This window comes from Caretta caretta, chromosome 11 (genome assembly GCF_965140235.1).
Source record: "Caretta caretta isolate rCarCar2 chromosome 11, rCarCar1.hap1, whole genome shotgun sequence".
In the NCBI taxonomy this organism is placed as follows: domain Eukaryota; kingdom Metazoa; phylum Chordata; order Testudines; family Cheloniidae; genus Caretta; species Caretta caretta.
Window position 1 is genome coordinate 81,119,085 of NC_134216.1, and position 143,299 is coordinate 81,262,383.

At 50.3% G+C, this 143,299-nt stretch overlaps 1 protein-coding gene and 2 pseudogenes across 1 annotated transcript; all 3 read left to right on the plus strand.

Moving 5' to 3' along the window:
- The first annotated feature begins 19,237 nt into the window (after nucleotides 1-19,237).
- LOC125645023 (E3 ubiquitin-protein ligase TRIM39-like) lies at nucleotides 19,238-28,478 on the plus strand (annotated as a pseudogene).
- A 10,335-nt stretch (nucleotides 28,479-38,813) lies between these two features.
- LOC125644682 (E3 ubiquitin-protein ligase TRIM39) lies at nucleotides 38,814-51,692 on the plus strand. The gene is made up of 7 exons (XM_048868994.2): nucleotides 38,814-38,971; nucleotides 43,497-43,936; nucleotides 45,517-45,612; nucleotides 46,771-47,001; nucleotides 47,923-47,945; nucleotides 48,034-48,137; nucleotides 50,577-51,692. The coding sequence occupies exons 2-7, from the start codon at nucleotides 43,550-43,552 to the stop codon at nucleotides 51,134-51,136; spliced, it is 1,401 nt and encodes a 466-aa protein (XP_048724951.1). The 5' UTR covers nucleotides 38,814-38,971; nucleotides 43,497-43,549; the 3' UTR covers nucleotides 51,137-51,692.
- A 13,780-nt stretch (nucleotides 51,693-65,472) lies between these two features.
- On the plus strand, nucleotides 65,473-96,576 carry LOC125644677 (butyrophilin subfamily 1 member A1-like; annotated as a pseudogene).
- Nucleotides 96,577-143,299: the final 46,723 nt, after the last annotated feature.

A 143,299-nucleotide genomic window follows, 5' to 3' on the forward strand; every position in this document is an offset into this window, starting at 1 on the left:
CCCAGAGTTCAGTGCGGTTCCTGCCTTGGAATCTCTGTTCTCCATTCTACGTGCTAATGGAGATGCCTCCCTGTCCCATCTCTGATGCAGATGAGGCTATGGGATTTGCCTTAATCTTGTCACCATTGTCAGGAGGGGTCTAGGTGTCTCCCACCACCCTTCACTGCTCTCTGCAAGTCTTTTCTCTGATTGATTTTGGTTCAAGCAGAGGCTGGAGGGGAGAGGTGGGTGTCCTTCGTGGGTCAGACAGGCAGGATACTCCCCAAGAACACAGAGCTGACTAGTATCACAGCATGGAGCAATGCCGAGGGCTAGACCTCTCAGCATTTGGGGAGAGGAGGCTATGCAGTCCCAGCTGCACTCCAGCCATAGGATTACGATACCTATGGACGATATCAAGGGCCATGACCGAAAGGGGCCATGACCAGGACGCAGTGCAGTGCAGTGTGAAATTGAAGGAGGTGCGGAATGCGTATCACAAGGCGCGGGAGGCAAACCACCACTCCAGTGCTGCCCCCACGACCTGCCGGTTCTACAAAGAGCTGGATGCAATACTTGGGGGTGACCCCACCTCCACTTCAAGGATCACCACGGACACTTCACAGGCCATGCCATCCTAGAGTGCAATGAGCCAGGAGGAGGAAATCGGGAGCGAGGGTGCTGAGGAGGAGTGGAGCCCAGAGACAGAGGATCAGCATCCATAGATGTATGCAGCCAGGAGCTGTTTTCAAGCCAAGAGGAAGCTAGCCAGTCGCAGCAGCTGGAACTTGGGGAATCGCAAAGATCAGAGGAGGCACCCTGGTAAGCGCCTTTGATTTTGGGAAGTGAGTTGTTGGGGAGAGGAGGGTTGGGGGGCAAGGAGAGTTGCAGAAAGCAGGTTTGGGTCTCTAGCAGCAGAACAGGGCATTGATGCACTCTCTCACATCTTGGTAATCGGCCTCACAGATTTCATTAAAGATCTCATGTAGTGTCATAAATATAAAGGGAAGGGTAAACCCCTTTAAAATCCCTCCTGGCCAGAGGAAAAATCCTCTCACCTGTAAAGGGTTAAGAAGCTTTAAAGGTAACCTCGCTGGCACCTGACCAAAATGACCAACGAGGAGACAAGATATTTTCAAAAGCTGGGAGGAAGGAGAGAAACAAAGGGTCTGGGTCTGTCTGTATGCTGCTTTTGCCGGGGACAGAACAGGAATGGAGTCTTTTTTAGTAAGTAATCTAGCTAGATTATGATTATGATTTCTTTAAATGGCTGAGAAAAGAACTGTGCTGAATAGAATGACTATCCCTGTCTGTGTGTCTTTTTTGTAACTTAAGGTTTTGCCTAGAGGGATTCTCTATGTTTTGAATCTAATTACCCTGTAAGGTATCTACCATCCTGATTTTACAGAGGGGATTTCTTTACTTCTATTAAAAGTCTTCTTGTAAGAAAACTGAATGCTTTTTCATTGTTCTCAGATCCCAGGGTTTGGGTCTGAGGTCACCTATGCAAATTGGTGAGGATTTTTACCAAACCTTCCCCAGGAAGTGGGGTGCAAGGGTTGGGAAGATTTTGGGGGGAAAGACGTGTCCAAACTACATTTCCCAGTAAACCCAGTTAAAGTTTGGTGGTGGCAGTGGAAATTCCAAAGGCAAAGGGTAAAATTAATTTGTACCTTGGGGAAGTTTTAACCTAAGCTGGTAAAAGTAAGCTTAGGAGGTTTTCATGCAGGTCCCCACATCTGTACCCTAGAGTTCAGAGTGGGGAAGGAACCTTGACAATTTGAAATAAATGTTGTAAGCAAGAGACTCCAAGGTGTTGATCTTGATATATCTGGAGCAATGGAACAACTGGACAAAGCAAATTGGATACTATTAATTTAGTATTTACTTTAATACTATTAATTTAGTATTTAGTAGTATAATTTACTACTATTGGATTCATTTGCAAATTGGATACTATTAATTTAGGCTTAAATAGAGACTGGGAGTGGCTAAGTCATTATGCAAGGTAGCCTGTTTCCTCTTGTTTTTTCCTAACCCCCCCCCCCCCAGATGTTCTGGTTTAACTTGGATTTAAACTTGGAGAGTGGTCAGTTTAGATGAGCTATTACCAGCAGGAGAGTGAGTTTGTGTGTGTATGGGGGTGGGGGGGATGTGAGAAAACCTGGATTTATGCAGGAAATAGCCCGACTTGATTATGTAAAGAGTTGTCACTTTGGATGGGCTAGCACCAGCAGGAGAGTGAATTTGTGTGGGGGGGTGGAGGGTGAGAAAACCTGGATTTGTGCTGGAAATGGCCCACCTGTTGATCACTTTAGATAAGCTATTACCAGCAGGACAGTGGGGTGGGAGGAGGTATTGTTTCATATTCTCTGTGTATATATAAAGTCTGCTGCAGTTTCCACGGTATGCATCTGATGAAGTGAGCTGTAGCTCACGAAAGCTCATGCTCAAATAAATTGGTTAGTCTCTAAGGTGCCACAAGTACTCCTTTTCTTTTTGCAAATACAGACTAATACAGCTGTTACTCTAAAACCAGCTCTTAGTAAGTTTAGCTCTTTTGTGATTTCAGCTTGTAGTAGGGGAGCCTCAGTTCTGGTGCACCATTAGCCCAAAGTGAATTCAGCTCAGCAGCCTGTAACTAGACTCCTAATGGAATCAAAATTAGCTCTGATATTCAACAGTGGAGAAAGGAGGAAGTGCAATTAGCATGTAAAGCCCTCACCAGGGGGCCCATGCCACCAGGTATTAATACCTGTTCCCAACTTCTCTCAATTCACAGAGAATTGGAACCCATGTCCCTTGCCTAGCGAGTGCTACTTAGTTGATGCCGAGTCCCTCCATCATAACAAAAGGCCAAGTGCAGGTCCACTGTCCTTGTTTCCCATAATCAGGGTAATAACAATTTATTCTTCCTGCCCCAGTAACAGAGACACTGGGGATCCCACAGCAGCCAAAGTGACCATTTGGTCAGCTATGGCCTCATTCTAGGCGGGGTGGGTGTGTCTATGCAAATGAGATCAGCCCCTGAAGTTCTTTTCCACAACTTGCCACCAGATGCCTACTTGCCACCCCACCACCAGATGTCAGGGTGGAGCTCATCCTGACTCTGCTTACATTTAAATCAGATTTTTGAGGAAAAAACCTATCTAAAGATAGTTTTAATTAAGACTATCATCTTCATCATGGAACAGGGATTATAAATTCTAATTCTATAGTATGAGTTGTCTCATACTATTGAGACAACTCATATATTCATGCCATGTTTAAGAAAAGTTTTGTAAATGAGTTCCAGTAGTTCATGGAGTAGGGCCCTAATCTTATGGGGTTCCACAGGCTTCTGTATAGATTATTTAGGTTAATCTTTCTATCTACCCAGTGGGGCTCAGTGCTCAGTCTAGAAGATACCATCAGAGATGCTTAGTTTTGCTGTTCTCAAACTGTGGATTTGTGTCTCCAGAGATAACATGCTTGTTAACAGCAAAAATGTTTTTAAATAAATAAATAATATATAGAGGTGAGAAATAACATACCTCAACTCTATTGTCCCTCTGCAAATTTGTGTACACAGAGTCAATCCCTTACCTCTCTTTAAAAGTGAAAAGTTTCAAAAAGTTCAATGAATAGAAGATTGTTGGGGGCAGAATAGATCTGGACAAGGAGAAGAAGTCTGGAGATAAATGTGAGAAGCGAGGGACATATGCTTTTTTGTTAAAATATTATGTTTGCTGTTGAAGAAAAAAATCAAGAATACTTAACGTTGTTGTTTTAGTTAAGTAAAACAATTTAAATGTCTGTCTAGTGATGTTCTCCTCCTAATACAGCCTGGCAAGAAAATCCTCCAAATATTAATGATTAACTTGTTGAACTGGAGATAGTTCACCTCCCAGTGACTTCATAAATATGTGCTTCAATTATCTTTAGTAAATGAAATAACCAAACAATCATTCATTTTCTGATATAGCTGTAAAACTCATCTGAAAAGTTTTCAAAATAGATCACGGTTTAAAAATGTATAGTGTGTACCTTCTAAAAATGAAACCTACATCTATCTCTGAGTTGTGAAAAATATGTATTAAGGTTATAACAACCAACAAGAATGCACTTTTATGTAGAAAACCATGATTAAATCGAGTCTTTCTGACCAGTGATTTAAATTGTGATTTAAATCAAATCCACCTTGCCCGCTGTGCTCTTGCCCCTGGCCTCTTCATTCCCCAGGGGGGCCCACCAATATGTTTGGCGCCGGGCCCACAAAAAGTTAAACCGGTCCTGCTTAGAGCTACTTCCAGTCACTGTAAACAGAGCACGGCAGGCACCACATCCACCAACGGATAAACAGATTTAAAATCCCTGCCACTGGGGAGAGAAGGGAGCAGGAGAGAATCCCAGGGACGAATGCGAGTTGTGTGGCTGGTGCCCAGCTAGACGGTGCTGTAAGGACTGAATAGAACAGAACAGAACATGGAGGAGCGGTGCTGTCTGGCTGCTAATGGGGCAGTTGGCCGGATCTTGACTGACTGGGTTAAACTCCCAACTACTCATTAAATGCTGATATAAAATCCCCTGCAGCCTGTGCCCCATTTCTCCAAAAGATTAAATAATTAACTCAACCCAGCTGCCAATCACTTGCCCCTTCCCCACTGCTGTCTCCCCCAACTCGCCAAAGGAGCTTCCTGCTCCATCCCGCTCCCTGCCCAGGCATCACCTACAGCACCATGTCAGTGGCCGGGCTGGGGCATGGGGGGGCAGGGTTAAGTGCAGATTTTCAGCCACTCTGTGCCCTGCCTGTGGGGAGCAGGGACCCAGTCACACACAGAGCATCCCCCCTTGGGGGAGGGGGGAGTGACCCCTCATCCTGCTGCATCTGGGACTAAAACCAGATCAGGTCTGGCCAAGTGTCCCACTAGCAGCTGGGAGACCCCGTTTCCAAATGGGGAAGGCTCCTGGCTCTGATGGTCACCACCGACAGGTCAATTCTAATGAGTGTAAAGGGAGAAACAATTTGATTCTGAGACATGAGGGGAAAGTTGGTCACTGGGGGGGTTTGAGCCCCTTTCCCTGCAGCCCCCCAACATGGAGAATGACTCAGGGCAACAGCTTCCCTCCAGAAAAGGAGAAGTTGCTGCACTTAAAATGTGAGGGGGGAAAACCCCAATCTGAGAGAGTTTTCTGTCAGTAACTCATAATTATATGGGAAAGAGCAAAGCCAGAGGAGATTTTATATCAACATTCAATTATTAAAGAGGAAAGGGTGGGGGTTTAATTGATGTAAAGGTGGAAACAATCTGATGCTCAGACATGAGGGGAAAGTTGGTCCTTTGGGGGTTAGCTCCCCTCCCCTGCACTGGGGTAATGACCGAGGGCAACAGTTTCCCTTCAGAACAAGATGTGGTGGCAGACAGGGACTGGGGAGCCCAGAGCCGGAGAGGATTTTACATCAGTATTTGAGAATTAGACAGAAAGTCTGAGGAGATCTTATATCAATCACCAGTAACGAGAGAGAAGGGGCCGAGCTGAAGGGTGTTTTACATCTAATTTGGGAATTCAATAGGAAATGGGGGAAATCTTTGGGGGTTTGGTCAATATTGGGTTATCAGAGAGAAAAGGTCGAAATCCAAGGGAACTTTCCATCCACACTCAGGGATGTGCTGCGTCCCTCGGCCCTGCCATTGATGCGGGCAGCAGGGAGCCACGCCGCGTTACCAGGGCAGGGGGGGCTGTAACCCCCTGACCATAAGGGGGGCGGTGACGCTTACTGGGGCCCAGCCAGGGCTGAAGTTTACATCCCCGCCATTGCTGCCCCCTGCCAGGTGACCCCCCACCCCTGAAGCAGGGAGGAGGCTGGAGGGACGGCGCTGAAGCAGCAGCTGCCTTGTGAGCGGGGAGCTCTGGGGGGTTCCTGACCCCAGAGCCCAGGTGCCAGGGAGGAGCCATCCCCTCCCTCGGGTGACAGCTGCCAGGAAGGAGAGGGCAGCGCGAGCCAGAGAGCAGGGACCGTCCAGCTCCCTGCACTGTGCGGCTGTTCGGCTGTTCCCAGGTCTCAGCTGGGAAACTCCCTAGAGCTGGTCCCCACAGGGCCTGGCCCAGCGTGGGGAAGGGAGGGATGGCCCCACGGGAGCTCAGCTGGCCCCTGCCACTCAGCTTCTAGCCTGGTCACTGACAGTCCCTCAGCCGCAGGACGAGTGGGAAGCCGAGAGCTAAGCTCGGGACCCTGCGTGAGGAGGATTCAGAGAAATCCTGGGAGTGGAAAGGCTGCGTCAGACCCAGCCGGCTCTGTGGGTCACCGGCCCCCTCAGATGAGACAGACCTCGGAGCACAGCGCCCCACCAGCCACAAGCGCCCCACCCACAGGGATTGGCCTGGGGCCTGACGTGTTACCGGGCTGGCTTAGCAGCTGGAGCAGGGACACTTTGCGGGGGCATGTTAGTGACCAAACAGACACCAGAGAGGTTACGGCAGCCTCGGGGGGTGGCCGCACAGAGACGGTTCAAACCCCAGCCCCCTCGGGTGTGTGTATTAGAGTCACTGGCTCTGTGCATGGGGCGTGTCTGCCATTGCTGGGGTTTCTGTCCAGCTGAGTGGGGCTGTGGGGCGGTGTGAGAATTGGGCACGTACCTAGGCAGTGAGCACAGTGTGGGGGGTGGCCCCCATTAGCTCCCAGGAGCCACTGCCCTTGGAGTAGCAAAGAGCCCGGCTCACCCATGGGGGGCGGGGGGAGTTCAGCAGGGAGACCCACCCTGGCAGCGGGACCCAGGACCCGAGAGGTAAAGCCCCCCGCACCCCCCACTCGCCAGCCTGTACCGGCCAGGTGCCAGGGGCTATGGGGAGCTGGGCTTCGCATGGCAGTTGGGAGGGGACAGCAGCGGGGGAGGGGCAGGTAACTGGCAGTTGGTCGCGGGATGGGGAGCTGGGCTGGGAGGGGGCAGCAACTGGGACGGGGGGCCTGGGGCTGAACTAGGGTTGCCAACTCTCCTGGACTGGGTGGACCGGACACTACTGACGCAAACAGGGACGCCGTCGCTGCAAAATGGCATCTGGTCTGTCCGGTCCGGGAGAGTTGGCAACCCTAGGCTGAACAGTTTCCTTTGGGGATATTTGAGAGTTAGGGGGGAAATGGGGCAGAACCTGATTGGGGGGTGGTCATAGATCAATATTCAATAATGTGAGAGAAAAGGGAAATCTAGGGGGATTTTTTTCTCCATATTTGATAATTAGAGACAAAAAGAGGCAAAATGGGAGATAATTTTCTTTTCAATAGTTCAAGTGACAAAACCTGAGGTGATTTTATTTCCAAGTGAGAGAAAATGGCAAAAACTCTAGGTGACGACACGTGTCCAGTAATTTATAAACTGGCCGTTCCTGAAGCTGAGCCGAAAAGGGGAGAATAACTAGGGGGCTGAGCCCCTTTGTGCATCTCTCAGGGCACAGGGGAGGCCTGACAAGTTCCTGGAGCTTTTCCATCCTGAAAAAAAGAACCATTCTGTCGTTTGTCTGTTTCCCTCCAGCAGCCTCCAGGCAGTGGAGCCTGGTCTTCCCTGCTGCTTCTGGGGCTGGTTGGGGACCCCCACTTATGTCAGAAGGTTTCTTATTGGAAATGGAGGGGCTGAATCTGGAACAAGCAGATCTTTTCCCCCAGGTGTTCTGCAGTTGAATAAGTGTCACAAAAACAAACAAATAAAAAAATCCGTTTGAACTGACAGAATGAAACTAACTCCCTCTCTCAGTCCATTTAAGGCCACGCGTTTAAAAGTATGTAGGCACCTAAAGATGCAGATAGATGCCTAGTGGGATTTTCAAAAGTGTCTGGGTGCCTAATGACCATTAATTTCTTATGTATTAACAAGCACCTATAACTGAGGGACCTTAGCGTTGTAGCAACCCCGGCAGTCTGTAGCAAAACTGCAATTGTCCCTGCCTCAGTTTCCCTTACCTGGTTCAGGGATTAAACCTAGATCTGTCAGTCTTTGGCTGTAACTCCAGTCCTCCGGCTGATTTACTTGAGTCTCTTTGCTTTCAAGCTGAAAGGAGTCTTGCCCCACCCTGAGTGCTCCTGGCTCCTTTAGTAGACCTTTGCTCAAGAGACCCAGAAGTTTGGGCCTTTGTCTCAGGGCCTCTCCTGACCCCTTTTCCGCTACTCCTCCTGTACAGATTTCTTCCCTTCTTACTTCAAAATACAGAAATACAGTAAATTACAGCAGGAACACAAAGGCAAAGTTCACTATTCCTGTTCCTGTTACCACCTCTGGTCAGGGTTCTCAGCAGTCTCTACCCACATCCGTTCCTAGGTGGTAGTGGGACCCAGGCCCATCCTCTCCTCTGGGTCCCAGCTCAGGGAGCCTGAGTGATGCAGTCAGGGACTGTATTTAAATCACCTCCTGTCTCAGGGCCTTGCACGCACCTCCTGCCTGGTAACCTTCTCTGGTTCTGGCAGAGAACTGCTTTCTGTGGGCAGGGCCGGATTAAGACCTTTAGAGGCCTTACGCACTGAAAAGATTATGGTGCCCCCCCATATGTAATTCAAAATAAAAACAATACCATATTGTAAAATAAAATTGTATTTTTCGAAATGACACAAAACTTACATGTATGCTGAATTTAAAATAGCTTCTTTCTAGATTTTCTGATTGCAAAATTCTGGATAAGCTCATCGAAGCTGACTCGATGAAGCATGTCCGCTTCCATACACAATCGGGAAAGTGAATCAAGTCTGTCCTGACATGTTGTTCTCTGAGGGTTTTTTATTCTTTTCAGCTGAGAAAAAGAGCTTTCTGCAGAGCAGTTAGTTATCATCAATGTTAGAAAAACACGTCGTGCGATCTCTACATTGGGAAATACACATTGTATTCCGTCTTTCAATATTGTGCCATGAAGATCAATGTGACTGAATTTCATTTTTCCTGCTTCATTAAACTTTGCATGCATATAACAGTGGAACTGCCGTACTTCTCCACAGAGATTCATGTTCAAGTCAACAGAGTATGAGTCAACTATCTCCTGGGAACCTTGTGAATATTGTTCATCAGATAAGTCCATAGCATTTAGAAAAGAAAATTTACTTGATACTTCTTTGTACACTTCACTTCTCCTCTTCATATGAGCTTCAAGTGTATCAATTATAGTGTAGTAAGTAGATACACGAAATTTGTCTCTAGAATTCAATGCTGTTTCTGTTGCACTGCTATAATTTGCTTGTTTTTTCCTGATTCGCTTGTGGGACTGGGCTTTTTGTAGTTAGTATCAGGCAAGATATCTTTTGATATGTCTTCAAATCTTTCAAAATCATTCCTCAAAGTGTATAAGTGGTCTGCTAATGATTGACAGAGGTCTGCACATGTTTTCAAATCCAATTCTTTTTCTTTGAGAGCTTGACTTGTATGGTAAAAATGTTGTAAAATTTCATTCATCATGGTCAACATGAATACAAACTCTAGTTCTTTCATCTTGTTCGCAATATTTCTGCCTCTCGTATAGTTTCTCCCTTTTGTGATTGGTCTTCAGCTATACTTTCTAATGCATCCACAGTCTTTGAGTAGGACTCCAGAATTGCACTTGCTGCCACTGCATGTGCCTCCCAGCAAGTATTAGAAAAAGATTTCAACACACCATCATTGCCCAAATATGTTTTAAGAATTGCCCATCAGTGTGTTGAGGCAGAGAAAAATGTATAAAGTAACTGGACTGTTGAGAAAAAAAACTTACTGCCACTGGACAACAATCAACAGCACCGCGGCCAACAAGATTGAGAGAGTGTGCAGCACATGGTATGAATATGGCATATTTGTTCTGTTCTAAAAGCTGCTTCTGCATTCCTTGATAACGCCCTGACATGTTGGCAGCGTTGTCATAAGATTGACCTCTGCACTTTGAGAAATCTATTTTGCAAACTTGGCACAGATAATGCAGTACTTGATTTGCCATTTCTTCACCAGTGTGGCTTTTCAAATTGAGGAATGTTATAAATTGTTCAACTGGTTTTCCATCTGTGGGAGACACATATCTTAGTACAATACTCAATTGATCAATATGTGAAAGATCAGGTGTAGAGTCGACAGATAACTGAAGTACCCAGCAGTACTTATTTCATCCACAATAGCTGAACGAACTTTGTCACTCATTAGACCAATGAGCTCATCACATACTGTCCTGGATAAGTATGATGGGTTACCTTTGCCAGTGTTCCCATATTTTGAGATATGGCCTGCTAAAAATGTGCCAGACTGAGCCACAAGTTCCAACAATCCCAAGAAATTTCCATTCTGCAATGATCCAAATGTGTCATTTGATCCCCGGAAAGGCAGACCATGTTCAGCTAATGTTTGAACAACTGCTATAACACGCTGCAAAACATGTTGCCAGTATTCACACTCCCCTTTAATTTGTTCTTCCAATTTTTGTGTCAATCCAAAGCCCTGTCTTTGATTTAAACATGTCAACATTGAATCTCTGTCAGTAGTGCTATTTTCATGTTGTTCAATTAAAACAGTATTCCACCAGTCACTAAATCCATCTGCCGCAAACCAGGATGTTGAAGGGTCATATACAAAAAGTTTGCAAACAAAACAGTACACAGACCGTATTGATGGTGAATACAGTAGCCATTCTCAAGTATATTTCTCACTATTCGCTTTCATGCTGAAAAATATTTTTTGTGGACAATATCTTGTTTGTTTGCCAGTGGTAAAAGTCCGACATGATTTCTCAAATGGCTCAGTGTGGTGTTGACAGTCATTTGGTCCACGATCTATCTAGTAAGCTACATCATCGGTTCTGAAATCAACCCACATCCCAGGATCTTTTCTCCTATTATTTACACCATGAGCAGATTCAGTCTCTGACACATCCACACCTTCTAGAACAATGTCTGTTTTACCACCAGGAGTAGGATGATCAGTTACAGTCTCTGACACATCCACATGTTCTGGAATGGTGTTTGTTTCACCAATAGAAGAAGGGCCAGTCTCTGAGTGTGTAGTGGAGTGTAAGGAAGTCTAACAAAGTTCTGATTTTTCCCATGATGACTACTTCAATGCTTTTTTTGAAATATCAAATATCAAATTTTTTCAAAAAAAAAAATCTAATTTTTTTTGATGCCCCCTGCTTTGCTGGTGCCCTAAGCACGTGCTTAGTCTGCCTGTTGGGTAAACCAGCCCTGTCTGTGGCCAGCTCCCTCCAGGCCTCTCCTTCCCTGGGTCTCCCTGTAGCTCCCCCAGGCAGATCCTGAGCAAAGCTGAGAGCTGGGTGAGGGCAGCAGCTTCACTGATGTTCACACAGCTCAGAGCCCTCCTGCAGGCACATGAACAACAAGGGGCAGATTCCCAGGGGCAGCGAGATCAAAGGCTCCTGGGGCCCTTTGTGCAGTTTTGCTTTCGTGCAGGCCCCAGCACTTTCCCCCAGGTCTCTCTCACCACCTAGAGCCTCCAGCTCAGGAGTTGGTGTCAGCAGAGCCAAGCACTGCCTGGGGGGCTGGTTCCAGCCACAGGAAACCCATCCTGGGCTGGGCACAGAAAGGGGCTTTAATGAAGGTCTCTCCTTGGCACAGACCCCCCTGGGGAGCAGCAGCTGATTAGCCTGGGATCCCAAATCACAATGAAGGCAGCAGCATCGTGTAACAGACTTTATCACTAACTCAGGGCTTGTCTACACTGGCAAGTTTTGTCACCAAAAACTGCCTTTTGGCAACAAAACAGCGAGAGCGTACAAACTGAAATGGGACTTTTGTCGGAAAAAACGCGCAGTTTGGCGACAAAAAACTTCAACCTCTGTGAGAGACTTTTGTCTTTTCCCCTCCCTTTATTGTCAACAAACAGCCAGGGTAGACAGCACGCCTTTTTTTGCTTTTATTGGCCTCCAGAAAGTGTTCCACAGTACCCATGCTGCCACTCTGTTCAGCAGTTTGAACTCCGCTGCCCTTTAGGCAATCCACCTTGCAAGCCCTGGGAATTTTAAATCCCATTTCCTGCTTGCTGGCTCAGTGTGAAGAGGTGTCCTGGTATCTTTCCAGGTGTTGCTGGCACAGAGTGCCCGAGGCAAGCAACAGCAGGGTTTGTTGCCCGGTGTGCGTCGCCCAATAATCACAACGGGGTGGAGAAGCAGAAAAGTTTATTTGAAGCTTCAAGTGGTACAGGGAGACATTAATCTCAAATCCTGCACACAGAGCAGGAAGTTACACAGACTTTTATACATCCTTTTTTTCAGCATACTTATCCAATAGCAAGCTGCCCTAAGTCTCCATATAGCCAGCCAATCTGGTATACCAGCTAATTCCCTTTTTCTTTGTAGCATCTGTTAAACTATATATGGAGTTGTTTTGTTCAGCATTGTTTTGCCATATCTGCCCTGTCTGACCTTGTTCGGTTTTGGACAGTCTGCACTTGCAACATATTGTTGCAAGATCCTCAGCATAACTGCTGCGAGTGCCTCCAGGTGGTGGTGGTGGGGGGGGGGGGGCAAGGTCACTTGGGCCTAGTGCGAGGGGGCTTCATCAACACTCGTGGTCTTCCATCCCCTCAAGTTACCTAGTGGCCATGCCCAGAGTCCTCAACACAGGTAAGCATGGCTGGCTATCGTACTGAACGCACTCCCACTTGGACCACCGTGGAGCTGTTGGATCTGATCAGTATATGGGGAGAGGAGTCTGTTTAGTCGCAGCTGAAAGTGACCCCGTAGGAACTGGGACACATATGGGCAAATTTCTTGAGGCTTGTGTGAAAAGGGCTATGATCATGACATGCAGCAGTGCAGAGCGAAGATAAAGGAGCTGAGGCAGGCCTACCATAAGGCGAGGGAGGCAAACCATCACTCCGGTGGTGCACCTAAGACCTGCCGCTTCTATAAGGAGCTGAATGCTATCCTTGGCAGTAACCCCACCTCCATCGCTGATAGCCCCGTGGATACTTTGGAGGCAGCAGAAAGAGGGGCTAACCTGCAGTCTGAAATTCTTGATGAAGAAGTGGAGCTAGAAGAGGATGAAGAGCGCCCAGCAGGATCTCCTGGTAGGGCAGGCAGCCAGGAACTTTTCTTCACTCCAGAAGTGCTCTCCGGGGAGCAGGAAGCAGATGAGACGCAGTGTAAGTTGCTGTGGCTTGTGTCAGGAATAGAAGAGTGGGAGGCAGGTTGTGTTTTTATGAGAGCTGGACATTGCCCTGTGTAGCTAATCTGCATGGCCAAGCAGGGTGTCAATGGACATCGAGATCTCCATGGAATTCTCCAGAGAGAGGCTCTGGAAAATTTCCAAGAGATACTTGTTAATCCTCTGCCGCAGATTCCAAGGGATTGCAGCCTTGTTAGTTCCTCCATTGTAGGAAACTGTCCCCTGCCATTTAGCAATCACTGGAGCTGGGACCAAAGTGGCACATAGCTGAGCTGCATATAAATCAGGGTGAAAGCTGCAGGAATGCAGTAGTTGTGCCCTAGTTTCCCTGATTACCTGCAGCAGTGAAATGTCAGCTAGAGATGTGCCCGCCTGTGGAAAAGTATTTGATAATTTTTAGAATGAGTTCCCTGGAAAGCTGCACTGCAAGCCGTGACTGTTTTGTCCATACGCACAACCACTCTCCCCCCGATCCCGACACTCACTGTGATTTGGGTGCTTGTGGAGCTGTGTGCCTGCCTAGAACCAGTGATAAAGTGATTGCTACTAGTTGCAAAAGGCCCTTATTACCAAAATGTTTCAATCATTTGCTGGAATGTAAAAACATAAGACCATAAGAACGGCCAGACTGGGTCAGACCAAAGGTCCATCTAGTCCAGTATCCTGTCTTCCAACAGTGGTCAGCACCAGGTACCCCAGAGGGAATGAACAGAACAGGTAAACCTCAAGTGATCCATCCCCTGTAACAATCCCTCTTCTATGTATTGTCCACAGCAGCCGAGACCTTGAGGAACACACCCTGCCGACTGGCTTCAGCAGATAAGGAAGAAGCCAAGATGCAACAAAGAAGATATGTTCAGAGAGGTGCTGCATCGCTTTGACTAGGGAACACAAGAGTGCTGGGAAGCCAAAAGGCAGGACAGAAAAGAGAATCAAGCAACTGAGTAGATGTTAAAATTAATGGAGGATCAGACAGAGATGTTCAAGCCTTTGATCCAGCTGCAGAATGAGCAGATCCGTGGTCAACCTCCACTGCAGCATGTGTACATGCACAATTCTTTGCCAACCCCACCCCCCCTACGCCCACACATTCCTTTTCACTTTATGGTGCTCCTCAGTTTCCCCATCACTCCACCCCTCTCACAGCTTGGACAATGATGGCTAGAGCTACACACAGTTGTGAGGTTTTACCCTTTTTAACAATAAATAAAGGCAAAGGTTTCTAATGGTACAATGTTTTTATTCTGTGTTCTACAAAATCATATAGCAATCAGTTCAGCATCAGGAACAGGCTTCTAAAGCATTTTCTTGCATGGATCTTGGGCCTCAAAATTTAACATGGATGCACCAGGGAAGCACCTCCAAAGCAGACATGTGTTAGTGCCCCTCATTGTCAAAGTGGTTCCTCAAAGCCTCTCTGATGTTAATAGCGGTCCTCTGGGTTCCTTTGACAGCCCTAGCATCCGGCTGTTCAAACTGTGCAGCCAAGTGCTCTGCCTTAGTGCTCCACAACTGAGCAAACATTTCACCCTTAGATTCACACAGCTTATGCAAAGTGCAGCACGCAGCTATGACCATGGGAATATTATCCTCGGTAAGGTCTAACCTGCCATTGAGACACCTCCAGCGAGCTTTCAAATGGCCAAAGGCACATTCAACTATCATGCTGCACCTGCTCAGCGTGTTATTATGCAACCCTTCTGGCCGTCAAAGTTGGCAGCAACAAGGGCTGGGTTCAGTATCTAGGGGTTCCGTTTCACTAACACAATGCAAAACCAGCTCGAGCCCCTGCCCAGTACCTGGGACAATTACATACTACCCCCCTGGGCACCTCTAAGAGCAACACTTCCCCTCTCGCAAGCACAGAGTCTGTGTGTAGCAAAAGCCTTTCAATAAAGGAGGGAAACAATCATAGAATCATAGAATATCAGGGTTGGAAGGGACCTCAGGAGGTCATCTAGTCCAACCCCCTGCTCAAAGCAGGACCGATCCCCAATTAAATCATCCCACCCAGGGCTTTGTCAAGCCTGACCTTAAAAACTTCTAAGGAAGGAGATTCCACCATCTCCCTAGGCAACGCATTCCAGTGTTTCACCACCCTCCTAGTGAAAAAGTTTTTCCTAATATCCAACCTAAATCTCCCCCACTGCAACTTGAGACCATTACTCCTTGTTCTGTCATCTGCTACCACTGAGAACAGTCTAGATCCATCTTCTTTGGAACCCCCTTTCAGGTAGTTGAAAGCAGCTATCAAATCCCCCCTCATTCTTCTCTTCTGTAGTCTAAACATCCCCAGTTCCCTCAGCCTCTCCTCATAAGTCATGTGTTCCAGTCCCCTAATCATTTTTGTTGCCCTCCGCTGGACTCTTTCCAATTTTGCCACATCCTTCTTGTAGTGTGGGGCCCAAAACTGGACACAGTACTCCAGATGAGGCCTCACCAGTGTCAAATAGAGGGGAACGATCACGTCCCTTGATCTGCTGGCAATGCCCCTATTTATACATCCCAAAATGCCATTGGCCTTCTTGGCAACAAGGGCACACTGTTGACTTCTATCCAGCTTCTCGTCCACTGTAGCTTCTCATCCCTTAGGTCCTTTTCTGCCGAACTGCTGCCGAGCCATTCAGTCCCTAGTCTGTAGCGGTGCATTGGATTCTTCCATCCTAAGTGCAGGACTCTGCACTTGTCCTTGTTGAACCTCATCAGATTATGCAGAACCAGTGCAGCATTATGTGGGGAACACTGCAAACAGGATTCATAACATAAACCATGAGCAAAAGACCCACCCCCAAGTAAGTTTGGCAGTGTCCTTTTCCGATGAAGTGAGCTGTAGCTCACGAAAGTTTATGCTCAAATAAATTTGTTAGTCTCTAAGGTACCACAAGTACTCCTTTTCTTTTTGCGAATACAGACTAACATGGCTGCTACTCTGAAACTTTTCCCTTTAGGGTCTTAAGTTCAGTAACCCAACAGTCACCCCACCCATGGTTTCTGTTCTTGGTCAGTGCAACCCCCAGAGTTCAGAAGTTCATCTGCATAGTTTACCTCCCAACCTGGGTGGAAGAGGACAGGAGGTATGGGTGAATTTTACATGCTCCACTGCTCAGGTCAACAGCCAATTGCCACACCTCTCCGTGGAGTTCTGCTGCAGTCTTCATCCCCAGCCTCGCCTCGCCTCCCTGACTACTCCTCTCTGCCAGCTGCTCACCAATATTATTTCAGCCCCCAGCCCCACTTAACACAGCTGTCAGTGATTCCTGCTTTTAGCAGAGGAACCTCAGTGCTGGCACTCTCAGAACCACTAGCCCAGAGCAGGTCTAAGGCTTAGACCTACAGATCAGGGATTTCAGCTCTACAGTATATAACAAGACTCCTAATGAAGTCAAAATTCACTCTGTAAACACAACCCTACACCTAACCTCTCTCAATTCACTAGGCTTTGGAACCCATGTCCTTTGCCCAGCAAGTGCTACTTAGTTGAGAGTGAGTCCCTCAGTCATAAAATGCCAAGTACAGTTCTACTGTCCTGGATTCACATAACCAGAATAACAACGCTTTATTACTCCTGCCCCAATAACAAAGAGACTGGGGATCCCACAGCAGCCAAAGTGATTATTTGAGCAAGCAGTCCCATCATGCTAGGCAGGATGGGTGTGCCCATACAGAAGAGATCAGCCCCTGAAGTCCTTTTCCACAGCTTACCACCAGATGTCAGGGTAGAGCTCATTCTGACTCTGCTTACAGTTAAAACGCTCCTTGCTGCTGCCAGGTGCCCTGTGTAAGGTTTCGTGAGCCAGGGCTGTAAGGGGTAAGCCGGGTCTCCCAGGATTACTATGGGCATTTCCACATCCCTCACTGTGATCTTGTGGTCTGAAAAGAAAGTCCACGCCTGCAGCTTTCTATACAGGCCACTGTTCCTGAAGATGTGTGTGTGTCATGCACCTTTCCAGACCAGCCTGCATTGATGTCTGTGAAACGTCCATGGTGATCTACAAGCGCCTGCCACACCACAGAGAAGTATCCCTTCCTATTGATGTACTCTGATGCAAGGTGGTCTGGTGCTAAAATTGGAATGTGTGTGCCGTCAATCGCCCCTCCACAGTTAGGGAAATCCATCTCTGCAAAGCCATCCACTATTTCATGCACATTTCCCAAAGTCACGGTCCTCTGTAGTAGGATGTGATTTATTGCCCTTCACACTTGAAGTAATACAGCCCCAGCAGTGGACTTCCCCATTCCAGATTGATTTGTGACTGACCAGTAGTAGTCTGGACTCGCCAGCTTCCACGCAGCAATTGCAACATGCTTCTCTACCGAAAGGGCAGCTCTCATTCTGGTGTCCTTGTGCCGCAGGTCAGGGGCCAGCTCAGCACATGGCTCCAGGAAGGTTGCTTTACGCACCCTAAAGTTCTGTACCCACTGGTCTTCATCCCACACCTGCATGACAATGCGATCCCACCAATCAGTGCTTGTTTTCCTCGCCCAAAAGCGAGGGTCTACCATATGCAGCTGCTCTGTGAATGGCAAAAGCACTACGTTGCTGCTGTCCATATCATGCAGAATGTCGGGCACCTGCGATTCCCCCTCTGTCAGTAACTTCGCGAGTAACTGTGCTGCCATGTGCGATGTCCTCACGACAATTAACAGCTCATAGAGAGACATGCAGGATCCATCCTCGCTCACTGCAGATGCTGTCGCGCGCTTGCAAAGACTGACCGTTGGAAAAACGGTGCGAAAGGAAGCTGGAAACCATTGGAGGGCTGGGACGCAAAGTAGTGCATGACGGGACATTTTGCACATCCCAGGATGCACCGTGCTCCATTTCCGCCTTCCCACAACACCTAGCAACAGACAGGAGCAGCAGGTTTGTATCATTTTTGGTGGTACTCCCGCCCCCACCACACCTGCCTAAAGCTCTGGGAGGGAGTTTATGTGTGGGAGAGGGTGTAGGATGCAGGCTCTGGGAGGGGGTTTGGGTGCTGGGTGCAGGCTCTGGGCTGGGACAGAGGGTTGGGGTGTGGGGCATGGTGCTGGGCCAGGGATGAGAAGTTCAGGGTGCAGCAGAAAGGCTGCCCCGGGGCTGGGGCAGGAGGCCAGAGAGGAGGACTTCCCCCAGCCCTCTCCCCACTGGCAACAGTGAGCTGTGGGGAGGGAGGGCCTCTCCCCACCCCAACACTCACCCAAGCCCCCCCAGGCTGCTGCTTAGGAGGTCCATCCAGGATAAGCCCCTCCCTCTTGGAGTCCCCTGCAGGGGGGGGTCTGCCATGCGCCTCCTCCTCTCCCCTTCCCGCTCCCCCCCCACAGCCGCAACAGCAGCCGCCTCCGCCTGCCCCCAGCACTGTTCCCTTGTAGCCAGCATCAGCCAGTGATGGAGCTCAGTGCAGAGCTGCAGCGGGCAGCCACCCGCTGCCCAGGGCAGGCAGGGACTCACGGGGGAGGCAGATGGGGCCAGGGGACATGCGGGGGAGGGGGTGCGCGTGGGTAGCAGGTGGAGCCAGGGGAGAGACCTGACCCCGAACATTGGTGGAGCTGGGTCCCTGGGCTCTGAGTTTGCTGGAGCCCGGGCACTAAGGGCCCATACAATTCGCCACCCCTAGCGACAATGGTGCCCCTAATGTGGACACGATCTGTCGACACAGGGAGCAAATGTAAACTCGCATTGGGGTCATTGCTTTTTGTCGATTTTTTCGTGTCGACATTAGTTTCATCGACCAAACTTGCCAATGGAGGCAGCAGCATCATGTAACAGGGTTTATCACTAACTCAGACCCAGGGGCCGCAGAGTTTCTAATTCCTGTTCTGTATTCTCCCCACTTCTCCCAGCACCAGCCACAAACGCTCTCAGCTGCTCCATCCCCTTCCCTCCATCCCAACCTCAGCTGCCGCCCTCACTGGGACAGGGGCTTTCAGAACCAGCCCCCAGCCAGCCCCAGGCTCTGCACAGACTGGGCGGGGGAGAGAGGAGCTGATGTTAACCCTTCGCTAGCCCTGGCTCTGTCTCCCCTGACCCCTAGGCTGTGACACTGGGGGTGACTCGCTGCAGCTCAGCACAGGCCCTGCTAGGAGCAGCAGGAAGGAAACGCCCCAGCTCCAGCCAAACAGGCTCCTCTCAGCGCAGGAAAGTGAAACGAACCCGCAGCGGCTGGGTCCAGGTGTGGCGGGGCCATGGCTGCCGGGAACCTAGCTGGGAGCTTCCAGGACGAAGTGACTTGCTCCATCTGCCTGGAGTATTTCACAGATCCGGTGACCATTGAGTGTGGGCACAACTTCTGCCGGGCCTGCATCAGCCAGTGCTGGGGGGAGCTGGAGCCAAACTTCTCCTGCCCCCAGTGCAGAGAAACCGCCCTGCAGAGAGACCTGCGTCCCCACGGGCAGCTGGGGAACCTGGCGGAGCTAGTGACACGCCTGAGGCTGCAGGCGGAGCCAGAGCCTGAGGGGCAGAGAGTGGGTGACAGGCACCAGGAGGCTCTGAAACTCTCCTGCGAGGAGGATCAAACCCCCCTTTGCTTGATGTGTGACCGATCCTGGGTGCACCGCACTCACACGGTGGTTCCCATGGAGGAGGCTACCCAGGAGCACAGGGTAGGGAACAGTTATCTGCATGGCTAGAAGTTACAGGGGCAGCTTCTCTGCAGCTACAGAGCCCCCCTGTGTGTCTGACCAGCCCTGGGTTACAGCCAGGGAGCTGCCTAATAACGGGATTGTTGTGCAGTGGGAATTTTTCATAATATTTTGGATGAATATTGTGTGTGCCTCAGTGTCCCCTATGTGGTGCATGTTTAACACCCACAGCTGTCGTCAGCTGGGATCAAAGAGGGGGACCTGTGGAGTTTAATGGACGAGCCTCTACTGCGTGAGCTAAAAGACCTGTTCTCCTCTCCAAGACTGTAGGAGGTTCACACATCTTTAGTTGGTCTAGGTGCTGCTGAAGGGGGACAGAGCACCACACCAAGCAGGCATGGGTTACACATGGCTAAGGCTATGAGTTTTTCACAGAGGTTGCAGAAGTCACGGAATCCGTGACTTCCAGAGACCTCTGTGACTTCAGCTCGTAGCTCCAAGCGAGCCCCCACAGCTGCCTAGCCACTGTGAGAGGTGTGGGGACCCCGCAGCTGAACTCCCCATGGACAGGTCACGGGCTTCTGTGAATTTTTCTTTATTGCCCGTGACCTGCCGTGACTTTTACTAAAAATATCCCGGACAAAATCTTAGCCTTACTCATGGTTAAGTAGGTGAGGGGAGGGGGGAAAGGTGTTACTTGTAGAGACCCAGAGATACAGGCATGAGGGACAGCTGGCTGCCTGGGGCCCCATGCCCATGGTGTGTCCCAGAACACAATGGCCATTCCAATTGCCTGGACATTTGGCACCAAACAATAAATGACCATGGATGGCCCACCCTCCATGGGAAGCCAGCCAAGTGTGCCCAGCTGGAGGACAAAGGACTGGGCTGGGGTTCTAAGTGTGGTCAGCTGGAGGCAGGAGAGGAGCTTGTGGGCTTGGACGACAGAGGGGACAGAGGGCTCTGGGACTGACCCAGATGGACCTTTCCGTTCTCTGTGTTCACTAAGCACTGTCTGTGCTGTGTTCCAGACATGTCAAAAAACAGGGAGAGTCAATTATTTTTTATTAAGGTCCAAATTTCTTGGTCAAGGCATAGTCAAGGTCCAGACTTCAGAGAAAATAATAAAAAATAATAACAATCATGATCATAATAAAATAATAAAAAGATTTCAGGATCTGCTCAAAAGCATCTGGTGGTCCAGATTTGGCCCGCGGTCTGCCTGTTGACTGCCCCTGTAATAACCCCCCCTGCTTTTACAATGCTAGCTGAGAGTCACTCCAGGGTAAGGAAGTGGGGGTACATGGCTCCCTTGGGGCCTACAAGTCTCCCTTGGGTGTCCAACTCAGGTGGACTTGCTGATTTGAAGCAGGGGTGCTGAAGGCTCTGAGATTCAGAGTCAGGAGGCGGTGAAGCCAAGTGACTTTCCTCATTGGAAAAAGTGTGACCTTAAGGGGGTTGCCACACCAAAGAGCTCCTCCCAGGGACTGTTCAAGAGCACCAGACCTATGGCAGGGAAACAGCCTGGAGATGATGGTGCTGGGACGGAGTGGGCCAGGGCCAGCAGCTCTGCCGGGGAGCTACCTTGGAGCTGAGGTCACTTTTTCAGAGGGTTGGAGAAGGGGGACCTGCTCCCACAGCCTCACTCTGCTCAGTGATGATGTTATCGCTGGACACAAACCAGTGACCCCAAACCAGCCCCCAGAGCCATTGTTTGTTTGCAGGAGCAAATCCTGACCCGCCAGCAGCATCTGTGGGAGGAGACAGAAGAGCTCCTGGGCCTGAAATCCGACTGGGACAAGGAGAGTGAGAGGCTCCTGGTAGGTGCCCTGCCCTGCCCGGACGCTTTGCACAGGGGTGTCAGCAACAGCAGCAGGGGGTCTCTGCGCTGCTTGGGGTCTGGGTCATTCAGAAGGTTAAAGGGTTTCCAGGGTCACTACAGGGAGACAGGTCAGGGTCATTTTAACCAGTGCAGGGCAGACTCTGCTCTCAGGTACCAGGTGTACATCAGGAGTGAGCCCACCGAAGTCAGTGGGGTCAGGGTCAGACTCCTCTGGGACTCTGATGTTAGTTCCCACTGGGGTCAATGGGTTTACACCAGGGTAGCTGGGAGCAGCCTCTGGCTCTGTCTCTCTAGCACGGGGGAGGGGGAAAGGGGGGGCAGAGGGAGAGGCCAGTAAAACACTGAATAGGCACAGATGTGGCAGGGGTCAGGGCAGAGCAGGGGGAGACTTTTGCTGATCACAGGGTTCAGAGTTCAGGAGTGTCAGACGTTCCAGTGATGCCATTGGGCAGTTTGGGAAGCACCATTTGCCACGGCCTGGTCTGCACTTCACTCTGGTGCTGGGACAGTGGTGGGGACGGGCTGGGGGCTGGTGATTTTGGGTCACATTTTTATACTAGCAAAAGCTCTAGTGTAGCCACAGTTACTCTGGCAAAGAGATTGAATGAAACGCTCTGTGGAGCCCGGACAAGGCTTTGTACCATTTCCCATGACACCCGCTCTCCCCGTGTCCCTGCCCTGCCCCTGCGTCTCTCTGTGCACCCCAGAGGCAGACGGAAGTGGAGCGGCCGCTGGTGGTGTCCAAGTGCGAGGGGCTGCACCAGTTTCTGGCTGAACAGGAGCGCCTCCTCCTAGCCTGGCTGGGAGAGCTGGACGAGGAGATTGGGAGGAGGAGGGAGGAAAATGCCACCCACCTGGGTGAGGATATTTCCCGGCTCAGCGCCCTGATCACGGAGCTGGAGGGGAAGCGTCAGCAGCCGGTGCTGGAATTGCTGCAGGTGAGACAGTGTCAGATGCACCCAGAGCCCAGTGCAGGGAGGGGACGGCCCCTGAGTCACTCGGGCTGACAGGGTAACTCAGTGCAGGGAGCACGGCCCGGGGCGTCTGCAGGGCCAGGGGCCCAGGGCTGCAGAGACGCAGGAGTTTGGGCTGTTGGGGAGGTGGAGGGAGGCTGGTGAAAGGCTGTTCCAGCCCCAGCCCTGGGGCTCAGTGCAGGGGGCCCAGCCGTCTCTGCAGGGCAGCTGGTGTGAACGGGGCTCTGCTCCCACTAGCACAGCCCTTCAAAGTCTCCACCCCACTGGGGGAGCAGCCTGTGGGGCCGGGGCTGGGGGAGCAGAGTGACCCGTCTGGGGCAGGGGGCCAGCTGGGCCATGGCCACTGACTCTCTGCTCTGTCTCTCCTTCCCCTCTAGGGTACGTCCAGGCTCCGTCTGCCCCTCACGCCCCGTTGTGCTGGGAAGAGACTCAGAGCCCCGGCTACAGACCCAGCCCCCAGCGGCCCACCCGTGGGACAGTCTCACCCTCTGGATGCAGCCCCCCTCCGTCCCCATCGCCCTGAGGCTGAAGCCACTGGGTCTGTGTGACCCACCCTGGGGAGGGGAGTGCCCCACAGCTCTGGGCTGCAGAACCCTCCCTGGGGGCCTGGCTGGCTCAGGGGATCATTAATGGGGCTGGGGGCCTGTCACTCCAAGGGCCCAGCTAGGACCTGGCCCCAGCTCTGTCATGGCCCAAAGCCTGTCCCGTGTGAAGGGGATGCTAGGGCCTGTGGGGAAAGAGCTGAGTGTCGCAGCCAGGCCCTAGTGGGGCAGTGTCTCGGTCCCAGAACCCCCACCCCATGGGGAATGACCAGGCCCTTTGGAGGCTGAGAGGAGAAGCTGAGGAGAAGCTGGGCCTGGAGAATGGGCCCCTCTCTCATCCCTGGGAGAAGCCCCTCCAGGCCCTTGTGGGGAACGTGGGGCTGGGCCTGGTGTGAGGGGAGCTGGGGCTGGCCCTGCCCAGGCTGGGTTTTCTCTCTGGATGGAGAGGCCGATCCTGGCAGATTGTGCAGGCAGTAAATTCCCTGGGAAATAGAGGTCATGGCCCCGTTAGCCCTGCCTGTGGCCCAGCTCCCACCCACTCCCCATCTGGCTCTGGAGGGCAGGAACTTAGGGCCGAGGAATGGGAGGAATAAACACGCTCGTGTCTCTGCAGGGATGAGAAGGCCATGTCTCCGCATCCGGTGCCCGAGTCCCCTGAGCTGGAAAAGAGAATCCTGGATTTCCCTCGAGAGAACAATCTCCAGGAGGCTGTGATGGGATTCCTGGGTAAGGGGCGCTGCTGGGGGCAGGGGGAGGGATTTGGCCCAGCAGGTTGGGTTATTATCAGTTCCTGTGTGCCCGTATTACTCGTGGATCAGAGCTTCATTCAGAGCACTGTGACTGCCCAGCCCAGAGAGGCCCAGATCCTGGGAGAGCCCTTGGGGTCCCAGCTTCCCTGGCTGCTTAGAGCAGAGCCCAAAGGGGAAGATTTCAGGAGAGCAGATAATTCATAATCATGAATCTGTGCGCCCAGTGCTGTCTCCTGCTCTCTCCCTGGCTATCTGAGCGCAGGGGCGGGTGCTCTTGGTTAACAGGAGACGTTATCACGGATTCTCAGCCTCCCTGACTGACACCAGCTGAGCCTCAGGGCCCTAGTGTTTAAGCACCTTGGGCCACACTTTCAATGGTATTTAGGTGTCTGGTGGGAACCTCCAAAGCACCTAACTCCTATGGACTTGCCTAACCTGCTTCAGCCCTTTTGAAAATCCCATTCAGTGTCTACCTGCATCTTTAGGTGCCTAAATATCTAGGAGAAGCTCCCTCCTCGTGCCTTGTGCCTTGGTCGCCAGCCTGTCCTGTGATGTTGTATCAGCTTGAAAGAGCTGTGACTCTAGTAGTGGTGAGACAGGGATTGTGACTAATTATTCTTTCTCTATCTCTCCTGCCAGAGGGGCTGGCTGCAGAGAGAGGTGAGACTCCCGGGTCTCTGTGCTAGGGCAGGGCACGACAGCTGCTGGGAGCTTGTTCCCCTGTATGGAGCAGCTCCCAGGCTGGGCGTGTGTGCACAGGGGAGAAACCCAGCACGGGAATGTGGGACAAAAAAGAGGAGGGGGAGTTGGAGCCTGTTGAGCCCTGGTCTGTTGTGAGATGGTGCAGAGCCGGGTGCTGTGGGGAGCAGGCCCATGTACGGACCTGGCTATAGCTGCTGCTGAACAGTCAGGTCTGTTTGTGTCAGGACTTTGGGTCTGCCCCACAGTCTCTGCAACGAACCCTGCTCTGGGTGACTCTGCTGTGTGAATTCTCACCTCTCTTTCTCTGCCAGTTGTTCCAGGACTCACAAGAGGATATGCAGGTAACTGAGGCCAATCCTGTATCAGTGACTCCAGCCCCCTCCCTTGGAAGAGGTTCCAGGCTGCTCCTGGCACCACCCCCAAATGATGCCTGAGACCTGGGTTCCCGGCTGGCTGGGCACAGGGTCTCCAGCAGGGCTGTAGGTGCTGGTACCGCGCTCGCTGCCAGAGCTCCCAGCCCCTGACCCAGCCTGGCCTATTGCCCCAGCGCTGACCCCTCCCCTGCAGGTGGGGACCCTGTCGCTCTGCCTGGCTGAGCCCCCCTCTCTGCTGCTGCCTCTGCTGCTGGGCTCGCAGGCTCAGTCCATGCCAGGACCCATGCGGCGCTGCTGGGGCTGCTCCTCCCTCGGCACCTGGATTCTCTGTGTCGGGGACAAATGGCCGGGTGAGTGGGCAGGGATCTGCTCAGAGACACATGCCCTGTGCTGCACCCAGAGGGCAGACACCAGCCAGGGCCGGGCAGCAAAGCACCACCGTGCTGGGATTAACCCTTTCCTTCCACCCACCCTACCAGCCCCAGTGCCACTCGACTGCCTGAACTCTGATCCCAAGGACCCGTGTCCTACAGCTTGGGGGAGTCGCTGGGTGAATGTGTGGGGCAGTAACCAGGGCTCCCTGCGTCCCAGGGTCCCCGTGTGCAATGGGGAAGGACCTGCGCTGTCACAGGCAGGCTGGGCCCTGACTCCCCTTAAAGGGCTGGCCCCCATGACCTCCCTTACCTGGTTCCCCAAAGCCGAACTCTACCTAAAGGCAGGATTGACCCTGGCTAACACTCGGTTATGTTCTGCAGCCAGGGGGCACTTCCTGCCCGACTGCCACAAGGAATCCTACAAGGCCCTTTTGACCATATTTTTATTCTCATCACTGAATTGTGAAAAAATGTAGAGACCGGGAGTTGTGTTCCCCACAGTCCTATGTCACTCATGTGATGGGCAAAATCCCCCCTAGTCTTCACCATGGCGTAGTTCAGAACAGCTTATACTCTGTAAGTCAGGCCCTCTGGCCGTAGCAGAGGTAGGCAATAGCATTGGGCTTCCACCGCTGCTGTCATGCTGCTGTGACAAATACGCACTGGCTACAGAGCTTCCCTCTCAGCCAGGTACACACCAGGTGTGTTCATCCCAAGGCCCTTCAATGCTCTGCCAGGTCTGGCTGGAGTCAGTTTAAATAAGGGCTGTTACACACAGCACCGCCTAGTGGCTGAACAGTAAAATACAGTTTAGTGTTCCATGACAAAAAGAAAAGGAGTACTTGTGGCACCTTAGAGACTAACCAATTTATTTGAGCATGAGCTTTCGTGAGCCACAGCCGAGCTGTGGCTCACGAAAGCTCATGCTCAAATAAATTGGTTAGTCTCTAAGGTGCCACAAGTACTCCTTTTCTTTTTGCGAATACAGACTAACACGGCTGTTCCTCTGAAACCTGTTCCATGACAGGTTTCAGAGTAACAGCCGTGTTAGTCTGTATTCGCAAAAAGAACGAAGAGTACTTGTGGCACCTTAGAGACTAACCAATTTATTTGAGCATAAGCTTTCGTGGGCTAGAACTCACTTCATCAGATGCATGGAGTGGAACATACAATAGGAAGATAGATAGATAGATAGATATAGATATACAGAGAACATGAAAAGATGGAGGTTGCCGTACCAATTCTAAGAGGTTAATCAGCTAAGGTGAGCTATTATCAGCAGGAGAAAAAAAACATTTTTAGTGATAATCAGGATGGCCTATTTCAAACAGTTGATAAGAAGGTGTGAGTAACAGTAGGGGGAACTTACATTGGGATGTAGATATCAGTTTGTGTAATGACCCAGCCACTCCCAGTCTTTATTCAAGCCTAATTTAATGGTATCTAGTTTGTCAATTAATTCCAGTTCAGCAGTTTCTCGTTGGAGTCTGTTTTTGAAGTTTTTTTGTTGAAGAATTGCCACTTTTAAGTCTGTTACTGAGTGACCAGAGAGACTGAAGTGTTCTCCGACTGGTTTTTGAATGTTATAATTCTTGACATCTGATTTGTGTCCATTTATTCTTTTGCATAGAGACTGTCCGGTTTGGCCAATGTACATGGCAGAGGGGCATTGCTGGCACATGATGGCATATATCATATTGGTAGATGTGCAAGTGAACGAGCCCCTGATGGTGTGGCTGATGTGATTAGGTCCTATGATGGTGTCCCCTGAATAGATATGTGGACAGAGTTGGCAACGGGCTTTGTTGCAAGGATAGGTTCCTGAGTTAGTGTTTTTGTTGTGTGGTGTGTGGTTGCTGGTGAGTATTTGCTTCAGGCTGGGGGGCTGTCTGTAAGCGAGGACTGGCCTATCTCCCAAGATCTGCGAGAGTGAGGGATCGTCCTTCAGGATAGGTTGTAGATCTTTGATGATGTGCTGGAGAGGTTTTAGTTGGGGGCTGAAGGTGATGGCTAGTGGCGTTCTGTTATTTTCTTTGTTGGGCCTGTCCTGTAGTAGGTGACTTCTGGGTACTCTTCTGGCTCTGTCAATCTGTTTCTTCACTTCAGCAGGTGGGTATTGTAGTTTTAAGAATGCTTGATAGAGATTTTATTGGTGTTTGTCTCTGTCTGAGGGATTGGAACAAATGTGGTTGTATCTTAGAGCTTGGCTGAACACAGTGGATCATGTGGTGTGTCCTGGATGGATGCTGGAGGCATGTAGGTAAGTATAGCAGTCAGTAGGTTTCACTTGGTATAGGGTGGTGTTTATGTGACCATCACTTATTAGCACCGTAGTGTCCAGGAAGTGGATCGCTTGTGTGGACTGGTCGAGGCTGAAGTTGATGGTGGGATGGAAATTGTTGAAATCCTGCTGGAATTCCTAAAGGGCTTCTTTTCCATGGGTCCAGATGATGAAGATGTCATCAATGTAGCGCAAGTAGAGTAGGGGCGTTAGGGGACGAGAGCTGAGGAAGCGTTGTTCTAAGTCAGCCATAAAAATGTTGGCATACTGTGGGGCCATGCGGGTACCCATAGCAGTGCCACTGATTTGAAGGTATATATTGTCCCCAAATGTGAAATAGTTGTTGGTGAGGACAAAGTCCAGCCACCAGGTTTGCTGTGACATTATTGGGGATACTGTATCTATGTCACTCATGCGACTGTATCCCCACGCTGATTCTGTAACTCTCCCCAGTGGACATGACTCTGGATCCAGACATGGCTCATCCCGACCTCGTCCTGTCTGAGGATCGGAAACGTGTGAGATGTGGAGATAAATGCCAGGATCTGCCCGGCAATCCTGAGAGATTTGATCCTTTGCCCAGTGTCCTGGGCACTGAGGGATTCACGGGCGGGTGGCGTCAATGGGAGGTGGAGGTGGGAGATAATCCTCACTGGATTCTGGGGGTTTGCAGGGAATCTGTGACCAGGAAAAAGTGGATTGTTGCATCACCTAGCAATGGATACTGGGCCGTGTGACTGAGGGATGGGGAATACAAGGGCCTCACCTCCCCCTTGACTCTGCTCCCCGTGAGTCTCAGACCCAGCCAGGTGGGGATTTTCCAGGACTCTGAGTGGGGCGAGGTCTCATTTTACAAAGTGACTGACAGGTCCCATCTCTTCACTTTCACTGACACCTTCTCCAGGACCCTTATTTCTATACTGGTCTCAATGCTGACAGTAAAAATGCGGCTCCCCTGATAATCAGCCCGGTCCCAGCTCAGGCTGGAGAGAATCTCAGTCCCTGACAGTGACCCTGCGGCAGAGACTGTCCCCTCTGAGTGCAGGCTAGCCCCCAGGCCTGTTCCCGTGGGGAGGGTGTAAAGGGCATCACCTGCCTCCCCCAACCTTCAGCTCCCAGCCCCAGGCCTGTGAGCTGTGAAAGGGGAGAGGGGGAGAGAAGGGGTGGAGGGAGCTAGCTGCTGGTCTGTGGGGTAAGGGGCTGTGGGTTGGGTGGGTGCAGTGTCAGAGGTGGATGCTGAAGGTGGGGAGGGAAGGGGAGATCCATGATCACAGGAGGAAGACTGGGAGGGAGATATAATGAGGGGGGAGGGGAGAGAGGCCCAAGGAGGAAGAGCCCCTGGCAAAATGACCCAGGGGGGAGAGGAGTCCAGTGAGTGTGATGGGGCCAGTGAGCGATGGGAATAGCCCGATACTTCCTGCCCCTTGGGGAGTCTCTGCCCATGGAGGGGGTGAAACAGCCACAGGGGCAGTGTGGGTGCAGGAGTGAGATCGCCGGGGCCCTGCTGTAGGGGTAGCTCTGCGCTGCAGACTCGGCTGTGGGGGGGGCAGGGCGGGGCAGGGGAGCTGGTCCCAGCGCGATGGAGGGAGGGGTGGGGAGAGCTGGGGAAGGGGATTCAGTGGCTGGCCAGGGGAAGGGGAGTGAGAGCCCAGCCCCAGGGCAGTATGAGCGAGGGGCCCAGGCTCAAATCTCCATTAAAGTTTGCCTTGTCTATGTAGCATCATTTGTACAGGCAGTTCTTGACTTTATGACATTCAACTTATGAAACACAGCACTTACGACATTCTGAATTGATCCCCTGAGTTGACTTATGAAGATTGGTTTAAACTTTACGATGTTTCAACTTACGACGCAATTTTCAGGAACCAATTGTGTCATTAATTATTATTAATTAAACTGTCAGACAGGTTTGTTCTGTTACAATGTACATGTGTCATAAACATCACAACTACGCACATGTGCAGCTGCTGTCTCTCTCTCTCTCCTTATTGTCTTGACTGGTTCCCTCTGGAAGCTAGGGCACATGCAGGACTCACACTGCACCTTTGCCAAGTAATAGGTGAAAAAAATGATAGGACAGAATTAATAAAGCAAAATATTTCAATAACTCACACAAGATAATAATATTCCTAGAACTTCTGCTACTATTAATTCATGTGATTTGCAGCTTTCTAGCTACATATAATCATTAATCAAGATATGACCCTCCCCCCTTTCTTGTTCTCCTTCTCACAATCAATTAACAAACCATGGTCCCCAACCTCAAATTCTGTTTTCCTATATATCGAAATCTCTTCTACCAGATCCTTTTGTGTTTGTTTTTCTTTAGAAATATTATTCACAGCCAATGTGCTGTCTGTGTCCACTGCTGATTTTAATGGGCTCTTTGTGTTCTTGGTTTTCAAGACACAACAAAAGTAATTTGGTAAAGAAACAGAGAAGGGGTGTGTGGGGTGGAAATGGGGCTTTTGTTGGTGTTCTCAGGATTCCGGTGGCAGGTAAGTCACAGACGGATGCTCTGGGTTGGCAGGTCAGCCATGGAAGCCATTACCCGGGGCTCAGGCTCCTCTTCCAGTCTGTGGTCTGGGATGTCATCTGGCTGGTCTGGTCCCTCTGCTCTCCAGTCTCCCTCAGGCTGGGCAGAGCTGGATGGGTCATCTTCTCTTACTGTGCTGGTGCCGTGTGGGCGGCTGATCTTAGGGTCAAATGGAAATCCAGGAGAGAGACAGGCCAGGAGGACAAATAGTGGGGGTAGAAGGAACACACAAGGGAAGGGGAGAGAGAGCAGGCTCTCACGTGTCTCCAGATGGCATGTCTGGTGTGACAGTGGTGGCTGGGTGTCCCCACTGATGTGCAGAGGTCTGGGCTTCCTGATGATGCGATGACTTTTGAGATCCCCGGGTGAAGGACAAAGTCCCTGGGGTGGTGGTGACAGTTGCCCCCCTCTGGGAATCCCGCAGTCCCCCCACATGTTCCTGCCCCACAAAGTATCTTTTGAAGGGCCCCTGAAAGAGGGTGATGGACAGAATTGTCCATCCTCTTATTCTTCTGTTCACCAATTAGGCCTCACTTCCAATTTTTGGCCCATTAAATTCTGGTTCCCCACTCTTTTTGTTTACTAGAGATGGTCTCAACACCATCCTTCAGGTGCATCAGAAAAGCCCTGCTTGTTTAGATTCATTTAGTTTTTCTGTTTTTCACTTTTACCGGTTTTTTATAAACAGTCTTATGTAACAGGCTGAGTTGGACTTTTGTTACCTTTTCCCTTTGGTGTTTATTATTGCAGGTGCCATAAACATACAGCTAAGGATAGCCTAAAATCCCTCCTTTACCTGTAAAGGGTTAAGAAACTCAGGTAACCTGGTTGGCACCTGACCAAAAGGACCAATGAGAGGAGAAGATACTTTCAAAATCTGTGGGGGCAGGGGGTTTGCTTTTGTTCTCTTTGTTGTTTGCTCTGGGGTCAGTGAGGAACCAGGACAGGGAAAATACATCTCCCTGAGCCATATCTGAATTAAGCATCTAATTTTACAGAAATAGTAAGTAATAGCAAGGAAATGCATTAGATTATCTTTTGTTTCAGCTTGTGAATTTTCCCTGTGCTAAGAGGGAGGTTTATCCCTGTTTTTGTAACTTTAAGTTTTGCCTAGAGGGGAATCCTCTGTGTTTTGAATCTGATTGCCCTGTGAGATTATCTCCCATTCTAATTTTACATAGGTGTTTCTTTTACTTTTCTTTTTAATAAAGTTCTGATTTCTTTAAGAATCTAATGGGTGCCGGCAACAGCTTTTGGCGTCTCAACGTGGGGCGACGACACTGCAATTTAGCCTTGCCTGGATCCCTTCCGGCGGTCGAGGATTGCAGCAACAACCAACACCCAGCGCGCACCGGTGAGTTCATCGGGGGCCTTGGAGGAGATGCAGTTTGATCGACACTGGCGGGCACAACGGTGCAACGCACCCACATAGTGGAGAAGCAGCTGTGGGCAACGGTGGGGAACCAATCCCTTGGATAAGGTAAGAACCTTTTGAAATCCGGTTTGTATGCTCTGTTGGAACCTGGGGACGCCCAGAGTTACCTTGTAGGTATGGGACAGGAACAGAGCACGGGAGGTAGGGTATGGTGCACACCCCTAGAGTGTATTTTAGTAAATTGGAAGGTATTTGGGTCAGATCCAATGACTAAGGGTAAATTGAAGCGATTTTGTACGGTTGACTGGCCTCAGTACCAATTAGAGGACCAGGAACAGTAGCCTCCCGGAGGATCACTAAATCATAATACAATCCTCCAGTTACTCCTGTTCTGTCAGTGAACGGGGAAGTGAAATGAGCATTCGTATGCTTACTTGTTTATGACCTTGTAGTCTCCTACTGATATTTTATGACGCTGTAATTTAATCCCGATTGGCCCGATAGCAATTAATGTCAGTCCCCAGACCCCCACCCCAAATGTAATGGCAGATCCGGTGTCTCCTTCGGCCCTTACACCCACACAGAGTGAGGCTCCTTCGGCCCCTACACCCACACAGAGTGTGTCCCCTTCGGCCCCTACACCCACACAGAGCAAGGCTCAGAGTAAGATTCCTAGTGAAGCTCATAGTGAGGTTCGAGCTCCATCTGCTGGACTATACCTGTTACTTACCGAGACTAAAATCACCCGTAATGCAATAGAAAGGACAAGCTCTTACCATGCAGGTCTATACTCATGCACCTTTTAATCCTATGGACCTGGCCGCTTTCAAAGCACAGGCTGGAGAATTTTCTATCAACCCAAGCAAGTTTGTATTGGTTTTTGAGGGATGTCTTAGTAGCTACAAGCCAGACTGGGATGATTGTAATGTCCTTCTGCCAACATTATTGACTGCGGTTGAACGAGAACAGGTCATAGCTAAAGCAAGGGAGGAAGCAAAGAGGCGATATGACCAGGACCGTAACAATATCCCGACCCCAGATTATCAGGTTCCTATAAAGAATCCTAGGTGGAACCCAAATGGCAATCAGGCTATGACCCACCTCACCTCCTATAAGGAGCTGCTACTGTATGGAGTCCGTCATGCAGCTGTCAGACAGAATAATTGGACTAAACCATATGAGGTAGCACAGGATCCAAAGGAAAGCCCTGGAGCCTTTTTACAGCGTATTCGAGACACGATCCGACAGTATACCAATTCAGATCCTAATGATCCACAAACTGAGGCAATTATTAAAGGAGTATTTACAAGCAGGGCAGCCCCCGACATTAAGAGAAAGCTACAGAAAAAGGAGGATTTGATGGGTATGACCATGGCACAGATTTTAGAAGCAGCAAATCGAGTGTATAGTTTAAGAGAAGTGGAGAAGGAGAAGAAGCAAGTGAGATTGATGGTAGCGGTGGTGCAGACAGGCACGAAGGGAAGTGAACGAGAAGGAAGGGGCCGTGGATGCGGACATCCAGGCCCGCGGGAGAGACGACTGGGGTGCAATCAGTGTGCCCTGTGTTGGCAAGAGGGACACTGGAAGAATGAGTGCCCAAACAAGAAGGAAAGGGGGGGTACCTCTATGATGGCGATAGAAGAACAGGAATAGGGGTGTCAGGGGAGACGGATCATCCTACCCCCGGAACCCCGAGTAAAAATGCGGGTGGGAAATGAAGAAATAGATTTTTTAGTAGACTCTGGAGCGGCGCGAACTGCTGTAAATCAACCCCTTCGGTTGCCAGTAGCAGACTCCCTCACTGTGACAGGAGCCACAGGCAAAGATACCAAGCAAAGCTCTTAGAGAACCCTGAGGTCACGCTGCAGCCTTGTCCATCCCTTAACCCTGCCACCCTCTTACCAGAAACTGAGAAACAGGAACATGACTGTTTGGAGATCATAGATGCCCAATATTCTAGCCGCCCGGACTTGAAGGATGTGCCCCTCCCAAATGCAGATTATGAGTGGTACACTGATGGCAGCAGCATGGTGATAAATGGGCAAAGAAGGGCGGGTTATGCTTTTGGGGTGCTGCATGCTCATGCTGGCCTGTGGAAGCAGAGGGGAATGCTGACAGCCCAAGGCTCCCCAGTCAAGTACGGGCCCCAAATTCTTCGGCTTCTAGAGGCAGTGCAACTCCCTTTGGAAGTGGCAGTGGTACACTGTAAGGCCCATCAGAGGGAGGATCAAAATGTGACCGGGGTAATGCCAGGGCATATAGAGAGGCGAAGCATGCTGCCACCCTGATGTCCCCTCAGACTGAGAACACCTATATGCATGCCCTTATCCCATCAGTGGGGGAGCTCCCAACCCCTCAGTATTCTGGGGAAGAGAAACAGCTAGCTGACAAACTTGGTCTCCAGGAAAAGGAGGGATGGCTTCATTCCCTGGAAGGGAAAGTCCTCTTACCAAAGGGCCTAATTCTGCCAGTATTACAGAAATTACATCAAACCACTCATGCTGGCAGGGAGGCACTTATCCAACTAATGGGAAAGTACTTCATTCAACCTCCAGACTCCAACCCCTGGCTGCCCAGGTACAAGCGGATTGCTTAGTTTGTCAAAAGAATAACCCCCAACCAGGACACCCAGTACCACCAGCGGCCCTGGAACCCACTCCAGGCCCCAGACGGGTGTGGCAAATAGACTTTACTGAGTTTCCCCAGACCCAAGGGTTCAAGTATCTCCTTGTTATAGTGAATAGATTCAGCGGATGGCCGGAAGCCTTTCCATGTCGCAATTGCACTGCCAGGACAGTGGCTCTCAAGTTTGTTAAAGAGATTATTGCTCGCTTTGGACTTCCCCAGTGGATGGAATCTGACTATGGAACACACTTCACGTCAAAAATCGTCCAAAGCACCTCAGACGCCTTACAGATTCCTGGAAACTCCGTACACCCTGGAGACCGCAAGCCAGTGGGGTAGTGGAGCGGACCAATCAGACCCTTAAGCGACATCTCTCGAAAGTATGCCAGGAGGCCTCCCTACGGTGGCCTGATGCCCTGCCCCTAGTTCTGCTCTGCATCCGTGCTCTCCCAAAGGGTAGATTAGGGCTCAGTCCCTTTGAAATTATGTTTGAAAGGGCATGGCCTATGAATGGTACACCGGTTGTGTCAGGGGGAGAGTGGGAATTGGGGAATGGGTTTTTGTCTCAGTATATGTGTTCCCTGTCTGCTGTTCTTTTGTCTCTTCACAGGTATACTAAGGATTCCCAGCCTCTACCCTTGGATTCGCCCATCCACTCCCTGCAGCCTGGTGATTCAGTGCGTGTACGTACCTGGAAAGACGAGCCCCTCCAGGAAAAGTGGAAGGGACCCTATACCGTCCTGCTGGTCTCCCACATGGCAGCAAAGGTCGAGGGACACAAGAATTGGATTCATTATACCCGGCTGAAAGCGGTGTCAACCCCCCCCCCCCCCGGCTGAAAGGTGGACCGTGCATTCAGCCCCCTCCACTGAGGATCTTGGACTAAAATTACTATTTAAACGGCAGCCCGCCGGGAAGGCAGGAAAATAGATGGGAGGGTATATTTTATTCCCCCTCTTGGCCATGTGCCTAACTGGTACTGCTGTTTCAGGCATTGTACCCGTAAATACCTGGCTGGCACTGGCCCAGAGTGCAGTGAACGCAACGTCATTCTCAGAGAACCTTATTCTCAGAGAGTGAGGCAGCAGCTCTGGCCTTTTCCTTAGTTGGTATCCCTGGGCTTGTGGTGCATAATTATCACGCAGTAGAGCACCTTGCCTGCACGGTGGCAAAGGCCATTAACTTAACCTCAACCGTCCTGGCCCAACTCTCACATGAGTTAGGAGAAGTACGTCAGGGTATGCTGCAGAACAGGCTGGCTGTGGACTATTTGCTTCTACGCCATGGTCACCTATGCCAGGAGTTTGCCGGCATGTGTTGCTTTAATATAACAGATGCAGGGCCATCTGTAGAAGCTGATTTACAATGCCTAAAGCAGCTGGTAAAGGGCATTCATTAGCAAACTAGGGAGGATTGGCTACGCTCTTTATTTTCTGGTTGGGGCCTTTCCCCATGGCTAAGTGGGTTCTTTAGCCTATTATTTAAGGGTTTTTTCCCCTGTATTAATCATGTTATGTTTACTGTGTTGTATGTGGTCCTGTGTAAAAATACTTATTTTGCATAGTTTTGAAAATTTTAATTTTATGCATAACCCGCTAGTAAGTAAATAAAGATGAGAAGACTCAAGCAATAGAAATGAGTATTCTCAAAGGAGGGAATTGTTGGAGACCCCAGGGCATGGCCACTAGTTAAGTCGAGGGGATGGAAGGCCATAAGGGTCGAGGAAGTCTCTTTGCTGAAGGCCTAAGGGCTTCGTCTCACCCCCCCCTTAATAGAATTCAGGCCTGGCTGGTTTGAGTAAGCTCTTTTGCTCTTAAAACAATGTTGCAGCCGTAGATAATGCCTCATAGTGTAAGGTTTGCTGACGCCAAGCTAAAGATAATAGGAGATAGTTACAAGGCCAGACAGAATGTGCTGGTTGTTTAAGTTGTTAGGAATGCTTGTTAGAGGTTGCAGGAAATACACATTGTTGTAACCCATATAAGGAAGGCAGAGTATTTGTGCAAAGTTTTAATTGGCTGATGTGTAGTGCAGTAGCATTAAGAAATATAAAAGTGTGTGTAAAGACCTGCTCTGGTGTGCAGGATTTGAGATTCTATTCTCCCTGTACCTTGTTTGCAGCTGCAAATAAACTTTTCTGCTTCTCCACCCCATTGTGATTATTGAGTGAAACACACCGGGTAACGAACCCCTGCTGTTGTTTTGCCTCTCGGCACTGGGTGCCGGCAACAGTTTCAGCTTGTGAATTTTTCCTGTGCTAAAAGGGAGGTTTATCCCTGTTTTTGTAACTTTAAGTTTTGCCTAGAGGGGAATCCTCTGTGTTTTGAATCTGATTGCCCTGTGAGATTATCTCCCATTCTAATTTTACATAGGTGTTTCTTTTACTTTTCTTTCTAATAAAGTTCTGTTTTCTTTAAGAATCTGATTGGAGGTTTTAGTGTCCCTAAAAACCCAAAGTTGGTCTGTGCTCATCTTGTTTATTCTCAAGCCTCCCCAGGAAAGGGGGTGTAGGGCTTGGGGGGATATTAGGTGGGAGATAGGGCTCCAAGTGGCCCGCCATAAATGTTTGAATCACTTGGTGGTGGCAGCGTTTACCTAATCCAAAGTACAAGGGAGAATTTGTGACTTGGGGAATTTTTAACCTAAACTGGTAAAAATAAGCTTAGGGGGTCTTTCATGCGGGTCCCCACATCTGTACCCTAAAGTTCAGAGTGGGGAGGGAACCCTGACAGCAGGTGATTAAATCATTTCAGAAACTTCCATCCACTTTCCCATAGTTAGGCCTACCTCAGTTGTGAGCCTAACAGGCCCCAATTATTACAACAACGTCACCTCATCCTTCTGTGTCTTGCTCATGGATCTACAGGATCTGTGCTGTGCCCCCACAGGAACCCTTTCTGTGTGGCAGACCCCCTGTCAGGGTTCCTTCCCCATTCTCAACTCTGGGGTACAGATGTGGGGACCTGCATGAAGGACCCCCTAAGCTTATTTTTATCAGCTTAGGTTAAAATCTTCCCCAAGGCACAAATTCCTTCCTTGCCTTAATATCGCTGCCACCATCAAGTGATTTAAACAAACATTCAGAGAGGGCCACTTGGAGCCTTACTTTCCCCAAATATCCCCCCAAGTCCCTACACCCCCTTTCCTGGGGAGGCTTGAGAATGATATCCTCACCAATTGGTATAGGTGAACACAGACCCAAACCCTTGGATCTTAAGAACAATGAAAAAATCAATCGGGTTCTTAAAAGAAGAATTTTAATTAAAGAAAAGGTAAAAGAATCACCTCTATAAAATCAGGATGGTAAGTACTTTACAGAATAACAAAAGACCCAAAAACACAGAGGATTTCCCCTCTAGGCAAAACTTAAAGTTATAAAAACAGGGATAAACCTCCCTCTTAGCACAGGGAAAATTCACAAGCTAAAACAAAAGAAAACCTAATGCATTTCTTTCCTATTACTTACTATTTCTGCAATACTAGATGCTTAGTTCAGATATAGCTTAGGGAGATGTATTTTTCCCTGCCCTGTTTCCTGGCTGGATCCGAGAGACACAGACAAAAAACCTTTCCCCACAGATTTGAAAGTATCTTCTCCCCTTATTGGTCCTTTTGGTCAGGTTCCAACCAGGTTATCTGAGCTTCTTAACCCTTTACAGGTAAAAGAGGAATTAACCCTTTACAGGGTAAAGAGGGATTTTATGCTACCCTTAGCTGTATGGTTATGACACCCCCAAAGGGGACTTACTCTTCCTTGAGGGTAGACCACATGGCCTCTGAGACTCAACCTCTGGCTCCAGCACTCCCATTTCATACCATGAGCTCTGCCCAGGGAGTCCAGCTGAGACAGGCTCCTCGTCAGAGGCTTGTGCACTCTACTGGGACCAGTGCCCCTCAGCAAGTATGGCAGCCCTTTCATCATGGAATAGGGTTTATTAGTCAAGCAAAGAGAGCAGCAGAATTCCTTAGGTTAGAGAGAAATAAAGGTTGAGAGACGTTGTCCACCTGGCCAAGCCAGTGCAATCACCAGCCAAACTGCTCTGGCCGCCACTTCTGTCTCTGTCAGGCCAAGGTGAGAGTCCTGTGTCTCTCCAGAGGCCAGCACTTAACCCCTCATGTGACACCTTTTCCTTTGCTCTCAGGCTGGGGCTTTGCTCTGCTTCTCTGCAGAGAAGTGGGGAAAAAATCTCCTTCCTCTTGGTCACTGATTGCTGGGTGTGAATGTTCTGGTCCCTGTGGCTCCACTGTCTTTTCGGGTTTTCCATGGACATGGTGGGCCTTGGCCAGCCCTTCACTGACCCATTCAGCCCGCTCCAGACAGCTAGGTGACACACACACCCCATGTCTCCTGTGCTGCTCCAGGAGCAGGTTAACCCCCCCGGGCAGCAGTGCAAAGTACAGAGGGAAACTGATACACATAGGCTTCATAAAAATATTACAGAAAATTCCCCTTTCATCACAGTCCTAAGGGGAGAGGAACAGAGCCCTCCCTGGATGGGACATGGCTTCTCATCCCAATCTCTATTTCCAACTCACCCCGCAGCAGCAGGAAGTTTGCAGAAGAGAAATGGCCGGTTGCTGTTATGGCAGCACTTTTATGGGAACAGGGAAATGAAATTAAACCTGTTATTCCTGGTTCACACAGTGGTGAGCAACAGAAAATCAGTCCAAGTGAATGAGAGGGAGCTGCCAAATGGCCTGTGTCATTTTCCACGTCTGCAGCAGCAGCTGCTCCGTGCAGAGCAGGGTGGGGAGGATACACCCTGACAGGCCTGGGCTGTTGTGCCTGTGGGCGGTCTCTCTCCCCAGGCCCCAAGGGAGATTGGCACCTTTGGGTGGAGATGACACAGCGCTGCTTTCTCCGGGGCATGCAGAGAGGCACCGAACTCGGGAGGAGCCGGGGGCTTGGCAGCTCCCAGGATCAGAGAGAGCCTGGGGAGACACAGAGCCCAGAGACAGAAAGGTGAGGAGCCCCACCATCTCTTCATTCAGGCCCTAAGCCAGGACAGAGTCCCAGACCCTGGAGACAGATTCAGGGTCCCGTGTGTCTCTGACTCTCCCCAGGATACAGAGCAATTTGTCTCCGTGCAGCTGGGGCAGAGCTGATGGGGGATCCCACTGCTGCCTGCATGCCCCGGAGAGGAAAGATCTCTTCTCTGGGGCAGGGCGCAGAGACAGCTGGGCTCACCAGCCCCCAGGCCCAGGGTAGGACAACAGCAGGGCAGGGCTCATCAGTAACTGGGGGCTGTATGTGGCTCAGCTTCAGGGCTTGTTTGGGGCCACCAGGATTTTTATCCCCAAGGTGAAGGGTTTGTGCAGACAGGGCTTCTCCTCTCGGGAACAGAAGCCCTCCAAACCTTCTCATGCCTGGGGTATCCGCAAAGAGGGACTGGAAACCTCCCTTCCCCTCCCTTCACATCACCTGTGGATCCAGGCAGATCTGGGAGCTGGGACTCTCCCTCCTAACTTATTGCTCCTGCTGCCCTTTTCGGTCTCTCCCCCTCCTTCACCTTTCCTCCCTCAGAGTGTTCACTCTCCTGCGTTCAGCAGCTCTGGGACTCGCAGCCCCCCCCCCCCCCCCCCCCCCCCGGTAACCGTGATTGTGTAATGCGGGTCCATTTGTGCAGAGTCACTTTTCTGCCCGGCCCCAGCCTTTTCCCCTGGGTCTCTCCCCTCACCTGCAGGCTCCGGGTGCGGGGCTGGTGCGGGCAGAGCCCGGGGCTGCCCCAGGGGCTGGCTCCAGCCCCCGCAGAATGTCCGCCTTTGGACGGAATTCTAAGTTTAAGTAGAAGGTCCAGGGAGGCTCAGGGCTGGTGCTGAAGGCCTGTTGTGGGCTGAGACAAGGAGGCAGCAGGATGCCCTCTCAGTGTTGTCCTAAGGGCAGCAACAGCAGCAGCCCCAAGAAAGGGACCCTGCCCCCATCCGAGCAGGGTTTGAGGGGCGGGCTGGGGTGTCCATGGGATCCCTGAGGCTGGGCCAACGGGCTGGATTCTGATCAATCCTGGCTCCTTCCACAACAGGAAATGGGAGCAGGAGGGGAGCAAATAGCCCAGATGGTGCCATGTCTCTACCGCTCAGCACAGATGCTCCCAGCTGCAGAGACCCTCTGTAACATCCCCCTCAGCACAGCACTGCCTGCTACTGCCTCCTCTCAGTCCCCAACACTCCCCTTTCTGCCCAGGATCCCCACTCTTCCCCCCAAGCATCACACTTCATCTCCTCTGCCCATCCTCACCCCTGCCGCCCCCTATGCCCTGAGCCCCACTAATGGGCAGGGTAGGGACAAGTGGTACCAGGGCCAGGTATAAATTTTTCTGGAAATTTCCATGGCAATCGATGGAGCAAGCAGCCCCCAATTCTCCTTTTGTTACACAGGCCTGAAGGCTCCTTAACCCCTTTGGAAATCTGGCCCATTGTGGGTAAAGCTGAGAGTAGCCAGACTGATCTGTCTGAGTCATCACATGTGGGGCAGGAGTTCACAACCCCCAATTCTCTCCTGGCACCTCAGCTGTGCTGAGAGGCCCCAGCTCCCATTGAAACTGAGGTGGATTGCAGGTTCGCAGCCTCTGAAAAATAAGGCCATGAACCATCCGTGGGAGCTGGGGGCCTCTGCCCGAGAACCTGCCCTTGCACCTCCACCACTCAGCTCTCCTGACAGCAGCTGTCAATGGCTCCCTGAGGGAGGGCAGGCACTGGCTTCTCTCTTGGGATTTATACTACAATTTCAGCTTAAGAAACTCTCCCTTGGTGATGCTGAGAATCCAGCCGACCCCATTGTAAGGGACCAGGACCTAGGCAGCCTTGCCTAGGCATCACTGATGGCCTGGGGTCTGCACATGAGTGACAGCAGACGCTGAGCAGGACTGAGAGGAAAGCAAGATCATGGACAGAGTCCGGCCAGGGTTGGAGACCTGAGATCACAGCCAGGCCACAGCGAGGAGGCAAGACTCAGGCTGCAATAGAGACCGGCAATCAGGAGACAAGGCAAAGTGTAGCAAGCCAAAGCCAGGGGTTTCCCAGACAACTTCCTGGGCAACGCCCAGGGTTAAATAGGGTGCTAGGCAAATCAGAGGGCAGCAGGATGCCGTCACGCCGGCTCCCTTGGGTGGTAATTTCTGAGGCACAATCGCATCACAGTGATCCCCAGCTGTGCCTCTGTAGATCCAGGCTCTAGGTCACAGGCCCTGACAACCACCAATACCTAATCTCTTCCTGTTTTATTACACCAATATAGATAAGGCTGAGATGAGCTTATTGTTTCATAGCTGGTCTTTGAAGTGCTCTAAAATCCACATGCTGGTTTGGGCTCTCTTGAAAGCTGCTGTGCCCTGTCGAGGTCTGTGGTCATGTTCTTGGTCCAAATTTAAGGTTATCTGAGCGAGGTGTTCCCAAGATACAGTCCCTCATGTTATCTGCACACTCTGGGGGCACCCACCTTTACCCTCTTCCTAGGGCTCAAGGCGTAACCCTGTTAACTTAGGCACCCACCTTCATCCTTCCCTGGGCTCAGGGTATAACCTCACACTCTGTGGGTTTCCAGGGTCTTTTACCAGCGAAAGAGCCTTACACAGTAATATCCTACTTAACCTCTCGTTATTAACAATCACCAAAACAGAATACACACACTAGGTATATATTGCTCACCACTCCCAATAGACGAACTTTTTCTGCCGGCCAATAAGAATCAGGTAACCTGGGAACTCCAGTTTCTGCACGATCTAGTCGGCAGGGTGTTGAGACCTGGCAGCTCTGCTCTGGGGCTGTGTCCTGGAGTTAGGTTCCAAAGAACTTTCTTTTGGACCCCAGTTTATATAGTGAAACTTGAGTCCTGCTTAGCTGTACCTTAACTAATCATTTACTAAAGTATTACAAAATAATTCTTTGATCAATCCTACCATATTGAGAAAAAATTCTCTACCCCACCACCTTAGCTCATTTACGAACTTGCAAAATTAGTAGTTATGTAATAGACATAAACAAGCAAAGAACCGAACAGAAACCATGCAGCTAAACAATAGAGAAGCAGGGACCATAACGGCAAAACAATAAAGAAATGGAGGTTTCACACCCACAACTGTTCATAAGTGATTCCTTGCCAGACAGGATGCTGTCAAACAAGGTTTTCTTTAAACGTCTTAAGATCTGTTTCTTTATCTGGTGACGGTGGGTGCTCTTAGGGCAGGATCACTTCCCTAACAGCCCAAAATCACATGTTTTAATGTAATTTAGATAGAATGTGAGGATGTGACTTCCTGCTTTCTCCTAATCTGGCTGCAAAAAAAGACCTCAGACCATACACCCGCTCCAAAAAAGGGACAGGGACATTTCCTGCTCGCTTCTTAGATTTTTGCACAAACCTACGGCTCTACCTTTGGCTCTGAACTGCCCCACGTGGATCTCAGCTGATCAGGATTGAGCACCCACGGCCCCTTTGGGGAAGCAATCCTGGAGTTGTTAGGAGGGGTTAGCGTTAGCTCCAATCGCCAGCTCCAGTCTGCCTGACACACTGGCTGCTGCTCTGTGGCCGACAAGTGTGTGTAGAAGCACAGCTGACATCGGTCACGGGGTAGCTCAAGGCACCGTGCTGTATAGACCAGAGACCAGAGGTGACAGTAAGCTGGTACGCCCTGGCTTCCCCAGGTGGCAATTTAAAGGGCCTGGGGCTTCCAGCAGCGGCTGGAGCCACAGGCCCTTTAAATAGCCCCTGGAGCCCTGCTGCCAGAGCCCTGGAGTAGCAGAGGCAGACCGGGGCGCCGGCAGCGGTTTAAAGGGCCCGGAGCAGGTGCAGCGGCCGAGCCCTGGGCCCTTTAAACTGCTGCTGTAGCCCCCAGCTGCCGCTGCTACCCTAGCGGAGGAGGGCACTTACTGGTACAGGGCAGGTCGGGGCTGCCTCTGACCCCCCGATTCTCGCCCCTTCCGCCCAAGGCCCAGCCCCTTCCGGGGGCCAGAGCCGGCCCCAACCCAGCCCGGTATCAGTAAGTCCTTATTTCTACTTTCATCCCTGCCAGAGACGGAGTTGGAGCCGGTCCCTTGACAGCGGTCTGAGGCTGTCTGACTGCTGGGCATGTTATTACTCAGTCTGCTCCAGGAAATGGGCGTTTCTTGGAAGTTTTGCCTCAAGAGCAGAGCTTTCGTCTCAAAGAGCCGATAGTTCCAAGTGCTGTAAATCCCCCTGCAGACTCAGATTACTTTAAATATTGTTGTGTCAGGTTAGGGCTGGGTTAGAGTGAGTGGTGCAAGTTGGAGTCATTTGGTCAAGGGGTTCCTCTGATATAGCTGCCCCCAACCCCAAAATAAAAAGTTAATGTTAACGAAGTGCAGTCAAATCCATCTCCATATGAGGCTCCAAAACCATACAGAAGGTCAATAATCATGTCTTACCTGTTCTCTTCTCTCCATCTCACCCCATTTCACTTTCCCACCTTCTGTGTGGCACCCCCCCTTCTCCCCCCCCCCTCCTGTTCTCACCTTATTCTGGGCATGTGAAGAGCTGATTCAGGCAGCAAGGGGACCGCCCATCAACAAGACACAGAAGACAGCCATGGCCTCAGCAGCGCCCATAGGGAAAGCGTTAGAAGAAGCCACTTGCTCCATCTGCCTGGAGTATCTGACGGTGCCAGTGACCATAGACTGTGGGCACAACTTCTGCCAAGCCTGCATCACCCAGTACTGTGAGCAAAGGAAGCCTGAATCAGGCACACAGTTCCCCTGTCCTGAGTGCCGAGCGCTGTTCCAGAAAGGGAATTTCAGGCCAAACAGGCAGCTGGCCAATATCGTAGAGAGCATCAAACCACTGAGGTTACAGCCTGAGAAAGCTCAGAATGAAAATCTGTGTGAGACACACAAGGAAAAACTCCAGCTTTTCTGTAAGAAGGACGGAAAAGCCATCTATGTGGTCCCCATAGAGGAAGTTGCCCAGGGTTATAAGGTAGGAATCACTGCTGCTCTTGCTGAAGGAACCCCTTAAATGCCCCATTGTGTTTCTCCAGAGCCAGCTGCTGGGAGGGGGGGAGTGGGAACTCACACGACTTAAGGGAGGTGGATCCAGGGATCCAGGTGCTGCCAGGCTGGGCAGTGAGGGGTCCGTCTGGCTCCATCTCTCTGCCAGGCAGGGCTTCCAATGCGAGGTGACCACAGCCACCTTATGGCATCTGAGTGGAGGCATCCAGGACTGGTGCTCTTCCCTCGTCAGTGTGTGGGTGAGGGCTGAGGGGTTGGCTCAGACTGTGGGTTTGGGGCTTGCTTGCAACTTTGCAACATCAGGAAGGAAAGGCCTTGGATTCTCCATTTTGCAGGCATCTCCCATGGAGACCCGGGCATATCCCATTGGGGCTTTACCCAGCATGGGTGTCTATGTGTGTTATGGGGTTGGGTGAGGGAGGGTTGTTTGAAGAGGGGCCCAAAGGGGAGGGGAAGTGGAGTGTGTGAGAGCAGGAGAGGGAGGTATGTCCAGTGTGGGACATTGGGAGCTGGCCTGAGATGAATGACATCCCCCAAACAAATGACACCTGTGAGATGAGGAAATGGGGAAAGGGGAATAGAGATGGGGCTGGATCCTGGGCCCCATGGTCTGTGCTTGGTGTTGCACCATAGACACATAGATCTTCCCCCCCACGCGAGGATTCCCCTGCCCTGGTTAGCGCTAGGGGCTGCAGGGCCTGGGCTGGACTCAGTGTCTTGGCACTTCAGCTAAACTCCTGCGTTCCAGAGGACTCTGAGTGCGACAGCCGGGTGGGGAAGAGTCTCCCCTGGGATCAGCGTCTCAGCCAGACCATGCCCCAGGCCCTGCAGTGCTGCCCCTGCTATCTCTGCCCAGGGCATTCTCCTGGCTTTGTTACTGAAATGTGCATTTCACACAGGACCAGATTGAGGCCACCCGAGGCCCAGGCTCCACACACTGTCACCGGGCCCTGCTATGACCCTGCCCCACTGGCAGTGGCTGTAAAAGGGACCATACACCCAAGGGCTGTCTGCTGCGGGTGGGACCTGCAAACTTCTTTGAACAGGCAGGGTGTGTGGCTGGGGGCTCCCTCCCCTTGGGGACACTGGGGACAGGAGCGGGGGGGTCCCCTCTCCCCTGAGAAAGAGAGATACAGGATCAGGGAATCCCATCTCCCTGCAGTACTGTCTCTCTTTTGGTGGGTGGAAGAGCTCTCCCCTTCCTGCCACACACAGCGTCCTCTGCGGGGTTACAGTTGGCAGGTTAACACCCCCTAGAGACACATGGCATTATCTTTCTGGTGACTGGCTCAGGCTCTCTGCAGACTCAGGCAGGTGTCACTGTGTCTGTCACACTCAGGGCATGTTTCAATATTTAATTTGCAACCCGGAGGGTTTGAATCATGCATTTTTAATGGATGCCAAGAGCCTGAGGTAATCACGACTCCAGTAGCTGGGGTCTAGACATGGTCCTATAGGGCCTCTGCTTTCACCAACCCTACCTCCTGCAGTCTTCACCCAACAGACAAGCAGACTAATGGATGTTTATCTCACACGGTGCCCCTGAAGGTGAAACTCCAGGAAGCCCTGGGCCCTCTGAGGCAGGCACTGGAGGAGGCCCTGGAGCTGACATCTAAAGAGCAGAAGAAATACATGAATTGGCAGGTGGGTGTCTGGGTTCATCCTTCCCTGAGCCCTTCCCCCTGCAGTGCTCCTGGGGATGCGGGGCTGTAAAGCTGCAGGCTGAGGTTATAACCTGCTCTGGCTGTTTGCCCTGGGACAGTGCAATGGTGCCAGGAGCAGGAAATGTCTCTGACGGGGATCCTAGTGCAGCAGCCCTGGTTGGAGGAGCAGTTCCTGGCCCATGGGTAGCAGCACAGACTCACCACAGGACTGTCCATACACCCAATCCCCACTCACTGCACCCCGACCTCTGCACCCCCCCCAACTCATCCTGCACCCACCCACCCACTGTCCAGTACACACAGACCCACTCGCTCCTCATGCAGCCAGAGCAACCAATTGGGGGGGGGGGGTTCAGACCCTTCTAAAGAGTGGGCAGGAGACACCCCTCGTTTGAGGGGAAATCCCCTCTGATTGGCTGCCTTTCCCCTTCCTGATAGTGAAGGGCAGCCAATCAGAGCTATGATGTATGTTGATGGACAGCCTGGTCCCTCAGCTTGTGTAGCAAGGAGAGCTCCTGCCCCTATTCCCGCATGCCTCCATATGCTGACCCCCACCCATGTACCACTGTCCCTGTGCTGAGCTTTATCCAGCACCCATGTACCACTGCCTCTGTGTGTGGACCCCTATCCCACTCCCCATGATTGATCCTATCCTCCCTCAGTCTGTTCCCCCCCCCCCCCCCGAGTCCCTGGTCCCAGCTCGCCCTTCTTACCACAGGGGTCTTCTTGGGACCTTCTGATTTCAGGGAGAGGCCAGATGCTCCCATCCCAGCTTCACTGTTCAAAGGGTCACCAAGGGTGGCCACTGCCTGCCCCCAATGCAGCAAGAGCACCAGGATCTACAGGAGAGGGACACGGCCCTCCCACCCTGCCCCTGAGACTCCCACCCCCAGATCAGGGGAGGGGGTGGGGGTGGAGATACAGGAGCAGCGATTGGGAGTGTGACCCAGGTACTTTTTCTCAGAAGGGCATTTTGCATTTCCCTTATGGTGATCCATTACTCTAAAGCCTCATATGGATACGTGATCATCGCAACCCAAGACTAGCAGCCCTGCTCACTAACCCCGAGGCAGACTCAGTTCAGTGTGTGCCCAGCTCTGGCTCCTGCGGTTTGTTCCTTCTCCATTTTTTACTAAAGGACAAAGTGGAGAATCGGAGACGGTCGATCACACGTGAATTTAAGAAACTGCACCAGCTTCTGAGTGAGGAAGAGCAGCTGCTCCTGCGGAGACTGGCGGAGGAGGAGAGGGAGAGTCTGCAGAGACTACAGCACAATATAACAAAGCTTTCAGAGCAGAGTGCTGCACTGATCAGTCTCATCACAGAGATGGAGGAGAAGCGTCAGCAACGGGCTGCTGAACTGCTGCAGGTGAGACTGTTAACAATCTCCCCATCCATCCTGTGGCCTTAAACTCTCTGGTCAGTGACTAGATCCCAGGAATTAGTGACCAATCCTATTTCCTGCGCCTGCTCTGACAGTTTCCCGACATGAACAGAAGCCCAGGCGTGACATCCTGTCGGTGCCGACACGTGCAGTCTATGTTGGAGAGAAACGCAGATACAGCAGGGGCTTTGCCTGTCGAACGGGTGGAGCAGAAGGAGCAAGGGGCTGATGTGGTCCCTGCTGAGCCAGCTGGAACTTGCCCCAATGCTGCTGATGAGCAGAGATTCTCAGTGGTGACAAGGGGGCGTCCAGAGGGGGGAAACACAAGACAAAGTGAACTCTCAAATTCATGAAATGAAAGGGCCAAGACTCTCATCACTGGCCATTGGTGCTGGGGGCCTCCATCTCTGGGTGCCAGCCTGGGATACCTGGGGGCTGATATTGGGAAGGGCTGAGCACCCACACAACAGCTGAAACAATGGGAGCTGCAGCTGCTCAGGGTGAGGATCTGGGCCCTGTCTCCTTAGATCTGCAGCAGGAAGCCGTACAGGTGTGAGGCTGGGAACAGTTTGGTGGAAAATCTGCAGGTAAGTGGCGGGACAGACAGAGGTGTGTTAGGGATTCTGCTGCTTTCCTTGTCCCAACACAGCTCCTTGTTCAATGTTCGCAGAATGTCACATCCCCCGAGTCTGTGCCATTGTCACATGACACTCAGCTCCTCTGAGAGTCAGAGCCAGGGTGACGGGGCACCTGAAATCGGTGATCACTGCTGAGTGTCCTGCAGAGAAGCGGCTGTGTTAAATATTGTGGATTCAATGTGGTAGAGAATGGAAAGTCTGCAGCCTTTTTTTGAAGGCTTTTGCACATGGTGTTAACCCCGCTCCCTGTCTTTCTGTCTCCTTTCAGGGTGTGAAAAGCACATTGATCAGGTCTGTGCCCATTTCCATTTCTCCTTCTGTTCCCATGAGCAATGTGGGTGCAGAGCAGATGAGTGATCATGGGACGTTTTCTTCACAGGAGTGAGCATGTGAAACTCCAGCCACCAGAAGCCGTTTCTCCTGCCCTGAAGAACGGGTATAAAATCTGCCTTGACATGAGGGAAATGCTGGCGAGATTCACTCGTGAGTGAGAGCTGCTGGCTGGGTTTCCTTTACATGTGGGTGGGGAGGAGAACTGGCATGTGTTGTGCATGGGGACAAATGGTGTAGGCCACATTGTGACCAGCAGGCTGGTGTGGCAGCAGCCCCAAAGCCAAGACCTGGCCTCCCTAAACTGGGAGAAATCCCCTTGCTAGGGTGTTGACAGTCATTCACTGCAAGTCACTGGGATCTGGGCTCCATTTCTTAGAGAGGTTTGAAGTAGAGCTGGGCAAAATGTTTTTAGTTAACTTGCCAGAAAATTATATTTCGGGTTGACTGAAACGATTTGTGAATTCATGCTGAGTTTTCTGAATAGTTTCAAATGAACTGAAAAAGGTGCTGTGGTGGGCTGCACTCCTGGGGTGGAGCCTGGAAGCTACTGGAACCACTGCCCTCCCCCGAACTATCCATCTGGGTTGGCCTCTCACACAGCTTTTGCTGATGGCACACAGCCAGCCCCTCCTGGCCCTGTTATCACCCAACATAACAGTAGGTGGCGCCACACCCCCAGCTGAGGTACCTGAGTGCTTTACCTAAGCCATGGAGGCACCAGCCAATTTCCAAGATCCCAAGTCCTGCCCTTCTGGAGTGTAAACCCAGAATTATACCATCTTGCACTGGAGAGGGATCTGTACAGTGCAAGCTCATTAATTATTCTGCTCCCTCCTCGCTGTAGGGAAGATATGCATCAGCCTTTGTTAACAGAGCTAAGATTCCCTAACACTTTACTCAAAAACTCACACTGGCTAACATAAAACAGATTTATTAATGACAGAAAGATAGATTTTAAGTGATTATAAGTGATTACCTAGCAAATAAACAAAAATGCAATCTAAGCCTAATATACCAGACAGGATTTAAATCAAACAGTGTCTCACCCTGTTAGCAAGTACAAGCAGTTTGTAGATGTTCTATACACAGGCAGGAATCCTCTCTTCCAGCCTAGGACCAGCACTTCCCCCAGGTCAGTCTTTGTTCCTTAGGTGTTTCCGAGTGTTGAGCTGTAGAGGGAGTGAGGCCCCTTGGTGAGATCACTTCCCCCTTTTATAGTTTCTTTCATATGTCAGGAACCCCTTTGTTCCAAGCCAAGTTCCCAGCCCAATTTGTGGAAAAATACAGGTACCCAAATGGAGTTCAGTAACATTCAGTCTAGTCACATGCCCTTGCATGCTTGATGAGTCATGGCAGCCATTATCCATAGGGTGGCTGAAGCGTCCCCAGGTGAAGACAAGCCTTTTCCATGGCTTGCTGTTTTCGCTGCTGAACCATTGGCACTGTCTAGCTTTTTCATTGTTGTACCTGAAAGGCTAGTTGTGGGTGTTACCCAGAGCACGCACATTTGAAATACAGATACATAGTCAATATTCATAACATGAGAGATAAAAATGTTACATGCACACAAATAGGTTAATCATATTCAGCAAATCATAACTTTTCCATATACACCTCACATGGCACATTTTGTACAAGATGTAGCATAAAGTGTAAAGGGGGACTGGCAGCCCATGCAGCTTATCCTAGATGGAGGAGGCAGTAAGTGGGGTAAAGGCCCCTCCCCTCCTCACTGCCCCAGCCTCATTAGCAACAGCCCCTGTTCCCCCAATGCCCAGTTACAGTTCCCAGCACCCCCCTCTACCCTGCCCAGTCATCCTTCCCATGCCCTGGGGGAGAGGCCGGGTTGAGCAAGGGAAGGGCCTGGTTGTGGGGTTTGCCTGGCTGGAAGGTGATGCCCATCGGGCCAGCATGGAGAGTCCCTGCTGCACCCCCTGGGGCAGGACTGCCCATCCAGTGTGTGTGGGGACAGCGCCGACCTATGCTTAGTAACAAACCAGCCACACATGGCCTCAAAGCAATAGAGCTTCCCTGGGGCCTGGCCCTTCCATTGCTCCCCTCTGCACCCTAGGCACCCACCTCTCTCCTCATTCCCTCTACCCCTCCCCTTCCCCCTGCCCCCTCCAATACCAGCCAGTCCCTTCCTCCTACACTGTGGCACTCTTACGCTCCCCCTTTCCTACTCCCTTTGACACTCCCAATGCCTGCTTTTCCTGCATTGGTTCCAGGGCCACCCCTCATCCTCCAATGCCTGCCCCTCCCCACACCCTTGGTTCCCCCAAGCCTGATCCTCCTCTTCTCTTTGCTTTCCCAGCCTAGTATCTGCCCTCTGGGGCCTGCCCCTCCCCTACCCCCACTGATATCTCCCCTTTGTCCTGCCCTTCCCCTCTAACCCCACTGACACACACACACATGCACTCACATGCCAGTATTCTCCTCAAGTTCTTTCCCGTGGGTGGACAAGGCCCTAACTCCCCTTTAAGGCAACAACACCCCGACACAGCGATTAACTGGGACACAGGTTAATTTCCCTTAGATCTTAGTGACCAGCCCCTGCCCTCAGCACTAACTCTGTGACTTTCTCCCCAGTGGACGTGACTCTGGATCCAGACACGGCTCATCCCAACCTTGTTCTGTCTCAGGATAGGAAACATGTGATACGCAAAACCAAACGACAAAATCTGCCCAATAATCCTGAGAGATTTGATCCCTGTGTCTTTGTCCTGGGTGCTGAGGGATTCACAGGAGGGAGGCATTACTGGGAGGTGGAGGTGGGAGACAAGACTGGATGGATTCTGGGGATTTGTAAGGAGTCTGTGAGCAGGAAGAGTCCAGATCACCTGTTGCCTAAAAATGGATACTGGACTATGTGTCTGAGAGATGGGGAATATGAGGCCCTCACCTTCCCCGCAATCCCCCTCCATGTGGGCATCAAGCCCAGCCAGGTTGGGATTTTCCTGGATTATAAGGCAGGCGAGGTCTCATTTTACAATGTGACTGACAGATCCCATCTCTTCACTTTCACTGACACCTTCTTTGGAACAGTCCGTCCTTTCTTCAGTCCCTGTGCCAATGCTGGAGGTAAAAGTGCAGCTCCCCTCATAATCTGCTCAGTCCCAGCTCAGGCCAGAGGGAATCCTGGTCCCTGAAGGTGACACCTAAGCTGGCCACTCACACATTGCCAGAATACCAGACTTCCTGACACTTCTGGAAACAGCCTGCTCCTGCCCCCCCCCCCGGTGTGATGGTGAAAAGGACATCAACTTCCCCCCACTTCCCACCTTCACCCCTCTCACTTTCCAGAACCCAGCCTCTGATGTGGGGAAGAGGAGATAGGGGTGCAGTCATGAGGGGATGGGGTGCAGGCTGCTGGGCTGTGTAGGATCCAGGGCAGGGAGGAGTTTGTAGAAGCAGGAATGGAAAAGCCCAGATCACAAGAGGCAGGCTGGGCGGAGGCGGTTGTAATGAGGGGGTAGGGGAGAGAGGCCCAAGGAGGAAGAGCCCCTGGCAGAAATGACAGAGGGGAGGAGAGGAGCCCAGTGAGTGCAATGGGGCCAGTGAGCGGCAGGTACATCCCAGCATTTCCTGGCCTGGGTGAGTCTCTGCCCATGGAGGGGAGTGAAGCGGCCACAGGGGTGGTGCGGGGGCAGGAGTGAGAGCGCCGGGGCTGTGCTATAGGGGCTGCTCTGCGCTGCAGACTCAGCAATGGGGGGGAGCTGGTCCCAGCGCGATGGAGGGAGGGGTGGGGAGAGCTGGGGAGGCGATTCGGTGGCTGGGCAGGGGAAGGAGAGTGAGAGCCCAGCCCCAGGGCGGTGTGAGCGAGGGCCCGGGCTGGGCGAATGGCACCCACTTGCTGGGAGGAGCAAGCTTTTTCCCCCCTTCCAATTTTTTGCTCCTCCTTTGTGCATTGTGACAAACGGCTCCCAGCACAGGGCAACACTGGCGAGAAATACTCAGATACCGCTAACGGGTTTCTGCTCCTCCCTTGTGCATTGTGACAAACGGCTCCCAGCACGGGGCAACACTGGAGAGAAATACTCAGATACCACCACTAATGGGTTTTTGCTGCCCCGTCACAGTTTGTTCCCCCCTTTACCCATCCCCTTGTCCAGGGGTTGCAGATTGTGATGGACAGGAATCATTCACTCCTGTCAGACTTTCTTCCCATGTAACAGCTCAATTTTAAATACTGAGAGAAAGAAAAAAAGAGATTTTTCTGATTTAGAAAATGCTGTGATTGTAACAAGGTGTATATACGAGAATATTTTAATTTACATTTCAACAGTATTTCAAAAACATGCCTCTAAACACACTCTTAGAAATGGAATTAGCACATATTGTTTGAATGTTCATTGACAAGTACATTAAAATTTAACTTCTCTAAATAGCTGATTTTTGTTGTTGTTTTAACTGTTATTTCAAGAAATCCCAAATATTTATTGTTACAAAATAATTATAAAACTGTCAGACCAGTTTATTCAATTCTACGTACAGCACAATGTTCACGGGTTATAAACATCACTACACACGCACTCAGGCAGCTCTTCCTTTCGCCCACCAGGGGCCGATGTGGCACGACCACAGCTGGCTGCTGTCATCAGAGCAGCCTCTGGTGGAGCCAGGCTCGGGGGCAGAGGGGGGCCACACAGGGCTGCTGAGGGGCCACAGGCTGGGGTTCAGAAGGGCTAGTTGTGGGGACAGACTGGGGCGTGGGCTCAGGAGCTAGTAGGATGACAGCACTGAGCTAGGGTCTGAGTGGGTGGGGGGCTCCACATGCGGATGGAGGGTAGGGTGAGTGACGGGGCACATGGGGATGGAGGGAAGGGTGAGTGACGGGACACATGAGGAGGGGGAACGGGATGCAGGGATGGGGCAGATGTGCCTGACTGAATGGGAGAGGCTCGGGGTCAGCCAGAGTCTGCAGGGGGGAGGTTCCCCAACTCCCTAACAATCCCTCCCCCCCAAAAGAAGCTGTTCCAGGCTTCTCCCACCCACACTCAACAACCCTCCAGATTCACTCCCAGGCTTCTTCCCTCTCCCTCAGCTCGTCCGTTACCCTGACTCCCGCAAGCCTTTGCATGGCTTCTGAGGGGTGCGGGAAATACGTTTCTGTATTGTAGTTTAAATGAATTAGTACTCAACTGTCATAAATATAAAGGGAAGGGTAAACCCCTTTAAAATCCCTCCTGGCCAGAGGAAAAATCCTCTCACCTGTAAAGGGTTAAGAAGCTAAAGGTAACCTCGCTGGCACCTGACCAAAATGACCAATGAGGAGACAAGATACTTTCAAAAGCTGGGAGGAGGGAGAAAAACAAAAGGTCTGTGTCTGTCTGTGTGATGCTTTTGCCGGAGACAGAACAGGAATGGAGTCTTAGAATATAGTAAGTAATCAAGCTAGGTATGTGTTAGATTATGATTTCTTTAAATGGCTGAGAAAATAGCTTTGCTGAATAGAATGAATATTCCTGTCTCTGTGTCTTTTTTGTAACTTAAGGTTATGCCCAGAGGGATTCTCTATGTTTAAATCTAATTACCCTGTAGGGTATCTACCATCCTGATTTTACAGAGGTGATTCCTTTTTTACTTCTATTAAAAGTCTTCTTGTAAGAAAACTGAATGATTTTTCATTGGTCTAAGATCCAAGGGTTTGGGTCTGTGGTCACCTATGCAAATTGGTGAGGATTTTTACCAAACCTTCCCCAGGAAGTGGGGTGCAAGGGTTGGGAGGATTTTGGGGGGAAAGACTTGTCCAAACTACGTTTTTTCAGGAACCCAGATAAAGTTTGGTGGTGGCAGCGGAAGTCCAAGGGCAAAGGGTAAAATTAGTTTGTACCTTGGGGAAGTTTTAACCTAAGCTGGTAAAAGTAAGCTTAGGAGGTTTTCATGCAGGTCCCCACATCTGTACCCTAGAGTTCAGAGTGGGGAAGAAACCTTGACATCAACATTCTGTACTAATACGCCTAGTAAAGAATCTATTAGTCAATAAAAAAATTGCTGAATCTTTTTATTTGTATTGTTACAGACATACTTGTTGACAGGTATTTTGAAATAAATTACCACTTATTTCTCCTGCTGCCTCCCCTTTTTCCTCCCCTTCCATCTCCTTCCCCCTCTGCCCAGGAGTCGGTCCCTGGGGGTGTTCGCTGTCCTGGAGGGGCCGTTGGTGCAGAGTCACTTTCCTGCCTGGCCCCAGACCTTTCCCCCGGGGCTCCCCTCACCTGCAGGCTCCGGCCTCGGGGCTGGTGCAGGCAGAGCCTGAGGCTTGGACAGACCCCACTGGGGAGCAGCAGTGGCTCGGCCCAGGCTCCCAGCTCACAATGGAGGCGGCTGGAGCAGCCTCTAACCCAGGCAGCTCATCCGCTGGAGGGAAGGGCCAGGGGAGACTCTGCAGGAAATTTCCCACGCTGTTGAGCTGTCACGGGGCAGGCTAGAGCGAGCGGGCCATGCCCAGTAACAGCTGCTGACGCTGCTGCTCTCACTTGCCATCAGACTCTCCTCCCAGCTGAGGGGTGCAGAGGGGCCTGGTTTGTAGCAGGGGGAGGAATGGGGAGAATCTGTGCAGGGACCAAAACATGGCCAGAGGCAGGTGGAACAGCTGGTGGTGGCAGGGGAAGGGAGAGAACCAGGGAGAAGGTGCAAGAAACCAGGTTAGTGTAGGGGGAGATGCGCTGCCAGACAGGGGCAGAGGGGGAAACACCGGGATAGGGAGGGGCAGAGGGGCTATGAGTTACTACAATGGGATGAGCCATCTGCTGTGGTTGCCAAAATAGGACATGGGGGCAGAGGCTGGTGTTCCTGGCTGGCCCATCGCAGCACCCCCCTCCCCAGGGCTGTGGTGTTAAAACACATTGCCCTATATGTCTTGTTACATAATAATTCATTGTCACTGTATGTGGGTGTGATCTGCTGTGCCGATGCCTGACAGTTACTCTGTTTCCTATAAGCCACTGTGAATGCAACTTCACTCCATTTTATTTGTTTATTTTTAATTCCTTTTTAAAAGCAGTGTTTTGGTTACTCCTGCTTTTCTTAGCACGCCTTGGTTAACACTATGCACATGGGTGTTGTGCTGCTTAGTGTGTGGTTTTAATAATAAATAATCACAGAAAATAGTAATGGATGTTACTATTAAGCAATCACTCCCCGTGTTTGTAGCAGAACAAGGTCCCTCACCAAAGGCTCTTACTTAAATTAAGTTGTCATGGGATAAGAGGGATGATCCTTTCATGGATTGAGAACTGGTTAAAAGACAGGGAACAAAGGGTTGGAATAAATAGTAAATTTTCAGAATGGAGAGGGGTAACTAGTGGTGTTCCCCAGGGGTCAGTCCTAGGACCAATCCTATTCAACGTATTCATAAATGATCTGGAGAAAGGGGTAAACAGTGAGGTGGCAAAGGTTGCAGAAGATACTGAACTGCTCAAGATAGTTAAGACCAAAGCAGACTGTGAAGAACTTCAAAAAGATCTCACAAAACTAAGTGATTGAGCAACAAAATGGCAAATGAAATGTAATGTGGATAAATGTAAAGTAATGCACATTGGAAAAAATAACCCCAACTATACATACAGTGGAAGGAAAAGGCCTGGGTAGAGACCGTCAAATCGTGGAAGTCAACGAATGGCTATGCAGGTGGTGTCGGAGAGAAGACTTTGGATTCTTTGACCATGAGATGGTGTTCCAAGAAGGAGGAGTGCTAGGCAGAGACAGGCTTCACCTAACAAAGAGAGGGAAGAGCATCTTCGCAAGCAGGCTGGCTAACCTAGTGAGGAGGGCTTTAAACTAGGTTCACCGGGAGAAGGAGACCGAAGTCCTGAGATAAGTGGGATACCGGGAGGAAGCACGAGCAGGAATGCGTGAGAGGGCAGGGCTCCTGCCTCATACTGAGAAAGAGAGACGATCAGCGAGTTATCTCAAGTGCCTATACACAAATGCACGAAGCCTGGGAAACAAGTAGGGAGAACTGGAAGACCTGGCACAGTCAAGGAATTAGGATGTGATTGGAATAACAGAGACTTGGTGGGATAACTCACATGACTGGAGTACTGTCATGGATGGATATAAACTGTTCAGGAGGGACAGGCAGGGCAGAAAAGGTGGGAGAGTTGCACTGTATGTAAGGGAGCAGTATGACTGCTCAGAGCTCAAGTACGAAACTGCAGAAAAACCTGAGAGTCTCTGGATTAAGTTTAGAAGTGTGAGCAACAAGGGTGATGTCATGGTGGGAGTCTGCTATAGACCACTGGACCAGGGGGATGAGGTGGATGAGGCTTTCTTCCAGCAACTCACGGAAGTTACTAGATCGCAGACCCTGGTTCTCATGGGAGACTTCAATCACCCTGATATCTGCTGGGAGAGCAATACAGCGGTGCACAGACAATCCAGAAAGTTTTTGGAAAGTGTAGGGGACAATTTCCTGGTGCAAGTGCTGGAGGAACCAACTGGGGCAGAGCTCTTCTTGACCTGCTGCTCACAAACCGGGAAGAATTAGTAGGGGAAGCTAAAGTGGATGGGAACCTGGGAGGCAGTGACCATGAGATGGTTGAGTTCAGGATCCTGACACAGGGAAGAAAGGAGAGCAGCAGAATACGGATCCTGGACTTCAGAAAAGCAGACTTTGACTCCCTCAGGGAACTGATGGGCAGGATCCCCTGGGAGAATAACATGAGGGGGAAAGGAGTCCAGGAGAGCTGGCTGTATTTTAAAGAATCCTTATTGAGGTTACAGGGACAAACCATCCCGATGTATAGAAAGAATAGTAAATATGGCAGGCGACCAGCTTGGCTTAACAGTGAAATCCTTGCTGATCTTAAACACAAAAAAGAAGCTTACAAGAAGTGGAAGATTGGACAAATGACCAGGGAAGAGTACAAAAATATTGCTTGGGCATGCAGGAGTGAAATCAGGAAGGCCAAATCACACCTGGAGTTGCAGCTAGCAAGAGATGTTAAGAGTAACAAGAAGGGTTTCTTCAGGTACATTAGCAACAAGAAGAAAGTCAAGGTAAGTGTGGGCCCCTTACTGAATGAGGGAGGCAACCTAGTGACAGAGGATGTGGAAAAAGCTAATGTACTCAACGCTTTTTTTGCCTCTGTCTTCACGAACAAGGTCAGCTCCCAGATTACTGCACTGGGCAGTGCAGCATGGGGAGGAGATGACCAGCCCTCTGTGGAGAAAGAAGTGCTTCGGTACTATTTAGAAAAGCTGGATGAGCACAAGTCCATGGGGCCGGATGCGCTGCATCCGAGAGTGCTAAAGGAGTTGGCGGACGTGATTGCAGAGCCATTGGCCATTATCTTTGAAAACTCATGGCGATCGGGGGAAGTCCTGGACGACTGGAAAAAGGCTAATGTAATGCCCATCTTTAAAAAAGGGAAGAAGGAGGATCCTGGGAACTACAGGCCAGTCAGCCTCACCTCAGTCCCTGGAAAAATCATGGAGCAGGTCCTCAAGGAATCAATTCTGAAGCACTTAGAGGAGAGGAAAGTGATCAGAAACAGTCAGCATGGATTCACCAAGGGAAAGTCATGCTGACTGATCTAATTGCCTTCTATGATGAGATAACTGGCTCTGTGGATGAGGGGAAAGCAGTGGACGTGTTGTTCCTTGACTTTAGCAAAGCTTTTGACACGGTCTCCCACAGTATTCTTGCCAGCAAGTTAAAAAAGTATGGGCTGAATGAATGGACTATAAGGTGGATAGAAAGTTGGCTAGATTGTCAGGCTCAAAGAATAGTGATCAATGGCTTGATGTCTAGTTGGCAGCCGGTATCAAGTGGAGTGCCCCAAGGGTTGGTCCTCAGGCCGGTTTTGTTCAATATCTTCATAAATGATCTGTAGGATGGTGTGGATTGCACCCTCAGCAAGTTTGCAGATGACACTAAACTGGGAGGAGAGGTAGACATGCTGGAGAGTAGGGATAGGATACAGAGGGCCCTAGACAAATTAGAGGATTGGGCCAAAAGAAATCTGATGAGGTTCAACAAGGACAAGTGCAGAGTCCTGCACTTAGGACGGAAGAATCCCATGCATCGCTACAGACTAGGGACCGAATGGCTAGGCAGCAGTTTGGCAGAAAAGGACGTAGGGGTTACAGTGGACGAGAAGCTGGATAGGAGTCAACAGTGTGCCCTTGTTGTCAAAAAGGCCAATGGCATTTTGGGATGTATATGTAGGGGCATTGCCAGGAGATCGAGGGACGTGATCGTTCCCCTCTATTTGACATTGGTGAGGCCTCATCTGGAGTACTGTGTCCAGTTTTGGGCCCCACACTACAAGAAGGATGTGGCAAAATTGGAAAGAGTCCAGAGGAGGGCAACAAAAATGATTAGGGGACTGGAACACAGGACTTATGAGGAGCGGCTGAGGGAACTGGGATTGTTTAGCCTGCGGAAGAGAAGAATGAGGGGGGATTTGATAGCTGCTTTCAACTACCTGAAAGGGGTTTCCAAGGAGGATAGATCTAGACTGTTCTCAGTGGTAGATGATGACAGAACAAGGAGTAATGGTCTCAAGTTGCAGTGGGGGAGGTTTAGGCTGGATATTAGGAAAAGCTTTTTCACTAGGAGGGTGGTGAAACACTGGAATGCATTACCTAGGGAGGTGGTGGAATCTCCTTCCTTAGAAGTTTTTAAGGTCAGGCTTGACAAAACCCTGGCTGGGATGATTTAGTTGGGGATTGGTCCTGCTTTGAGCAGGGGGTTGGACTAGATGACCTCCTGAGGTCCCTTCCAACCCTGATATTCTATGATTCTATGATGGGGGCTAATTTAGCTACAACAAATCGGGAGAAAGATTTTGGAGTCATCGTGGATAGTTCCCTGAAGATGTCCACGCAGTGTGCAGCGACAGTCAAAAAATCAAACGGGATGTTAGGAATCATTAAAAAAGGGATAAAGAATAAGATGGAGAATATCTTATCTATACACCAAGACAAGGAATACAGGGAACGAACTGGAAGCATTAGCACATTAGCTAAATTATGACTTAATTGGCATCACAGAGACATGGTGGGATAAATCTCATGTCTGGAATATCAGTAAAGAGGAGTACAGCTTGTTCAGGAAGGACAGGCGGGGGAAAAGGGATGTGGTGTTACGTTATACATCAAGAATCTATTCACTTGTTCTGAGGTCTAGAAGGAGATGAGAGGTAGCTCAGTTGAAAGTCTTTGTGTGTAAGGACCAAAGGCGCCGGAAAAGGGGAGGGGACAGCAGAGGCCTCCGCCATGTGTGTGTGGGGGGGAATGGCCCCCGCACTCCCCCACACTCATACACGCGTCGCCCCTGCCCACAGTGCCACTGGCAGGGTATGCGGAGGTACAGCCAGGGAGCACTGTGGAGAGTAGGCACTGCAGGAAGTACCACCCAAGAGACCCAGAGTGACAGTACCCTGCAGCCCTCAGGTTGGACAGGTGTCCCTACTTAATCCAGGAAGATATCTGGGCAACCATATAGATCTTGGTCTGCTACATCTCCTGATTCCAGCCTAACTTTGACCCTGACTCATGATCCTAACCCGATACTGCCTCTGGTCTCTGACCCAGCCTGACCCGGACTCTTTTTTATGAAACTTGGCTTTGTGATTCCTCTACCATTGACCCAGTGACTCTCTTCCCTGGTAGGCAGACCTCATTCCAGCTGTGATTTGTAGGCAAGACTGCCTAGGCTCTGATCCCTTACAATGGGTTAAGATAAAAGTGGGGGGGGGGGGAACAGAAGCTATGTCATGATAGGGGTCTATTAGTGACCCCCAAATCAGGAGAAGGAGGTAGGTGTGCCATTTCTAGAACAAATAACAGAAATATACAAAACATAAGACCTAGTAGTAATGAGAGGCTTTAGCAGATACCTGTTGGAAAAGAAATACAGCAAAACATAAATGGTTCCTATATGTTTTTGGAATGTATCCGGGAGAACCTTTTGTTTCTGAAGGTGAAGGAAGTAACCAAGGGAGTAGCCATTTTCAACATGATTCTGACTAATGGGGTGGAAGGAATTGGTCGTGAATCTGAAGGTTGGAGGCAGTTTGGGTGAAAGTGGCCCTGTAATGCCAGATGCCATGACTGGAAGGGAAGGAAGGAGTGAGAGTAGCAGAACAAGGACAATGACCTTTAACGAACTCAGCGAGCTGGCAGCTAAGATCCCACGGGAAGAAAATCTATGGGAAAAAGGAGTTCAGAAGAGCTGGCAGCGTGTCAAAGAGACACTGATAAAGGTCCAGCCCAACAGCAAGCTTTCCTGATATGAAGGACAGATAGGAAGAATAGTAAGAGGCCCATATGGCTCCATCAGGAGCTTTGTAATGACCTGCAAACCAAAAGGGAATCCTATAAAATGTGGAAACATGGACAAGTTGCTCGGAATGAGTCCAGATGACTAGCACAAGCACATAGGGACAAAATGAGAAAGGCGAAGTCAGAAAATTAGCTGCACCTAGCTAGGGACAGAAAAGGCAATAAGACGAGGTTCTGTAAATAGGTTAGGAGCAAGAGAAAGAGGAAGGAAAGTGCAGCCCCTTACTTAGCAAAGGAACAGGGCTAATAACTGACAACCTCAAGAAGGCTGAGTGTCAGGAATCAGACCCAGTCTCTGGGCAACCTAATGAGCACAGCTGGCCGGCAGTAGGCTGCTTGGCTGGCTACAGGACCGGATTGGTTGGAAGAGTCAGCAGAGCAGTTCTTAAGCCCAGCAGCAGCAGTTCAAAGGCTGGCAGTTCAAAGGCTGCTCAAAGCGTCACCCATGTCTGTGATAGCACCTGCCCCTGCCTTGGCCCCAGCCTTGCCCCTTATTTGCCTCATTCCAGCTAACCCAGTTCTGACTTCTCAACTCAGATTCCTGATCTCTGACATCAGCTCTGATCCCCGACTCTGGCATCAAGGCTCTGACTCCAGTTTTGACCATGGGCTCTGATGCCTGGTTACTGACCCCTGCTCTGACCTCTAGGCATGATTGCCCATTGTGACAGATTTCTGTTACCAATCTGCCTGAAGCATCAGGTGATCAGTCTAAGGCCACAGGATCATTAAGGGAGGAGATAACGGAACCCAGCAAGGGTCTACATTTTAAAGCTTTATTGATAAAATAATAAAATAACAGCGTAGAGTACTGGAAATGCTTCCATGTCACTCAAAGGAAGGAAGGAAGCGTTAGTGCTCCAAGCCCTAACCCACTTTCATAGAATCATAGAATCATAGAATATCAGGGTTGGAAGGGACCTCAGGAGGTCATCTAGTCCAACCCCCTGCTCAAAGCAGGACCAATCCCCAATTAAATCATACTCATAAATGCCCCACCCAAAGCTGGCCAAGCCTGGGTGTGACGTAAGAAGAATAGCGGGGGAAGGGTGGACAGGAGTGCTGTCCTGGGCCCAGGTCGTCCGAGGATCAGCTGTGATCTCCAAATTGCTCCAGCTCTCGGGAGGGTTTTAAGTCCTGGGCACCTTGGGAGGGGGGATGCTTCGTTCAGGGACCCCTGCTCCTGGTGCCCTCTGTGCCAGTCCAAACCTGCTTTTCATGGTGTCTTCAGCTTTCTCAAAACACCCTGGCTCCAGGGACGCAAGACTCAGCTCCCCCTCTTGCTGTCTTGCCGGTGTTTTCAAGCTTTGCAGTCTTAGACCTTGTTTTCTTCTTTGCTGGCCTCACTTGCCTCGTTTGTTATGGACTGGCTCTGCAGGTCTGTTAAGTTGAATCTCCCTTTCTCATGGCTGGTTGGTGAACTCCGGGCCCCCTCTTTCTTGGCAAGCAGCCGAAAGTCAGATGTGTGCCGTGGCCTTGAGCTGGCTGGAGTCAGCGTCTTATCTTCGGGCCTAGCATGAGCGTGGAGTTAACCCGTTCTCTGCTCTCTTCCCCCCACCCACCCACCCCCTGGCCTCTTGCAAGCTGCAGAGGAATCCTCCATTCCACACTCACTCAGACCTTTGACCCTTTCCAAAATATCCTGCAATGCTTGCAACAGCGTTAGCAATATACAAAGCCTATCTGCCTTCCCCAGGGGACCCTTTGAGGGAGGGGGCCATCGGGGTGTGACACCATGTCCCGGTCACTGACACTGAGGTGTTTAATGCCTATTTAGCTTCATTCTTCACTAAAAAAGTCAATTATGACCAGGTACTGAACACAATTCATATTCACAACAAGGGGGAAGGAGCCCAGCCAAAATAAGGAAAGAACAGGTTAAAGAATATTTAGGTAAGTTTGATGTACTCATGTTGGTGGAGCCTGATGAAATTCCCCTGAGGGCACTTAAGGAACTAGCTGACAGGCTGTCAGACCCGCTAACAGAGCCGTCCCATCCACGGGTCGGTTTGAGCAGGGGCGACTCTAGGCATACCTCCCAACATTTTTGAAAATTTAATTGGCTTTATTGCCCCCCCACCCCATGAATCACTTTACTGAGTGAAAGGTTTCAGAGTAGCAGCCGTGTTAGTCTGTATTTGCAAAAAGAAAAGGAGTACTTGTGGCACCTTAGAGACTAACAAATTTATTTGAGCACAAGCTTTCGTGAGCATCCAATGAAGTGAGTTGTAGCTTATGCTCAAATAAATTTGTTAGTCTCTAAGGTGCCACAAGTCCTCCTTTTCTTTTTACTGAATGAGCTTTACTGAGCTTTACTGCTTCCGGAGGATGTGGGGCCTGGGCGGCTTGGGGGCCAGCGGCAGTGTCCGGCCCTGCTCCACTCCACTCCGCTACGCCCCTCCTCACCAATTTCCGGTGTCACTCAGGAGAGAAAGGGGCACAGGCTTGGGGAAGGGGTGGAATGGGGGCAGAGCAGAGATGGGAAGAGGTGTGGTGGGGGTTTGGGAGAAGGGCCTGGGGTGGTGGTGGTGGGAGTTGTCCCGGGCCCTGCACCCCACCAGGGACGGCCCTGCCTCTCAGAACTCATGGAGGATGGATGTGGACCCTGGGACTGGAGAAAGGCAAACACTGTACCTGTCTTTAAAAAGGGGAACAAAGAGGACACAGGGAGCTATAGACCAGTCAGCCTAACTTCAGTTACTAGAATAAATATTTTAGAGCACTCTCCCATGCAGGACCATCCCTGCGGGGGTGCAGGGCCCACTAGGAGAACTAGGCGGTCGCCTAGGGCGCCAAGTGATTGGGGGCGGTGGAGCGGAGGTGAGCTGGGGCAGGGGGGCGCGGAGAAGGTCACCTGTAGCAAGTAACGGGGGGCGGCTCACAGGGCAACCGCTCCCCACCCCGGCTCCCGTCTGCTCCGGCTCCTCCCCTGAGCCCTGCCCTGCTCTGCCTCTCTCCCTCCTAGGCTTGCGCACCAAGCAGCTGATTGGCCCGCAAGCCTGGGAGGCGGGAGAAGCAGCAGCGGTGGCCTGCTCGAGGAGGAGGCGGAGCAGATGTGAGCTGGGGCGGGAGGTGCAGCACGCGGCTCCCCAGGCCGAGGGGAGGAGGGGAGCTGCCGGACGGCTCCCCGAGGGGGCGGTGGGGAGCTGCCGCAAGGGGGGTGCTTCAGGGCGGAGGGGGGTGCAAGGTAGAAGTTTCGCCTAGGGCTCCAAAACATCCTTGCACCGGCCCTGCCTACACTGGCACCCCCAGCAAACTACCCCTACCAGGCTAATTCCCTCCAGCTCAGGGCCCTGTGGGTTGGGTTGTTCCTTTAAGAGGAATTTCCTCTCTGCCCCACTCAGCCAGGGATGCAGACCGTTAGTTTCTGATGCTTTTTGTACTTTTGTTTTGCAGGGAGTGGAAGGGACAGGAGGGGAGAGTGCTCAGCTCAGTCAATTCAGCTACAAATGTAACAAAAAGAACCATGAAGAGTCTGGTCCCAACCACCCGGCTTTGTGACTCCCTGTGCAGAGTGGGGGCAGCAGCCTCGGTAAGTAAGAGGGGGATTTATGGTGCAAACTCTCCGTAAGGAACGGCCGCGGGTGTCAGAGACTCTGAGAGCCCCCTAACAAAGATGGACACGGGTTCAAAGCTTCTGTCCAAGATTCGGCAGGGAGGGGTGCTCTGGGCACTGGATCCGCTGCTACAGTGCTCGGTCTGAGACCTCACATACAGCACTGACCCTTCAGATGAGCTGTTGGCACCAACAGGCCGCACTGAAGGAATTCTTAGGAGAAACCGGTGCCTCCTGACTTTGAATGTAAATCTGGCTGTGGGAACAGTGCTGGGCTCATTGGCACTCATTGGTTCTGTTCAGTGATGTTAGATGTTGATTGGCCAGTAATCACCATGTGTAGTTTTCCTTATGTGATGTTGCGATGCGGGGGTTATTTGTTTGTGATTCTGCCCCCCTTCTTCCCCTTTATTATTAAGTCACTAAACTGAAGTTCCAGAGTGAGGGGATGAAAGATAAGATGAGCAAAACCTTTGTCAGTGTACCCCTATCAGCCCCTTGCCAGTCTGTGGGGCTGTTGCCCCGAGGGACGGCAGGTGCTGTTACTGCTGGCACTCATCCTATGGGTGTCTGCCAGGGCAGGGGGTGCTTCACCTGCCCCAGAGCCCTGTCAGTGGGAGTCACAAGGGGAGTGGTGGTGGTGGTGGTGGCGGCCTTGAGTCTGTGCCCTGGAGCCTTGGTCAGGCTCCCTTCCTGGCCAATGCTGGCCGCTCTGTGGAAAACACTGGCTGGCGGCTGTCCCAGTCTAGGGAAAGTCCCGGGCACAGTCTGGTTCACACTGACCACTGCACGGCCTGGCAGGAGCCGCACGGCTGGGTGCAGCGTGCCCTGAGTGACTAACACTAGTGCAATAAAAACAGCAGTGTAGCGGGGGGTTGCGTGGGCGGTGGCTCAAGCTAGCTGTCCAGGTACATACCTAAGGGGGTCCAGGCGGGGTTGTTCTCAGGCAGGTAACCCGAGCTGCTGCCCGGGTTACCCCAGCTACACTGCTAGTTTTAGTGTACTAGCTCGAGGAGACCTAGCATGTGTCTGTCTACACCCACGGAAAGCTCGCTCCCACCTGCAGTGCAGATGCACCCTGAGAGAGGTTTAAATGGTGCAGATCCCAGGGGGCAAAGAGCCGGGGTGACCCTGTTCTGAATTCATCCGACCTTTGCACCAAGGCTGGAGCCAATGAGGGTGGGTCACTGACATGTAAAATCACCAGGGCCAGAGACTCATCTGCTCATTGAGAGATCCCCAGAGAGCCTTCACCTGGGACAGGTGTGGTCAGGCGATGGAGCCACTTTTCCCCACAGCAATCAGTGGCCATTCATACCATGCTGGCTTGTTTTCCTTAATACGTCCCATTCTACAGTAGTGCCTAAATGCCCCAAGCGAAATACCCCATTGGGCCGGGCCCTGGACACACCAATAGTCAGGGACCATCCCTGCCCTGGAAAGTTCCTTACAATCTAATAGACCAGACAGCTCCACAACATCTGACCCTGCTCAGAGCCAGGCAGGCAAGACCTGTGGGGGAAATCCCTTCCCTTCTGGAGCATGGTTGGCTTGTTACTTCCTCCCCACTGCCCTGTGTCGCTGTCACCACGTCCCACTCACTCACTGTCTCGTTTGTTGTTTCTCCTGTTCCCCAGACCCAGCTACGATGATGGGGAAGGTTCCCTTGTTCTCTCCCGGCTCCACAGTGAGCTCCGCTCTGCCCGGCTACGTCGCTCTCTGCCTCGCTCTACAGGTTCACAGTCTGGTGTCAGGTAGGAGGTCCGGCCTTCTCGCTGGGTTTGCTGCTGTTCTATTGCTGGTCACTAACACCCATCTTACCTCACTGCCTTTTCTTATAAACCACATCTGCGCAACCTGCCAACAACCAGCAACGTGGAGCAACCACAGGGAACAGCTGGGTCGCCAGTAACCGTGTTTGCTACCTATATACAGTCTTGTTGTCAGGCCTAGCTATACGCATGCTGCTGCTCTGACTAGAAGCTTCTAAGACATAGAAAATGGTGACCATCATTGTAGGGCTCTCATACTATTTAAAGGGACACTACCCAATTCCTATAGATTATACAGCTGGACTGTGTAAGTCACAGAACAGACTCTTAAGCCACAAACAAATTATGAATCCCCGTCTCTCTGGTTATGAAATGAAAACCCACAAGTTATTCACATTGCACTAGGCACATCTAACTAGGGCCGAGAGCGAGACCTCATCTCACAATGGGGATGTGAGGATATTTACTGGTTTCTTCATTCTGTGCCCTTGGTGAAGACCTTATGTCCCACTCCACCCCGGGGCTGCTCCCACAACTACTCAGGCATTTTGGTTCCTCCTGCTGTGGTTTCCATCCTGCTAATTTAACCAGCTCTCGCTGCGTCTCTGCCCATAGACATGCCTCCCCCCCCCCCCCCCCTTTTCTGTGCAGTTCCACAATGGCTGGTTCTCTGCCTCCAGCACTTTTCTATCTGCCGCCTTCTCCCTCTCCATTATCTGACCTGTAACTTTACCTGCATAGTGATGACGATCAATTTTCATATCTTTACACCTTGCAGGCCCTTACACCATCCCTACACCAGTTGGAGAGGCCCTCACACTGGTGCAGCATGAAAAGTCCTTGGTGTATCAGAGAACCAGACCCCCCAGTATCCATTATACCCAAGGAGCCCTATTCAGAGATAATAGGGACAGTGTATAACATTCACATGTGAACTCTGGGTGACCGACATTGGAACCACATGCAATATTTTGGGGACTATCAAATTAACATGATGCATGTACTGTATATCTTTGTACCCCTTGATAAATAGTATCTATATGTAGTTTTGTGGGTTTAGGACTATAATCTCCTCCATCGGGGAGGGTGTGACGCTCTGTAACTCGGGGGAACACCAAGCACCCCATGTTCATCCTTGTAAAATGATTGTGTGGTATCCAATGCAAAGTTTGTCATGTTGGGTGTCTTCGGAAGGCTCAAGATGCACTGAGCATCCTTGTTACAGTTATGTTATATGTTATGTTAATGTTATAGTAATTGTTGTTACAAGTAACGTTCTAGTAATGTTATAGGTTATAATTTCATGTATGTAGTTATGAGGCTGAAAACATATTCTCCTGGCTTAAAATGAGCCCAGGCAAAAACTATCCAAGAGCAGAGGGGCAGTTCACACTTCATCAGGGCAAGTATGAAACAAACCCAGCCCAGCCTCACAGGAACAAAGGACACTGGCCTAGGCAGCAACAAAAGAATCTGTTGGACTCTCGAGTGAGTCACCCCTCCTTCCTTTGGTCAGTTTCGGACTGTGATGAGGTAATGCTTACCTGACTCTGAAGGGGTGCAGGGGACAAAGCCAAGAGGAAAAAAGAACAGGATAAACGGGAGAGACGTTTGCCATGCTCTCTCTCTTCCACCTACACCTACAGACACCACCACCAAGCGACTGAAGCGCTGATCAAAGGGGAGAGCCTGGCTGAAGAGCAACCAGCCAGCCTGTGGTGAGAAGCATCTAAGGGCATGGCTACACTTGCAAGTTAGAGTGCATTAAAGCAGCCCAGTGCACTCTAACTCACGACCCATCCACACTGGCAAGGCACTTAGAGTGCCTGGACTCTGCAGCTGGAGCGCTCCTGGTAATCCACCTCCACAGGAAGATTAATGCTTGCTGTGCCTCGGCTGAAATGCCCGGGCATCAGTGTGAACGAGGTGTTGCATTATTGCACTCTGATCAGCCTCCGGAAATGTCCCATAATCCCCTTCAGGCAAGTGGCCACTCTTCTCATTGTTTGGAATCGCTGCAGGAATGCGGATATGCCCTTTCAAAGCTCCATTTCTGACAGCCGGCTGCTTATAAAGCAACCATTACTGTGCAATGCTGTGTGTGTGTGTGTGTGAGAGAGAGAGGTGGGGGGAGGGGGGTCTGAACTTACAAGACAGCATGCCGATATGCTCTCAGCCCCCCAAAAACCCACTCTCTCTCTCCCCCCACATACACACAACACACTCCCTGCCACACTCCCCCCCCCATTTGAAAAGCACGTTGCAGTCACTTGCATGCTGGGATAGCTGCCCAGAATGCACCGCTCCCCATGCTGCTGCAAGTGCCGCAAATGTGGCCACGCCAGTGCGCTTGCAGCTGTCAGTGTGGACAGACTGCAGCGCTTTCCCTGCTGTGCTCTGTAAAGGCTGGTTTAACTCAAAGCACTCTACATCTGCAAGTGTAGTCATGCCCTACATTTGTAAGGGCATTGAAAGTGTTAAGATCAGCTTAGAATGCGTTTTGCTTTCATTTCATTTGACCAAATCTGACTTGTTATGCTTTGCCTTATAATCACTTAAAATTTATCTCCATAATTAATAAATCTGTTTGTTTATTCTACCTGAAGCAGTGTGTTTGGTTTGGAGTGTGTCAGAGACTCCCCTTGGAATAACAAGCCTGGTACATATCAATTTCTTTGTTAAATTGATGAACTCATATCAGCTTGCAGTGTCCAGTGGGTATAACTGGACGCTGGAAGATGGAGGTTCCTAGGGTTGTGTCTGGGACTGGAGATATTGGCTAGTGTCATTCAGTTGCACAATCCAAGGAGCAGATTACATGCCAGAGGCTATTGCACTAGGAGGGTGGTGAAGCACTGGAATGGGTTACCTAGGGAGGTGGCGGAATCTCCATCCTTAGAGGTTTTTAAGGCCTGGCTTGACAAACATAGTGTTTCCTAATATCCAACCTAGACCTCCCCCACAGCAACTTGAAACCATTGCTTCTTGTTCTGTCATATGCCACCACTGAGAACAGCCAAGCTCCATCCTCCAAGTGCTTCAAAATGGATTCTTTGAGGACCTGCTCCATGATTTTGCCAGGGACTGAGGTGAGGCTGACCGGTCTGTAGTTCCCTGGGTTCTTTTTCTTCCCTTTTTAAAATATGGGCACTATATTTGCCTTTTTCCAGTCATCTGGGACCTCCCCCGATTGCCATGAGATTTCAAAAATAATGGCCAATGGCTCTGCAATTACATCAGCCAACTCCCTCAGCACTCTCAGATGCATTAGATCTGGACCCATGTACTTGTGCATGTCCAGCTTTTTTAAATAGTCCTTAACCAGTTCTTTCACTACAGAGGGCTGCTCACTACCTCTCCATACTGTTCTGCCCAGTGCAGCAGTCTGGGAGCTGACTTGTCTGTGAAGACCAAGGCAAAAAAAAGCATTGAGTACTTCAGCTTTTTCCACATCATCTGTCACTAGGTTGCCTCCACTATTCAGTAGGGGTCCCACACTTTCCCTTGATCTGTTGAATATCCTGTTGAATTCTGTGTACCATCATTTCATGTGAAGTTATGAAGTATCGCTATAGGTTTGTTACTGAAATATGTGGTAAGTGGGAGACACCCAGAGCTAGCCTTTCAATGACAACAAAGGAGCAAGCGTCACTGGCCAGACAGGTGTTGATGGGCCATCAAGAAGAATCCACTCTCCCATAGGCTTCTCATAGAGGGCACGCATGCCACAGCGGCTACCAACCCCCACGTCACCTCAAGGATCTTTCTAGCATGTGGAGAGAAAATATAAGTGAGGGATGATGACATCCCAGCTGGGCCTCTCTGCTCCCCTCTCTGAACACCTCGAAGATTGACGGAAGACAGAGACTTTGAACTGGGGAGATTGGTCCCAGGCTGAAAGAGAATACAGCCTGTGTATTAAGAACTGTGAGCTGCCTGTAACATCAGTTAGGGTGAGAAACTACTTGATTCAAATCTTGCTTAGTCTGTACACTTTACACTGTGATTTTATTTTGTATGTAATTTACTCCGATCTCTCTGCCTGCTACTTATAATCACCTAAAATCTATCTTTCTGTAGTTCAGAGGTTCTCAAACTTCATTGAACCGTGACCCCCTTCTGACAACAAAAATTACTACATGACTCCTGGGGGGGGGGAACTGAAGTCTGCACACCACTGCCTTGGTGGGGGAGGGGGGCAAAGCTGAAGCCCAAGGGCTTCAGCCCCAAGTGCGTGATCTGTATCCTGAGCCTCGCCACCAAGGGCTGAAGCCCTTGGGCTTTGGCTTCAGCCCTGGATGGTGGGGCCTGGGCTTTGACTTCGACCCCAGGGCCCAGCAAGTCCAAAACAAGCCCTGGCAACCCCATTAAAAAGGGGTGATGACCCACTTTGGGGTTCCGACCCACAGTTTGAGAACCACTTCTGCAGTTAATATATCTGTTCTATATTTTACCTAAAATAATGTGATTTTAGTTGAAGAGCTTAGAGAATTTCAACCAAGGGCGTTGGAGCCTTCCCAAAAGTGGGAGGACCGGGGGCCCGCACCCCCTGAGGCCCCTCCCCTTCCCCCCAAGGGCCTGCCCCGCTGCTCCTCTTCCCCTGGAGTCCCCACCACTGGCCAATTCTGGAAGCTGCCAAAAGCAGCCTCTGCCCGTGTCCCTGCCCCCTGGATCTCCACTCAGTGCAGCTGGAGGGACCTAGGCTCACCAAAGCTGCCCACGCAGCTCTCCCCAACCTGGCTCCAGGGCAGGGTCTTGGAGCCACAGCTGAGCTATGATAAGAGCTGCGTAGGCAGCTGTGGGGAGCCACAGACTCTCCACATGCCTGCAGAGACTCCCCATGTGGCAGACTCTCCACATGCCTGCAGTGTGTGTGTGTGGGGGCACAGAGAGCAGCCCCAGGCCCATGTCCCCATCCTCCAGGTCCCAGTTCCAGGTTATACTCTGGGGATCCTATCACAACCACCCAGAGGGGAAACTGCTTAAAGTAATTCAGACCAGCTCCCAGAAGTTGAAGAGAACAATTTTTGGTTAAATCCTTTATTTAAACTGAGAAGAGACCTGGGATTTTGGGCTACCACTGACATCACCTGTTAAGCAAGAGGGATACCATTATAGACATTTTTAAAGAGTCCCATGTGCCAGGTGAGAATCATTTGGTATAAGCATAATGTGTTCAGACCTTTGATTTACGATACATTTTCTCTGTCAGGCTTTTGCTCTGCTTTGGAAGTGCGATTGATTACTGGTAACCGCTCACACATGCTGTTTGTAGCTCTGGAAGAGAAGGCAAAATGCAGGTGCTGGACTTTTCTCAGGCCTGCTGGGAAAACCACGGTGAATTGCTGGGAGCTGTAAAACCTCAGTGTGGTGAGAGAAGGACATGGATCCCTGCCCAGAGAGAGGTGATGGCTGAAGGCTTGAGACCTAAGGGGACATTCCTTGAGCAGACCCAGAGGAAGTCAGAGGCCAAACCTGTGACTCTCTACACTCACAGACATGTCGAGAGCGCTGCCTGGGTACATGGTGTTCACTGCTAATGCAGGGTACTCTCTTACTGTATATCTTACTGCTGAATTAATGCCACCTCCAGCCTCTCGCCTATTTCATTTCCTTTTTCCATTGTACATTTCACAGCACAGTTCACAGTGATTGGACCTGACCATCCAGTCACTGCCTCCCTAGGGGATGAGGCCGTCCTGTCCTGCCACCTCTCCCCCAGGATGAGCGCTGAGAACATGGAGCTGAGAAAGTTCAGATCCCCGTACTCTGTACCGTGATGGGCAGGATCAGTATGGAGAGCAGATGCCGGAATATCGAGGAAGAACTGAGCTCTTGAGCGATGACATCACCAATGGGAGAGTTTCCCTGAGAATATACAATATCCGACTCTCCGACAAGGGACAGTACACGTGCTTTTTTCAGTCCCGTGTCACTTATGAAGAAGCTTTATTGGAACTGCAGGTGGCAGGTCAGTAACTTGTGATACTTTGACGTCTTCAACAGGGTAATAAGTGGAGTCAGAGGGGCCATTGTGAGATGACACCTGATTTATCTCATTTTAGTGGGGCAGCAGCTCTGCTCTGGTTGAGGTTTATTCTAGTTGACTGTTAACAGCTGTTTTTCCTAAGAGCTCTAAAATCCAGAACCACACTCAGGGTTGTCTTGAAAATTGCTGTGGCTCACTGGACTCTGGGGTAGTGTTAGAGAGCTAAATTTAGGGTCATTAGAGCCAGGGATTAATGAGACACACAGACACCAATAAAAGGTCACGTGATACTAACAGATAGTTATTAGAACGTTTTTGTGCACATCAGGGTGCCAGACGATGGCTCTGATCCTCCCCTCACTGATGTCACCAGTGGGGATTGATCTTGGCTGGTGTCTGGCACCCACAGAGTAACAGTGGTTGATACAGAGAGTCCTGTAGCCCAGGCCTGGTCTAAGAGTGGGAGAGCTGAGGAATTCTCCACGAGGACAGGTGAAGGCAGGAGGTCTGACCCCTGAAAGTGCTGCCAGACAGACCAGCCAAGGGGCAGGTGTAGCTAATTCTGTGACCGTGACAGGAGGCTTAGGTCAGGTGCCGCGAACACCAGACTGCTGACAGTCCCCGTGGCAAGAAGACGCCTCTGGGCAGTTCTGCTGACACAGTCTACCTCAGCACTGAAATAAGACACGTATGTGATCCCTCAAGGTACACACACCTCTCCTCTTATCACAGTGACAGCTCTGCCAGCCTGCTCGAATGAATCCCTCCCCCAGTCAGTATGGCGACTCTGAACACGGGGAAGGCAGTGGGAGTGCAGGCAGATAGATGCTGGAATCCAAATCCGAGAAACACAACACCAGCAACGGCACCTTCCCTAGCCCTTCCTCATGCCTGTGTATGATGGCACCACCCTTATTGAACTGTTTCCAGCACCTGTTGCCAGCCCAGGAGGCAGAGATCAGGGGGCACGGCTGGGGTGGTGGGTGCTGTTACTTTGTATCTCTTGCATTTCAGAAACTTAAGTTTAGCTGCTCTCTGCATTTTGGAAAGGGACAAGGGACTGCTGGGCAGCCTTAATTCTGCACTGACAAGTATTTTGTGGAGCACAGCAGGGTAATTCCCTTCCACCATAAGGGCACCTGTTCCAACCCCCCCACCCCCCGTCCCCCAGAGTAAATGCACACACCCCAGAATAGTACCACAAATATAGGAAAGGGAAATATTGACTTACAGAAGGATGAAGGTAGACAAACAACAGGGAGAACATAGTGGGAACAGGAAAACGGGGTTCGAGCCAACACGGGCCCAGTGGTACCACAATACGAGAGGGCAGACACACAGCACTGCAGCTACAGTCAGAGTTCAGGGATCCTGGGCAGAGATCCAGTGCAGCTTTGAGTCTTGGGTGCTCCTGGTCGTCTTCGGCGCCAGTGAACTTTCCCCAACAAACCCCTTCAGTGCCCTCTTTTGCTGCTCTCTGCAAACCCCACAGAGCGACAACCTCCCCATTTAACTGGCTACAGCCCCCTCCTTATTCCCACTGCAAAGTCACCAGCACCAGTAAGGGGTGACATATTCTTCCTAAAAGGGGCGGGGGCCACGAGGCCCCATCCCCTCTGTGGCCCTGAATCATAGAATCATAGAATATCAGGGTTGGAAGGGACCTCAGGAGGTCATCTAGTCCAACCCCCTGCTCAAAGCAGGACCAATCCCCAACTAAATCATCCCAGCCAGGTCTTTGTCAAGCCTGACCTTAAAAACTTCTAAGGAAGGAGATTCCGCCACCTCCCTAGGTAACGCATTCCAGTGTTACACCACCCTCCTAGTGAAAAAGTTTTTCCTAATATCCAACCTAAACCTCCCCCACTGCAACTTGAGACCATTACTCCTTGTTCTGTCATCTGCTACCACTGAGAACAGTCTAGAGCCATCCTCTTTGGAACCCCCTCTCAGATAGTTGAAAGCAGCTATCAAATCCCCCCTCATTCTTCTCTTCTGTAGTCTAAACATCCCCAGTTCCCTCAGCCTCTCCTCATAAGTCATGTGTTCCAGTCCCCTAATCATTTTTGTTGCCCTCCGCTGGACTCTTTCCAATTTTTCCACATCTTTCCTGTAGTGTGGGGCCCAAAACTGGACACAGTACTCTAGATGAGGCTTCACCAGTGTCAAATAGAGGGGAACGATCACGTCTCTCGATCCGCTGGCAATGCCCCTACTTACACATCCCAAAATGCCATTGGCCTTCTTGGCAACAAGGGCACACTGTTGACTCATATCCAGCTTCTCGTCCACTGTAACCCCTAGGTCCTTTTCTGCAGAACTGCTGCCGAGCCATTCGGTCCCTAGTCTGTAGCGGTGCATTGGATTCTTCCGTCCTAAGTGCAGGACTCTGCACTTGTCCTTGTTAAACCTCATCAGATTTCTTTTGGCCCAATCCTCCAATTTGTCTAGGGCCCTCTGTATCCTATCCCTACCCTCCAGCATATTTACCTCTCCTCCCAGTTTAGTGTCATCTGCAAACTTGCTGAGGGTGCAATCCACACCATCCTACAGATCATTTATGAAGATATTGAACAAAACCGGCCTGAGGACCGACCCTTGGGGCACTCCACTTGATACCAGCTGCCAACTAGACATGCAGCCATTGATCACTACCCGTTGAACCCGACAATCTAGCCAGCTTTCTATCCACCTTGTAGTCCATTCATCCAGCCCATACTTCTTTAACTTGCTGGCAAGAATACTGTGGGAGACCGTGTCAAAAGCTTTGCTAAAGTCAAGGAACAACACGTTCACTGCTTTCCCTTCATCCACAGAGCCAGTTATCTCGTCATAGAAGGCAATTAGATTAGTCAGGCATGACTTGCCCTTGGTGAATCCATGCTGACTGTTCCTGATCACTTTCCTCTCCTCTAAGTGCTTCAGAATTGATTCCTTGAGGACCTGCTCCATGATTTTTCCAGGGACTGAGGTGAGGCTGACTGGCCTGTAGTTCCCTGCCCCTACCCCTTCTCTCCCCCTCAAGGCCTCGGTCCCTGGCCAAGCTGGAAGCCAGAAGCTGGGCTGGGGAGCCTGGGCTCCTCCATCTGCCAGGGGTGGGGGGGCCTGAGAGCAGCCCCCTGCCCATGTCCCTGCCTCCCTGGCCCCCACCCAGTGCAGGTGGTGGGTGTGTGTCTCCCCAGAGCAGGCTGGGCTCCAGCTTCTGGCCTGACTGGGGAGCATGGCCTCGGGAGGAAGGGGAGGGGCACGGGTTCTGCCCATACTGAAAAGTGGATGGGCCAGGCCCCCTGGAGAATGCCAGAAGTGGGTAGCAGAAAATTTGGTACCTCTGAAAGCCAGGAAATACACTGAGCAAAACAAAACCACAAACACTAGATAATGGAGGCCAAGGCAACTTGAACTCCCTTAGAATGACGATTTTTATTTGTGTATTATTTAAGGCTTGTCTACATGTACATGTGCACTGGTTTCAGTGAACTAGTGCAAACCTCTGTGTGGATACTTACATGGGTTTAGAAATGACTTATACTGATTTAGCTTAAGTGAATTTCTTCTTGATTTAAGAGTGTCCACACAGGAATTTGCACTTGATTAACTAAATCAGTTTAATTAAACTGGAGCAAGAAAAAGCCCTGACATTAACATTAATTTTACTGTGTATCAAATCGGAAGCTGACCAGATTAACTTACCTAACGCACTCGTGGTCTCCCATTCAATTATTAGTTTGAGAGGAAATGGCTTTTGATAATGCTGTAATAAATCTTTTGGCTCATTACTGGGCACTGTAGGATTATCACAAGTACATTTATTTCTTCTGTAGGTTTGGGTTCTGCTCCTGACATCTCTGTGGAGGGACATCAGGATGGAGGGATCCAGGTGGTGTGTTGATCATCCGGATGGTATCCACAGCCTGAGGCTCAGTGGAGAGATCTCCAGGGGCAGCTCTTACCATCAGCTTCTGAAAACATATCCCAAGAGGCCGGTGGCCTGTTTCAAACAGAGATTGCCATTGTTCTAACAAAAGAGTCCAACCAGAAAGTGTCCTGCTGTGTCAGGAACCCCCGACTCAACCAGGAGAGAGAGTCAGCGATTTCCATAGCAGGTCAGTGCCCGTCCGTGCCGCACATGGGTAGACAGAGACGCTGCAGACGTGGGCAGAGACTATTTATCATTGTGTCTCCTGTGTATTGGCCTGGGCCTTCAACATGCTGAGTACTTCTTAGTTACTTCTGAGCAACCTTACTTCTCTTTGGATATGCCTACACTGCAATTCAAAATCCACTGGTGGATCATGCCAGCTGACTCAGGCTTGCAGGGCTTGGACTAAGGGCATTTTAAATTGCAGTGTAGACATTTGGGCTTGTGCTGGAGACTAAGCTGTAGGACCCTTCAAGGTGGAAGTTGTGCCTGCTGCCTTAGGGAGCAGCCCCTCTCTGTTTTGGGTTCTTGTGTTTAAAGGTTTTGGATTCTAAGAAACAAAGTCATGTTACACTTCAAGCAAAAGTATTTTTGTTAGTATTTGACGTGTGTGTGTGTGTGTGTGTGTGTTGTGAACATCACAGTTCTCAATGGGGGTGATGGAGAAAATTCTTATTTAAAAAAAAAAAAGGCTCGAGAGATGATCCTGACAATTACAGGCTGGTGAGCCTGACTTCAGTACCAGACAAATAGGTGGAAACTCTAGTAAAGAACAGAATTACCAGGCACATAGGTGAACATGATTTATTGGGGGAAAGTCAACGCGGCATTTGTAGAGGGAAATCGCGCTTTGCTAATCTACTAAAGTTCTTTGAGGGGGTCAAAAAAAGTGGAGAAGAGTGATCCACTGGATGTAGTGTACCTAGACCAGGGGTCTCAAACTCAAATGACCACGAGGGCCACATGAGGACTAGTGCATTGGCCTGAGGGCCACATCACTGACACACCCCCTTGCTGCCCCTGGCCCCGCCCCCACTCCACCCCTTCCATGAGGCCCCGCCCCTGCCTCGCCTCTTCCCACCCCTTCCCTGCCCCGCCCTCATTCCAACCCCTTCCCCGAAGTCCCCACCCCAACTCCGCCCCCTCCCTGCCCTCAGGGGGTGCAGGAGGGGTGCAGGGTGTGGTGGGGGCTCAGGGCAGGGAGTTGAGATGCAGGGTAGGCAGGGGGCTCAAGGCAGGGAGTTGGGGTACGGGGTGGCAGAGGGTTGGGGTGCAGGCAGGGGGATCAGGGTAGGGAGTTGGGGTGCAGCAGGGGGTTGGGGAAGACAGGGGGCTCAGGGCACGGGGTTGGGGTGCAGGAGGGGGCTTAGGGCAGGGGGTTGGGCTGCAGGAAGGGTGTGGGATGCAGCAGGGGGCTCAGGGCAGGGAGTTGGGGTGCAGCAAGGGATTGGGGTGCAGGCAGGGGGCTCAGGGCAGGGGGTACAGGGTGCAGGAGGGAGTGCGGGGTGTGGCAGAGGGTTGGGGTGCAGGCAGGGGGATCAGGGCAGGGAGTTGGGGTGCAGCAGGGGGTTGGGGGCAGGCAGGGGGCTCAGGGCACAGGGTTGGGGTGCAGGAGGGGGCTTAGGGCAGGGAGTTGGGCTGCAGGAAGGCTGTGGGATGCGGCAGGGGGCTCAGGGCAGGGAGTTGGGGTGCAGCAAGCGGTTGGGGTGCAGGCAGGGGGCTCAGGGCAGGGGGTTGGGGTGCAGGAGGGGTGCGGGGTGCGGCAGGGGGTTGGGGTGCAGAGTGCAGGAGAGGTTAGGGGTGCAGGCTCCGGCCCGGCGCCACTTGCCTAGAGTGGCTCCGGGGTGGCAGCGGCATGCACTGGGGCCAGGGCAGGCTCCCTGTCTGTCTGCCCTGGCCCTGGCCCCACCCCGCCCCATGCCGCTCCCCTCCGGGAAGCAGCCAGAACCATGTCCCTGCAGCCCGGGGGGGGCGGGGTGGGGGAGGCGAGGGCACAGAGCTCCGTGTGCTGCCTTGCTGCTCCTCCAGGTACCTCTCCCAAAGCTCCCATTGGCTGCGGTTCCCCGTTCCCGGCCAATGGGAGCTGTCGGAGGCGGAGCCTGGAAGCCAGGGCAACGCATGGGGCCCTCTGCCCCTCCCTGCTGCTGGGGCCAGGGACATGAGCCGCTTCCCAGGCAGCCGAGGAGGCAGCGCGGGGGCTCCAGCGGGCCCTGCTGGCGCAGCCTCAGAGACCGGGCGGGGAGGGGCAGGCATGGGCGCCTGCGGGTTCACCGGCGGGGGGAGGGCGCTGTACCTATGTGCGTCCCAACAAGCAAGAGAGAAAGACGTCCCTCTGGCGTGTAAGGGTCGGGCTTTTTATTATGCAGGAGGCAGGCTAGAGGCACAAATGTAGCAGCCTGCCTGAGTTAATTGATCTCATTCTCTGAGGCACAAATGTAGCACCCTGAATGTGTAGTAAAGTTGTTAAAGTTGCTGTAGGCCTATTGTTCCTATTGTTAGTTAACTGGTCCCATTTTCAGTCAATTCCCCCAGGAGTATAAAACCTGTGAAACTTTTCAGGCCCCTACATTGCCAGAGTGACATAAAGAAGTCTTCCTACTTATAAATGACAGGAAGGGAATCCTGGTTTTAGGAAGATCTATGTATTGTCTCACTTTTTTCTTGTGCCAAAGTGGCACAATGGGGTTAGATTACAGCTCAGGATTTATTGTATTTACCCATTAAAAAAAAAAAGACTGTGAGGGCAGATAAAACATTCACCAAGCAGTCAATAAAATGTCAGGACAATCAGAACCAAGCACTTCCCAAAGTACCATGCCAGGTCCAGGACAATAATTAGCAAAACTGTATGACCTTCATGTGTGAAAGTCTGAGCAATTTAAAAAGACATTCTACTTTTTTTCTTTTTGTTTTTTTGCTGTTTAGTGTTCTGTAATGTAATTTAAATGAAAATCCAGGATGATAACTGGAATGGAGGGTATTAGTTATCAAGTGTTTGTAACTTCATTTTCATGTGTTTAGGAAATGCTGAATACTTATTGTGACTTCTTTCTGTATTGTAGTTTAAATAACTTACTAAAACAATTGAAACTGGTGTGATTATATTGCACAAATAAAATATGCAGAATTTGGGGGCACAGAATATTGAATTTTTTGGTGCAGAATCCCCCCAGGAGTAATAATAGGATAATACATATATATAAATCCATGATAGGCCCACACCTTGAGTACTGTGTGTAGATATCCCATCTCAAAAAAGATATATTAGAAATTAAAAAGGTATAGAGAAGAGCAAAAAAATTATTACACGTATGAAAGGCTTAAGGGTATGGAACAACTGGGACTGTTCAGTTTGGAAATGAGACAACTAAGAGGGGATATGATAGCACTCTATAACATTTTGACTAGTATGGAGAAAGTGAATAAGGAAATGTTATTTACCGCTTCACATAACCCAAGAACCAGGAATGAAATTAATAGGCAGCAGGTTTAAAAAAAACAAAAGGAAGTATTTCTTCACACAACGCACAGTCAATCTGTGAAACTCGTTGCCAGGGGAAGTTGTGAAGGCCAAATCTATAATGGGATTAAAAAAAAAGAACTAGATAAACTCATGGAAGATAGGTCCATCAATGGCTATCAGCCAAGATGGGCAGGGATGCAGTCCCATGCTCTGGGTGTCCCTAAAACTAGCTGCCAGAAGCTGGGAATAGGTGACAGGGAATGGCTCACTGAATGATTGCCCTGTTCTGTTCATTTCTTCTGGGGCAGCTGGCATTGGCCACTGTCAGAAGACAGGATACTGGGCTACATGGAACATTTGTTTGACTCAGTCTGGCTGTTCTAATATTCTTATGTACATACTTGTTCCCAAGTCAATAACAGTTTCTCTTGCAGAGCAGTTTTTCCTGAGAGTCAGTCCCTGGAGGGTGGCTCTGGGGGTGATCCTGGTCTCCTGGCTGTTCTCATTGCCCTGGCCAGTTACTGCTTCTGGAGGCAACACAGAGAGAAAGGTAAAGTGACAAGAGGGGAGAAAATGAATAAATCAATTAATTTATAATGTATCCGAAACCCCCAGAAGGAGATGTTTATTTTATGTGCTCGGACGTGCCAGGATAGAAATGAGGCTTGGGTACCTGCAAGCCCCCTATGCTAGAAGAGGGTGCTCTGGAGATGACATCACTACAACACTCTTGCAGAACTAGCCCCGAGTTACATTATCCAGAGCAGCCCAGGATCAGGAGGATGTCAGTGATGCCGAAAGTCACCTTAGCTCTTATGGGCTCTGAGGCTGCAGGTTCCCAGCACAGAATCTCATTGTGAAAATTTAGATCATTTGAAGCAAAATTATGTGGCTTTTTTTTTTTTAAACTAGAGGGTCTCCTACTTCATTGATTATGTAGGCTGAGTCCCTCCCCCCACACTCTGGTCAGAACCCTGTTGATTTTCTTGAAAATCAGAAAACAGGATAAGAAATGGTTACATGCTTTAACTGTGGTGCTTCGAGGCGCGATTCACGCCATATATTCCACCTAGTCACGTGTGGGACAAGCACATCAAAGCTGGGGAATTTTGCCTAGTAGTACTCATAGAGGGGCAGCACTTGTGTTTTATGGTGATGGCCCCTCCCCTGGCTAAGTGAGGCAATGCCGCCCTGCTCCCCCTCGGTTCCTTCACACCAAGCATCCAGATACTGGACTCTGATGCAAAGGAGATGGGAAGTGGGTCATGGAGTATGCCTGCATCCCATCTCAAAGAATCACAGTTACAGTAAGTAACCAGTTTTTCTTCTTCAAGTAGAATCAGCCAAGTATTCCACTTAGGTGACTCACAAGCAGGACCTACCCCCCTACCCCCCACCCAAGAGGCAAGGCTTGGAGTCTACCTAAACAAGGATTTCAGGACCACCCTACCAAAGCTTGCATCTGCCCTGGATGATGCAGTAATGGCATAATGGTTCGTGACCGTATATATTGATGACCACATAGCAGCCCTGCACATGTCCAATATTGAGGCAATACTGAGGAACACTATTGATGCTGCTTGTGCTCTTGTAGAATGAGCTCGCACCTGCAGAGGAGGTGAGGCCAAAGCGATTTCATCTGCAGTCTTCATACACAATGTTTTCCATTTAGAGATCGTCTGTGAAGAGGCTGCCTGACCCTTCATACAATCTGCATATGACACAGACCAGGCAAAGCACAAAGGTTTAGTCCTGTTCAGATAGAAGGCTAGACATAGCCTGACATCTAAAGTATGGAGACGCTGCTCTTCTGGAGATGAATGCGGTTTAGGGAAGAACACAGATAAATGCACTGCCTGATTCAAATGAAACTGAGAAACTACTTTGGACAGAAATATTGGGTGGGGTTGTAAAGTCACTTTGTCTGTGGAGAACTAGGTATAAGAAAGCTCTGCTGTCAGAGCCTACAATTCACAGACTCGCCTTGCATATTTCATTGCTACCAGGAAGGCAGTCTTTTGACACAACAGCAGAAAGGGACAAGATATCAGGGGCTCAAACAGAGGTCCCATTAAAGCTGCTAGGACTGTGTTCAGGTACCACACAGGAAGTGGCTCTCAGACTGGAGGACAGATGGATGAATAAGCCCATGGCATTAGAGAAGAGTGATCTTCTGTGAATGGAGGATGAAACACTGATATCGCCACTTTGTGCACTCTCAATGAGCTAAGCGCAAGGCTGGATGACTAAAGGTGCAACAAAAGCTCCGAGATGTCCTGGATAGAAGCCAGCATCAGTTGGATTCCGTGGGTCAACAACTGCACCAAAAAACACGTCCATTTCACTGACTAGGCCATTCTGGTAGAAGGCTTTTTACTGTTGAGTAGGCCACTGAACAATACTCTTCCTCCCCATTCAACCATGAAGCAGCCACACTGTGAGATGCAGAGAGCTGAGCATGGGATGCAAGGAGTGACTATGCTTCTTTGAGAGTAGCTTGGGATGGAGAGGAAAGGGTACCAGAGAGGCTGAATTGGTAACATGAGAAGGTCAGAGAACCAGCACTGCCTCGGCCATGCCAGGGAAATTTGAATGAGCTTGCCATGATCCGCTCTCAGCTTGAGGATGACCTGTATGATGATTAGGATTGGAGGAAAAGCATACAGGAGAGCTGACTGCTGGCTGAGGTGGAAGATGTCAGACAGGGAGCCCAGACTCAGACACCCCCCCCAACCCCCAAGAGTAGACAGCATTTTCTGTTATCCCTTGTGGTGAACAGGTCAATTGTTGGAATGCCCCACACTGCAAAAACGACTCTCAGATTGCAAGGCTTCAGAGACCACTAGTGGTTTAAGGGAAAATTCCTGCTGTGATGTCTGCAAAATGATTCTGAACCCTGGGTAAGTGATCAGCCATTGGAGTGATATGCTCATAGATGCAGAACTGCTACAACCTGATCTCCTCAAGGCAGAGCATACTGGAGCGTGCTCCCCTCTGCCTGTTCACATCATAGAGTGTTGTTGGTAAGTATATGAATTATTGACCTACTGATGTGGGGGGGAATCTGTGTTCTACTTGAACAAAAAGAAAAGGAGTACTTGTGGCACCTTAGAGACTAACCAATTTATTTGAGCATGAGCTTTCGTGAGCTACAGCTCACTTCATCGGATGCATACCGTGGAAACTGCAGCAGACTTTATATATACACAGAGAATATGAAACAATACCTCCTCCCACCCCACTGTCCTGCTGGTAATAGCTTATCTAAAGTGATCATCAGGTTGGGCCATTTCCAGCACAAATCCAGGTTTTGTCACCCTCCACCCCCCCACACACAAATTCACTCTCCTGCTGGTGATAGCCCATCCAAAGTGACAACTCTTTACACAATGTGCATGATAATCAAGTTGGGCCATTTCCTGCACAAATCCAGGTTCTCTCACCCCCTCACCCCCCTCCCAAAAACCACACACACAAACTCACTCTCCTGCTGGTAATAGCTCATCCAAACTGACCACTCTCCAAGTTTAAATCCAAGTTAAACCAGAACATCTTGGGGGGGGGGGGAGGAAAAAACAAGAGGAAACAGGCTACCTTGCATAATGACTTAGCCACTCCCAGTCTCTATTTAAGCCTAAATTAATAGTATCCAATTTGCAAATGACAGGTTTCAGAGGAACAGCCGTGTTAGTCTGTATTCGCAAAAAGAAAAGGAGTACTTGTGGCACCTTAGAGACTAACCAATTTATTTGAGCATGAGCTTTCGTGAGCTACAGCTCACTTCATCAGATGTATACCGTGGAAACTGCAGCAGGCTTTATATATACACAGAGAATATGAAACAATACCCCCTCCCACCCCACTGTCCTGCTGGTAATAGCTTATCTAAAGTGATCAACAGGTGGGCCATTTCCAGCACAAATCCAGGTTTTCTCACCCTCCACCCCCCCCACACAAATTCACTCTCCTGCTGGTGCTAGCCCATCCAAAGTGACAACTCTTTACATAATCAAGTCGGGCTATTTCCTGCATAAATCCAGGTTTTCTCACATCCCCCCAACCCCCATACACACACAAACTCACTCTCCTGCTGGTAATAGCTCTTCTAAACTGACCACTCTCCAAGTTTAAATCCAAGTTAAACCAGAACATCTGGGGGGGGCGGGGGGGGAGGAAAAAACAAGAGGAAACAGGCTACCTTGCATAATGACTTAGCCACTCCCAGTCTCTATTTAAGCCTAAATTAATAGTATCCAATTTGCAAATGAATTCCAATTCAGCAGTTTCTCGCTGGAGTCTGGATTTGAAGTTTTTTTGTTTTAAGATAGCGACCTTCATGTCTGTGATTGCGTGACCAGAGAGATTGAAGTGTTCTCCGACTGGTTTATGAATGTTATAATTCTTGACATCTGATTTGTGTCCATTTATTCTTTTACGTAGAGACTGTCCAGTTTGACCAATGTACATGGCAGAGGGGCATTGCTGGCACATGATGGCATATATCACATTGGTGGATGTGCAGGTGAACGAGCCTCTGATAGTGTGGCTGATGTTATTAGGCCCTGTGATGGTGTCCCCTGAATAGATATGTGGGCACAATTGGCAACGGGCTTTGTTGCAAGGATAGGTTCCTGGGTTAGTGGTTCTGTTGTGTGGTATGTGGTTGTTGGTGAGTATTTGCTTCAGGTTGCGGGGCTGTCTGTAGGCAAGGACTGGCCTGTCTCCCAAGACTTGTGAGAGTGTTGGGTCATCCTTTAGGATAGGTTGTAGATCCTTAATAATGCGTTGGAGGGGTTTTAGTTGGGGGCTGAAGGTGACCGCTAGTGGCGTTCTGTTATTTTCTTCGTTAGGCCTGTCCTGTAGTAGGTAACTTCTGGGAACTCTTCTGGCTCTATCAATCTGTTTCTTTACTTCTGCAGGTGGGTATTGTAGTTGTAAGAAAGCTTGACAGAGATCTTGTAGGTGTTTGTCTCTGTCTGAGGGGTTGGAGCAAATGCGGTTGTATCGCAGAGCTTGGCTGTAGACGATGGATCGTGTGGTGTGGTCAGGGTGAAAGCTGGAGGCATGCAGGTAGGAATAGCGGTCAGTAGGTTTCCGGTATAGGGTGGTGTTTATGTGGCCATTGTTTATTAGCACTGTAGTGTCCAGGAAGTGGATCTCTTGTGTGGACTGGACCAGGCTGAGGTTGGTGGTGGGATGGAAATTGTTGAAATCATGGTGGAATTCCTCAAGGGCTTCTTTTCCATGGGTCCAGATGATTAAGATGTCATCAATATAGCGCAAGTAGAGTAGGGGCTTTAGGGGACGAGAGCTGAGGAAGCGTTGTTCTAAATCAGCCATAAAAATGTTGGCATACTGTGGGGCCATGCGGGTACCCATAGCAGTGCCGCTGATCTGAAGGTATACATTGTCCCCAAATGTGAAATAGTTATGGGTAAGGACAAAGTCACAAAGTTCAGCCACCAGGTTAGCCGTGACATTATCGGGGATAGTGTTCTTGACGGCTTGTAGTCCATCTTTGTGTGGAATGTTGGTGTAGAGGGCTTCTACATCCATAGTAGCCAGGATGGTGTTATCAGGAAGATCACCGATGGATTGAAGTTTCCTCAGGAAGTCAGTGGTGTCTCGAAGGTAGCTGGGAGTGCTGGTAGCGTAGGGCCTGAGGAGGGAGTCTACATAGCCAGACAATCCTGCTGTCAGGGTGCCAATGCCTGAAATGATGGGGCGCCCAGGATTTCCAGGTTTATGGATCTTGGGTAGTAGATAGAATATCCCAGGTCGGGGTTCCAGGGGTGTGTCTGTGCGGATTTGATCTTGTGCTTTTTCAGGAAGTTTCTTGAGCAAATGCTGTAGTTGCTTTTGGTAACTCTCAGTGGGATCACAGGGTAATGGCTTGTAGAAACTCGTGTTGGAGAGCTGCCGAGCAGCCTCTTGTTCATATTCCGACCTATTCATGATGACAACAGCACCTCCTTTGTCAGCCTTTTTGATTATGATGTCAGAGTTGTTTCTGAGGCTGTGGATGGCATTGCGTTCCGCATGGCTGAGGTTATGGGGCAAGTGATGCTGCTTTTCCACAATTTCAGCCCGTGCACGTCGGCGGAAGCACTCTATGTAGAAGTCCAGTCTGCTGTTTCGACCTTCAGGAGGAGTCCATCTAGAATCCCTCTTTCTGTAGTGTTGGTAGGGAGACCTCTGTGGATTAGTATGTTGTTCAGAGGTATTTTGGAAATATTCCTTGAGTCGGAGACGTCGAAAATAGGATTCTAGGTCACCACAGAACTGTATCATGTTCGTGGGGGTGGAGGGGCAGAAGGAGAGGCCCCGAGATAGAACAGCTGCTTCTGCTGGGCTGAGAGTATAGTTGGATAGGTTAACAATATTGCTAGGTGGGTTGAGGGAACCATTGCTGTGGCCCCTTGTAGCATGTAATAGTTTAGAAAGTTTAGTGTCCTTTTTCTTTTGTAGAGAAGCAAAGTGTGCGTTGTAAATGGCTTGTCTAGTTTTAGTAAAATCCAGCCACGAGGAAGTTTGTGTGGAAGGTTGGTTTTTTATGAGAGTATCCATGTTTGAGAGCTCATTCTTAATCTTTCCCTGTTTGCTGTAGAGGATCTTGATCAGGTGATTCCGCAGTTTCTTTGAGAGCGTGTGGCACAAGCTGTCAGCATAGTCTGTGTGGTATGTAGATTGTAATGGATTTTTTACCTTTTGGTACCAAAAGGACTGAAGGTAAAAAATCCAGTACAATCTACATACCACACAGACTATGCTGACAGCTTGTGCCACACGCTCTCAAAGAAACTGCAGAATCACCTGATCAAGATCCTCTACAGCAAACAGGGAAAGATTAAGAATGAGCTCTCAAACATGGATACTCTCATAAAAAACCAACCTTCCACACAAACTTCCTCGTGGCTGGATTTTACTAAAACTAGACAAGCCATTTACAACGCACACTTTGCTTCTCTACAAAAGAAAAGGGACACTAAACTTTCTAAACTACTACATGCTACAAGGGGCCACAGCAATGGTTCCCTCAACCCACCTAGCAATATTGTTAACCTATCCAACTATACTCTCAGCCCAGCAGAAGCAGCTGTTCTATCTCGGGGCCTCTCCTTCTGCCCCTCCACCCCCACGAACATGATACAGTTCTGTGGTGACCTAGAATCCTATTTTCGACATCTCCGACTCAAGGAATATTTCCAAAATACCTCTGAACAACATACTAATCCACAGAGGTCTCCCTACCAACACTACAGAAAGAGGGATTCTAGATGGACTCCTCCTGAAGGTCGAAACAGCAGACTGGACTTCTACATAGAGTGCTTCCGCCGACGTGCACGGGCTGAAATTGTGGAAAAGCAGCATCACTTGCCCCATAACCTCAGCCATGCGGAACGCAATGCCATCCACAGCCTCAGAAACAACTCTGACATCATAATCAAAAAGGCTGACAAAGGAGGTGCTGTTGTCATCATGAATAGGTCGGAATATGAACAAGAGGCTGCTCGGCAGCTCTCCAACACGAGTTTCTACAAGCCATTACCCTGTGATCCCACTGAGAGTTACCAAAAGCAACTACAGCATTTGCTCAAGAAACTTCCTGAAAAAGCACAAGATCAAATCCGCACAGACACACCCCTGGAACCCCGACCTGGGATATTCTATCTACTACCCAAGATCCATAAACCTGGAAATCCTGGGCGCCCCATCATTTCAGGCATTGGCACCCTGACAGCAGGATTGTCTGGCTATGTAGACTCCCTCCTCAGGCCCTACGCTACCAGCACTCCCAGCTACCTTCGAGACACCACTGACTTCCTGAGGAAACTTCAATCCATCGGTGATCTTCCTGATAACACCATCCTGGCTACTATGGATGTAGAAGCCCTCTACTCCAACATTCCACACAAAGATGGACTACAAGCCGTCAAGAACACTATCCCCGATAATGTCACGGCTAACCTGGTGGCTGAACTTTGTGACTTTGTCCTTACCCATAACTATTTCACATTTGGGGACAATGTATACCTTCAGATCAGCGGCACTGCTATGGGTACCCGCATGGCCCCACAGTATGCCAACATTTTTATGGCTGATTTAGAACAACGCTTCCTCAGCTCTCGTCCCCTAAAGCCCCTACTCTACTTGCGCTATATTGATGACATCTTAATCATCTGGACCCATGGAAAAGAAGCCCTTGAGGAATTCCACCATGATTTCAACAATTTCCATCCCACCACCAACCTCAGCCTGGTCCAGTCCACACAAGAGATCCACTTCCTGGACACTACAGTGCTAATAAACAATGGCCACATAAACACCACCCTATACCGGAAACCTACTGACCGCTATTCCTACCTGCATGCCTCCAGCTTTCACCCTGACCACACCACACGATCCATCGTCTACAGCCAAGCTCTGCGATACAACCGCATTTGCTCCAACCCCTCAGACAGAGACAAACACCTACAAGATCTCTGTCAAGCTTTCTTACAACTACAATACCCACCTGCAGAAGTAAAGAAACAGATTGATAGAGCCAGAAGAGTTCCCAGAAGTTACCTACTACAGGACAGGCCTAACGAAGAAAATAACAGAACGCCACTAGCGGTCACCTTCAGCCCCCAACTAAAACCCCTCCAACGCATTATTAAGGATCTACAACCTATCCTAAAGGATGACCCAACACTCTCACAAGTCTTGGGAGACAGGCCAGTCCTTGCCTACAGACAGCCCCGCAACCTGAAGCAAATACTCACCAACAACCACATACCACACAACAGAACCACTAACCCAGGAACCTATCCTTGCAACAAAGCCCGTTGCCAATTGTGCCCACATATCTATTCAGGGGACACCATCACAGGGCCTAATAACATCAGCCACACTATCAGAGGCTCGTTCACCTGCACATCCACCAATGTGATATATGCCATCATGTGCCAGCAATGCCCCTCTGCCATGTACATTGGTCAAACTGGACAGTCTCTACGTAAAAGAATAAATGGACACAAATCAGATGTCAAGAATTATAACATTCATAAACCAGTCGGAGAACACTTCAATCTCTCTGGTCACGCAATCACAGACATGAAGGTCGCTATCTTAAAACAAAAAAACTTCAAATCCAGACTCCAGCGAGAAACTGCTGAATTGGAATTCATTTGCAAATTGGATACTATTAATTTAGGCTTAAATAGAGACTGGGAGTGGCTAAGTCATTATGCAAGGTAGCCTGTTTCCTCTTGTTTTTTCCTCCCCCCCCGCCCCCCCCAGATGTTCTGGTTTAACTTGGATTTAAACTTGGAGAGTGGTCAGTTTAGAAGAGCTATTACCAGCAGGAGAGTGAGTTTGTGTGTGTATGGGGGTTGAGGGGATGTGAGAAAACCTGGATTTATGCAGGAAATAGCCCGACTTGATTATGTAAAGAGTTGTCACTTTGGATGGGCTAGCACCAGCAGGAGAGTGAATTTGTGTGGGGGGGGTGGAGGGTGAGAAAACCTGGATTTGTGCTGGAAATGGCCCACCTGTTGATCACTTTAGATAAGCTATTACCAGCAGGACAGTGGGGTGGGAGGGGGTATTGTTTCATATTCTCTATGTATATATAAAGCCTGCTGCAGTTTCCACGGTATACATCTGATGAAGTGAGCTGTAGCTCACGAAAGCTCATGCTCAAATAAATTGGTTAGTCTCTAAGGTGCCACAAGTACTCCTTTTCTTTTTGCGAATACAGACTAACACGGCTGTTCCTCTGAAACCTGTCATTTGCAAATTGGATACTATTAATTTAGGCTTAAATAGAGACTGGGAGTGGCTAAGTCATTATGCAAGGTAGCCTGTTTCCTCTTGTTTTTTCCTCCCCCCCCCCCCAAGATGTTCTGGTTTAACTTGGATTTAAACTTGGAGAGTGGTCAGTTTGGATGAGCTATTACCAGCAGGAGAGTGAGTTTGTGTGTGTATGGGGGTGGGGGGGATGTGAGAAAACCTGGATTTGTGCTGGAAATGGCCCACCTTAATTATCATGCACATTGTAGGGAGAATGGTCACTTTGGATGAGCTATTACCAGCAGGATAGTGAGTTTGTGTGTGTGGTTTTTGGGAGGGGGGTGAGGGGGTGAGAGAACCTGGATTTGTGCAGGAAATGGCCCAACTTGATTATCATGCACATTGTGTAAAGAGTTGTCACTTTGGATGGGCTATCACCAGCAGGAGAGTGAATTTGTGTGTGGGGGGGTGGAGGGTGACAAAACCTGGATTTGTGCTGGAAATGGCCCAACCTGATGATCACTTTAGATAAGCTATTACCAGCAGGACAGTGGGGTGGGAGGAGGTATTGTTTCATATTCTCTGTGTATATATAAAGTCTGCTGCAGTTTCCACGGTATGCATCCGATGAAGTGAGCTGTAGCTCACGAAAGCTCATGCTCAAATAAATTGGTTAGTCTCTAAGGTGCCACAAGTACTCCTTTTCTTTTTGTTCAAGTAGAACACAGATTCCCCCCCACATCAGTAGGTCAATAATTCATATACTTACCAACAACACTCTATGATGTGAACAGGCAGAGGGGAGCACGCTCCAGTATGCTCTGCCTTGAGGAGATCAGGTTGTAGCAGTTCTGCATCTATGAGCATATCACTCCAATGGCTGATCACTTACCCAGGGTTCAGAATCATTTTGCAGACATCACAGCAGGAATTTTCCCTTAAACCACTAGTGGTCTCTGAAGCCTTGCAATCTGAGAGTCGTTTTTGCAGTGTGGGGCATTCCAACAATTGACCTGTTCACCACAAGGGATAACAGAAAATGCTGTCTACTCTTGGGGGTTGGGGGGGGTGTCTGAGTCTGGGCTCCCTGTCTGACATCTTCCACCTCAGCCAGCAGTCAGCTCTCCTGTATGCTTTTCCTCCAATCCTAATCATCATACAGGTCATCCTCAAGCTGAGAGCGGATCATGGCAAGCTCATTCAAATTTCCCTGGCATGGCCGAGGCAGTGCTGGTTCTCTGACCTTCTCATGTTACCAATTCAGCCTCTCTGGTACCCTTTCCTCTCCATCCCAAGCTACTCTCAAAGAAGCATAGTCACTCCTTGCATCCCATGCTCAGCTCTCTGCATCTCACAGTGTGGCTGCTTCATGGTTGAATGGGGAGGAAGAGTATTGTTCAGTGGCCTACTCAACAGTAAAAAGCCTTCTACCAGAATGGCCTAGTCAGTGAAATGGACGTGTTTTTTGGTGCAGTTGTTGACCCACGGAATCCAACTGATGCTGGCTTCTATCCAGGACATCTCGGAGCTTTTGTTGCACCTTTAGTCATCCAGCCTTGCGCTTAGCTCATTGAGAGTGCACAAAGTGGCGATATCAGTGTTTCATCCTCCATTCACAGAAGATCACTCTTCTCTAATGCCATGGGCTTATTCATCCATCTGTCCTCCGGTCTGAGAGCCACTTCCTGTGTGGTACCTGAACACAGTCCTAGCAGCTTTAATGGGACCTCCTGTGTGTATGGGGGTGGGGGGGATGTGAGAAAACCTGGATTTGTGCTGGAAATGGCCCACCTTAATTATCATGCACATTGTAGGGAGAATGGTCACTTTGGATGAGCTATTACCAGCAGGATAGTGAGTTTGTGTGTGTGGTTTTTGGGAGGGGGGTGAGGGGGTGAGAGAACCTGGATTTGTGCAGGAAATGGCCCAACTTGATTATCATGCACATTGTGTAAAGAGTTGTCACTTTGGATGGGCTATCACCAGCAGGAGAGTGAATTTGTGTGTGGGGGGGTGGAGGGTGACAAAACCTGGATTTGTGCTGGAAATGGCCCAACCTGATGATCACTTTAGATAAGCTATTACCAGCAGGACAGTGGGGTGGGAGGAGGTATTGTTTCATATTCTCTGTGTATATATAAAGTCTGCTGCAGTTTCCACGGTATGCATCCGATGAAGTGAGCTGTAGCTCATGAAAGCTCATGCTCAAATAAATTGGTTAGTCTCTAAGTGCCACAAGTACTCCTTTTCTTTTTGCGAATACAGACTAACACGGCTGTTACTCTGAAACCTACTTGAACAAGAAACTCGATTTCCACTAAAATTAGGCTTTACCAGTTTTCTGATTTTTACCATAATCATTAGGGCTCTTCCCATTAATGCCTAGAGCACACCTGGAAATGTTGGAATTGATCAAATATCGTTTTCAAAAGCTATTGAATTACAGACAAAGAAATAGAAATGCCATTGAGTTTAGTGTAGGACCTTGCTTCACTCAGCCACCAATAGTGGATTTTCATAAGACTGCCTTAAGTTCAAGATAGCCACATTTATTTGGAGATTATCATCTAGATAGCTGTTACAGGAACAGGCCTTTAAATGTATATTCACTAGAGCCCCTGTTCAAAAAGGTGGTTAAGCACATGTTGAACTACAAGTAAATCTATCCCTGCTCAGAATGTGCAGAGTGTTTAGCTGCATCAGGCTCTAAACCAGATGCTTTTAAGAACACAGAAATTGCCAGAGTAAATCAGACTGGAGGCTGTCTAGTCTGGGATCCTGTCTCTGACAGTAGCCACAGTTTCTCATCCATGATTGTATTTTAGTCTCTCGTACCATGATGACTGGGTTTCCTTATAATCTTTTGTGAGGAACTTTGTCAAAGACTGTTTGGAAGTCCACATAAATTACCACCTCACCTCACCTCCCTTGTCTCTCGTATATCCTAAACCCAACATGGCTACAACAACATTGCAAAGATATAAACCCATTCCAGAGGGTTCTCCTTTGACCGCTATTTTATTGGCATGCTCAAAGAATTCAGATAGATTTAATGAGATATCATTTTCCTTTGCAGAACCTCGGCTGGTTAGACTTTAGAATGTCATGCCCATATCGTTTTTAGAATTCAAATTTAGTTATTGATTCAATCAGTTTACCAGGTATTGAAGAAAGGCTCTCTGGGCTGTAATTCTGTATTTCTTCTTTTCCAATATCCTTTGTTGCTCAGGGGGTGCTGGTGCCTGGTTGCTGACATAGGCTCCAGACTGAGTCTAAGGATTTTAATTTCTTTCTTTAAGGTCTTTTTCACTCACTTCCCTTCTGCAAGGTAATGTGACACTGATTCATTTCTCTCTGTTTTATTTTCAGACAAACTCCAGGCTGAGATCAGTAAGTTCCATTCCCCGCAGTATGTCCCCTGTGTGACATTGTCTCCTGCTCAGTGTGTCTGTGTCCAGGGGTGTTCTCACCCCTCTGCGTGTGGTTGCAGAGTGGAGAAGCGCCCGGCCCTACACAAGTACTGTACATACCGCTGGCATTGAATCCATGGTGAGACCTACCTTCCTCTGGGAACTCTCTGCTCCTTTCCCTGCACAGAGCATTTCCCTGTGACATTCAGTCGGCTGGAAATAGCAATGTCACTGGGGGCTGATGGAAAGGGGCAGACAACACCCAGGTTTATTGCAGAGCAGGGAGATGTTCCCTTTGGGAAAGGGCTGATGGGTGAGGCAATGCTGCCCCCTGGTGTCCCCTTTTCAGGGTGGTACCTGGGTTCTGCAGGATGGGCATTATCTGTCCATCACTGGCACTGAACGGCTCAGCTCTCTCTTCCCAGCAGCAGGATTTCCGTGCTCAGACTGGGCTTTAGCCACAGTTTTCTTCTAGTGGAACATGCCCAGGGAAGAGCTGTTCAGTGTCTCCCTGGCTCTGGGGTGAGGCAGGCCCTGTCCCCACTGCAAGGGCAGACAGGTTTTTATAACCAGCTTGTGACACTCCCCTGACCCAGTTGCCACAAAGCAGCTTTTCTGCCTCCCAGCAGTGGCTGAGCAGTGTGTGTGTGTTTGCACCCAGCCTGACTGTGGGTAGCTCCAGCAGGAATTAGAGAGCCCACTGGACGTGCACGCACATTGCAGCGCCGCTAGCCAAGGGTGAAAGTGGGACTTACCAGTGCTCCCTGCACAGGGCCCAGTGTCCTTACCAAGGGGGGGCGGTTCTGCCCCCTGGAAGGGGCAGGGCCTTGGGGGCAGAAAGGTCAGGGCTGGGAAACTCCGCCCCTTCCCCTAAGCCCCCACCCCTGTTCTGTCACTAACGTAGCAGCTCCTTGCATGTCAAAGTATCCCACTACACTGAGCTGGAAGGGAGGGGGGGTGTCCATTATAGTTACCATTAGGGAGCACAGGCATCGGCTTCCTCCTTGCCCTGGGGGTGCTCAAGCCCCACTTCGCCCCATGCCCTGCCCCCACTCCATCCCTTCCCCCATCTCCCAGCCCCGCCGGTCGTCTTCCTGCCAAGTTCCACCTCCTCCGCTGAGCATGCCCCATCCCCGCTCCTCCCACCAGGGCCTCTTGCACGCTGCAGAACCGCTGATTGCAGCGGCCAGGAGGTGCTGCGGGGAGGGGGAGGAGTTGATCATCAGGGCCACTGGCAGGTGGGAGGTGCTGGGCGGGGGAGCTGACTGCCAGCCCTGGAGCACCCACGGAGTCGGGCTCTATGTTAGGGGGTCTGTGACAACCTACAGAGGGTACAATCTAGACTAGTGAGTAGCTGTGCCCCCCCCCCTTTACACTGCTTTGCTGCTATAGCATCCAGTCAGGATTGTTCACAAAGAGCTTGGTGTGTGTGTACCTGCCGTCGGCCAGTCACACCGAGGCTCTTACCAGCCTGAATTATACCACAGTGTAATCTCAGCACACTCCGAGGCCCACATTTTTCCCCCGGAAATGTAGGTCTTCTCCTGGACAATACAAGCATGCCCATTTAAAGTCTGTCAATTTATTAATAGAAATGATATGCACGAATCTGGTTATCCCAAATGGAGTTTCCAAAAATCTTCAATTCAAACACATGGGATTAGATAAAACAAATTTGGCACAACAAAATCGATTTAACTTTTATTCAATTAACGAAGAGGCATAAATGGTTACAAGAAAAATAAAGGTAAAACACAACTCGTGCCCAACATAAAAAACTTCATTGCATCGCAACCCCCTTCTGACAACAAAAATTGCTACACGACCCGAAGACATGGGAACAAAGCCTGAGCCCGCCCAAACCCCACCACCTTGGGTGGGGAAGCCAAAGCCTTCCTGAGCTCCACTCCTCGGAAGCAGGAAGCAAAGCTGAAGCCCAAGGGCTTCAGACCCAAGCAGGGGGCCTGTAACCTGAGCCCCACAGCCCAAGGCTGAAGCCCTCAGGCTTTGGCCCTGGGGCGTGGGGCTCAAGCTTCAGCCCCGGGCCCAAGCAAGTCTAAGCCATCCCTGGTGACCCCACTAAAATAGGGTTGAGACCCACTTTGGGGTCCCAACCCACAGTCTGAGAACCTCTGAGATAGGAAGTCTCGGAACAGACTCTCTCCTCTGTTGAACCTGCTCCACTATGGATTGAATAACTAAAGGTCATTGGGCACAGGTGCTGACTTTCTTCTTTCTGGGTGGGTGCTCCACCCCCACTCCAAGGCCCTGCTCACACTCTGCCCCTTCCCCCAAGGCCCCGCCCTTGCTCCATCTCTTCCTGCCCCCACTCTGCCCCACACCAGCACCTCCTGCCCACTGCCAAACAGCTGGGCCCACCAAAGAGCTGATTGGAGGATGGCTGGTGGGCACCCACTGTTTTGTTTCTGAGGGTGCTCTAGCCCTGGAGCACCCACGGAGTCGGCACCTGTGATTGGGTCAGAGAGAGCAAGTATGCAGCTGACTTTACAGCTGGGGGGTTAGAGCACGGGAAGCCAGGGTCCCGTCCCTGCACCAATGGACCTTTATTTATCCACCATGGAAAATCCTCAGCAGGAGAGAGTGCGGGAGCCCCCCACCTCAGCCTTGCCTAGTGGTCAAAGCGCTCTCCTGAGACTGGCAGAGCCCTGTTTCAGTTTAAGCTCCCCCTCTGCCTGAGGGGAGCAGGAACTGGGAGTCCCCCCATCCTAGGGGAATGCTCTAGCCACTGGGTTAAAATGTATGAGGGAAGCCCTCCCCAGCCAGATGCTGTGTGACCTCGCCTGAGGGACCCGGTCTGAGAGAGAGCCCCTGAGCCCGCCTACCAAACTAGGCTGGGATGGCTGGACCCCGATCTTCCCCCAGTCTGTGGATCACGCTGGGGCTCAGGCAGGGGAATAGGCGTCCACGCGCCTAGAGGGAGGCAGCCATGGTCATGGCTGGAGGGAGAAACACAGGCACGGAGGGAACTTTTACTGCACAAACTTTGGCGCCAAGTGAGTTTTGACACCTCCGGGGTCAGCAGGAAGTTTATGCATCACGGTGGAGCTGAAACCAGGGACTTAGTGACTCAGGAGCCCACCTCCCATTGATGGTCATTGGGATCTGTGCCCCTCAGACACAGGTGAAGATCCCACCTCTGTCTGTGCAGGGGCCGGCACAACGGGGAATTGGCCTGAGTGGCCTCGAGGCCTCACTGTAGTGTCCCCCTGGCACCCACCCCTTCCCGCAGCTCCCACAGTGCCTGCCTATCCCATTCCCTCGCTGCCCTACCCCAGCCTGAGCACCTTCCCTCTGCCCCGGCACCTGCCCTTTCCCTCCCCTGCAGCCTGCCCTCCTCTCTCTGCCTCCCTAGCACCTGTCCCCTTCCTCTGCTTGTGCCAGCCCTTCCCCCTCACTACCCATCTCCTCCCAGCTCCATGGCACCTGCCCCTCATCCCTGGTCCTCTGCTCTAACCCACCCTTCCCCTGCCGCCACTCCAGCCCACTCCCATTTCTTTCCCTGTGACCCCACCCCTGTTCCCCCCCCACACACATCACCCTAGCAACCACCCCACCCCTCACCTTTTGCACCCTGGTACATGCCCCCCGCCTGGTGCCCTGCTCCATCCACAGGCACCCACCCTTTCTTCCCGCTCTGATTCCTTGGTGCCTGCCTTGCCTCTCCTCCTACTCCCTAGAGCTTCCCCCCCCCCAAGCATTAACTGAGCTCCTGACTCCCCTTAAGGGTGAAGAACCCCAAATCACAGTGATTAATGGGCATGTGGGTGAATTTCCCTTTGATCCCAGTGACCAGCCCCTGCCCCCAGCACTGACTCTAATTCTCTCCCCAGTGGATGAGACTCTGGATCCAAACACGGTTCATCCCAACCTTATCCTGTCTGAGGATCAGAAAACTGACATACGATGATAGATGACAGGATCGACCTGACAATCCTGAGAGATTCAATACTTATCCCACTGTCCTGGGCACAAATGGATTAACAGGTGGGAGGTTTTACTGGGAGGTGGAGGTGGGAGACAAAATAAATTGGACTGTGGGGGTTTGTAAGGAATCTGTGATCAGGACAGGGAAGGTCAGACTCACTCCTGGGAATGGATACTGGGCTGTGTGGCTGAGGGATGGGAAATACGAGGCCTACACCTCCTCCCCCAAGATCCCCCTCCCCACAGGCATCACACCCAGCCAGGTGGGGATTTTCCTGGACTATGAGGCAGGTGAGGTCTCATTTTACAATGTTACTGACAGGTCCCATCTGTTCACTTTCACCGACACCTTCTCAGAGACGCTCCATTCTTATTTCTATCCTGGTTACAAAGAGGAGGGTAAAAATGCAACTCCCCTGACAATCTGCCCTGTCACAGCTCAGGCTGGAGGGAATCTCTGTCCCTGACAGTGACCCTGCAGCAGAAACTGTCCCCTCCCAGTGCTGACCAGCCCTGTTCCCACGGGGTTGGTACAAAGGGTATCACCTGCTCCCCCCACCCCCCATTATGCTTAGAAAATGAAAAACAGCAGGATTTTATTTAGGGGATAAGGCAATACACTGTGTTTTTGTGAATATAAAAAGAATTAGAGTAAGAAGTAAGTTATAGTTATAACATTTTATTTATATACACACATACATATATACACATACACACAAGTTTTGCAAGGTTTTTGTTATATAGTTACCAGCTTTAGAGTTGCTTGTGCCAAGTCACTGGCCAGGTGGCCTGGACATGAGGATGGAGCTGAGTTTTGTCAGATGCGCATTTGATGCTTTTGGAGGGTGGTTGCAGAACTAGACAAAGTTTTTAGGGTTTGTATTCATAGGGATTTATTTTTTATAAAAATTTATGGGGCTTGCTTTGTTATGCTGCTCTCATGTTTGAAGTGTTGTTTTCATGTTTGAAGTGATAATTAATTATGCATATGGTACGGCAATGATGGTTTGTTGTTATTTTGTGTTTTGGCCCCCTGTTCTTGGGGTGGTTAGGGGTGGATTCTGGGGTGCCCTCAGGCTTCTTATTGGGCTATTTTACGCAACACATTTTTCAGCCAAATGGTCCTGGGTAGTTTTTTTTATTTCAAGGCTGGCACCTTAACCTTTTATTACTTATTTAAACATTCAAACATACATCTGCAATCACGCCCTATTTTACTTAACTATTTAAATCATTGGGGCATGACAGACTCAAGGAGCATGGCTTGTTTAGCCTAAGCTAAAGCGGCTGAGGGGAAGATAGGATTGCTCTCTATAAGTTCATCAGAGGGATAAATACCAGGGAGGGAAAGGAATTATTTAAGCTAAGTACCAATGTGGACACAAGAACAAATGGATATAAACTGGCCATCAGGAAGTTTAGACTTCAAATTAGACGAAGGTTTCTAACCATCAGAGGAGTGAAGTTCTGGAATAGCCTTCCAAGGGAAGCAGTGGGGGCGAAAAACCTATCTGGCTTCAAGATTAAGCTTGATAAATTTATGGAGGAGATGGTATAACATGATTTTGGCAATTAATTATATTTAACTATTCATGGTAAATGTGCCCAATGGCCTCTGATGGGATGTTAGATGGGGTGGGATCTGAGTTACTACAGAGAATTCTTTCCTGGGTATCTGGCTGGTGAACCCACATGCTCAGGGTTCAGCTGATCACCATATTTGGTGTTGGGAAGGAATTTTCCTCCAGGGCAGATTGGAAGAGGCCCTGGGGGTTTTTTGCCTTACTCTGCAGCGCGGGGCACAGGTCACTTGCTGGAGGATTCTCTGCACCTTGAAGTCTTTAAACCATGATTTGAGGACTTCAATAGTTCAGACATAGGCGAGAGGTTTATTGCAGGAGTGGGAAGGTGAGATTCTGTGGCCTGCGTTGTGCAGGAGGTCAGACTAGATGATCATAATGGTCCCTTCTGACCTTAATGTCAGAGTCTATGACTCCAATGAATTTGTTTATACCACTTGCTACACACGAAAAGAAAACAAGATAAAAAATGCAAAGGGTAGGAGTCAACAAATCTTATTGCTGTGTTCCAGAAAACAGTTGTGACCGCTGTTTTTAGTTTGTTTTATTACTTTGAGAACAGACCCTCAATTCCCATCACCAGGCCTGTGAGCTGGTAGAGAGGAGAGGGGCAGAAAAGGGGGTGCAGGGATGTGTGGGTGCAATATCAGGCGTGGAGGGCAGTACAGCCCAGCAGCCAGACTCTGGAGTTCTGCACCCTTTTTGCAGCGTAGCGGGGCCCAATGGCCAGTGGTGATACAACTGCTCCCCCATGCAGGAGTATGTGGCCTAACAGCCAGCACCCAAGGGGCCACTGGCCCAGGTAGAGGGGACCCAACCCAGTGCCCTATTAGTGGCAGAGCAGGTCATCACTCGCTCAGAGGGGAGACCCACCAAAACACCCTGAGCTTACCTCAGTAGGAGATACCACTCCACCTCCTCTGGGCCACTTCCTACTGCAGCCTCGAGTGTCTGTCCAGGAGGCGTTGGGGGTCTACAGGTTCCGTAGTGCAGGTTGCTCCCTGGGCAGCTGGGACCCCAGGCTGTCTTCCAAGTCTCCTCAGGCAAAGGCAGCCTTCAGCTGGAGCTCCTAACACAGATCCTTCCCTAACTGAGCTGGGCTGCTCTCTTTTATACTGCGGCACCTGGAGCATGCGGAGTGGCTCCCTCAGCCCACAATGTAGGGTTAACCCCTTCCCACCCAGTGCGCCCCATCACAGGGATGTAATGAGAGGCGGAGGGGAGAGAGACCACAAGGAGGAAGAGTCTGTGGCAGAAATGACAGGGGAAGGAGACCCCAGTGTGAGGAGGAGGAGCTCAGGGGAGCAGGAGGATCCTGGGGAAGGTAAGAGTTGGCAGAAGGGAGGGAGCCAGGAGCACGAAATGCTGGAGCCAAAGAAGGGAGGGATGGGTCCTCCTAGCACTCTGTCTCTTGTTCCTGCAGGAGCCACTGAGCACACGGTGGCTGCCAACACCCTCAGAGCGCGGCCGGGTGCTGCAGTGTAGACAGGACTAACCTCGGTCTCATCTGTGCCTGAGCTGCGCTGCCCCGGGAGGCACCTGCAGGGCTCTGTATGACTCAGGGGAAGATGAACATAGATCAGAACCATGTTCCATTGCAAACCCCACCCAGTGTTAGCCAGGACGGTGCAGTGACCAGATTCCAAGATGTTTGGTTTGATGGTGGAGAGGACAGGCCCATGTGGGGGGGGGGGGGGGGAGAAGCATTGGAGGGAAAACAATTCCTGGGAGTCATGGTGAAAAGACAGCTGCCAGTGAGGCAAGGAGCTATCCAGCAGAGAGAGAGAGAATAGAAAGAAGGGAGTTATAATGGGATGGTGGTATACAGAAACACCAGGGCCAAAATGTTTCAAAAGTGCCCTAGGAGCTCTCTGATACTAATTGACAAAGCCACCATACTGTAACTCAGATCAGGGCTGACTCATTCACTACCCCCACCACACAGTTGTCTTCATATATATCTAAAAGGTGTCATGTAAGGTGTCATATATAAACTGGTGACACACTGGTCCCCAAAATCATTGGATGATGTCTGTGTGGGCTGTGTACAAAGAGTTATACATGAGTGCTGGAAATATGTTCTTAATGTGTTTGGGAGGCAGTGCATAAAGCCAGCCAGCCCTAGCCAAAGGAATAGAGGTAGAGAACAACAAAAATACATTTACATATAAGGTAAACAAAGCAAACCAACAAGCTTCCGAGGAAAGAGCTTAGTGAGCATGCCGCGGGACAGAGTCTGCACCCCCAGGAAGTCTTCCTGGCTCTTCAGAAAATTCAATAGACTTCCAGGACATACCCATCACTTAAGGAGCAAAGGAAACAGCACCCTCTGAGTCTGTGAAAACTGGATGCCTTGGTCTGGATGGCCAGTGATGCTGGTAACTTGATGTCCGTGAAAAAACTGCTTAGCCAAAGATTGTAACAGGCTGGTATGAGCTCTAGCTCTTTGGAGGCAACGAACTTAATAACTTTTGCAAATGTACAGTGAGAGGGACTGGATGCTGCAGAGAAATGTCTCTGGGGAACTCAGGAGCTGGAGTTCACTGACTGTTACCTGCAAGCTATGGTAAAGACTGGCAGAGTCTCGAGGAGTTTGCTGGTGAATTGAACAGAAAGATGTGGCAGGGAGCTGACACAGTCTAATCTCCAGTAAAGCTCATTCTTTCTAAAACAGAGGGGTAACACTTTGGTTTACAGTTCTGGGTGTCCAGAACAGAACTTTACACCGCTCTCACATAGGTTTGATTTCTCTCTCAGGAGATGTGGAGGGAGGTGCTTCTGTAGGTGGGGGCTCAGGGAGACCTGTTTATTGCTGGGAGACAGGCCCCACACCCAAGTGATCCCTCCTCCCTCCCTCTTGCTCCAAGGAGGCCCCCCCATTTCAGTCTCACCTTGTGCTCTGTTACATCCCCACAGTGTTTAAGGTTGTGAAAAGTGAGGAAAAGTGGGTTTTGCACTTCACCTACCTGATGGGGATGACTGTGACTGTGAAGGAGTGGGAAGGGACTTGGAGGATTCTCAGGTCCCCTCGGGGCCATTAACTGCATTATACAACTTCCAAAGGAACGGCAAGCCCAGGCCCCCAGTAAGTGTAATGGGGCCAGAAAGCTCCTTCCGCTCCAGGGCGACATGGGGGAGGAGGGGCAGCGCCAGAAAATGGGAGGGGCCAGCAGGGGCCACCACCGGGGCAAAGGGCCCTGTGGGTCCCCCCCGTGTGTTGCCCCTGATGGCGTTAACCCCTGGCATTTCATTGATCCAATAAAGATGTCATTGACAGCCACATTATTTTGTGCTTCCTGTTCTTCTGGCTGTAATTTCTGGCCCAGTTGCCCACCAAAGAGCAGAACTGGGATGAAAAGGGGACAGATTTAGTTGTCGGACCCTCCCCTGCCATCTCCCATAGCCCCAGTGGGGAGGTCAGTGGCAGAGAGGTCACCATAGACCAGAAACAACTGTGGGGAGTTTTTAAAATCAATATTGAATACCTAACTAGAAGGGGCTGGTTTCCCCCAGCCCTGCCATTGACATGGGCAGCAGGGAGCCCTGGGTGACACCATGTTAACAGGGGCAGGGAGAGCGGATGGAGCCAGGCGGTCCCTTGGCAGCAGGAAGGCACAGCAGTGGGGAAAGGGCTGGGGGCAGCTGAAGACAGGGAGCTGGGTTGGGCTGGGGGAGGGGAGCCAGGAGCTAGGACTGGGCAAATTGGGGCCGGGCAGTCTCAGTGGGGGATGTGGCTCTTTCCTTCCTCTCCAGTGACCCAGCCGTGCCCTGTCGCTGGCACAGAATGGCCACCACATTCCTACCCAGGCCCTGGTTGTTTCTGAGAGCTGTGGGAAGCGACCTCCCCCCCACCCCAGGGTCATTTGTCCTGTGGTGACAGAGGGGAGGGAAGCATGAACAGCTGGGACAGGAGCTTGTGGCCACTCTGGGTCCTGCCCATGGGAACAGGGTCAGTTAAGCAGAGAGCAGCCCTCTAACTTCCCACTTTTCTGCCCCATCTGGGGCAGTAAAACAGCCTGTCAGGGTCTGGCCAGCTCTGCTGTTAGCAGCTGGGCGACACCGTTCCCCAAACAGGGGCAGGCTCCTGGCTCTGAAGTTCATTAACTACAGGGTGAGTCACATTCTTCAGCAACATGTCGATTTTACTGTGTGTAAAGGAAGGAACAATTCAACTCTGAGATGTGAGGGGGAAAGTTGATCACTTGGGGGGTTTGACCTCCTCCCACTGCACTCCCCCCCCACAAAGAAAATTACTCAGAGTAACAGCTTCCCTCAAAAAACAAGTTGCTGCAAATAAAGAAGTGAGGAAAAAATTGAAATCGGAGAGGATTTTATATCAAAACCTGGAAGTGATATTGGAAAGAGAAAGCCTGAGGAGATTTGATATCAATGTTCAATTATTAAAGAGGAAAGGGTGGGGGTTTAATTGATGTGAAGGGGAAAACAACTGGATTCTCAGACATGAGGGGAAAGTTTGTCCTTTGGGCGTTTAGCTCCCCCACCCCTAACTGGGGTAGTGACTCGGAACAACAGTTTCCCTCCAGAACAAGACACTGGGGAGGCCAAAGCCGGAAAGGATTTTCCATCAGTATTTGAGAATTAGACAGAAAGTGACACAATCTGAGGAGATTTTATATCAATCACGAGTAACGAGAGAGAAAGTACAGCGTTGAAGGGGATTTTGTATGTAATTTGGTAATTAAATGGAAAATGGGAGAAATCATGGGATTTTCTTCAGTATTTGGTTTTTAAAGAGAAAAGGGCAAAATCCAAGGGATTTTTCATCAATATTTAATAAATCACTGGAAAGTGTTACTCCTCCCGAGCCCTGCCATTGACACAGGCAGAGGGTGACACTGCATTGGGTCAGCACTGGGCACATGGGCGCATACACCGGTGAAACTTATGTGGCTCAGAGCATTGTTTTTTTCACACCATTAAGCGACAAAAGTTTTTCCGCCGTTAGTGCTGGTGTAGACATGGCCTGAGTTCAGTGCGCGAAGGGTCCAGAAGCCCCACCTGACACCTGGTGGTGAGGTGTAGCAAGTTGTGGAAAAGAACTTCAGGGGCTGATCTCATTTGCATAGGCACACCCACCCCGCTTAGAATGAGGCCATAGCTGCCCAAATGGTCACTTTGGCTGCTGTGGGATCTCCAGTGTCTCTGTTATTGGGGCAGGAAGAATAAATTGTTATTACCCTGATTATGGGAACTGTGCTTGGAACTGCACTTGGCCTTTTGTTATGATGGAGGGACTCACCATCAACTAAGTAGCACTTGCTGGGCAAGGGTCATGGGTTCCAAAACTCTGTGAATGGAGTGAGGCTGGGAACAGGTATTAATACTTGATGGTATGGGCCCTCTGGTGAGGGCCTTACATGCTAATTGCACTTCCTCCTCTCCCTACTGTGGAATATCAGAGCTAATTTTGATTCTATTAAGAGTCTAGTTACAGGCTGCTGAGGTGAATTCACTTTGGGCTAATAGTGCACCAGCACTGTAGCTCCCCTACTACAAGCTGAAATCACTGAGTGTTATGTTAAGGAGTTGGGGAGCCTGAAGCTATATGGTAGAGCTGTTTGCAGTACGGTGAGCAGAGTGGCTGGCAGAGCAGTTTGTGGGGCAGCGAGTGGAGCAGAGCAGCTGGCGGAGTGGATCCCTATGGAGAGGTGGGGCCATCAGTGTTGAACCACATAAGGTAGTTTATGTATTTATTCATTTATTTGCCTAGGTTTTTTTCCTGTTGATGTTCTGTGAATAAATGTTGCACCAGTGAGCTGCCATAGAAAAAGTTTAAAACCGATCAGTCGGTATATATTTTTATTCTTCTTTTGGGGATAACAGAGATAAAGCGCACATTTAAGTGCATATTGTTAAAAAAATAAATATGCCTTCCCACAAGATCTGCCCCCCTCCCAGTTTTCTGTCTAGCCCACCTCAGCCCCTCCACCGAGAAGAGGCTGGAGCCACTGAGTTGCCAAATCCTCCCCAGAGAAACGCTGTCCAATCAGGGACAGCAACTTCATCCCCTAACCCAACCAACCTCCCCACCCCTCAGTACCCCCCTGTATAGACATGACCTCCCATTTCAGCAGCACTGGGCTGTGGCTGAATCAGGTCAATGCCCTTCCCACAGACATGAGACACCCCTCCACCCACTCCCAGCTCATAGCTCTCTGCATACAGACCCGGCCTGGTTGGAGCGTTTCACTGACTGTCATTCATACTTGTTTTATATACCATTGTATTGGGAATGTTTGGAGTGTGAGAGCCGCATTCCTCACTTCTCAAAGCCCACCAGCCTGCACCCCCAAGCACCCCTGCAGTTTACATCCCCCATCCCTTTCTCTGCCCCTCTCATCTCCCCCTAGCTCACAGGCCTGGTGCTGGGAACTGAGATCTGGGGAACAGGCCTGGGGGCTGGTCAGTGCTGAGAGTGGACAGTGTCACTGTCAAGGACAGAGATTCCCTCCGGCCTGAGCTGGGACCAGGCAGATTATCAGGGGAGCCGCGTTTGTACCCCCAGCACTGACACCAGGATGGAAATAAGGGCAGAGTGTCCCGGAGAAGGAGCCAGTGAAAGTGAAGAGATGGGACCTGTCAGTCACACTGTAAAATGAGACCTCGCCCCGCTCAAAGTCCAGGAAAATCCCCACCCAGCTGAGCCTCACGCTCACGGGGAGGGGGTTGAGGGGAAGGTGTGGGCCTTGTATCCCCATCCTATGACTACACGACCCAGTATCCATTCCCAGGTGAGAGTGTGACATGCCTCTTCCTGCTCACAGATTCCCTACAAACCCCCAGGTCCCAGGCAGTCTTGTCTCCCACCTGCACCTCCTAGTAACAAGGGCCGGCTCTAGGTTTTTTGCTGCCCCAAGCAAAAAATCTGCCGCCCCAAGCTTCGAGAGCGCAACTGCCCCAGCAAAAAAAAGAAAAAAGGGTGGCTGGACGCCGCCCCTGGAATTGTGCCACCCCAAGCACGTGCCTGCTTTGCTGGTGCCTAGAGCCGGTCCTACCAGTAATGCCTCCTGCCCGGGAGCCCCTCAGCGCCCAGGACAGCAAAATAAGTATCAAATCTCTCAGGCCTTGTCTACACTACAAAATTAGGTCGAATTTATAGAAGTCAGTTTTGTAGAAAGTATTTTTATACAGTCGATTGTGTGTGTCCCCACACAAATGCTCTAAGTGCATGTAGTCGGCGGAGTGTGTCCACAGTACCGAGGCAACCGTCGACTTCTGGAGCGTTGCACTGTGGGTGGCTATCCCACAGTTCCCGCAGTCTCTGCCACCCATTGGAATTCTGGGTAGAAATCCCAGTGCCTGATGGGGCTAAAACATTGTCACGAGTGGTTCTGGGTACATATTGTCAGGCCCCCCTTCCCTCCCTCCCTCCCTCCATGAAAGCAATGGCAGACAATCGTTTCACGCTTTTTTTCCTGGGTTACTCGTGCAGACGCCACACCACGGCAAGCATGGAGCCCGCTCAGCTCACCATCACCGTATGTCTCCTGGGTGCTGGCAGACGTGGTACTGCATTGCTACACAGCAGCAGCTTATTGCCTTTTGGCAGCAGACAGTGCAGTATGACTGGTAGCCATTGTCGAGGGTGCTCTTTTAACTGACCTCGATGAGGTCAGGGGCACCTGGGCAAACATGGGAGTGACTCAGCCAGATCATTACCCTTTTAAGTTTCGTCTCATGGTGATTCACTGGAATGCGTTACCTAGGGAGGTGAAACACTGGAATGCGTTACCTAGGGAGGTGGTAGAATCTCCTTCCTTAGAGGTTTTTAAGGTCAGGCTTGACAAAGCCCTGGCTGGGATGATTTAACTGGGAATTGGTCCTGCTTCGAGCAGGGGGTTGGACTAGATGACCTTCTGGGGTCCCTTCCAACCCTTATATTCTATGATTCTATGATTCAGTCCTGCCAACAGTCCTACTGCACCGTCTTTTAATGAGCAGCCAGGAGACGACGATGGCCAGCAGTCATACTGCCCCATCTTCTGCTGAGCACCCAGGAGATGATGATGATGGCGGGTAGCGGTTGTACTGCACAGTCTGCTGCTAGCACGATATATAAAGATCAATTAAGTGGATCAAAACAAAAAATAGACCAGATTTGTCTTGTATTCATTTTCTCCTCCCTCCCTCTGTGAAATCAATGGCCTGCTAAACCCAGTTTCGAGTTCTATCCTTGAGGTTTTGAGTTCTATCCTTGAGGGGGCCATTCTGTTTCTTGCAAAGCCACCCTCTTTGTTGATTTTAATTCCCTGTAAGCCAACTCTGTAAGCCATATTGTCGGTCGCCCCTCCCTCCATCAGAGCAACGGCAAACAATTGTTTCACGCCCTTTTCCCTGGATTGCCTGAGCAGGAGCAGACGCCATAGCACAGCAAGCATGGAGCCTGTTCAGCTCACCGCAGCAGTTATGACCATTGTAAACACTTCACACATTATCGTGCAGTTTATGCAGAACCAGCACCTGAAAAACCAGACAAGGAGGCGACGGAAGTGCGGTGATGAGGACATGAACACACTTTTCTCTAAAACCGCGTTCCCCCGCAATTTGGAGATCATGGTGTTAATGGGGCAGGCTCATACCATGGAATGACGATTCTGGGCCTGGGAAACAAGCACAGAGTGGTGGGACCGTATAGTGTTGCAGGTCTGGGATGATTCCCAGTGGCTCCGAAATTTTTGCATGCGTAAGGGCACTTTCATGGAACTTTGTGACTTGCTTTCCCCTGCCCTGAAGCACAAGAATACCAAGATGAGAGCAGCCCTCACAGTTCACAAGCGAGTGGCAATAGCCCTGTGGAAGCTTGCAATGCCAAACAGCTACCAGTCAGTCTGTAATCAATTTGGAGTAGGCAAATCTACTGTGGGGGTTGCTGTGATGCAAGTAGCCAATGCAATCACTGAGCTGCTGCTATCAAAGGTAGTGACTCTGGGAAATGTGCAGGTCATACTAGATGGCTTTGCTGCAATGGGATTCCCTAACTGTGGTGAGGCTATAGACGGAACCCATATCCCTATCTTGGCACCGGAGCACCAGGGCAGCTAGTACATAAACCACCAGGGGTACTTTTCAATAGTGCTGCAAGCACTGGTGGATCACAAGGGACGTTTCACCACCAACAACGTGGGATGGCCGGGAAAGGTTCATGATGCTCGCATCTTCAGGAACTCTGGTCTGTTTAAATGGCTGCAGGAAGGGATTTACTTCCCAGACCAGAAAATAAGTGTTGGGGATGTTGAAATGCCTATAGTTATCCTTGGGGACCCAGCCTACCCCTTAATGCCATGGCTCATGAAGCTGTACACAGGCACCCTGGACAGTAATAAGGAGCTGTTCAACTATAGGCTGAGCAAGTGCAGAATGGTGATAGAGTGTGCATTTGGACGTTTAAAGGGTCGCTGGTGCAGTTTACTGACTCGGTTAGACCTCAGTGAAACCAATATTCCCATTGTTATTGCTGCTTGCTGTGTGCTCCACAATCTCTGTGAGAGTAAGGGGGAGACGTTTATGGTGGGGTGGGACGTTGATGCAAATCACCTGGCCGCTGAATACGCGCAGCCAGACACCAGGGCAGTTAGAAGACCACAGCAGGAAGCGCTGCTCATCAGAGAAGCTTTGAAAACCAGTTTCATGACTGGCCAGGGTACTGTGTGACACTTCTGTTTGTTTCTCCTTGATGAAAACCCGCCCCCTTGGTTGCCTCTAAATTCCCTGTAAGCCACCCACCCTCCCCACTTCGATCACAGCTTGCTTGCAAAGGAAATAAAGTCACTATCATTTAAAAAACATGTATTCTTTATTAATTGATTATAAAAATAGGGAGATAACTCACAAGGTAACCTGGGTGGAGTGTGGGAGGAGGGGAGGAGGGAAGGCAAAGGCCTTTTTAAAACTTCTTGAATGCCAGCCTTCTGTTGCTTGGGCTGTCCACTGGGGTGGAGTGGTTGAGTGCCCGGAGCCTCCCTATCCCCCCCACCCCCCCCGCGTTCTTGGGCGTCTGGATGAGGAGGCTATGGAACTTGGGGAGGAGGGAGGGCAGTTAAGCAGGCACTGCAGTGGCAGTCTGTGATCCTGCTGCTGTTCATGAACCTCCACCAGACGCTGGAGCATGTCCATTTGTTCCCGCAGTAGCCCCAACATTGCCTCATGCCTCCTCTGATCATCCTGCCACCACCTCTCCTCACGTTCATCAGACACTGTCCTATACTCTACTATTGTGTCCCTCCACACAGCTCTGTCAGTGCCAGGTGACTGCATGAGCTCAGAGAACATGTCATCGCGCATGCGTTTTTTTCACCGCCTTATCTGAGATAGCCTTTGGGACAGAGGAGGGAGTCTTGAAACATTTGCAGCTACTGGAGGAAAAAAAGGGAGTGAGTATTTAGAAAGATACATTTTACAGAACAATGGCTATACTCTTTCACGGTGAACAACACTAGTCACATTACATAGCACCTGTGATTTTGGTACAAGGTCGCATTTTGCATCTTATATTGAGTGCCTGCGGCTTTGGTGTTAGAGATCACACATGCAGTGCCGGGCAACAGAATTCAGCTTGCAGGCAACCATGGTAAGCCATAGTCTTTCGGCTTCTGCAACCTTCATAACAGCAGCGCCCTCCTTTCCCATAACAAGCAAAGCCCGTCGAGCTGGCCATTTAGTGCTGCGGTTTTCCTGTTAACATGCAGCAGCAGAAACCAAACTAACCCCCTCCCCACATCCAATTCTCTGGGATGATTGCTTTACCCCTCCCCCCACCGCCTGGCTGGTATCAGGGAACATCCCTGCGAGCCAAAAGCGAACAGCTCAGCGCCAGTGTCCCCCTATCCCCTCTCACCATGTGACTAACTGCAGGGAGGATTTCTTTTCAGCCACAGGCAAACAGCCCAGTAGGAACGGGCACCTCTAAATGTTCCCTTAATTAAATTCCCCTATTTCAACCAGGTTACCATGAACGATATCACTCTCCTGAGGATAACAGAGAGATAAAGAACGGATGTTGCTTGAATGCCAGCAAACACCAGGACCATATGCTGCCAGGCTTTGTCATGCAATCATACCAGATTACTTGCTACTAGCATGGCATGGTAAAGTGTCCTACCATGGAGGACGGAATAAGGCTGCTCTCCCCAGAAACCTTCTGCAAAGGCTTTTAGAGTACCTCCAGGAGACCTTCATGGAGATGTCCCTGGAGGATTTCTGCTCCATCCCCAGACACGTTAACAGACTTTTCCAGTAGCAGTACTGGCCATGAATGTATCCCAAGTCCTCAGGGCTACTTAATCAATAAAAACTGCTTGCTTTTATAACTTGTATTATATTTTAAAAGGTACACTCACCAGAGGTCCATTCTCCGGCTTCTTTGGGTTGGAAGGGTATTTCAGTCAGGGTGATAAAAAGATCCTGGCTGTCGGGGAGAATGGTGTGCTGTGTGCTCTCCCCAAGCTCGTCCTCCTCCTCCTCCTCATCTTCCCCATCTGCAAAATCACCAGGCATGGCAGAGAGTACCCCATCACTGGAGTCCACAGACAGGGGTAGGGTAGTGGTGGCGCTCCTCCCCCGCCTCAGAATTGCATGCAGCTCAGCGTAGAAGCGGCAAGTCTGGGGCTCTGTCCCAGAGCATCCGTTTGATTCTTTGGTTTTCTGGTATGCTTGTCTGAGCTCCTTAAGTTTCACGCGGCACTGTGTTGCATCCCTGATGTAGCCTCTGTCCCTCATGGCCTCTGAGATTTTTTGAAATTTTTTGGCATTTCATCTTTTAGAACATAGTTCTGATGGCATGGATTCCTCTCCCCATACAGCGATCAGATCCAGTACCTCCTGTTTGGTCCATGCTGGAGGTCCTTTTCAATTCTGGGACTGCATGGTTACCTGTGCTGATGAGCTCGCCTGGCTAAACAGGAAATGAGATTCAGAAGTTCCCGGGGTTTTTCCTGTACACCTGGCCAGTGCATCCGAGTTCAGAGTGCTGTCCAGAGCAGTCGCAATGGTGCACTGTAGGACAGCTCCTGGAGGCCAATACCTTTGAATTGCATCCACACTAACCCTAATTCGAAATGGTGATGTCGATTTCAGCACTAATCCCCTCATTGGGGAGGAGTACAGAAATCGGTTTTAAGATCCCTTTATGTTGAAAAAATGGCTTCGTTGTGTGGACGGGTGTAGAGTTAATTCGGATTTAACACTGCTAAATCCGACATAAACTCGTAGTGTAGACCAGGCCTCAGGCTTGTCAGGCAGATCCTGGCTTGGGTCTCCATGTCTCACAAGTTTCCAATCCTCAGACAGGACAAGGTTGGGATGAGCTGTGTCTGGATCCAGAGTCACATCCACTGGGGAGAGAGTCACAGAGTTAGAACCGGGGGCAGGGGCTGGTCACTGGGATCTAAGGGAAATTAACTTGCGTCCCCATTAATCAGAGTGTTGTGGGTTGTTGCCCTTTCAAGGCAGTCAGGGCCCAGTCTACCCATGAAGAGAGATGTTGAGGGGAATGCTGGGTGTCAGTATGGTGACGGGTTGATGCTGAGGAGGTGGGGGAAGAGGCGGGGCAGGTCCTGGGGTGATGGAAGTGAGGTCAGTGGCAGGGAAAGAAGGGTGGGAAACAGAGGGGGCAGGGAGTAGCTGGCCCCAGGAGGGAAGAAGGGTGGGCACTGGGCGCAGAAGAAGTGCGGGGGGGCAGGGTGGACAGGCACTAGGAGAACGGGGGGTGAAGAGAGGAGTGGATGCCAGGAGGGCAGAGGGAGTGGCACTGTGAGGGGAGGGGAAGGTACCAATGGGGCAGAGGGGAGGGGAGGGTACCAATGGGGCAGAGGGGAGGGGAGGAAGGGGCAGACCCTGGGGAAGGGACAGTTGTTTGGTGGCTGGAGGGCAGGGAGAGGGGAGAAGCAGTTATCAGGGGGCAGAAGGGATGAGATGGGGAGTGGAATCTAGGAGCACAGGCAGAGGGGACGGGAGGGGGAGGTGCCAGGAAGGCAGAGGCAGGTGAGAGGCCTGGGCCCATGGGGCCAGAGTGGAGGGGCAGGGGCCCAGCGGGGGAGGATAGAGGCAAGGGCCAGGTGGCACTGTTGAGTCGCAGGCACCCGGGAGGCGGAGGGGTATGAGGGGAGGGGCGGACCCGATGGAATCTCTGTTGCTTTGGAGGGGGCATTTCCCCACTTCCTGCCCCCTCCATCTGGGAGAAGCTGCCCCAGGGGCCAGTCCCAGTTCACACCCGCACAGCAAGTCTGCACTAGGGATTTCCACCGGGGCAGCTACATCGATGCAAGGAAACACCCGCAGACACAGCCTGAGACACTGCGGTGCCAGAAGGCGTAACCCCTCCCCTCACTGGGGTTATGGGTCAGTAATTACAGGGTCACTGGAGCTGGGGAGCTGTCATCTCTGGGCTCCCAGGTGGGGCCTGACCCACTGGGCTGCAGAGTCCTTCTCACTCCCACGGTCTGGCCCAGGGCCCATGGCCGTGTTTAGACACAGGGGGCGTCTTCAGCAGGAGAGATTGAGGGAGCTCCACATCAGACACCCAGAGCCTAATGGTTCCAGGCCTCACCTGAGGGGGGTGGGGGGAGACCCACATTCCAATTCCTGCCCCACATCACATAGGGGGATTGAAGCTGGGGCCACCAGCTGAGGGCCCAGCCATTGAGCTAAAGGCGAGAAGGGAAGCACCTTTTTCTGTTCTGTGAAACTAGCCAGCAAACTCGACATGGATTCATGAATAGTTTCAGTCGAACTGAAATATAATTTAATTAATAAATTAAATAATTAATTTAAATATTAATAAGTTAAATAAATAAACTATTTGTCCAAAACATTCCTCCCAGCTCCATTTTAAACCTGTCTGAGCAACTTAGGAGCCCAAATCCCAGTGACTTGCAGTTGAGTGACTGTCAACATCCCCAGCAACGCACAGTGACGGGCAGGCCAGGCTCAGGACATCAGCTATGAAACACTCTAGAACTGCCATTAAATTTGCCCTTGGTAGAAAAATTCTGCCTCCTCCCACTCACCCCCTAGCTCCTGATCTCACCCGCACAAATCAGGCTGCAAATGGAGACTAGGCTCCAGCCTGAACTCTCTGCCCAGAGCGATTTGTCCCATAGACTCTGCGAGCAGCACAGACCCTCTGCAGCTGCACCGGGCATCTCCCAGAGCAGATAATGGTCACAGAGACCATCTCAGAGCCCCAAGGGCTCAGGTGTCTCCATCTAACGACTGCGCCAGCCACCCCCCTCGCTCTCACTAACCAGCCCTGGGTCAGACATGCTGGGAACTTTCATACCAAGACTCGAGAGACCCTTTGTGCCTGATTGCACAGCCCATGGCAGCGAGTCTCAGAGCCCAGGCTGACAGGCTCTTGCTATGGCACTAAAAATAGCCATGCACACATTCGGGCTCAGGTTTTCTTTCATTTAATGTCTCACAACATTCTCTGGTGAACCCCCCTCCTCAGGTTTCAAAGCCTGAGCCCCAGCCCAAGTTGCATCATCTACCAAGGTGGTTTTAGCATCATACTGTAATATCCGGGAGCCTGAGTATGCCAACCCAACTCTGAGACTCACTGCCATGGGCCATGTAGATGAACCCTTTGTGTTTAAAACGTGAGACTTTTCCCAAAGCCAGAAACACATTTTTCTCCCTGGCCCAGCCAGATAGGCCTGAAATGTCCAAAGTTTTCTCCCCAGGCTGAAGGGAGCTAAGGAGACACTATAGGAGGGAAGCAGTTTACGTCACAAGCAGAGAGGGGATGATCATTAGCAGGAAGCACAGGGCTGGCCTTACCGCGAGGCGAACTGAGGCGGCCACCTCAGGTGCCAGACTGGGGGGGAGGGCACCGCTAGGACCCAGAGTGTAGAAAATGGTGTCTGCAGCTGGTGCATCTGTATTCTCTCTGCTTGAGATGCACAGAGAGGGTGGAGTGCTGTGCTGGAGGAAGGAGAGCACAAGAGACATGACAGGCAGGCAGGAGACAAGCAGAGAGGGAATAACAGAAAGCAGCAGGAGCTGCAGGGAGAGAGAGGAGGAGGAGCCTTTTATGTACCCCTCGAGCAACCCCAGGAACCTGGGCTGATTAACCCCGGCTTCTCAGGGAGCTTCCTGTTTCCTGCTGCTTCCCTGAACCCACTTGAGGAGAACAGGCCATCAGCTGAAGTAGTAGGAGCCAGTTAGGCCCTTAAGACGCTGACATCTTCCCTCACTCAGGCCCTGCTACCAGCCTGCTTATTTGTCCCCTTCAATTGAGTGTTGAGAGCCACTATAGCTGGCACAGAACAGCAATCATGAATGAAAGAAGAAAACGCCCCTCTGGGGCAGCATTCAGAAAAAAGAAAGAAAGCAAAGGAAGCTTTTCTATCTAAGCAGGAAGAAGCTCTCCTGAGATACATAGACACTCCGGCCCCAGTGAGGATGTGAGTGGTGAGGAGATGCCTGATCTTCCACTTAGTCAGAGTGCAGGTGACCTATCAGCTACTGCAGCATCCATATCTCCATCTCAAGTGGATGTAGCCCTGCACATTCCTGAAGAAAAGTGTAGATCAGAGAAGAGTGTGGTGGAGGCACAAGAAACAGCTGCTGCTGAGTTTAGTTCCTTGAGTCCAGAGGATCCAGGACTGTGGACCCACTTGAGCAGTAGCCTGAGGGACTTCCTTGTACTGCGTGGGCCACAGCAAGTGAGAAACTTCATGTTCCCCAAAGACAATGAAAATAGAAGTTTCCATCCAACTCATTACTGGCCTGAAATGGTGACAAAGTGAAGAGGCCATGGCTTATGTACTCAAAAACCCAGAATGCTGCATACTGTTTTTGTTGCAAACTCTTCCAGTCTAATGTTCTAGCCACATTGGGTTCTACAGGAACAAAGGACTGGAAAAATCTGGCTAGAAATCTGGCATGCCATGAGAAGGCAGCAAATCACCAGAGAGCATTCCATAGGTGGAAAGAGCTTGAGATGAGATTAAGGTTAAAGGCCACCACAGATGATCAGCATCAAGAGAAGATTGCATCCGAGTCTCTTTGCTGACAAAATGTTCTGAAAAGGCTCATTGCCATTGCGAGAATGCTTGCTCCCCAAAACCTAGCACTGCGTGGCACTTCAGATCCGCTGTATGTGCCAAACAATGGAAACTTCCTTAAAATTGTGGAGCTGATGGCTGAGTTTGATGCTGTACTCCAGGAGCATCTAAGAAGAGTCACTACCCAAGAAATGTACACACACCATTACTTTGGAAAAACAATTCAAAATGAGATCAGTTACTGGCAAGAAAAGTCAAACAGAAGATTGTGGCAGATCTGAAGTCAACAAGATATTACTCTGTTATTCTGGACTGCACACCTGCCATCAGCCATACGGAACAAATTACTTTAATGGGGCGTTTTGTAACAACAACAGAAAATGAAAATGTCCCTGCAATGGTGACTGTCAGAGAGCATTTTCTAGAATTTATTGACATTGATGATACTACAGCAGCTGGTATGACAAATGTGCTTCTTAAAAAGCTGGAAGTTATGGGAATTGCGATAGCTGACATGCAGGGCCAGCCCACAACACTTTGGCACCTGAGGCGGGGAGCTCAAATGACGCCCCCATGCCCCCTCGCTTGGGCCAAAACTTTGAAAGGTCCACCATCTCTGTGCATCTAGCGCAGAGAGAATACATATGCACCAGCAGCAGACACAATTTTCTACACTCTGGGCCCCCCACCCCCACCCTGGCACCTGAGGCGGCCACCTCAGTTCGCCTCATAGTAAGGCCATCCCTGCTGACATGAGAAGTCAGGGCTACGATAATGGTGCCAACATGAGAGGAAAGAACAGAGCAGTGCAGACATGGATCCGAGAGTTAAACCCTCAAGCTTTTTTGTCCCATGCAGTTCTCATTCATTGAACTTGGTGGTCAGTGATGCAGCATCAGCTTCTAATGAGGCTGCTGAATTTTTTAATGTAATTCAAAGCATCTATGTATTTTTCTTTGCCTCAACTCATCGATGGCAAATTTTGAAGCAACATCTAGGAACATCCTCTCTGACACTGAAACCACTGAGTGCCACACGATGGGAAAGTCGAGTGGAGGCAATAAAACCTAACAAACACCAAATTGGGAAGATAGATGATGCCATAGTTGCCATTATGGAGGATAATGCTATGACAGGAACTGTTCATGGGAGAACAGTGGCAGAGGGAAATGGAATCACCAGAAACATACATCACTTCAAATTTCTGTGTGGCTTAGTGTTGTGGCATGACATTCTGTTTGAAATAAATGTTGTAAGCAAGAGACTCCAGGGTGTTGATCTTGATATAGCTGGAGCAATGGAACAACTGGACAAAGCAAAGTCATACCTACAATCTTACCGGTCAGATGAGGGATTTCAAAATGTTCTGGAGAGTCCACAGAAGTTGGCAGAGGAACTTCACACTGAAGCTATTTTCCCACCCATTCAAGAATACAAGAGTCACCGAAGAAGAAGACATTTTGATTACGAGGCATGGGATAATCCCATAAGAGACCCCAAACAACAATTCAAAGTTGAATTCTTTAACCAGGTGCTAGACTGTGCAATACAGTCAGTTGAAGAATGTTTCATGCAGCTCAAGGAACACAGCAGTATATTTGGGATGTTGTATGATATTCCAAAACTCCTCACTATACCTGAAGAAGACCTACGCCAGCAATGCAGGGCACTAGAGACAATGTTGACACATGATGACATGCACGATATTGATGCAAGTGATTTAGGTGATGAACTGAAAGTCCTTTCAAGATACATTTCAGCAGGATCAACTCCAAAGGCTGTTCTGGAATATATGTACACAAATAAGACGACCACCCTCTTTCCAAATGCTTTTGTTGCTCTGCGCATACTTCTAACACTTCCTGTAACAGTTGCCAGTGGAGAACACAGCTTCGCCAAGCTGAAGTTAATAAAAACACATCTACGCTCCACAATGACACAGGAGAGGCTGGTTGGCCTTGCAACCAGCTCAATAGAGTATGAGCTGGCCCAGACTGTGGACCTTCAGCAGGAAGCAGTTCAAATCTTTGCAACCAAGAAGGCACGGAAAGCACCATTTTGATTATTCAAACAGATAAAAATGCCAGTGTTTACTATGCAGACAAGAAAAGTTATCTTTGCTGTTCAGGCGTTTGAAAATTAAGTGTTACTTAACATTTTTGAACAAGGCATTTTAAGTTGCTAGTTCTTCTTTATTGGGGTAGGTGGCAGAGAAGTACCATGACAAGAGTAGAACAGGAAGAAGGCAGATTTGAGACCTTTCAAAGCTTTGGCCCAAGTGAGGGGGCATGGGGGTGTCATTTGAGCTCCGGGCCTCAGGTGCCAAAATGTTGTGGGCTGGCCCTGACTCCAGGACTAAACCCACCAGGCATTTCTAACCTCCTCTCCCAATAACGGAGTCTATGAACCAAATGCTAGAAAAGAGCAGAATCAAAGGAGTTGCTCTGGGGGATTCCCCCAGACACTGTTCCCAGGGCAGCACATCCCCCCCCCCCCCCAGCAGCTTGGGGACCAGGCAAAGGCAGGAACTGGCTTTTCCACTCTCTGCTCCTTACCTTGTACCCAAGAAACTCAATCTGCCCAGGCATGTTGCAGTGAATGAGGCTGGGCAGGCATGGAAGCCAGGAACCTACCTCCCTCCTTAATGCTCTCTCAGTTTCTCTCTCTCTCTCTGTAACCCTTCTGCCCGTCAGAGTTGGCAGCAACAAGGGCCGGGTTCAATATCTAGGGGATTCATTCCAATAACACAATGCAAACTGGCTTGAGCCCCCACCCAGTGACCTGGGACAAATATATACCACCCCCGCTGGGCGCCTCCAAGAGGCAATACTTCCCCTCTCGCAAGCACAGAGTCTGAGTGTGGCAAAAAGCCTTTTAATAACAGAGAGAAACAATGTGGCATTATGTTGGGGAAACACCACCAACAGGATTCATAACACTACCCATGAGCAAAAAACCCACCCCAAGCAAATTGGGGCATGCCCCTTTCCCTTTGGTTCTTGAGTCCAGCAACCCCAAATCACCCAAAGTCCCAAAAGTCCAATGACCCAAAAGTCTCTGTCCCTGGTCAGGGCAGCCCCAGAGTTCGAAAGTTTATCTGCAGAGCTTTACCTCCCAACCTGGGTGGAGACGGGACGGGGGTAAGAGGCACCTTACATGATCTGAAGCTGACTGTCCCACAGCTCCATAGGCCTTCGCTTCGCTCCGCCAGCCGCCCCACGGCCCACAAGCAGCTCCCGCGGTCCCACGAACTGCTCCACCAGCCGGTCCACAAACTGCTCCGCGTCCCACCAGCAGCTCCCGCCATCCTACAAACTGCTCCACCAGCCTGTCCACAAGGCACTCCAGCCATCCTGCAAACTGCTCCACAATATATCTTCAGGCTCCCCCACTACTTAACACAACTCTCAGTGATTTCAGCTCTTAGGTGAATTCAGCTTGTAGTAGGGGAGCCTCAATGCTGGTGCACCATTAGCCCAAAGTGAGCTTAGCAGCCTGTAACTAGACTCCTAATAGAATCAAAATTAGACCTGATATTTTACAGTGGAGAAAGTGCAATTAGTATGTAAGGCCCTCACCAAGGGGCCCATACCACTAAGTATTAATACTTACCCACAGCCTCTCTCAATTCACAGAGTTTTAAAACCCATGACCCTTGCCTAGCGAGTGCTACTTAGTTGATGGTGAGTCCCTCCATCATAACAAAAGGCCAAGTACAGTTCCAAGCACAGTTCCCATAATCAGGGTAATAACAATTTATTCTTCCTGCCCCAATAACAGAGACACTGGGGATCCCACAGCAGCCAAAGTGACCATTTGGGCAGCTATGGCCTCATTCTAGGCGGGGTGGGTGTGTCTATGCAAATGAGATCAGCCCCTGAAGTTCTTTTCCACAACTTGCCACAACTCACCACCAGATGTCAGGGTGGAGCTCATCCTGACACTGCTTACATCTGTCTATCTCCTTCCCTTTGCGGGGGTGAGGAATACCACGCACTGGGGGCTGACATACTTAGGGTATGTCTACACTACGGAATAAGGTCGAATTTATAGAAGTCGGTTTTTTAGAAATCGGTTTTATATATTCGAGTGTGTGTGTCCCCACAGAAAATGCTCTAAGTGCATTAAGTGCATTAACTCGGCGGAGTGCTTCCACAGTACCGAGGCTAGAGTCGACTTCCGGAGCGTTGCACTGTGGATAGCTATCCCACAGTTCCCGCAGTCTCCGCTGCCCATTGGAATTCTGGGTTGAGATCCCAATGCCTGATGGGGCTAAAACATTGTCGCGGGTGGTTCTGGGTACATATCGTCAGGCCCCCGTTCCCTCCCTCCCTCCGTGAAAGCAAGGGCAGACAATTGTTTCGCGCCTTTTTTCCTGAGTTACCTGTGCAGACGCCATACCACGGCAAGCATGGAGCCCGCTCAGGTAACTGTCACCGTATGTCTCCTGGGTACTGGCAGACACAGTACTGCATTGCTATACAGTAGCAGCAACCCCTTGCCTTGTGGCAGCAGATGGTACAGTATGACTGGTAGCCGTCATTGTCATGTCCGAGGTGCTCCTGGCCACGTCGGCTGGGAGCGCCTGGACAGACATGGGCGCAGGGACTAAATTTGGAGTGACTTGACCAGGTCATTCTCTTTAGTCCTGCAGTCAGTCCTATTGAACCGTCTTATGGTGAGCAGGCAGGCGATACGGATTGCTTGCAGTCGTACTGTACCATCTTCTGCCGGGCAGGCAAGAGATGAGGATGGCTAGCAGTCGTACTGTACCATCTTCTGCCGAGCAGCCATGAGATGTGGATGGCATGCAGTCCTTCTGCACCGTCTGCTGCCAGCCAAAGATGTAAAAGATAGATGGAGTGGATCAAAACAAGAAGTAGACCAGATTTGTTCTGTATTCATTTGCTTCCCTCCCTCCCCCATCTAGGGGACTCATTCTTCTAGGTCACACTGCAGTCACTCACAGAGAAGGTGCAGCGAGGTAAATCTAGCCATGTATCAATCAGAGGCCAGGCTAACCTCCTCGTTCCAATAAGAACAATAACTTAGGTGCACCATTTCTTATTGGAACCCTCCGTGAAGTCCTGCCTGAAATACTCATTGATGTAAAGCCACCCCCTTTGTTGATTTTAGCTCCCTGAAGCCAACCCTGTAAGCCGTGTCGTCAGTCACCCCTCCCTCCGTCAGAGCAACGGCAGACAATCGTTCCGCGCCTTTTTTCTGTGCGGACGCCATACCAAGGCAAGCATGGAGGCCGCTCAGCTCACTTTGGCAAGTAGGAGCACATTAAACACCACATGCATTATCCAGCAGTATATGCAGCACCAGAACCGGGCAAAGCAATACCGGGCGAGGAGGCGACGTCAGCGCGGTCACGTGAGTGATCAGGACATAGACACAGATTTCTCTGAAAGCATGGGCCCTGCCAATGCATTCATCATGGTGCTAATGGGGCAGGTTCATGCTGTGGAACGCCGATTCTGGGCTCGGGAAACAAGCACAGACTGGTGGGACCGCATAGTGTTGCAGGTCTGGGATGATTCCCAGTGGCTGCAAAACTTTCGCATGCGTAAAGGCACTTTCATGGAACTTTGTGACTTGCTTTCCCCTGCCCTGAGGCGCATGAATACCAAGATGAGAGCAGCCCTCACAGTTGAGAAGCGAGTGGCGTTAGCCCTGTGGAAGCTTGCAACGCCAGACAGCTGCCGGTCAGTTGGGAATCAATTTGGAGTGGGCAAATCTACTGTTGGGGCTGCTGTGATGCAAGTACCCCACGCAATCAAAGATCTGCTGATATCAAGGGTAGTGACCCTGGGAAATGTGCAGGTCATAGCGGATGGCTTTGCTGCAATGGGATTCCCTAACTGTGGTGGGGCCATAGACGGAACCCATATCCCTATCTTGGCACCGGAGCACCAAGCCGCCGAGTACATAAACCGCAAGGGGTACTTTTCGATAGTGCTGCAAGCTCTGGTGGATCACAAGGGACGTTTCACCAACATCAACATGGGATGGCCGGGAAAGGTACATGACGCTCGCATCTTCAGGAACTCTGGTCTGTTTCAAAAGCTGCAGGAAGGGACTTTATTCCCAGACCAGAAAATAACTGTTGGGGATGTTGAAATGCCTATATGTATCCTTGGGGACCCAGCCTACCCCTTAATGCCATGGCTCATGAAGCCGTACACAGGCAGCCTGGACAGTAGTCAGGAGCTGTTCAACTACAGGCTGAGCAAGTGCAGAATGGTGGTAGAATGTGCATTTGGACGTTTAAAGGCGCGCTAGCGCAGTTTACTGACTCGCTTAGACCTCAGCGAAACCAATATTCCCACTGTTATTACTGCTTGCTGTGTGCTCAACAATACCTGTGAGAGTAAGGGGGAGACGTTTATGGCGGGGTGGGAGGTTGAGGCAAATCGCCTGGCTGCTGGTTACGCGCAGCCAGACACCAGGGCAGTTAGAAGAGCACAGGAGGGCGCGGTATGCATCAGAGAAGCTTTGAAAACCAGTTTCATGACTGGCCAGGCTACGGTGTGAAAGTTCTGTTTGTTTCTCCTTGATGAAACCCCCTGCCCCTTGGTTCACTCTACTTCCCTGTAAGCTAACCACCCGCCCCTCCTCCCTTCAATCACCGCTTGCAGAGGCAATAAAGTCATTGTTGCTTCACATTCATGCATTCTTTATTCATTCATCACACAAATAGGGGGATGACTACCAAGGTAGCCCAGGAGGGGTGGTGGAGGAGGGAAGGAAAATGCCACACAGCACTTTAAAAGTTTACAACTTTAAAATTTATTGAATGACAGCCTTCTTTTTTTGGGGCAATCCTCTGTGGTGGAGTGGCTGGTTGGCCGGAGGCCCCCCCACCGCGTTCTTGGGCGTCTGGGTGTGGAGGCTATGGAACTTGGGGAGGAGGGCGGTTGGTTACAGAGGGGCTGCAGTGGCGGTCTGTACTCCAGCTGCCTTTCCTGCAGCTCAACCATACACTGGAGCATACTGGTTTGGTCCTCCAGCAGCCTCAGCATTGAATCCTGCCTCCTCTCATCATGCTGCCGCCACATTGAGCTTCAGCCCTCTCTTCAGCCTGCCACCTCTCCTCCCGGTCATTTTGTGCTTTCCTGCACTCTGACATTATTTGCCTCCACGCATTCATCTGTGCTCTGTCTGTGTGGGAGGACAGCATGAGCTCGGAGAACATTTCATCGCGAGTGCATTCTTTTTTCTTTCTAAGCTTCACTAGTCTCTGGGAAGAAGAAGATCCTGTGATCATTGAAACACATGCAGCTGGTGGAGAAAAAAAAAGGGACAGCGGTATTTAAAAAGACACATTTTATAAAACAGTGGCTACACTCTTTCAGGGTAAAGCTTGCTGTTAACATTACATACATAGCACATGTGCTTTCGTTACAAGGTCGCATTTTGCCTCCCCCCACCGCTTGGCTAGCCCCTCAACCCTCCCCCCTCCCCGTGGCTAACAGCGGGGAACATTTCAGTTTAGCCACAGGCAAACAGCCCAGCAGGAACAGGCTCCTCTGAGTGTCCCCTGAAGAAAAGCACTCTATTTCAACCAGGTGACCATGAATTATATCTCACTCTCCTGAGGATAACACAGAGAGATAAAAAACGGATGTTGTTTGAATGCCAGCAAACATACACTGCAATGCTTTGTTCTACAATGATTCCCGAGTACGTGTTACTGGCCTGGAGTGGTAAAGTGTCCTACCATGAAGGATGCAATAAGGCTGCCCTCCCCAGAAACCTTTTGCAAAGGCTTTGGGAGTACATCCAGGAGAACCACGAATGCCAGGGGAAAGTAATCCTTTCACATGCTTGCTTTTAAACCATGTATAAAAGTATTTTAAAAGGTACACTCACCAGAGGTCCCTTCTCCGCCTGCTGGGTCCAGGAGGCAGCCTCGGGTGGGTTCGGGGGGTACTGGCTCCAGGTCCAGGGTGAGAAACAGTTCCTGGCTGTCGGGAAAACCGGTTTCTCCGCTTGCTTGCTGTGAGCTATCTACAACCTCATCATCATCTTCTTCGTCCCCAAAACCTGCTTCCATATTGCCTCCATCTCCATTGAAGGAGTCAAATAACACGGCTGGGGTAGTGGTGGCTGAACCCCCTAAAATGGCATGCAGCTCATCATAGAAGCGGCATGTTTGGGGCTCTGACCCGGAGTGGCCGTTCGCCTCTCTGGTTTTCTGGTAGGCTTGCCTCAGCTCCTTCAGTTTCACGTGGCACTGCTTTGGGTCCCTGTTATGGCCTCTGTCCTTCATGCCCTGGGAGATTTTGACAAAGGTTTTGGCATTTCGAAAACTGGAACGGAGTTCTGATAGCACGGATTCCTCTCCCCAAACAGCGATCAGTTCCCGTACCTCCCGTTCGGTCCATGCTGGAGCTCTTTTGCGATTCTGGGACTCCATCATGGTCACCTCTGCTGATGAGCTCTGCATGGTCACCTGCAGCTTGTCACGCTGGCCAAACAGGAAATGAGATTCAAAAGTTCACGGTTCTTTTCCTGTCTACCTGGCCAGTGCATCTGAGTTGAGAGTGCTGTCCAGAGCGGTCACAATGGAGCACTCTGGGATAGCTCCCGGAGGCCAATACCGTCGAATTGTGTCCACAGTACCCCAAATTCGAGCCGGCAAGGCCGATTTAAGCGCTAATCCACTTGTCAGGGGTGGAGTAAGGAAATCGATTTTAAGAGCCCTTTAAGTCGAAATAAAGGGCTTCATCGTGTGGACGGGTGCAGGTTTACATTGATTTAATGCTGCTAAATTCGACCTAAAGTCCTAGTGTAGACCAGGGCTTAGATTTATTCATTCAAACCCTTAATTGAACCAAAAGCATGACCTAGTGTTTACAGTTACTATAAAAGCAATGAATGACATATACAGAGAAAGACATTGGCCAGTTACCTTCTCCTGGGGCACAGGTGGGTCACAATGGATTTCTCCTGCAAGTCTCCAACTCCACCCTTCCACTCTAGTATAGTCGTACCTTTCCACACTATGACCATCTAATAACCTATACGCCTGTACATACTTCAATTGACATAGCTTTTGCTCTCCATGCTATTTTCATGCCACTGTGTCACCTTACTCCATAAAGAGATACTCCTGATAGGGAATTGGTCAGTACCTTTTGTGTATTAAGAGTTTACTGATTATCTTCCTCTTAGCTCTGCCTTTCAGCGCTGTACAAAACATCCTCTCAACCCCACACAGCAGCTATAAGCCTAATTTAAGCAAGTCCACATAAGGATGAATTTTGCAATGCGACACATCAAGCAAAAACTAGGCCACAGTCAGTTACCTTAGCATAACATTACCCTGGCCTGGGTACATGACCCATGCATCTGATATTTCCAACACCTCTGTAGCTGGGAAACACTGTCACTGTGCCATTCCCAGGGGTGTTCACTCTCTCATAGTGGGATCAGCTTCTGCAGGCGCAAACGGGAGCAAGAACCTGTGCGTGGCACTGTAGAGAGGTTAGCCGGGGCTCACCAATCTCAGGGGCGGCAGGGCCCCCACTGCCTCACTAAGTTCGGGAAGAGATCTAGCAGGGAATTAGTCCGGCCGCAGGAGTCTTCCTCCGCAGTCTTTGTGAGGGCAGAAACAACATAGTTAGTCGTCAGCCCAGGCCCTAGGTCAGGGCAGGGCAATGGTGACTCAGGTGCTCAGGCAGAAGCAAACACAGGTAAATAGCACACCCAGGCTTCAGGCTCCAAGCGGCCTGGGAGAGGGGGAGATGGCCACCTGCGAGGTGGGTGGCAGGGGGGACGCAGGCCCTCCCACTCCACTGCGTCCCAGCCCGGGGCCCTAGCAGCGGTAGAAGACCCGCTGCTGGGTCAGTGGGGATCCTGGCCGCAACACACTGACATGGGCTCTGGCACTGCTGCAGCCAGACTAGGGTCGGCTGCCCCCAGGCTACTTCCAGACTCCCCCTCTGGAGGTACCTGGGTCGGGATGGTGTCCCCAGGGGCATCCAGCACCCTGGGTTCCTCCGGGTAGCTGGCGTGGGGCAGGCCCGGCCAGCCCTTGGGTCCACCGCTGCGGCTTCCCAACTGGGAGCTAGGCCAAAGGTGTCTGGTCTCGCCGGCGGCTGCTCTCCCAGTGAGCTCTGGGGTCCGGCCTTTATACTTCCAGTGCCACGCCTGACCCTCTGGGGGCGGGCTCAGAGCTCCAGGCTCCGCCCACTCTGGTGTCCAGAGGGGCTTGTCTCTCTCCGGGGTGGCGGGGACCCACACCGCCTCACTACAGGCAGTTTGACAGCAGCTGCTCTGGGATTCACAACCCCCTGGGGAGCAGAGGTGGGAGCGTAGAGGGGTTGTTTATGAAGAGAGTCACTTTCCTGTCTGTCCCCAGCACTTTTACCCAGCTCCCTCTCAATCACCAGGAGTGTCTGGCTCAGGAGTTTATGTGGGCAGAGCCCGGGGCTGCCTAGGGCAGGGCTGGCACCTCGAAGGGATGGAGGGATATCACTCCAGCGGGGTGAGGACACACCGACAGCTCCCCTCCAGTAACAGGAGAAATGGCCGATGATAAAAGGGATGGGAAACTCCCCAGCTGTGAAGGGATTTTATACTAATACTTGAACCTTAACTGGAAATTGGGAAAATCTGAGGAGAGTTTCTATTAGTGACTGATGGTTAGAGAAAAGGGACAAAAACTCAGAGGGAATTTTCTATCTAATTTGGAAATCAGATGGAAAATAGAGAAAATCAGAGGAATTTTGGATCAACAGAGAGAAAAAGAGAAAAATCTGCGGTCATAAATAACTGGAAAATGCTGGTTGCCCCAGTGCCCTGCCATTAACCAAGGTAGCAGAGAGCCCTGGGCAATGCCAAGTTAATAGGGGCAGTGAGTGGAGGATGGAGCTGGAAGATCCCATGGCATTTGGGAGAGGGCAGCAGCAGGGAAGAGGCAGGTGACTGACATGGTTTGGGGGAGCTGGGTTGGCACGGGGAGGGGAAGAAGCAACTGGAATGGGGCAAACTGGGGCTGGGCAGTTGTCCATCAGAGACATTGCTCTTCCTTCTGTCGAAGATATATATTAGTATTTAATAGCTAGAGGGAAAAGGGGATATATCGGGATTTTATTTCAAAATGCAAGAATTAGAGAGGAAACAGCAAAATCTGCAGTTGGAGATAAATGTCGAGTCCTTGAAAAATGGCCCTTCCTTAAAGGTGACTTGATGAGCAAAGAAAAGATCATTGTTGTGGGCTGACAAATTTACCCTACATGTGAGTTCAACTGTAAAAAGTATGTAAAAGCTCATAAAATGTCACAATAACTTATACTAACAAATGTCTATAGAAAAGAGAATTAAAGAGAGATGGAAAGTGTGAATTAGTCCAGACAAAAAAGCCTACGGATGTAACTCAAGGACTGTATTAAAATCATGCCTGATAAACAAGAAAACCTGGAAATCATTAAACCAAAATGGGTGTGTAGGAAATTGGTGGACAAAATAATGAGGGATGGGCTATTCTAGCCAATCACTCCCATCCCATTTTGGGTCTTTAAAAAGACTTTGAAGGGGAAATACAGAAAAACAGACGGTGGAACAAGCTTCCCCATCACGACTGACACCCCAACTCTTTCCTGGGACCCCGGCTTTCATAATCCTGATCCTGCGATGTCCTGACCAGGCCAGGCCGGAGAGAGGGATCCATATGACTTCACCACCCCTACGAGCTCAATCCTAAACACCACCTAAAATGAAACCGGAGCAGACTTTAACAGCAGCAGCAGCAACAGCTCCAATCCATGTCAACTAACTTCTTTTTTCCCCCAAAGGACAATTATTATCAACCATCTTTGATACTATACTTCTAAACTCTCTCTAGCTCAAGGGAAACGGAACAGGGAATGTTGTTAAAATGAAAGCCTTATTGAACACTTTACATTTCAAATGCTTTAACTGTTTATCCTTCTTTTCTTTATATTTAGTAAAAGGTTTAAAGGATTTTTAATTGTGTGTTTGCCATGGTACTAAGCAGGCTGAGGTCTCTGTATGCCAAACCCCGAACCTTCTTTAACACTGTTTAATGTTGGACAGTGACTAGGTTACGTTAACATTGGTCCACATATCCATCTAAATGAATAAAACAGGTCTGCTTCCTTTTGTGCTTCTTTAAGGCACACAGAATGGGCCTGAAAGCTTCTTGGTAGATCTCCCCCCCACCCCACCCCCAAGCAAAATTATTATTTTATTTTTTTCGTCCAAAAATATCTTCACTCCCGTATTGTTGCTGTGGCTGATTTGGGCAACTCCCCTGTTTATTGGGAGTTTTCTCAGATTCTCTGCAAAGATGGAGGTGCCGAATATTGAACTAACAGATCTCTTCCACCCAGTGTTCGGGGTTAAATATATTGCAAAAGCAAAACCAATTTAAAAAATGTTATAACTGGCTGACTAAAAATCACTTCATCTTTCAATCAAGGCTTAGGTACATAGTATAAGAGAAGACTGAGGGGGGACATGATGACAGTTTTCAAGTACATAAAAGGTTGTTATGAGGAGGAGAGAGAAAAATTGTTCTCTTTCACCACTGAGGATAAAGCAAGAAGCAATGGGCTTAAACTGCAGCAAGGGTAGTTTAGGTTGGACATTTGGAAAAACTTCCTGTCAGGGTGGTTAAGCACTGGAATAAATTGCCGAGGGATGTTGTGGAATCTCCATCACTGGAGATTTTTAAGAGCAGGTTAGACAAACATCTGTCAGGGATGGTCTAGATAATACTTAGTCCTGCCATGAGTGCAGGGGACTGGACTAGATGACCTCTCGAGGTCCCTTCCAGGCCTATGATTCTATGATAGTCATTGGTGCTAAAAATCCTGGACAGGATAAAGCTACTAGTTCACCAGTTGTCCATTAGCATTCTTAACACCAGAATTTTTAGTTAGTAAAAGAATAAAAAAGCTCCCAGGCCTTTTTGTTTATTGATCACAAAGAAACACTGGTCAGAAAACTCGTTATTTTCCTCTTTTTAGGTCACCTTTAAAAATTCTGGGTGCATCACCTCATTTCCTCATCTAAACTAAAGATCAGGGCCTGTCAGGATTAGGCTGAAGGCAACATGATGTTGGCAAAGGTCTGTGCCCCAGAAAGCTCTTCTCATATCTTTCTGCCACGAGTAAATGACACTAATAAATAACATGCTGATGGGAAGGGAAGAGTCCTCACATGTGGGCGAAATTTCAGTCATAGAGCCATAGGCGTGTGCACGGTGTGTGCTGGGTGTGCCCAGTCACACCCTAATCAGGGCCAGCCCAAGCGCAAAAAAAAAAGGGCAGCCGGACTGCCGGAGATGGGGGGCGTGGAGGTCCAGGACAGGGGGGACCCTGGCCCAGCCTCTCTTATCCGCCCCGCTCTCCCCTGCAGGGGCAGAAGCTTGGTGGGGCTGCGCCCCGGGCTCTGTCCTGCTGCTCCGTGGCAGCTGGCAGCCAAGTTCCCACCTCGTCCCCCAGCACGCTGCGGACTCGCCCCTCCTCCGCCCCCTGCCCCGGTCCGCGGTCCGCAGGGTAGAGAGAGGGGGACATGGGGAAGAGATGGGGGCAGGGCCTTGGGGAAGGGGGTGGAATCGGAGTATACCCTCTCCAGCTCCCTGCTGTGAACTGCTCAGGGCAGGGGGCTGGGAGCACCCCCACGGTCCCAGCCCACGTCCGCAGCCCTGACTCCTGCAGCCCCCTCACATGCACCAGCCCTCTGCCCTGACCACTGCACCCCACACACACTCCCAGCCCTCTGCCCTGACCCCTGCACCCCCCTCACACACATCCAGCCCTCTGCCATGACCCCTGCACCCCCCCACATACCAGCCCCCTGCCCTGACCCCAGCACCCCCCTCACACACATCCAGCCCTCTGCCATGACCCTTGCACCCCCCCCACAACCCCAGCCCTGACTCCAGCACCCCCCACACCCCATGCCCTGACTCTTGCACCTCCCACATTCCCACCTGCACCCCTCGCACCAAATGGGAACTTCCCAGGTAAGCACTCCACACCCAAACCTCCTGCCCCAACCCTGAGCCCCTTCACTCATTCTAGCTCCTGGCCAGACCCTACACCCCAACCTCCAGCCTGCTCCTTCACCCCCAGCCCTGTGCTCAGTGCACTCCCACCCTCAGCTCAGTGCAGAGAGAGAGGAAGAGAATGGGCTAGAACCAGGGAGAAGGTAGGTACCCACTCTATGTGGGCACGAGTGGGGGGGATCCTGTTTACCCCCTCCCCAGCCCTGCTGCACTTGCAGTTTACCCCCAGCCCTTCCCTTGCTCCAGGGACCACCCTAGCTCGAGCCCCATTGTGCTTTTGCCCTCAGCCACTGCCTTGCTCCAGTCAGCAGGGACTAATCCTCCCCCCATGCCCCACTGTGCTCCTCTTGCCCCTGGCCCCTGCCTTACTCCAGCTGGTGACCAATCCTTCCCCCCCATCCCCACTATGCCCAGCTGTTAGGGTGGATAAAAATCAATGACTTTTAAAAAAAAATCAAAAATATCGGATTTGTTTTATTTAAATTGAATTTTTGAGGAAAAAACATATCTAAAGATAGTTTTAATTAAGATACATTATATCTCATCATGGAATAGGGATTATAAATTCTAATTCTATAGTATGAGACAATATATTAATGTAATGTTTAAGAAAAGTTTTGTAAATGTGTTCTAATAGTTCATGCATTAGGGACCCAATTTTATGGGGTTCCACAGGCTTCTGTATAGATTATTTAGGTTAATCTTTCTATCTACCCAATGGGACTCAGTGCTCAGTCTAGAAGATACCATCAGACAGGCTTAGTTTTGGAGTTGTATTATGTTGTATTATGCAATAAGCACCAAACTGCGTAATATAGATGTTGTAGAAATGTATAGAAAGCCTGCGTTCGCTCACCGCATGCGTCCCCACTACTGCGGCGCCGCATTACCATTGGTCCTCCCCTCCCCCTCTGACTACTATTCTAGAAAACTCTTTGACCTATATATGCAGCCGCGTCAGGCGTGCCCAGCGCAGTGTCTACAGTGTTTATAATCTTTGTCGCGTGTACTCTACTGAAATAGCATAACAAGCTCGTGGCTTTATGTTTCAATTAAATCATATGATACCCTCCTCTTAATTTTAAAGTATGGATCGGTTCGTTGTTAATATAAGAAAAGGAGCAGACAAACTGAATTATAATGGATGTACTGATAGTAGTGCAAATACCTCGGACTCCTCGGTTAAGAACTTACATGAAGAGAACGCCGCCACCAGTTCCAGTGCGTGCACTAAACTGAGTAATGACCAACAGAAACAGACTTAGTTCAGGTTAGTGTAGTTCCTATTCAAAGCCCTCAAACATTCCATCTGATGAGCCGGTCTGTGATATTCCAAAATATAACGCCAGTCTCGATTATCTAGAGGTCCTTATCAGCCTAGATTGAGTATGTTTCCCAGAAGTAAAATAGGGAATAAACAAAGAAGTTTTTATTCCGAATGATATGAAAAGTGTAGGTGGTTAGAATATAGCCCATCAAAGGATGCAGCATTTTGCTTTTACTTCCGTTTCGTCTCCTCTAATGATGCAGCAAACAAAGGTCACACTGATCAGCATTTATTGATAAGGGGTTCAGAAACTGGCATAGGGCTAACGAATGTTTTAAAAACCACCAACTGTCAAAATCTCATGTGTTGAGCTGTTCTTCATGGTCAAGTTTTAATGAAGGGAAACCTACTGATGTATTGTTGGATGAGGGCAAGCAGGCTTATCTGTCTAAACAAGAAGAACGGTGCCATAACCAAAGTGTAATGGAGCGACTGACTGACATTGTTCTGTGTTTGGTGAAAGGTGGAAGACCATTCAGGGGTCACAATGAAAAAGCTGACAGTTTTGATAAAGGTTTATTTCTAAATCTTGTCAATATGCTCCAAAAATATGATCCTGTAATGGCAAAGCATGTCCAACAATCTCCTCGAAACGCTACCTCTCTGAGTAATCGCATCCAGAATGATTTAATTGTAGCCTTGCACAATGTTGTGCAACAAAAGATTGTGTCTTCACTAAATGGAAAAATGGTCTCAATAATTGTCAACGACACTACTGACTGCGGACACCATGAACAGATGTCTATATAAGACAAAGCCTCAAATATCAGGACTGTCCCTATAAAATCAGGACATCCAGTCACCCTAGGCGAGCCATGTGCATTGGCTGCAGAAATAGGTTGTGATAGGCAGAGGGGCTCCCCCACATCTCACAGGACCATACATCTCAGTGCCCGCTCCCCAGGGCTGTGTTCTTACAGGCACATCCTGCTGCCAAGACACGGCAGCGCTTCCCCCGCTGATATAGTGTACTGAGCTGCTAACAGACGCTTGATTCAGTGAACTATTTTACATCCCCACCCCCCCAAATTATAATGTTCATACAGGTTTTTAGTGTTTAAAAGCATCCCTTCTCAGTTTTTATGTCTACATTAAGCCTCATAGCAGGTCATCCATTTGTTTTAGCCGCTGCTCTGATTGCTTGGATTGGATGGCCTTCCTGAAATCCCTTGTAAGTGCAATTTCACTCTTTAAAGTTATTTACTTTTTAAAATATTATTTTGATTATTCTTAGTCCTTCATCATTTCCCTTCATTAACACTGTGTGGTTTAATTTATATTTTTAATAACTGAACATTTTAATAGTTACTAGTAGCTTCAGCAATCACATCTCCCAGTGTTTCTAGTATGCCACTTTCTTTGCAATATTAATATTTAATTCTAATTTTTTGTTCTTTGTTCATTTTTTTAATTCAAAAGCATATTCCTTGGGATCACATGACATCAAGGCAGACTGAGTTCCTGGCTAGATGTCAAAACTTCTTCAAGTTCCCTTTGATCTGCCAATGGGGAATACCTTTGTCAGCTGTTCTTTTGACTCTCTATACATACCCCCTAGAGTTTTCACATATCACCACTTGTGTGTAGAACTTGGTTCCCAAATATTTACTATAAGCCAGATTTTTAAAGGGTGAAAGCACCTAGTTGCTTTTGAAAATCCCACTAGACTAGCCTTAGACTAGCCCTCAGATGTTAAATGAGCCATTATTATTCATGGCTTGACAACTCTTGATACTGATTGTGTGGCAAAAACTATTCTTACCTGAATAGTAATCCCTTCTATAAGCAATGAAGTGGTGGCACTCTTGTCCCATTAGAATGAACTAATTGATCCGCATTTTTGGTGCTTTAACTGTAAAAATTTCTCTTTGATTGCAGCCTCTACCCGTCGCTAATCACACATAATATAAACCTTATCTTGTAGTAACGATGTGCTCTAGGAAAATTTAACTTGCAAACACAGCGTTGCCTCTTACACTTTTCTTACATTATGATGGTACTATTAATGAGTCAGTGATTGCAAAAAGAAAAGGAGTACTTGTGGCACCTTAGAGACTAACCAATTTATTTGAGCATGAGCTTTCGTGAGCTACAGCTCACACCACAAAGGTCACCGTCAGAGAGGCTGTAAGTAACAAAAATATCTTCAGCTCACTTAAAGCATTGTGATGTCGTGGCTCAGCACACGTGTAGAGTGCAGGGCTGACCACCTGGCCCAGAAATTGGGGGTGGCTGCAGTTACTAGACATGCTCTGTATCTGTTCCTGAACCGTGTTGACTCTGCTGCCCAAACCTGACATCACAGTTAATAGTCAGGAATCCCAGAGATGTGACCATAGCCAGAGGCGGCTTCAGATTGATAGGGGCCATGGGCACAAAGAACATTTGGACCCCCCACACTCCCTGCTCCGCCACGGGTCCCCTCTCCTTGCCCCTGGGGCCCTACCCCACAGGCAGGCCAGGCTGGAAGCTGGAGCCAGGCTGTGGTAAGAGCTGCCCAGACAGATTGGGCTGCTGCGGGAAGCCCCGGACCTTCCACCTGCCCTGGGCGGTGCGCCCCGGGGGGCAAGAACATTGGCTGGGGGCTGCTCTCAGGCCCCCCCTGGTCCTGGCCCAGGGCAGGTGGAGAGTCCAGGGCTCTCTGGACGGCTCTTACTGTCCACAGCCTAGGGTGACCATACATCCTATTTTGACCAGGACAGTCCCCTTTTTAAGTGCTGCCCCAGACGTCCCAACTTTTTTGGCAAGTGATCCCAAATTGTCCCATTTGCTCCTGTCAACTGATCACTTGCTGGCAAAAGCAAACAGGAAAAATGCCTGCTTTTTCCAAAAAGAGGTTTGGGGAGGGAAACAATGGGGGGGAGGGAGGCTGGGCCAGCTCCGCTTGGGGGGCAGGTCTCAGGCCAGCTCCACGCGGGGGCAGGGCCAAGGGTGCTCAGGCGAGTGGCTTGGCCAGCTCCATGTGTGTGGGGCAGGAGAATATGCCCACCCAACTACAGGGGGGGCTCCAGCTTCCAGCCTGGCCAGCGGCCGGGGCCTCAGGGGAAAGAGGAGGAGCAGGGGACGGGTCCAGAGTTCCGGCACTCATGCGGGGTGGGGGAGCCCAAATCAGCCGGGGCCCCTGGGCATGGGCCCCATGGGCCCCTGCAGTAATCCACCACTGACTATAGCTGGAAAACTGGCAGACCAGTATGTGGCTAGTCATCCCGGATTTGGGAGAAAATCTAATAGAGATGGAATGGGATCAGAGGACAGGGATCAGGACCATGCTGAGCCCCACAACCAGGGGGCAGGGAAACCACCTCCCAGAAGCCCTGGGGTGGGTGAGGAGAAGCAGTGTGCCATTTGTGGCCAGCAGGGTCACTGCCTGAGAATGCCAACGACGCCCACTGAGCTGCAGAGCCGTGCTGGAAAAGCCGGCTGCACCCCCACGTCACAGAGGTAACTGTGTGACTGAACTGCCGAGGGAGAGCGTCTCGCAGCCAGTTTGCCAAAGGCACATAAGGTTCATGCTGACTCACTCACACCCCACACCGCTGGGTTCGTGTCATGCTGCACCCTCCTGGGTGCTGAGCTAGCAGATCACCAGTGGGAATGGAAGGTGGTGGTTAATGGGGAGAGGTTCAGTGGGTGGAGAGACTGCTAAGACTATAGATAAGTGAAACCCCATCAGATGCCCCCCAGGATACCAAATGTGGGTTAAGGTTCCTGATGCAAAATCCTTCATGCTGCCTATGTCACACATACAGCCCTAGGAAGGGCCAGGAGTGCAGGCTGTCGGTGTGTTGTCTGATATTCCATGTTCTTTGTTTTGGAGGAATGACCTTAGGGCTCTGAATGCAGAAGGGCTGAATCAGCCCCTCGGTAGCCTCAGACAGGCAAAAAGGGTATGTGAGCAAAGCTGCAGATAGAATAGCTGAGGGGGAGTCACATTTGCCCAGCCAGACTCCCAGAGGGGTCAGGTGACACCCCCAGCTTTGCAGGCAAATGCCTGAGGAGGAAGGCAGTGACAGGGTGCACCCTAGAATAATAGAATATCGGGGTTGGAAGGGACCTCAGGAGGTCATCTAGTCTAACCCCCTGCTCAAAGCAGGACCAATCCCCAACTAAATCATCCCAACCAGGGTTTTGTCAAGCCTGACCTTAAAAACCTCTAAGGAAGGAGATTCCACCACCTCCCTAGGTAATACATTCCAGTGCTTCACCACCCTCCTAGTGAAAAAGTTTTTCCTAATATCCAACCTAAACCTCCCCCATTGCAACTTGAGACTATTACTCCTTGTTCTGTCATCTGCTACCACTGAGAACAGTCTAGATCCATCCTCTTTGGGACCCCCTTTCAGGTAATGGAAAGCAGCTATCAAATCCCCGCTCATTCTTCTCTTCTGCAGACTAAATAATCCAAGTTCCCTCAGCCTCTCCTCATAAGTCGTGTGCTCCAGCCCCCTAATCATTTTTGTTGCCCTCTGCTGAACTCTTTCCAATTTTTCCACATCCTTCTTGTAGTGTGGGGCCCAAAACTGGGCACAGTACTCCAGATGAGGCCTCACCAATGCTGAATAGAGGAGAATGATCACGTCCCTCGATCTGCTGGCAATTCCCCTACTTATACAGCCCAAAATGCCTTTAGCCTTCTTGTCAACAAGAGCACACTGTTGACTCCTATCCAGCTTCTCGTCCACTGTAATCCTCAGGTCCCTTTCTGCAGAACTGCTGGCTAGCCACTCGGTCCCTAGTCTGTAGCAGTGCATGGGATTCTTCCATCCTAAATTCAGGACTCTGCACTTGTCCTTGTTGAACCTCATCAAATTTCTTTTGGCCCAATCCTCTAATTTGTCTAGGGCCCTCTGTATCCTATCCCTACTCTCCAGCATATCTACCTCTCCTCCCAGTTTAGTGTCATCTGCAAACTTGCTGAGGGTGCAGTCCACGCCATCCTCCAGATCATTAATGAAGATATTGAACAAAACCAGCCCCAGGACCGACCCTTGGGGCACTCCGCTTGATACCGGCTGTCAACTAGACATGGAGCCATTCATCACTACTCGTTGAGCCTGACGATCTAGCCATCGTTCTATCCACCTTGTAGTCCATTCATCCAGCCCATACTTCTTTAACTTGCTGGCAAGAATACTGTGGAAGACTGTATAAAAAGCTTTGCTAAAGTCAAATAATAACACGTCCACTGCCTTCCCCTTATCCACAGAGCCAGTTATCTCGTCATAGAAGGCAATTAGGTTAGTCAGGCATGACTTGCCCTTGGTGAATCCATGTTGACTGTTCCTGATCACTTTCCCCTCCTTTAAGTGCTTCAGAATTGATTCCTTGTGGATCTGCTCCATGATTTTTCCAGAAGGAACAGGGCCTACTGACTGAAAGGGAAATCTGCTTGTCCCTAATGCACAGATAAGGGAATTAAGCTCTCTGCTAACCCATCAGAGGGATACAGGGGCCATACAGACCATGACGTTGTCACAAGTAGGGACATGGAGGCAGCTGCGGAAGCTGTTCATTCTCTCTGGGGCACCTGGCACTGGCCACTGTCGGAAGACAGGATACTGGGCTAGATGGACCTTTGCTCTGACCCAGTCTGGCCGCTGTTATGTTCTTATGTTATGGCACACACCCCAGGGCCAGATTTAAGGGCAGGTGACCCAGGCAACCACCAGGCTCAGGGGGGCACCGGGCTCAGGGTGCTGTTTTTGTTGTTAGTGACAAAAGGGAAAATAGAATGTCTGAAGTAAAATGTTTCCAGTATTTCATATGTGGATTCATTTTTCACTAACTTCCTATAATGTTCTGGAGCTTTGTAGAATCGCTTGGAACTTTCCAGACTTTCTGAGAACTACATTTTCGTCGAAGCTCCTAAAACATTGCCCGCCATGCCCTCGCAGGTGGATAAGGGGCAGGGTGTCACCAGTCAATCAGTGAGATATAAGAACCAGGTGAAGTGAAGTAAGAGCCCAGCTGTAATATTGTGAACCTTGTTTTATTGTGTAATTGTGAAAGTGTACTTGTGTTTTAAGACTTGAAGGGTGTAAGTAGCTACAGGTCATACTTCCCTGGTCCAGCACCCTCGGAACTCGACTGGTCCCAAACCAGGGAATTTACCGGACCAGGGGAGGTCAGGTCAATGCCGGCCCCTCTGCTGCTGCTGGCTGTGGGTTTCCACTCCAGCGGCAGCAGAAAAGCTGGCATTGACTGAGCAGGGACAGCTACAGAGCCCCGCAGCCAGCAACGGAGCCCAGGGGCCGGGACAGCTCCCAGCTGCCTGCCGCTGGGCTGCGCTCCTGGCCCCCGGCCGCAGGACTTCACAGCTGTCCCGCATCTTCCCCCAAGTGTCCCCCAGTCCCTGCTCCTCCCCCTCCCTCCCTGAGCTTGAACACCGCAAATCAGCTGTTTGCGGTGCTCCAGAAGCTCTGGGAGGGTGGGGGAGGAGTTACTGAGCCTGGGGCCCCCAGCTTTTCCCCATGAGTGCTCCAGAGGGAGAACCAGCTTTCAAGTTTACACCCAAAAGGTTAAAATGACTCAGGGCCTTCTTCCTGGTCCAGCAAATGGACAGGACCCTGGTCCCCTAAGGGCCCCAGTCCTTAGGGGAGGAGTGGAAGGACTTGGCCGGCTGAGGCCTCATAAGACAGTGGCCTTGCTTGGAGCTGAAGCTCTGATGAGCTTGAACCAGAAGGAAACCCCTAGAGTGGGCTGGTGCCTGGTAAGCTTATTAACAGGTATGTAGGTTCTTGTGTTGTTTTTAATATGTCATCTTTTTACCTTATGAATGATGTGGACTTGCTTAGAAAGAGCTGAGTGGTAACTTTACACCTGTAGCAATTATTCTGTAGCCGTCTCAGAAGTGAAAGCAAGCAGGTGTCCTAGGACAGCCTGTCTGTACTGGGAATTACAGTGAGTGCCAGGAATTCGGCAGCCTAGACACACCCTGATCAGAAGGAAGAGGGACATGGGTCTCCACCCAACAGAGGCAATGACTGGGGGGAGCTGGAGAATGGCTGCTCTTGCAGCATCAGTGAGAGGAGATACAGGTGTGGTTGCTCTGAACGGTGACACCTATTTCTGTGAGAGGGGTTGGGCTCAGGACACACCGCTCTCATCAGCATCTCCCCAGGAGGTGTCATGGACTCACAGGATTGGTGCTATGGCCCCAGCTTTGGAATAGTCTCTAAGAGGACCCAGTTCAGTGTTCCAGACCCCCTCGGGGTCTCACTCCTCCTCCAGGATAAGTCACGCAGCCTCACCACCTCCTAACACTGAGCCTCTGAGCTCCAGCACTCCTGCCTCACAGCAGGGGCTTTGTTCAGCGAGTACAACTGAGATAGACTCCTGTTGAACACTTGTCCACTCTTCAGGGAGTAATGCACTTCATCCAGCATTTGCAGTGACAGTCCAAATAACATTGCCCAAACAACCGGCTTTTTTAGTCAATTGGACACAGCATAGCAAGTCCTTAGGTTATCATAGAGAAATGAAAAGCAAAGCATAGGCCAGGCTGGTCAGCCCAGAACCCAGCCAAGCTGTTCTGAATCCCCTTGTTCAAGCACTATCTGCCTCCCCATCTGACCTCCTTGGTCAAACCCCCCAACTCCTTCCAGCAGCCAACTCTTATTCTCCCACCTCACACCTTTCCAGTCCTTTGTTCTCCATCTGGGGAATATTTGCTTGGCTTCCCCGCGGAGAGGTGAGGGGGCTCCATCTGCCTCTGGGTGGTTGGGTGCTGGGTGTCAATGTCCAGGTAACTGGGTTTGCTATTGTCTAATAGGTTTCTCCTTATCCAGACAGCCATCCAGACAGCAAGATGACATTCATGCCTATGCCTTTTAGCCTGCTCTGAGAGCAAACAGTCCTTTTTCACCCACTAGGTAACAATGCATCACATAGGGGAAACTGAGGCACACATAGGCTTCAGAAAAATATTACAGAAAATTTCCACTTTGCTACTGGAGGCTCCTGGCCTAGCATGCTGGTTTTTGTGGATCCCGTTCTTAGGTGTCAAGTTTCAGAGGGGTAGCTGTGTTAGTCTGTTTCAGGAAAAACAATGAGGAGTCCTGTGGCACCTTAAAGACTAACAAATTTGGGGATAAACTTTTGTAGGCTACAACCCATCTGATATGCATCTAAAGAAGTGGGTTGTAGCCCACGAAAGCTTATGCTCAAGTACATTTGTTAGTCTCTAAGGTGCCACAGGACTCCTCATTGTTCTCAGTTGTCTCTCCCCCTGTGCATTGTATGGGGAGCCCAGGCACCTAGCTCAGGCCTTACGGAGCACAGTGTTGTTCCAGTGATTTTCTACAAGTCTAACAATTAGGCATTGCAATACTTAAGTCCCCTTGTGGCTCTGGGCCCCAGCCCCCAGTTCTGTGGAGAACTGGCCCTGTTGGATAATAGAGGGTAAAGGCCGGAGGAGGATGTCTGTTGGCACAGCTAGCATTGTTCAGAGAGGTGCTGTTTCTACACCTATGGAAGAACTCCTTCAGTTGGTGCAGCTGCATCTACCCGTGGGGCCTGTGCCAGCAGAGAGTGTGTAGTGTAGACATAGTCTGAGTGAGAGATGCGATGCTCACATGCACCATTGTTCCCTAGGTAATGCTAGCAGACCCCGGTCACTGGCGGGCAGGATTGAACCTGGGAACCTCTCGAGCTAAATGCATGAACCTCTGTTGCATGAGCTAAAAGCCACATGGCTGTTAACTAGGCTGTAGCAGACTCATTAGTCTCTAAGCGGGCTCAGTTCCACACCATGGGACAGAGCACCACACCCTGGAGGTGTGTGATTACACATTAGAGAGTTTGAAGAGCAGGTTAGACAAACACCTGTCAGGGATGTTCTAGATGGTGCTGATTCAGCCATGAGTGCAGGGGACTGGACTTGATGACCTCTCGAGGTCCCTTCCAGTCCTATGATTCACCTGTACAGCATCCTCACCCAGAGCAGATGCAACACCTGGCTGGAGCTGAGGAGAGGTCAAGCTGCAGGAACTGGCTAACATGCGGATGGGAGGTGGCTCTTTGTCCCTAGTGACTCTTCCCAAGTCAGCCCACAGCAGCAGGGAGTTGGCAGAAGGGAAATGGATGGTTGCTGTCAGAGCAGCACATTTCTGGGAACAGGAAAGTGAAACTAAACCTGTTACTCCTGGGTCACATGGGGGCAAGCCAGAAAATGGGGCCAAGTAAACATAAGGGAGCTGCCAAATGGTCTGAGTCATGGTAAGTCATCAGTGGATGTGTGGGGGGAGGACACACCCTGACTGGGTCGGGTTCTTGTGATGCGTGGCAGGGGATCTTTCTATCCACAGGCCCCAAGGGTGGGTGGAGCCTTTGGGTGCAGATATAATACTCACTCCAGGGCAAACAGAGAGGCACCGAGCCCGGGGGAAGCACAGAAGACCTGCCAGCTCCCAGGGATAGACAGAGCCTGGGGAGACACCGAGCCCAGAGATGGACGGTAAGGCCTGATGACTCCATCCCCACCATCTCTCCATTCAGGCCCTGAGTCGGGACAGAGCCCCAGCTCTGGGGAGACAGATTCAGGGTCCCTTGTGTCTCTGACTCTACCCAAGATAAAGAGCGATTTGTCTCTGTGCTGATGGGGCAGGGCTGATGCGCACCCCCTGCCCTGTCTCCAGCCAACCCCTGCCACACCCCCCTGCCCAAAGCTAGCCAGCTCCACACCCCCCGTCTCCAGCCAACCCCTGCCGCACCCCCCTGCAGCCCCGCCTGAAGCCAGCCAGCCCCACACCCCCTGTCTCCAGCCAGCCCCGCACCACCCTGCCCTGCCTGCAGCCAGCCCCTACCTCCAGTCAGCCCCTGCCCTGCCTCCAGCCAACTCCGCACCCTCCTGTCTCCAGCCAGCTCCGCACCCCCTGCCTCCAGCTAGCCCTGCCCATGCCCCTGTCTGCAGCTGGCCCCACGTCCACTGGTGCCCTGCAGTTCCCAGGGCAGTAACCCTGCACACCTGCTTCAATGAGGGTGGCAGGGAGCAGCTGGGACCCACACTTGTGCACACCCTAGGGTGACTAGACAGCAAGTGTGAAAAATCGGGATGGGGGTGGGGGGTAATAGGAGCCTATATAAGAAAAAGACCCAAAATCGGGACTGTCCCTATAAAATCGGGACATCTGGTCACCCAAGCACGCCCCCAGGGAGTGGCAGGGACCCACACATGTGAAACGGAGCTCATTTCTAGTTCAGGCCCATCTTTTTAAAAAAGAACTTTAGGCAGGGTTAAAACACACCCGTATTTTCCCGGGCAGGTGAGGCTTTTTGGTTCTTAAATCGCCGTCCGGGAAAATACGGATGTATGGTAACCCTGTTGGTACAAAAAATACATACTGGGGCACATCCCTTAAATCAGAACTTTTTATAGGGAACCGGTTGTTAAGATTTTGGCAGCTCATCACTGGCTGGGACCCTCCCCCCACCCCACTTATTGCTCCTGCTGCCCCTTCCAGTCTCTCCCCCTGTCTCCCTCCTGCTCCCTCTCTGCTCCCCTCTGGCTGGGAGACTTGGTCCTTAGCCCGGCCTGGGGCATTCGCTCTCCCAGAGCTGGCTCGGCTCCTGCAGGCACTGGAGGGGAAGAGCCTGGGGGGGTCTGGGAGGGCAGGAGCTCTGAGACTGGCAGCTCCTCCGGGAGCAGAGCTGGGGCAGGGAGAGGCTGCTGGTGCAGTCACTTTCCTGCGTGGCCCCAGCCCTTTCCCCCGGGGCTCTCCCCTCACCTGCTGGCTCCGGCTCCGGGGCAACCTGGGCTCCGGGCCTCTCCCAGCTCCAGCAAGGGGTTGGGGCAGCACAGGCTGGGGACTTCCATCCTTCCTGCCCTGTTCCAGCTGGGGCTCAGGAATTCCACACACCCGCACCCCAACGGCGGGACAGCCCAGGCTGGGGACTGACTGTCTTCCACCCCAGACGAGGCAGCCCGGGATCGGGACTTCTGCCCTGCCCTGCAGCCCTGTCCTCCTGGGGCCCCAAGCTCCTACTGCGGCCCCACGGGCTTCCTCCTGCAGCGTCTCCTGGGGGCTTCCGCTCCTGCCGGCTGCAGCCAGGGCAGCGTGGGCTCAGGAATTCCCCCTCCCCACAGCCGAGGCAGCCCAGGGGCTACTGGGGATTGAGGAGGGACAGCAGGGTCCCATCACTGTTGTGCTGTTTGGGCAGCAGCAGCAGCCCTGAGAGGGGGATCCTACACGCCAGAGCAGGGTTCGAGGGGAGAGCATTCCCTCGTGCCGAGTGCCACAGGCTGACTGTGCCTTGTGTGAAGAAATACTTCCTGTTGTTTGTTTCAAACCTGCTGCCTAGTAACTTCATGGGATGCCCCCTGGTTCTTGAGTTATGTGAGGGGGTAAATAACATGTCATTCCCATAACTCCCAGTTATGAGTTGGTAGCTCTGTATCGTAGCTCCGCTTAGTCGCCCCTTTCCTAAGATGAACAGTCCCAGTCTTTTTAATCGCTTCTTGTTTGGAAGCTGTTTCATCCCCTTCATCGTTCTTGTTGCCCTTCTCTGTACTTTTTCCAATTCTAATATATCTTTTTTTGAGATGGGATGAGAACTGCACACAATATTCAAAATGTGGACGTATCATGGATTTATGTAGTGGCATTATGATATTTTTTGCCTTATTATCTATCCTTTTCCCAATCATTCCTTCCATTCTGTTCGCTTTTTTGACTGCTTCTGTCCATTGAGCAGATGGTTTCAGAGAATGATCCACAATGATTCCAAGATCTCTTTCTTGAGTGGTAACAGCTAATTTAGATGCCCATAATTTTGGATAGATAGTTGTGATTATTTTTTTACCAATGTGCATTACTTTGCATTTATCAACACTGAATTTCATGTGCCATTTTGTTGCCCACTCACCCAGCCACTGGCTACTGGCTATAGAGATACTCCTCCCTCAGTGCCATGAGCCCCACTCTTTCCTTCTATTTACAGCCCCCCTTTTTTACACTTGAATTCCCAGTCCTTGGTCTTCTGGACATCTGCAATGTATGCCAGTCCGTTTCCTCAAGAGAAGCAGTGCCCCCCAGTTTGCTGGTTTCACCTGTATTTAATTCTCTGCTTAGCACAAGTTACTTAGACGTGTCTACAGTAAAAATAAATTGAAGTTTATTTAACAGAGCTTGAGACAGAGATTCTAATGAAAGGTGGTATACGGATTTGGAAACACAGTTACAGGTTAAAGAAAAACATGTCTCCTAGGCAGTCTCCTAGGCTGTACTCATTTACAAGTTACTTCCTGTCTAATAAAGTATTTCTCATCCAACGGTGTACCTGTCCAGTTTCAAAAACTGGGATGCTCTTTTCATGAGACACGTCTGCTGACAGAGTCTCTCCTCCAGAATGGATAACATCTTGTGTCCTTTCCTATTCTGTTATACAGGCAGGCCTTGAATTTACGACGTTCGAGTTATGACAAACGGCACTTACGCCGTTTATAAAACTGACACCCTGTTTTGACTTTCTGACATGGTTTTGGCTTTCCGGCACCTGAGAGGACGCAACCCAAAGCCAGCGAACAAGTTCATACGTTCACAGTGACGTTCTGTGCCGCCCATCTCCCTAACTCAAGGTGCTCAATTGCTGTTCCGACGCCATTTTTACGTGGTGGATCTTCGCACTTCCGAACTTTTTCTTAAAATTTAGTGTTTCTTTGCCCATAATAATGGCAGAAAAGCGAAAATCTGGTGAAAGTGGTGTTTCTTCTTCTACGAAACATAGAAGAAGTTTGAATACAAAAATTGAAATAATTGAGAGGTCCGAAAGAGGTGAGACGCCAACTGAAATCAGCAGAGTTTTGGGGATCCCCCGATCAACTATCGCAACCATCCTGCAAAAGAAGGAATGGATTCAGAAACGTGTTAAGGGCTCGGCTCCTATGCAATCAACTGTGATAACTAAGCAGCATGTTGGACTTATTGCCCAGGTTGAGAGATTGTTAATCATTTGGCTGGAGGATCAATATGAACGCTGTGCTCCGGTGAGTTCAGGCAGAATTCGGGAAAAGGCTGGGAGTCTTTATGACGATCTAAAGAAACAACTGGGGGAGAGTTCTGACGCTGAGCCTTTTAATGCAAATGGGGAATGGTTGATGCGGTTTAAAGCCAGAGCCAATCTGCATAACATGAAGGTCTCAGATGAAGCTGTCAGTGCAGATGAGCAGGCAGCTCGTGTTTTTCCTAAGACATTGGCTGAGATCATTGAAAAGGGTGGGTATTGTGCTCAACAAGTTTTTAATGTTGACGAAACTAGGCTCTTTTGGAAAAAAATGCCATCAAGAACCAACATTGCCAAAGAGGAGAAATCCATGCCAGGGTACAAAGCTGCTAAAGATAGGATCACTCTTTTGTTCGGTGCAAATGCTGCAGGTGACTTTAAACTTAAACCTTTGCTTGTGTACCGTTCGGAAAACCCCAGGGCTTTCCACAGATATTCCAAAGCATTCCTCCCAGTGATATGGAAATCCAATCCTAAGGCACAGGTCAATAAAGACATTTTTGAGGATTGGTTTAATTATCATTTTGTGCCAAGTGTCAGGGATTATTGCAGCAAAAACAATCTTGCATTTAAAGCATTGTTAATCCTCGACAATGCTCCTGGTCATCCAACCAGCCTTGGTGACATGCATCCTGACATCCAAGTGGTGTTTCTGCCCCCAAACACCACTTCCTTGTTGCAACCCATGGAACAGGGGGTAATTGCATCCTTCAAGGCCTACTATCTCAGGAGCACATTTGCTCAGGCCATCTGGGAAACTGAGAAGCAAGGTGGACCAACTCTGAAGGAATTCTGGAAGAGCTTCAACATTTGCCATGCAGTTAAGAACATTGATGAGGCATGGAATGAAATCAAACAACCCGATTTGAATGGTGTTTGGAAAAAATTGTGTCCTGATTTTGTGTCTGACTTCAAAGGCTTTACTGGCACTGTTAAAAAGGTGACCAAAAATGTTGTTGAAATGGGCAAAGACCTGCACTTAGACATTGCACCAAAGGATGTTGAGGAGTTGCTGGCATCACATTCTGAAGAATTAACTAATGAGGACCTCATTGAATGGGAACAGCAAAAAGTGGCAGAGGAGCAAGAAGATGCACCCACTGTTCAAGAGACTCCTCCTCGTAAAGTCTTGACAATAAAAGTGTTGGCTGAGGCATTTCAACATTTGGAAGCTGCCATGTCCCTGTTTGAGGAGCATGACCCTAACATTGA

What these genes read in the sequence shown, in the direction of transcription:
- LOC125644682 (XM_048868994.2), top strand. Translation starts at nt 43,550, where the DNA reads ATGGCCTCAGCAGCGCCCATAGGGAAAGCGTTAGAAGAAGCCACTTGC. An exon ending in GGGCTGCTGAACTGCTGCAG is followed by an intron (nt 47,002 to 47,922) that starts GTGAGACTGTTA and finishes GTCTCCTTTCAG; the next exon opens with GGTGTGAAAAGCACATTGAT. An exon ending in AATGCTGGCGAGATTCACTC is followed by an intron (nt 48,138 to 50,576) that starts GTGAGTGAGAGC and finishes CTTTCTCCCCAG; the next exon opens with TGGACGTGACTCTGGATCCA.